General features: G+C 38.0%; 2 protein-coding genes across 3 annotated transcripts in view; one reads left to right on the top strand and one right to left on the bottom strand.

Annotated features, from left to right (window-relative positions):
* The first annotated feature begins 49,752 nt into the window (after window positions 1–49,752).
* ABCD3 (ATP binding cassette subfamily D member 3) lies at window positions 49,753–126,043 on the top strand. 2 transcript variants are annotated; one of them, XM_043460598.1, is made up of 23 exons: window positions 49,753–50,184; window positions 74,953–74,989; window positions 81,329–81,427; window positions 86,880–86,968; window positions 93,239–93,308; window positions 96,214–96,311; window positions 96,667–96,790; window positions 98,965–99,021; window positions 101,280–101,422; window positions 104,063–104,132; window positions 106,339–106,408; window positions 106,500–106,597; window positions 106,710–106,801; window positions 108,411–108,502; window positions 108,589–108,652; window positions 108,769–108,832; window positions 114,024–114,101; window positions 114,203–114,268; window positions 114,364–114,453; window positions 114,933–115,052; window positions 119,882–119,986; window positions 122,341–122,397; window positions 124,459–126,043. In XM_043460598.1, the coding sequence occupies exons 1-23, from the start codon at window positions 50,075–50,077 to the stop codon at window positions 124,534–124,536; spliced, it is 1,971 nt and encodes a 656-aa protein (XP_043316533.1). In that variant the 5' UTR covers window positions 49,753–50,074; the 3' UTR covers window positions 124,537–126,043. The 2 variants fall into 2 exon arrangements, with proteins under 2 accessions (XP_043316533.1, XP_043316532.1); XM_043460597.1 differs by lacking the exon at window positions 93,239–93,308 and adding an exon at window positions 94,790–94,859 and having other exon boundaries at window positions 49,759–50,184.
* A 17,578-nt stretch (window positions 126,044–143,621) lies between these two features.
* The window catches only part of F3 (coagulation factor III, tissue factor), an 11,074-nt gene continuing 10,516 nt past the window's right edge, over window positions 143,622–144,179 (bottom strand). Inside the window, exon 6 of the mRNA XM_043460595.1 lies at window positions 143,622–144,179. This exon is cut by the window's right edge and continues 438 nt beyond it. The gene's annotated coding sequence lies outside the window, so the exon portion shown is untranslated.

Here is a 144,179-nt window from a genome sequence, read left to right as displayed (position 1 = left end):
AATCTCAACATTCAAAAAACTAAGATCATGGCATCTGGTCACATCACTTCATGGCAAACAGATGGGGAAACAATGGAAACAAGGCCAGACTTTATTTTCTTGGGCTCCAAAATCACTGTAGATGGTGACTGAAGCCATGAAATTAAAAGTCACTTGCTCCTTGGAAGAAAAGCTATGACCAACTTAGACAGCATATTAAAAAGCAGAGACGTTACTTTGCCAACAAAGGTCCATCTAGTCAAAGCTATGGTTTTTCCAATAGTCATGTATGGATGTGAGAGTTGGACTATAAAGAAAGCTGAGCACCAAAGAATTGATGGATTTGAACTGTGGTGTTGGAGAAGACTCTTGAGAGTCCCTTGGACTGCAAGGAGATCCAACAAGTCCATCCTAAAGGAGATCAGTCCTGGGTGTTCATTGGAAGGACTGATGCTGAAGCTGAAACTCCAATACTCTGGCAATCCTGATGTGAAGAACTGACTCATTGGAAAAGCACCTGATTCTGGTAAAGATAAAGGCAGGAGGAAAAGGGGATGACAGAGGATGAGATGGTTGGATAGCATCACCAACTTGATGGACATGAGTTTGAGCAAGCTCTGGGAGTTGGTGATGGACAGGGAAGCCTGATGTGCTGCAGTCCTTGGGGTTGCAAAGAGTTGGACATGACTGAGCAACTGAATTGAACTGAAGTGTACGATTTAGTGGCATTAAGTACATTCGAATTGTTGTGCAACCATCTACCCAGTGTCAGTTAGAGAGACATTTCCCCCTTTACCTCTCTTGAGTTCTTATGGTTGGACTAATAATAAAATTGACACAAGGCAGATTAGCAGGAGAAAAAGAATTAAATGTTAATTTCTGCACATGGAAGTCCCATGGAAATAGAACTTAAGTGGCCAAAATAGGCAGCTTATATCAGTCTCCATTCCTTATTTGGAACCAGTCTGTTGTTTCATATCCAGTTTTATCTGTTGCTTCCTGACCTGCATACAGATTTCTCAAGAGGCAAGTCAGGTGGACTGGTATTCCCAATTCTTGAAGAATTTTCCACAGTTTGTTCTGATCCACATGGCTAAAGGCTTTGGCATAGTGAACAAAGCAGAAATAGATGTTTTTCTGGAACTCTCTTGGTTTTTCAATGATCCAACGGAAGTTGGCAATTTGATCTCTGGTTCCTCTGCCTCTTCTAAATCCAGTTTGAACATCTGGAATTTCACGGTTCACGTACTGTTGAAGCCTGGCTTGGAAAATTTTGAGCATTACTTTACTAGAGTGTGAGATGAGTGCAATTGTGCAGTAGTTTGAGCATTCTTTGGCATTGCCAAAGAATATATAAGCAATTCAGGCAGCTTATATACTTTTTAGGAAAATGAGAAATATATCTGTGAGGAATTGACAGGAAAAATGTTTTGGGTGAAGAATCTAAACTGAGCTTGGCTTGAGTTGATAAATGAGAATAAGTAAGAAGTTTTATTAATACAGGCTTCTCTGCTCTGAATCCCTATCTTTGGTGATGAAGGTGTCCTCCCTCCAGATGCAGAGGGTGCACCCTTCATGTAAGATTTATTTCCTGCTTTTTTTAGGGAGACAGAGAAAGTCAGAGTTTCCTTCTTGAATCACCTGCTTTTCAAGCAACTTCAGTCAGTTCAGTTGCTCAGTCATGTCCAACTCTTTGCAACCCCACGGACTGCAGCACACCAGGCTTCCCTGTCTATCACCAACTCCCAGAGCTTGCTCAAACTCATGTCCATCAAGTTGATGATGCCATCCAATCATCTCATCCTCTGTCATCCCCTTCTCCTCCTGCCTTCAATCTTTCCCAGCATCAGGGGCACTTCCAATGAGTCAGTTCTGCACTTCAGGTGGCCAAAGTATTGGAGTTTCAGCTTCAGCATCAGTCCTTCCAATAAACACCCAGGAGTGATAACCTTTAGGATGGACTTGTTGGATCTCCTTGTAGTCCAAGGGACTCTCAAGAATCTTCAAAACCACAGTTCAAAAACATCAATTCTTCAGCACTCAGCTTTCTTTATAGTCCCACTCTCACATCCATACATGACTACTGGAAAAACAGCTTTGACTAGATGGACCTTTGTTGGCAAAGCAATATCTCTGCTTTTTAATATGTTGTCTATGTTGGTCATGAAACACCTGGAGTAACAAGCAAATTTGGCCTTGGAGTACAGAATGAAGCAGGGCAAAGGCTAATAGAGTTTTGCCAAGAGAACACACTGGTCATAGCAAACACCCTCTTCCAACAACACAAGAGGAGACTCTACACATGGACATCACCAGATGGTCAACAGTGAAATCAGATTGATTATATTCTTTGCAGCCAAAGATGGAGAAGCTCTATACAATCAGCAAAAACAAGGCTGGGAGCTGACTGTGGTTCAGATCATGACTCCTTATTGCCAAATTCAGACTTAAATTCAAGAAACTAGGGAAAACCACTAGAGCATTCAGGTATGATCTAAATCAAATCCCTTATGATTATACAGTGGAAGTGAGAAATAGGTTTAAGGGACTAGATCTGATAGACAGAGTGCCTGATGAACTATGGATGGAGGTTCGTGATATTGTACAGGAGACAGGGATCAAGACCATCCCCATAGAAAAGAAATGCAAAAAAGCAAAATGACTGTCTGAAGAGGCCTTAAAAATAGTGGTGAAAAGAAGAGAAGTGAAAAGCAAAGGAGAAAAGGAAAGATAAGTCTGTTGTTCCATGTCCAGTTCTAACTGTTGCTTCTTGACCTGCACATAGATTTCTTAGGAGGTGGGTCAGGTGGTCTGGTATTCCCATTTCTTTCAGAATTTTCCACAGTTTATTGTTGTCCACACAGTCGAAGGCTTTGGCATAGTCAATAAAGCAGAAATAGATGTTTTTCTGGAACTCTCTTGCTTTTTTGATGATCCAGCGGATGTTGGCAATTTGATCCCTGGTTCCTCTGCCTTTTCTAAATCCAGCTTGAACATCTGGAAGTTCATGGTTCATGTACTTTTGATACCTGGCTTGGAGAATTTTGAGTATTACTTTGCTAGTGTATGATATGAGTGCAAGTGTGCAGTAGTTTGAGCATTCTTTGGCATTGCCTTTCTTTGGGATTGGAATGAAAACTGACCTTTTCCAGTTCTGTGGCCACTGCTGAGTTTTCCAAATTTACTGGCATATTGAGTGCAGCACTTTCACAACATCATCTTTTAGGATTTGAAAGAGCTCAACTGGAATTCCATCACCTCCACTAGTTTGTTCGTAGTGATGCTTCCTAAGGTCCATTGACTTCACATTCCAGGATGTCTGGCTCTAGGTGAGTGATCACACCATCGTGACTATCTGGGACTGAAGATCTTTTTTGTATAGTTTTTCTGTGTATTCTTTCACCTTTACTTAATATCTTCTGCTTCTGTTAGGTCCATACCATTTCTGTCCTTTATTGAGCCCATCTTGCCTGAAATCTTCCCTTGATATCACTAATTTTCTTGACGAGATCTCTAGTCTTTCCCATTCTATTGTTTTCCTCTGTTTCTTTGTATTGACCACTGAGGAAGGCGTTGTTATCTTTCCTTGTTATTCTTTGGAACTCTGCATTCAAATGGGAATATCTTTCCTTTTCTCCTTTGCCTTTAGCTTCTCTTCTTTTCTCAGCTATTTGTAAGGCCTCCTCAGACAACCATTTTGTCTTTTTGCATTTCTTTTTCTTGGCGATGGTCTTGATCACTGCCTCCTGTACAATGTCATGAACCTCCATCCACAATTCTTCAGAGACTCTGTCTATCAGATCTAGTCCCTTAAATCTATATCTCACTTCCACTGTATAATTGTAAGGGATTTAATTTAGGCCATACCTGAATGGTCTAGTGATTTTCCCTAGTTTCTTCAATTTAAGTCTGAATTTGGCAATAAGGAGTTCATGATGAGCCACAGTCAGCTCCTGGTCTTGTTTTTGCTGATTGTATAGAGCTTCTCCATCTTTGGCTGCAAAGAATATAATCAATCTGATTTCACTGTTGACCATCTGGTGATGTCCATGTGTAGAGTCTCCTCTTGTGTTGTTGGAAGAGGGTGTTTGCTATGACCAGTGTGTTCTCTTGGCAAAACTCTATTAGCCTTTGGCCTGCTTCATTTTGTACTTCAAGGCCAAATTTCCCTGTTTCTACAGGTATCTCTTGACTTCCTACTTTTGCATTCTGGTCCCCTATAATGAAAAGGACATCTTTTTGGGTGTTAGTTCTAGAAGGTTTTCTGGTCTTCATAGAACTGTTCAACTTCAGCTCCAAGCAACTTCAGTTCAAAATAATCAAGATGCCACTGAAGCATATTTTGGGTTGGCCCACCCTGAGTCCTAACACCACCTTTAGAGCTTTTTCATTAACCCAGACCGAAACTCAGTACCTATTACACAATAACTTTCCATTTTCACTATCCCATAGCATTTGCCTGCCTTAGCTGAGTTTATCATATTCTGACTTGGGTAGCTTTAGTCTGTCATTAACCTTCTTTTTGTCTGTGATTGCCTGAGTGTTTTCACTGTAGGAACCAGAAGCTGTGCATTTAGGTAAACACCACCAGCTGTGCTGGACTGGGGCACTGATTTCTCAGTGAGTGGGTAGACTTCCAAGCTGAGGAGTCATGAGCTGATAAAGAAAAGATAAAGGAACATCTTTATTCTCAATAACAAGCACAGTGTTATTTTTTCAACTAAGAATACTGATGCCTAGGACATTTAAGTAAGTTGCTTGTGGTCACAATGCTAGAGTGGTTGAGTCCAGACTAGGGCCTTGTTTCCTCCTCACTCCAAGCATCCCTGCCTTTTGGTTTCATTTCATCCAGGAGGCCATATTTCCAAAGTTTTAGATGACAACTTGATGCTAGGCTCCAAGGAAGACAAAGCCAGGGATTTTGCTTTCAAGGTATTTGAAGTCCTAAAGCCTCAAAGTGCTACTATTTAAACATTAGTGGCTTCAGGCAAGTCTTAACTGCCCCGGGTATCTTCACCTACCCATACCTCAGCTGAAAGTATCATGCGTATGCCTGCTAAGTCGCTTCTGTCATGTCCAACTCTTTGTGACCCTATGGACTGTACCCTGCCGGGCTCCTCTGTCCATAGGATTCTCCAGGGAAGAATACTGGAGTGGGTTGCCCCTGACCTCCTCCCGAGGATCTTCCCACCTCGGGGATAGAACCCACATCTCGTATGTCTCCTGTATTTGTAGGCAGATTCTCTTCCACTACCACCTGGAAGGCATTGCAGGAGGAGGTAAAACAGTGAAAAGGTGGATTGCCTTTAGATGATATTGAATGATTCCATGAAATACAATGTAAGGAAATGGCCTGTAATTCATCCTACATTAAAAAGGAATGATGTATTTAAGAGACAGTCTTTCCAGAACACTTAAAATGTCAGTTAATTTAAAAAGTGAAGTGTACTACAGGTTTAGGGGGAAATGTATATTCAGTTTTCAAAGCACTTTAATCTTCTGGACTCAGTGGCTGTGTTTAAGGAAGTACAGTCCCGACAAGGCTGTGTCTGCCAAGTAGGCTATGGAGCCGCTTGAGTCATTTCTCGCCTGTTCACCAGATGCTTTCCTTGGCACATCCCTTGTGGCACATTTCCTTGGTATCCCTTGTGGAAATCCCTGCAGGCTGATCCTGCAGGTCCTTAAATAACCCTTCCCCTCAAGGCAAGCCCTGTCTCTACCCCTTCAAGATGCTGGCTTTGTAGCCTATGGTTTATTTCAGTCTTTCATTTCCTTTAAGGTTCAGAACCAGAACCACAGCTGCCATGAAGAGCTCCTCTCCCAATTCAACCTGTGGCGATTTCCTAATCCTTAGATATATTGAATTTTGTTAACTGTATCTTCTACTTAAAAACACAGGGAGAGCAGAGCCTGATGGCTAAGATTTCAGGCTCTTTGCGCAGGCTTCTGGACTCAAATTCACTACTTACTGGCCAAGTTTCTTAATTTATCTCAGTTTCATCATCTGAAAATGGGGATAATAATAATTTCCTCAAAGGTCAAATTAACTCTATTTCTTTATTTATTTTTGACTCTGCTGGGTCTTTGTTGATGCACAGGGGCTTTCTTTGGTTGCAGTGTGCAAGCATTACTCTTCATTTTGGAGCATGGGTTTCTCATTATGGTGACTTCTCTTGTGCAGCACAGGCTGTAGAGCGCCGGATCAGTAGTTGTGACACATGGGCTTACCTGCCCTGTGGCATGTGAAATCTTCCTGGACCAGGGATCAAACCCATGTCCTCTAAATTATCATGTGGATTCTCATCCACTGTACCACCAGGGAAATCCTAAGTGAATTCCTATAAAGGTACTTGGAACAATCCAAATGTTCATTAACAGACAAACGGACTGAAAAATGACATAGAAACATATAATGGGATATTTCTTCCTCAGCCTTAACAAAAGTGCAGTTCTAATGAAAACTTCAGTGTGGATCAACCTTGAACCATTACAATCAGTAAAATAAGCCTAACACAAAAGGACAAATATTGTATGAGATTCCTAGAACAGAAAAATACATAGAGACATAAAGTAGAACAGAAGTTATCAGAGGCTGAAGGAAGGAAAGAAAGAGGAGTTATTATTTACTGGATACAGAGCCTTGATATGGGGTGATGAAAAAGTTCTGGAGATGGAAAGTGGTAATAGCTGCACAACAATATGAATGCATGTAATGCCACTGAACTGTACACTTAAAATGGTGAAAATGGTGAGTTTTGTTATGTATATTATACCACAATAAAAATGGTTTTAAAGGAACAGGGTCTGATACATAGTAAAGTTTCTGGTTTATTTGTGGTATCTTTTGCATTATTGCCTAATGTTGTTCTCTAACTTTTTCCTTTAAATTCTTCACTCAGTGTGATGCCTTCTGTCTAACTTCAGGGCATGGACCATGTCATACTTTGGCTTCTCCTTCAGTGTACCTGCCCATGTACCTTGCATATAGTTGGACTCTGTCAATCATTGACTGACTAGAGCAGATTCCAAATAACCTGTGTTAAAATAGTGTGACCCATGCTCTCACGCGAATGGAGTGGATCTCAGTGTTTTCTCTGTGGGAGGCTATTAGCCTGGTGACTAAGAGCTAGAATCTGGAGTCCATCCGACCTAGATTTGAGTTTCAGTTTTGCCATTTGTTAACTCTGTGCCTTTGGAAAGTAAATCAGTCTTCTCAGCTTCAGCTAATTGTGATGGGGCAAATAATATCTACTTAACCATATGTTCTGTGTTGATAAAAATGAAATAACATATGTCGAGAACATGGCCCGACCTGGGAACTCAATAATTAGCAGTTAATACAAACATTTCTTATCCTAAGCACTACTGCTACCTTAACTTATCACTCCGAGAGTCAATTTCTGAAACTGATCTTTCAATTCAAGCAAATGCCAATCCCTCGACTTTTGTGGGCATTTCTACAATGAAAGACAATGTCTTAAAACCATAACCTCTCAGGAGGATTGTGGGACTTACTCTGCTTCCCAGCGGTCTCAGATGTACAAGGAAGATTCTAAAAGCTCAGCAGAGTGAGAAAAGAGCAGTAGCTCTTCTCAACTCACAAGTAGTTCCCTCTTAACCCAGACAAACACTTTTAGGTGTGAATGGTTGCTCAGAGCCCTTAGAGAAAGCAGTGCTGAACAAAGTTAGGGTCAAAAGCCTGGGTGTCTCTCCAAAGTGCGAAGTAGATTGAGAGACAGGAGCAGTGGAGTTATTGGCTCATTCAGCATTAAAGGGCAGTAAACATGTAAAGACCAGGTACATTCAGAGGCTGAACTTGGTTAAAGAAAATGGTGGCCACTGTGGATGATTCTGAAGGCATCCAAGAAAGGAAGCAGAGTGGGAGCCACAAAGATGAAGTCCTGAAAACTGAGGTTTTTCCTGTGGCAAGAACCAGATCTGGGCAGACTGGATCTTGTCCTCACTGAAATATTTTAGGGTGTTTATTCCAGAGTGAGCACTGAGCCATTGTCTTAGCCCAGGGCAAGGACAAGTGATCATATGTCAAGGTGAATGCTGGCAAACAAAGGAGAAACTCTTGGACTCGGTATTCCAGGAAGTCTAGAAATCTTGACCAACTAAAATGTAATCCTGTACTGGAATGTGAGTTCTAGATTTCACAACACCTGCAGTGATTTCAGAATACAAAGCAGAGAAAGAGAGCAAGCTGAGAAGGAAGGAAGGGAGCAAACACAATCAAGAGACCACACTTGAAGTGGAGCAGTTATGAAGGAGGACGGCCCAAGAGCTAGAAACATGTTCTTACACAAAGCACTTATCACCTCACGGGCAGCCGCTGTCAACATTCCTTTGACTGCCATGCACCTGATGGTAGAAAGGTACTCTGTGTATCAGTCACTGCCTCAAACAGGGACACATTCTGTTTTCCTGCCCATGAATATATTTGTAACTAATCTTCCAAATAACTTCACATTTCAGAGCTTCTATGTCTGAGTTATAAATTTTCTGTCAATCATTACCCATAACTTGAGAAATGTCTCTCTAATCTAACTTCAGGAGATGTTTATCTATGTCACTAAGGACTTGTCTGAAATTTTTATCAACAGTGAGGAAATACACAGACACACACACATACACACAGATACCAATAGACTGTATAGTATATAACTGTAAATATGAAAAAAAGTTCAGGAAAGAAGAATGGAAAGATATTCACCAAATTGTTTACAAAATTATATTCATTTTCACCTTCATTTTTGATACATATTTGTATTCCCCCACCCTCACTGCAGGAATCACTTCTCTACTCTAAGCAAAACATCTCTCTGTGAGCCAGAAGTGGGTAGATGTCTTTGTGGGATAAGCAATGGCCATCTGTTACTGAAATTGTGGCCTTGAAGTCCATCGTGAGCAATGAGCTCTTTAGAGGAAAAGTGTGATAACAATTCAGGTGATTCTGGGACTTCCTGGTGGTCCAGTGGTTAAGATTCTGTGCTTTCACTGCAGGGGGCACAAGTTCAATCCCTGGTAGAAGAACTAAGATCCCACTTGGCAAGAGGCACAGCCAAAAAATAAAAAATAAATAAAACCAAAAAAATTCAGGTGATTCTAAATTATATTTTAATTTCATATTAGAAATAATAAAATTGTAAGAGTTTCATAAACACATTCTTTCCCTTTTCAAGAAAATACTAAATTACTAAGGTAACTAATGTTTCATTCTCTTCTAATACATATGATTAACACTGGGAAAACTGTCAGTTGAATTCAGTATCTATTTATCATTTACTATGTACAAGGCAGTTTGAAGGACTGCAAAATTGAACTGTAATCTAGTGGAAGAGAAAACTCAAGTACATAACAATATCACAGGTCAGAATACAATAGATTTAGCAAAGGCAGTTATAATGCTGTAGAATGCTCATAATAACTTTTTATACTTCCTGAATCTTTCAGGGTCATTATGAGGATTACAAATGTAAATATTTGGATGTTCTAAGCAGTCAAATATTTATCATTACATTAAAGAAATGCACTGAAAAAATTCATTGGAGCAATTAAGGTTTTCTCTGAGCAACATTTCTTTTATTCAATTTAATTTTCAGAGTTCAGTGTCTCAGGGTTTATGGTGATCGTTTTGAGCCGCTATAAGAATTTTAACTAGTTCTTTGATTTGCTAACACTTTCTTTTCAGTAAATATGCTCAGATATACTATTTGCCTTTGGTTCTTTACCTCTGCGCTTTTTTCTATGTGAAACTAAGACATGCTGTAACCTCCATTTCATAATTTAAGGAAAAGCTGATGCCCTCCCCAATGTTTCTGTCAAGTCCTGGGGTAAGACAGCCTGGGCTTGACACTGCCCAGGTCACTCTGTCTTCTTGGGTGGTTACTGCACTTCTCCCAGCCTCTATTTAACAAGAGGCCTTGAGTGGTGTGATATTGTCCACATCACTTACTTGGTATTGGTTGAGTGGAGACTAGCCGTGGGGTGGTGGCTTCACTGCGGGAACTACAACAACGAAAGACACAGAGTCAACAGTTTCTGTCCCTACAAGTTCTTCGAGCCCCCACCTCACCCTACACGGCACCAGGCTGTGACCATTATCTTTTTTCCCTTGACATCGACTTTTTAAAAAATCTCTATTGGGTTTGTTACAGTACTGTGCCAGGTGCTGTGTTGGGCTCTTGAGCACACAGTGGTGACAGACCCAGTCACTGGCCTTGCTGAGCTTCATCTGGGGAATGCTTTCTGGCCCCCACTGAATTCTGAACCCCAAGCCACTCATCACTCTCCAGACAGGCTCTCTGATTTTCTCTCTCTAGGTTTGTCCTTACCTGGAACGTGCTTTCCTTCCCCATAGTCACCTGTTGAGTTATTCAAAAGGCCAGCCATAAGTCTTACTTCCTTCAAAATGGTTCTCAGATACCCCCAACTGGGATTAATTCATTTGTACTCCAAAGGCCATTTGTACTTCTGTTAGAAGTCATCATGGTACAGAGAAAAGACCATAAAATTTGAAGCTAAAAAACACTAGGTTCAAGACCTATTTCTGTCACTTACTAATGACACAAACTAGAGGAAAACATATAGCTCATCAAAGCCCATTTTTCCATCTGTAAAATGGAGATAATAATATCTAGCGCAGAGATTAAATAATACCTAAAAATAGCAATAATATAATGGTACAAAAGTTGGTATATTTTTATGTCATATGTTTATAGAAATGACTGATTATTTTATCCCTTTAGAAGTGTTAAAGGGAAATAGGTTCTAACAGATAAAGTCTTTCACCTGGCAATACTGCTTTACCTGTTATTTTTAGCTGAATTTCCTGACATACTTAATTCCTAATCTGAACCAGCCATTGCACATAATCTCATTTAGCCATCCCCAATCCTGTGAAGTATACAACATCTCCCATATTTGATACCGTTTATTAGCAATCAGCATTTGTTTCCACCTTCTTCTCTGCTTTTGCTTGTGTTCAAGGGACTGGAAGCTCAGGAACTATAATTCTGAATGTAATTTAAATGCCTCAATAAGATACTCTCAAACTATTTGGGGAAGGGAGGGCAGATAGAATGCATTCTTCCAGACGAGGTATAAGCAGACATGGTGGCTTTAGCAAATATGAGTTTTTGCAGGTCTGGGCAGACTCTCTGTTCTGCTAATAGTGCCCAGACTTGAGGCTACTTTCCCCAAAAGCTCCAGATAGAAGAAATTTGGAGAAGCACTCTTCTTGGCCCATTTTGTGTCCCATATCCATCCCTTGACAAGCTACTACTGCCAGGAAAAGAAGTCCTCTAAGAATATAGCAGCTTCCATTCAGATAATGTAGCCACAGAAGATAGAGGTATGATTCCCCAAAATAAGTGGAATAACACAGACAAGACCACTGAGGAATCATCTTATCCCAAGTCTCCCCAAAATCAGTCTTGTATGCAAGTAGTTTATTTAAAAAGTAATCCCAAAGAGCAAGATTGAGGGTCTGAAAGAATAAAACATGGAAGGAAAAAAATAACCTCCAAATTCCGTGGTATATTATTGACTTAGCAACCATGCTGGGTAGTTGGTGTGCAATCCTGCCAGTGTGTATTATTATTTTGGCATGCTAACTTGACTGAGGGAGGAGACAGTTTCAAGTTTCTTACCATAACAGCTCTTCACAGATTGGGGAACCAATGTGAGGGTTCTCCCAGCTATTAATACCAACTGTATACACCCCAACTGCATAGTCAGAAACTAGAGAAGTAACCACAGGGTAGCTCCAATAGATCCACTGAACCCATCTGAGACAGGCAGAACTCCATTTCTAACCTGGCCCTCCCTATAACCCCTTTCAACGAGAGGATAATGAAGGGGCTGCAGGACCCTTGAGTCAGTATGAACACAGAACCATAGTCCCAATATTCAGCAGTTCTTTAAAAGTCTGAGGATTCCCTTTTTGTTAACCCTGACAAACAATCTTAGATCCCCTTTGGCTAGAATCATGAGATTGTTTATCATATATACTTACAGTAGCATTGCATTGTCTTTCCTCAAGGGGATCCACCTCTCCTTCAATGAGTGAACTTTGGGTCTGTGAAATGACATATTTGGAACCTCGGTGAGGGACTCTTTTCCACTGAAGTGAAAGCCAGTGAAGGTTTCCTGTTCACCAGTTTTGGATTTTATTCTTTTTTACAAGTTAGATAATGTTCTGAGTGGTTCTCTACCTGACCTGCCCTCAGAGAATACCATGATTTATGAGTTATTGCTACCAATTCCTGCGGGGGGTGGGATGGTGGTGGTTGTTAAGGCAGATTGAATCCTATAACAGATAGCCTAGCTGCCCATTATGGCTTATGTCATCTTTATTCTAAGTGTTGCCATTGGTCTCTGCCATTCCAGAATCCTATCAGCACCTTGATATTAGTGATCTCAATTCCTTTGTGATACCTTCTTCTGTCAACCCCATCCTAAATGGGATAGCTTCTTAAATTAGTTGATGCCCCTTAGCAAGTATTCCTGATTGCTTTAGCGAAAGAATGTCCTCTCTGTTTTCCCAGGGAAGATTGTCCAGTGCTAGCTTTTCTTGATCACACATAATAAATTTATTCTAATATCTTTACCTCCTTGAATCTTTGGCATTTTTCCTCAATACTATGTCAAGGCAGTTCCAGCATCCCCATCTCATTTATGTTAACAGTAGGCTCTTAGTGCACAAACTTAAAAGCGTCATCTTAGCAGCACCATGTGAGATGGGCTTCTTGTGTCCTTGCCAGAACACTGAGCTCTAAGTCATGGAGGAGTGCTCCCATGTCAATAAACTATACTCCACCTAGCTTTATTTCCCCACCAACCACCACCATCCCTGATCCAGTATCCTCAAGATCCTTGTACACGTGTCCTCCTGAAATATTCATATTCACCAGGTCCTGAAATTTCTTTGGCATGTAGGCTACTTCCTTCCAAAACAGGAACTGTATTTCTGCCCTGGGACTATGCTGAGTTCTTACCACAGTTACCAGTCTGAAGGCAATGAGGGAAACAGGTCAGATCTTGAGGAAAAAAAGTATAACCTTGAGAGGAATCTGCCTGAGTTGTGACTTTTTTCAAGTGTCTCCAGACAAGGGAATGTTGATTTCATCTACCAAGTTCAAGAACTAGTGAAGAGAGGGTTGGCGCCAGTTGCCACTAAGGAAAAAAGCAGTCTGTCTCATTTACTATAGATCTGTGAGAAGTTGGTTCTGCTCCACAGTACACTGGGGCATGGACATCTTATAATCCTGGTAAGATTTGTGCCATGTGGGAAGTTAAAAAAAAGAATATAGGACTTCCTTGGTGGTCCAGTGGTTAAGAATCGTCCTGCCGATACAGGAGACATGGGTTCAGTCCCTGGTCCAGGAAGATTCCACCTGCCATAGGGGCAACTAAGCCCACGTGCCACAACTACTGAGCTCATGTGTCCTAGAGCCAGTGCTCTGCAACAAGAGAAGCCCGCAGACCTCAACTAGAGAGTAGCCCTTGATCGCCGCAACTACAGAAAGCCCACACAGCAACTAAGACTCTGCACAGCCAAAATAAATAATATCATAAAATAAATTTAAGAAAAGACTCCATTAAAAAAAAGAATATAAGATCCTAACATAACAAAGTTAATATATATAATCAAGCTTATTAAATACTGCACAAAAGAGAGGACACTAAACTGGCAGGACTAAAAATATACTTTGCAGTGCGGTTGATGCTGGTCGCACTATATTCAGACATGATATAGCCTTAGGTCAGGACACAGAATCAAGGTAAAGACCCTGAGTAAGCAGAAGAGTTTGACTGCATTTTTTACATTTTGGTTAAAGACAGATTCTTGGAAGTGTACCTTCAGTGCTTTGCACTGAAATTATATTCAAAGTTTCTTTGTCTCCGACACAGCACTTTTAGAAGCCATCCCTCTTAATAAGCCCTCTAATGTATATTAACTCCCAACCATGTGGGGGAGGCAATGTGATTGTGGATGTCTAGGTAAACAGGTGAGCAGCCATGAATAAAATTTAGTGAATTTAGACATCTGTGTATATGGTAATTTGCTTGAAGTCATTTAAAATCTAGCTTAAAGAAGAATTTGTATACACCATTTGTATTTTAACTGAAAGCATTCAGGCCCGAGGAATTTGCTGAATTTGCCTAAAAACATTCTTCTCAATATTTAGTTGTATTGCAAGCAGTTTAAGAAAAGCTTTTTGGACTTACTGTTTGAGGAACATTTATGCCCTCCACAGAAAAAAAATTCAGTATTGTGGTATTATCTTAAGCCTTTCCCTGTTAGGAGGGAATCAACTCCCTACTGTGTGACACTGGGGTAGGGCTTACCCAGGTAATTCCATTTTTTACTTGGAGTAGGAATGGGATGAAATAAGCTTTAAGTTACTGAGTTTGTAACAAAGAGGGGAGCCAAGACAGTGCCTTGGACAAAGATGGGTTATGGTAAAGGTTTAGAACATTTACAGCCTAATAACCAACAAAGACCTATTGGATAGCACGTGAAACTCTGCTCAATGTTGTATGCCAGCCTGGATGGGCGGAGTGTTTGTGGGAGAGTGGATGCACGTGTGTGTATGACTGAATCCCTTCACTGTTCACCTGAAACTGCTATGACATTGTCAATCGGCCATACCCTGGAAGAAAATAAAAAGTTTAAAGTTTGAAAAAAAAAAGAATCAAGGGAACATTTTGTCAGGCACTTCACAACCCATAGCACAGAAATTTAAAACTCTTGTACCTCACATGGTCTAAAGAACTTTGGAGCTCAGAGGGAATAAAAAGATCATCTTGATCAATATCTTCACCTGTCAGACAAGTAAACAAGGCCAGAGAGATTAAATGAACTGGACAAAATCACAAACAGGTTAGCTGTAAGGTTAGAATTATAACCTAGGTCTCCTTACTCCTGGTCCTTTGTTCTGCTATACCTTGTTGACTTTAATGATATAATGTCCAGTTATTTTATCAGCACAAGGAAGTTTATTTGGGAATTGAAAGAGGAATTGCAATTTGGGGTATGAGAACTACGGCCAGATCATAGCAAATCCAGAGAAGAAGGAAGGGAAGCTTGCTTTTACAGGGGAAAGGGAGAATCTGGGAAAGACTGTATAGCCAGGGTCCACTACAGGAAACTGGGAGTAAAAAGTTAGACGCTTCTGATTTGTTGGTCTGCTATAGTCTATGATTGACCGGGCTGTTGTTTGGCAGAGAGAAGTTTTCTTCTTCCTGCTGGGTAGTAAAGTAGGCAAAATTTTCCTGTCAGAGATGTATATCTCTTCCTGATTGGAGTAATTTATGATGGCTGAGCATGAGAGTTAACCTTGCAGGCCTGTCCCAACTCTAATTTTAGCTGAAATTTCTTCAGTTAATTCTACATTCCCTCCTTTTGGTCAAGATCTTTCCTCTAAGGATTGCAGATCAAGTCAGGACCTCCACAGGTACTGATTTGTCCCCTTGGTGCCAGGAGGGACCTTGTCTGCTTGTCATGTCCCATATCAAAGACAAAGTACACAAATCAGAAGCTGTATGAAGCTGGAAAGTAGTAGGGAAAACTCTCATGCATTTTTTGGTTAAAAGTCCATTTTAAGTCAAGGTTGTTAAGTGGGAGAAATGATCTCAAAGCGATGAGCTAGCACCTTCTTATGTTAGGCAAGTCATTTTTATAAAGGCCTGACAAGCAATAAATACAGAACTTAACAATTCTGCTCTTAACAAGAGCAGAATTTAAAACCACATAATAAACCCAGTTTGCAAGATGGTTCTGTACCAGGAACCCAGACCTGAAGATAGCCAGGTGAATAAACTAAAAGACAGAGGGTTGTCTGGTAAAAGTTGCTGTGACCAGTGTGTTTGCTGGTCACAAGAGAGCCTCAGTTTTATGTAACTGAGTCTCTCCTACTTCAGAGACTTTTACCAAGCACAGCAAGTGGTGTTTTCTATTGCACGGATCCCTCCTTGCTCAGCAGATGGGTAATCAAGGACTATGTGATTATCCAAAACCACGTTGGCCAGGGATTTAAGTGACCATTGCTGAGCTAAAACTCTGTCTACAGAATCAACTAACTTTCTAATGTCAGGTGAGGCTCCTGACCATTTGTTTATTTGCACGCCAAAGCTCTCCCTAGGGAGGCAAAACCAGAATTACATATACCTCCCAGAAGTTCTCACTTAAGGCAGTTACAGAAGCTCAACTGGACAGATCAATGAGAGGCTTCTGTTCAGTTATGTAGGGAGAATAGGACAGTGAATACAACAAAGGTACCCTGACCTTTTATTCTCTAGCTACCAAGGCAATGGATTGATGAAGCATAGAGGCCGTTTCTCAAAGTTCCATATATGAAAATAAAACCAGCTGGTGTACTTAAGGTACCCACACAAGAGATAGTACCTATGGATCTATTCGTTGGTATAGAGACATTAGCATTAATTAACAAAGCCTTAGACATTATATTGTTACATGCTGAGAGATTACCTATGTGTATAAAAATTCAACAAATTTATAAATAATCCAACTTACATTTCCAATTCTGGAGAAACTTCCATACAAATATTCAAAAGATCTTGTTTACCCATTCTAGAACTGGGTCCAGTTGAAACAAGGAATAAATTTAGGCAGTCACTGACTCTATAAAATGGACCCACAGAACAATCTGGGCAGACAACAGCCTCTGGAACCTTAGTGAAATTACTTCTAGGATGAACCAAAGGGTCATTGCAATCTTGGACAGACTGAGCCAAAGGGTCATTGCTATCTTGGATGGACTAAAGTTTTCAATGGCAGATCCAGCAATCGGAGAGCTTTCCTTCTTTCGCGAGGAATTGGGAAATATGGACCAAGGCATTGTCATTCCATGGAAGAATGAGAAAATTACCTTATTTCTCTCAGTACTGAAAGAAAAGGATACAGGCCTGGGACAGACATCTTGGGAAAGCTACCAGTCTCAGATGTCTTCTGCATCAGACCCTTTATCAGAAGATAAAGTGAGCTTTATCTTCAGGTTGCCATACAATATGTAGGTCCAGTTTGGGATTTGGTGCCTCCTTAGGTTAAAGCATGTGCAAATGCTGGGAGTCTACCGCCTGGCCTTTGGTGGCACAGGGGTTAGTTAATGGGACCTGATAGCTGCCCTTCAGGCTGGAGGGAGTCCTTTTGGGGGTGCCTTTTCCAGTACACTAAATCTCTGGGTTGTAGCGTGTGATGTCTGGGGTCTTTGTCTTCTGGGCGCATAATGAAAAAGAGTGCTCTACCAGAACAAGGCTGTTTCTAGTAGAAGCAATTTAGGCCTTTACAATGTAGACATCTGTCTCCCTTTATCAGTTGTGTATCAAAAGATGCAGTAACTAGGTGTGTTGGGCATTCCATTACAAGGAGAACAGCCTGCCATTGAACCTACACAAATTCTTACATTGTCATGAGAAAAAGAATATTTAATAAGTGCTTCAGAACACTTTGAGAGATCAAGTAGGGAGAAAAAAGATAATTGCTTCAACCTTTGTTGTGAAGACATCATTTATCCAATTGCTGTAAGTTATAGGTAGCTTAGAGGAGAAGACAAAAAGGGATCCTTTACATCTGAAACATAAAACACTAAGGCAACTAGTTTTCCACTGGAGTTTTAGAAATTCTTATCCAATTCAGTGTTATAATCTTAAACCTATCCAAAAAAAGTCCCTGTATTATGGAGTACCTATCAGAATCCTTTCCATGAAGTTTTTTGAAGATGAAACACATTTTGCAAAAACACCAGAGTGAAGTAGTAACTTTCCATAAATGACAAAAAGACTTGAAGATGACTATTATTAAAGATCTGTTGAGATTTCATTATAATGAGATTGACAAGGGGATCTGCTTATTTCTGTGACATACATTTTAAAATATGGCCAATAAAAGTGTATCAGGACAACTTAGAATTTTAGAGATTTCACACAACTTTGGAATACATATATTGATATGTACCTATACAAATAAAAGTTAACATCCCCTGGAGAAGAAAATGGCAACCCACTCCCGTATTCTTGACTGGAGAATCCCATGGATAGAGGAGCCTGATGGGCTACAGTACTTTACATAAGTACTTTACCAGTACTTTACATCATTTACATTAGCACTAAATGAAATGGACATAAGATATGTATAAGACTTGAGGGAAAACAACAAAACAGATGAAAGATATTAAAGAAGGAATAAATAAATGGAGATGCACTTCCATGTTCAGGGATAGGAAGACTCAATATTTAAGATGTCCGTTGATTATTACATTCAACTTGAGTCACAGATTCATAAATTTAATTAATAAATTCAACACAATCCCAGTCAAAATCCCTGAAACTTATTTTATGGATACTGACAAACTAATTCTCAAGTTTATATGAAGAAGAAAAAGGCTCAAAACAGCCAACACAGTATGTAAGAACAACAAAGTTGGAAGACTGACGTTTCCCCCGCCAGGCTCCTCTGTCCACCGCATTCTCCAGGCAAGAATACTGGGGTGGGTTGCCATGTCCTTTCTCCAGGGGATCTTCCTGATCTGGGGATCGAACCTGCATCTGCCTGTGACTCTTGCATTGCAGATGGCTTCTTTACCCACTGAGTCACCTGGGAAGCCCATATGTGTGTATGTATACCGACAAACATGAGCATACAGACAGATGCAAACAGGAACCTCATAGCTTTGTTTTAAATTTTAGTCATGTCTCAGATACAAACTCAGAAGAATAGTTGGATACAAGTTGTGTTTCTGGCAGATGGACTAAGTTTACTTGCCCAGGTGATCAAAGTTTTTGTTTGTGTTTTTATGCTGTAAGGATCCTTTTAGAGCTGTTTTGGAATCAATTTGTCTGTCGGAAACTTGTGCATAAAAATTACAAAATGGATTCCACTGTCTCTTCTCTTTTAAGTGTGCCTCTTAAGCGGACTTATTTAAAACAGTTTCCCCCTCTGAAACAGAATGGGTATCTTGCCTAAAGGCTTCAACAAACGGACTGCCAGAAACAGAAAGCAAGTTTTCTCCCAGAAGTTCTGGAGTATATTTGTCTACTATGAAGAATCAAGGGCAATTGCGATTTTAATCTTTCCTTCTAGTTGTTTACTTGCTCCAGAAACAGAATTGAGGGTTTTGGATTTGGATTCTTAGAGGGTCTGATTTGAAGGTGTCAAGTTTTCACACAGGAGGAGAGAGGAAGATGCTATCAGGCAGAGTTTGAGCACAAGATGCTTTATGGAGAAGACACACAAGATGTCACCTGAAACAAAGAGGCTGGGGAAGAGGACCATGAGGAACATGACGCTTTGAACGTCATTTTGGTCTTCTCTAGCTTTTTAGTTGTTTTTCACCAGTTTAGAAACTATCTCACCAGCAGGTATGAGAGCCCCAAACCATGTCCAGATAGCACTCTGTTGTGGTGAAAGAGTTCCCAGTCACTATCTAACCAGCCTCCACTCTGCCAAGTTCACGGCCCTTTCAGGATTGAACCAGATGAAAAGCTGGCCCTGGGAAGGGAGACAAGCTGCTTCAGAAGGTGTATGAGGTTGCATGTGGTGATTGCAATTCCATTTCCTCTCTGAGCCTGAGATTTCTGTGTGTGTGTGTGTGCGTGTGTGCGTGTGTGTGTGTGTTTGTATGTAAGGAGGTGGGGGAGAGCAGAAGTAAGCACTTTAATGTCTCTATGTCCATTGCCATCTCCTTATTTGTGTCAACGTCAGGTCCTATACCTGGGAAACCGAGTAGCCGTTAGAAGTGAGTCTCGGGTATTTGCGGCAAATACTAACCTCTCTCACATTATTCCTGCCTAGCCTTTCTTTGTTCTTGGTTCCTGTGTCTACTCAGTTACTACTCGTTTCATGTTGTGGTTAAGAGCTCAAACTCTGAGGTCACATAAACTAAGTTCCAATTTGGCTTCCCAGTTACTGTGTGATATTTGGCAAGTATTCTTTATGTCCCTAAGCTTTAGTTTCCTTAGAAGTAAATGAAATGAGCTGTGTGCCTATAAGTGAAAGCTCCAATAATTATTCAGTCTTTCCCTGATAGCTCAGTTGGTAAAGAATCCACCTACAATGCAAGAGACACGGGTTTGATTCCTGAGTGGGGAAGATCTGCTAGAAAAGGGATAGGCTACCCACTCCAGTATTCTTGGACTTCCTTTGTGGCTCAGTTGGTAAAGAATTCACCTATAATGTGGGAGACCTGGATTCGATCCCTGGCTTGGGAAGATCCCCTGGAGAAGAGAAAGGCTGCCCACTCCAGTATTCTGGCCTAGAGAATTCCATGGACTGAATAGTCCATGGGGTCGCAAAGAGTCAGACACGACTGAGTGACTTTCACTTCACTCCCCTTTTTAACTCTCAAACCTGACAACAGAATCTTGATGGTAGACTTTAACAGTCTTCCTTTACCAGGACACCGACTGCAGTTATTCTCAAGGGTTGCTTCCTCATGCAACCTCATTCTCTGGGGCACCACAAGAAGTTCAGCCGAGAAGTCAGTGCCTGCCTTGGGGTAGCAGGCAGCTCCTCCGCATCTCACTTCCTTTCTCCTTTCCTTCTCACTCTATATACTTCCTAGTGTGGATAGAAGTTTGTCTATCCATTTTATTCCTTTATAGTAGAACAGCTTCATGTAAACTCTTCTTAATTTTATATGTACATGAATATAGCATTATACATTTCTGTCTCTGAAAAAACAACAACTGAAAATGGCATTAAATCACTTTGTACTAATGCTTATGTTTTTCTATGTGTCTATTGGTCTGGATAGGAATGAAATGATTCTCCAGCCTGGGACTTGATGGTCTCCTGAGGTTCTTTTAGCAATACGAAAAGCAAGCAATGACAAAATAATGAATTCCATGATGTGTAAGGTATGTGCACAGGTTTTGTTGATGAGTCCAAGATATAGTTGGCTGGTATTCCAAGAAAAAAAAAAGATATAGTGGCCTTTATTTCTTTACATTTAATTTTTTTTCAGGATTTTTAAAAATACTAGTTTCTTTTTTGATTTCTGGGTTCAACAATAGATACAGTTCCTGATCAGATGTGCATATTTTTATATCAACAGTGAATGCATTTTATCATGGCATTTTTTTAAACTTTTAATTTTGAAACAATTTAGATTTAGAGATGTTACAAAGGTAGTACAAAGACAAGGTACACAGTGCAGAGACAAGTTACAAAGACAGCATGGAGAATTCTTGCATGTTTTATCTGTCTTCCCCTTGTGTTATTACATTTGTGTTGTATTTATCAAAGCCTGAGAAATCAACTTTGGTGCAGCATTATTAACAAAATCATGGATTGTGTTTGAACTTCACCGCTTTCCTCATTTACGCCTTTTCTGCTCCTGTATTCAGCGGGATTCCACATTGCATTCAGTCACCGTATCTCCTTAGTCTCCTCCAACCTGTGATGAGTCTTTCTTTGTGTTTCATGAACTTGACACTTTTGAAAAGAACTGACCAGATATTTTGTAGAAGGTCCCTCAATTTGAGTTTGTCTAATGTTTCCTCATGATTAGACTGAGGTTGTGGTTTTTTTTAAGAATATCACACAATAAAGCACCCTTCTCATTGTATCGTATCAAAGATTCATGATATCATCATGTACTAATCAACTTATTACTGGTGATCACTTGGTTACGTGGTGTCTGCAGGTTTCTGCACTGTCATTTTTCCTGTTTTCCATGTTGTTTTCATCAGAAGTGAGTTTCTAAGTCCAGTTAACACTCAAGATCTGGGGAAATAAATGACATCTTCTGGAGGGAGGCATATTAAAGAATTTGTGGACATATATTAAAACCACTAAAGCATTTAATAAATTCTGGGGGGAAGATACATTGAGGCTATGCAACTATTCTGTTTCTCCTTAAATTTTCACTCAATAGTTTTAGCATACATCCTTGAATCTTGCCCACAGTAATTATTACTGTGGTGTTCAAATAGGGATTTTTCTATTGCCATCACTCCTTCTACATTTATTATTTGGAATTTTGGAATTTTTCTATAAGGGAGAGTTTCCTCTTCTCCATTTTTATCAATTATTTGTATCAATTTGGAACAGATATTTATTTTATTCTTTAAGTTATAGCCCAACACTATTCCTATTAATTTTATTGCTCAGATTCCTCCAAGTATGGTCAATGAAGCTCTTTTTATTTCTGTACCATTTCCATCTACCTATTTATCTATGTTTATAAGTTTATATTGATATCTTTGACTCACCAAATCTCACAGGGTTCATTCTAGCCTTTCCTTTGTTTATTTGTAACTTGCTTTCTCTGGCAATGAAAAACATGATTTTTGTTATCTACAATTTACTTGGTTTTGTTTACCCCTAGTATACTTGAATCAGAATTATATCAGAACCAGTATCAGAATTGCTAAACTGTACTCTTGTGTGCCACACATTTACCAAGTAAAACACGTCAGTGTTTTCATCAGTTCTTTCTGTCTTTAGTCTTACAGTTTCTGATAAAAATACTCTTTTCCCAAATCATTTAAGCCAGCCCTTCTCCTATCCCCATGCAGTTGTATAATGTATTTTTCATACATTCTTTCCCCTGCCATAACACCTTCTGGTAAAATAATAAGCATTTTATACAATAAAGAATTTAGAAATCAACTTGTCCAAAACTTCTCTATTATATATATATATATATTTGTATTTTTATAATTTACAAAATACACACACATTTTTGTTTAATGGAAGAGAAAGGTATAATGTGAAAAACAGTTCTCCCCTAGTTGTTTGCATTTGTGAACATGTAAGATCTTGTTTACATCTGTAGTTCCTTTGTCTCCATTGGTAGGTCCTTATTTGGCCCAGTAGTTTATGGTTCCAAGCCCCATCCTCAGAATTAACCTTTATTTCACATATGAGAAAGCTGAGAATCAAAGATTAAGGCCACACTAGTTTTGTTATGACAAAACTTGAGGCGGAACTCAGACTCAATACTCCCAGGTCATTTTTCTTCTTACTTCCTGGTGTTTTGTTCAAAGGCATGTGCTTAGATCAACCTGCAACCCAAAGATGGGTGAGTATGAAACAGACAACCAGTAAAACAACGATGAGGTGTTGAGCAGAACGTTTTGACCTCAGCTTCTGTAGCTGCAGATAAAGGGGCAGTCATGTGCTGGAAGGGGGTGATTCTTATTTTCTGTGTTATGTCGTGGAGGGTTGTAAAAAATCTTTATATATGATTATAGCTGTGAGTGCTTGAAAAATGGCATAGATATTTAACATTACGTCCATTTTGCAGTTAAGTTTTTGTGAACTAATCCCTTCAGTTATTTGAATAAAATGATCTCCTTCTTGTACAGCTTAAAGACAGATGCCTGGACTGGGTGGAACTCAGCTAACATGTGTAGTTGCAGTCTTGGTTAGTGCCAAGTGTGGGCAAACCAAGAGAACACGCCCTAACAGGCGCCTATGAAGACATGCCACTCTTTACATGTACGAAAAAAAACCCAAGCGGCAAAATCTGGACATCCTCCGAAGTTTAGCAATATACGCATCGTTTGAGGTTAAAAAACTGGTTAGTTATGTTTTGAAATTAACCATTGATCCCACAGGGAATTCTTAAATATTCTTAAATATTCTAAAGGTTGTTTGACGGAAGGTTAAGACAAGTTATTTCCCTTCCATATTTTCAGATACCCTAGGTCTTCTTAAGATGAATTATCTCCCTTTCCTATATTTAGAAAAACCAGGTCTTTTTCAGTACATAATGCTCTTAATACTGGAACAAATTCCAGGGATATTTAACTTCTCTTTCAATGTGAAATTTACCTTAAATTATCTTCTTTTAAAAAACAATAATTAATTTGTTTGCTTATTCACTCATATTCATTCACTTAGTTGGAGTTACAATTTACAGACCACAAAAGGCACAAGTCTTAAGTGTTCAATTTGATGAGTTTTGACATTTGTAAATACCCATGAAACCACCACCTCAATTAATGGAGAATATGTTATCACCCCAGAAAGCTTCTTCATGCTACCTTCTTGTCGATTTTACCCCACTTCCAAATACAACCATTTTCTGACTTCTTTCATACATCTATTTTTGTTATTGCATTTGTTATTTTTCTTATTATTGCACTTCACATTCACTGACTCAAGTAGTGCATGTGTGTGTGTGTGTGTGTGTGCATGTATCTTCTTTCATCCAGCATTTTGGATATTCATATCACTGTTCTTATCAGTAGTTCTTCCTTTTCCCTGCTGAGGTTCATGATTTGGCTATATCGCAGTCTGTTTACTCATTCTCTTGTCAACGGGCACAGGGGAATTCCAGTTTTAGGATGTTATGAATAAGGTTGCTATGGATATTCTCAAATTAATCTTTAAATTTTCCCTTTTTAAAAACTTCTTTTAACAAATAATTTCAAACTTATCAATAGGAGCAAAAATTAAACTTGCAAACAAAACACTCAAATACTCTTTATCCAGATTTGTCTATTATAACTATATAAACGTTGCTTTTACATTTGTGTGTGTGTGTTTCCTGAACCATCTGAAGGTCGTTTGCTCGAAAATTACGGAATTTTACTCCTAAAAAGTTCAAGAATGTGGATATTCTCTAATATGGTCATAGTATAGCTACCAATTTCAGTGAATTTAACATCAATGTAATACTCTAATCTATCAGTTGTATTCCAATTTTGTCAGTTATTAACTCAATAATGTCCTTAATTGAGTTGGACCATAAAGAAAGCTGAGTGCCAAAGAACTGATGCTTTTGAACTGTGGTGTTGGAGAAGACTCTTGAGAGTCCCTTGGACTACAAGGAGATCCAACCAGTCCATCCTAAAGGAAATCAATACTGAATATTCATTGAAAGGACTGATGCTGAAGCTGAAACTCCAATAATTTGGCCATCTGATGCAAAGAACTGACTCATTGGATAAGACCCTGATGCTGGGCAAGACTGAAGGCAAGAGGGGAAGGGGGCAGCAGAGGATGAGATGGTTGGATGGCATCACCAATTCAATGGACATGAGTTGGAGCAAGCTCCGGGAGTTGGTGATGGACAGGGAATCCTGGCGTGCTGCAGTTCACGGGGTTGCAAAGAGTCAGACATAATTGAGTGACTAGACTGAACTGAACTGAAGGTCCGTAACAAAGCCTCCTACTTCCCTGATTAAAAAAAAAACTCCCATTTAGGGTCAGCTATTGCTTTTAATTGTCACCTCTCATGAGGCTTCTTTAATCTGGAATATTTCCAAAGCCTTTTTTTTTCTAAAAGATTTTTCTGAAGTCTTTATGACACTATATATTTGACAAATTGGTATCTCTTCTCTTTTTAAAAAAGTTTTCCTCATTTCAGGTTGTTCTAATATTTCCTCACAATTAGATTCATATTATGCAGACCAGAATACTGTATGGGAGATGCTATATCCTTCTCAGAATAGCACAACTAGAATAATGAACTGTCCATCTGTCCAGCATTGGTGATGCTAATTTGGATTTCCCAGTCAAGATGTTTCTAATTTATTCACTATAAAATTACTGTTTTTCTCTGTTATAACTAATAGGTGTCTATGGGGAGATAACTTAGAATCAAGAAAATATCCTGTTCCTTATGAAAGTCTCCTCCTAGATTTAGCATCATTGGTGATTCTTACCTGATACAATCTTTACTGTGATTATTGCAAAATGATCATTTTCCAGCTTGCTAACTCCTCTACACTTGCCAGTTGGCTCTCAATATTCAACTATAATCAAGAGCTCTTTCCTCTGCACTTTTATTTATTTATTATAGGTATAAGCTCATTAATTTCTATTTCCTCAATGGCTTACAATTCATTACTTACTTTGGCACACAAATTATTCCAGATTTGGCCAAGACAAGTCTCTTCAAAATGGCTGTCGTATTCTTGTTACATTCTTTCCTCCGTGGTTTTTGTCATATCACTTCCTTATTTCTGGCATAACTAGATGTTTCAGGTTCATCTAATACCTACTTTGCTCCATCCCTAGTATTAATCATTTCTTTGAGGAGCCCTGGTTCAACTTAGCGAAGAACGGTACTGAAGACAAAGATTTGGGTATTAGGTATGATCATTGTATCAGTATCTTTGCTTCTTGGTCCTTGCAGTGGACAGAATTAAAAACATAAACCTACATACTTAAATACATACACTTACGTATGCATATTTTGTATGTGTGCTCAGTCACTCAGTCATGTCTGATTGTTTGCAACCCCATGGACTGTAGCCCAACATTCTCCTCTATTCATGGAGGTAACCTCAGAGAAGGGATACTTCTTCACATGCCTTCCACCCTATTTCCTCCCATTCTTGTGTGCTACCACTTTCATTATTATCTGGTTTCTCCTTCAGTGTTTCTTTTTGTAAAGATAAGCAAAAATATGTATGTATCCTTACTTTTCCTCTTTTGCATATAAAAGGTAATATCATATATAAGCTGCTCTACTTTTTAAAACTGTCATATCACCTAAAATTCAGTTCAGTTCAGTTACTCAGTCGTATCTGACTCTTTGCAACCCCATGAATCATAGCACACCAGGCCTCCCTGTCCATCACCAACTCTCGGAGTTTACTCAGACTCATGCCTATCGAGTAGGTGATGCCATCCAGCCATCTAATCCTCTGTCGTCCCCTTCTCCTCCTGCCCCCAATCCCTCCCAGCATCAGGGTCTTTTACAATGAGTCAACTCTTCGCATGAGGTGGCCAAACTACTGGAGTTTCAACTTCAGCATCAATTCTTCCAATGAACACCCAGGACTGATCTCCTTTAGGATGAACTGGTTGGATCTCCTTGCAGTTCAAGGGACTCTCAAGAGTCTTCTCCAACACCACAGTTCAAAAGCATCAATTTTTCAGTGCTCAGCTTTCTTCACAGTCCAACTCTCACATCCATACATGACCACTGGAAAAACCATAGCCTTGACTAGACGGACCTTTGTTGGCAAAGTAATGTCTCTGCTTTTTAATATGCTATCTAGGTTGGTCATAACTTTCCTTCCAAGGAGTAAGCATCTTTGCTGCAATCACCATCTGCAGTGATTTTGGAGCCCCAAAAAATAAAGTCTGACACTGCTTCCACTGTTTCCCCATCTATTTCCCATGAGGTGATGGGACCAGATGCCATGATCTTAGTTTTCTGAATGTTGAGCTTTAAGCCAACTTTTTCACTCTCCTCTTTCACTTTCATCAAGAGGCTTTTTAGTTCCTCTTCACTTTCTGCCATAAGGGTGGTGTCATCTGCATATCTGAGGTAATTGATATTTCTCCCGGCAATCTTGATTCCAGTTTGTGCTTCTTCCAGCCCAGCGTTTTTCATGATGTACTCTGCATATAAGTTAAATAAGCAGGGTGACAATATACAGCCTTGACGTACTCCTTTTCCTATTTGGAACCAGTCTGTTGTTCCATGTCCAGTTCTAACTGTTGCATCCTGACCGGCATATAGGTTTCTTAAGAGGCAGGTCAGGTGGTCTGGTATTCCCATCTCTTTCAGAATTTTCCACAGTTTATTGTGGTCCACACAGTCAAAGGCTTTGGCATAGTCAATAAAGCAGAAATAGATGTTTTCCTGGAACTCTCTTGCTTTTTCGATGATCCAGCGGATGTTCGCAATTTGATCTCTGGTCCCTCTGCCTTTTCTAAAACCAGCTTGAACATCTGAAAGTTCATGGTTCATGTATTGCTGAAGCCTGACTTGCAGAATTTTGAGCATTACTTTACTAGCATGTGAGATGAGGGCAATTGTGCGGTAGTTTGAGCATTCTTTGACGTTGCCTTTCTTTGGGATTGGAATGAAAACTGACCTTTTCCAGTCCTGTGGCCACTGCTGAGTTTTCCAAACTTGCTGGCATATTGAGTGCAGCACTTTCACAGCATCAACTTTCAGGATTTGAAACAGCACAACTGGAACTCCATCACCTCCACTAGCTTTGTTCATAGTAATGTTTTCTAAGGCCCACTTGACTTCACATTCCAGGATGTCTGGCTCTAGGTGAGTGGTCACACCATTGTGATTATCTGGGTCATGAAGATCTTTTTTGTACAGTTCTTCTGTGTATTCTTGCCACCTCTTTTTAATATCTTCTGCTTCTGTTAGGTCCGTACCATTTCTGTCCTTTATCGAACCCATCTTTGCATGAAATGTTCCCTTGGTATCTCTAATTTTCTTGAAGAGATCTCTACTCTTTCCCATTATGTTGTTTTCCTCTATTTCTTTGCATAGATCACTGAGGAAGACTTTCTTACCTCTCCTTGCTATTCTTTGGAACTGTGCATTCAAATGGGAATATCTTTTCTTTTCTCCTTTGTTTTTCACCTCTCTTCTTTTCACAGCTGTTTGTAAGGCCTCCTCAGACAACCATTTTGCCTTTTTGCATTTCTTTTTCTTGGGGATGGTCTTGATCCCTGTCTCCTGTACAATGTCATGAACCTCTGTCCATAGTTCATCAGGCACTCTGTCTATCAGATCTAGTCCCTTAAATCTATTTCTCACTTCCACTGTATAGTCATAAGGGATTTGATTAGGGACCTGAGGGATAACAGGAGATGGCAAGGGATCTGAATGGTCTAGTGGTTTTCCCTACTTGCTTCAATTTAAGTCTGAATTTGACAATAAGGAGTTCATGATCTGAGCCACAGTCAACTCCCAGTCTTGTTTTTGCTGACTGTATAGAGCTTCTCCATCTTTAGCTTCAAAGAATATAATCAATCTGATTTCGGTGTTGACCATCTGGTTATGTCCATGTGTAGAGTCTTCTCTTGTGTTGTTGGAAGAGGGTGTTTGCTATGACCAGTGCGTTCTCTTGGCAGAACTCTATTAGCCTTTGCCCTGCTTCATTCTGTACTCCAAAGCCAAATTTGCCTGTTACTCCAGGTATTTCTTGACTCCCACTTTTGCATTCTGGTCCCCTATAATGAAAAGGACATCTTTTTTGTGTGTTAGTTCTAAAAGGTCTTGTAGATCTTCATGGAACCATCAACTTCAGCTTTTTCAGTGTTACTGGTTGGGGCATAGGCTTGGATTACCGTGATATTAAACGGTTTGCCTTGGAAATGAACAGAGATCATTCTGTCGTTTTTGAGATTGCATCCAAGTACTGCATTTTGGACTCTTTTGTTGACCATGATGACTACTCCATTTCTTCTAAGGGATTCCTGTCCAGAGTAGTAGATATAATGGTCATCTGAGTTAAATTCACCCATTCCAGTCCATTTTAGTTCACTGATTCCCAGAATGTCGACGTTCACTCTTGCCATCTCCTGTTTGACCACTTCCAATTTGCCTTGATTCATGGACCTAACATTCCAGGTTCCTATGCAATATTGCTCTTTACAGCATCAGAACTTGCTTCTATCATCAGTCACATCCACAACTGGGTACTGTTTTTGCTTTGGCTCCATCCCTTCATTCTTTCTGGAGTTATTTCTCTACTGATCTCCAGTAGCATATTGGGGACCTACTGACCTGGGGAGTTCATCTTTCAGTGTCCTATCTTTTCTCCTTTTCATACTGTTCATGGGGTTCTCAAGGCAAGAATATTGAAGTGGTTTGCCATTCCCTCTCCAGTGGACCATATTCTGTCAGACCTCTCCACCATGACCCGACCGTCTTGGGTGGCCCCACACGGCATGGCTTAGTTTCATTGAGTTAGACAAGGCTGTGGTCCTGTGATCAGATTGGCTAGTTTTCTGTGGTTATGGTTTTAGTGTGTCTGCCCTCTGATGCCCTCTCGCAACACCTACCGTCTTACTTGGGTTTCTCTTACCTTGGACGTGGGGTAATCACTCCACATTAATTTTAGGTAATCCCCTGAAATTACACTGTTTCAAGTCACAGAGATCTTTTCTATTATTATTATTTTTTACAGCAGCATAGAATTCATTGTGTGCCCATCCCAAAGATTCTTCAATCAATGTCCTACACTTGAATCTTGGGTTAGTTTCCATTATTTTGCAATTTCAATTAATGCTACAAGAAAGAATTTTCTGCATATACATTTTTGTATTTCTGGAAGTGGGTCTATTTCCTCTGACATCTTATCCCTAGAAGTAGGGCAAGAGGTAAATGCATGTATAATTATATGTGTGTATAATTATGCCAAACTTCTCTTATTTTTTTTCATTCCCACGGTGATGTATGAGGGACAAACACGTGAGAACATTTTCCTCATAGTATTGCCACAGGGTAACCTTATTAAGCTTTTGAATGCTTGTCACAGAGTAACACTGCTGAGCTTTGGGATTCTTGCCAATGTTATGGGTAAGAAATGTACCCCAGCTAATTTCTTTTTAGTTCAGTTCAGTTACTCAGTCGTGTCTGATTCTTTGTGACCCCATGGACTGCAGCACGCCAGGCCTTCCTGTCCATCATCAACTCCCCGAGTTTACTCAGACTCATTCCCATTGAGTCGGTGATGCCATCCAACCATCTTATCCTCTGTCATCCCCTTCTCCTCCTGCCTTCAATCTTTCCCAGCATCAGGGTCTTTTCAAACGAGTTAGCCCTTTGCATCAGGTGGCCAAAGTATTGGAGTTTCAGCTTCAACATCAGTCCTTCCAATGAATATTCAAGACTGATTTCCTCAAGGATGGACTGGTTGGATCTCCTTGCAGTCCAAGGGACTCTCAAGAGTCTTCTCCAGCACCACAGTTAAAGAGCATCAATTCTTTGGTGCTCAGCTTTCTTTATAGTCCAATTTCTCTCATTAAACATTTTTCAACATGTTCAAAGACCATTTTTTATCTCTTTTTGTGAACTGTTTGGTTTTTGTCATTTGTCCATTTTCCCTCAAGTTTTATACATACATTATTTATAAATTAGGAATATTATTAACTGGAATGTAGGTTGCAAATATATATATTTTTTCTATCAATAGTTTACCATTTATCTTTTGATTTTGCTTATGCTGTCTTTTGGACATACTGAAGTTTTAAACTTTTTTTTTTTTTTTAGTTTTAAACTTTTTATTACTTATATTTATCAATTTTTTCCTTTCATTGCATTTGGATTTTTAGTCACAGTTAGAAAAACTTTTCTGATACCTGGGTTAAAGAGAAATTTGTCTATGTTTTCTTGCAGTACTTGTGTAAATTATTTTTTACATTTGGAATTTATCCTGGTGTATGGTGTGGGAAATGGATTTAAGATGATCTTTTTTCAAATCATTATCCAGTTGTCTGAATAAAATTTATTTTTGAAAAGTATATAATATTTGCCCATTGATGAGAGATACTACTTGTATCAAATGCTAGATTGTTGTACACAGCTCCATTTCTGGATTTTCTATTCTATTCCATTGGTGTATCTATTAATGTGTCAATGGCATCACTTTTAATTATAGATGCATTATAGTATGTTTTAATATTTGAAAGGGTTAAATCTTTTCTTCTCAGTTACTCTTGTGTGTTTATTTTCCCATATGAACTTTAGAATTAACTTAACCACTTTCATACAAAGCTCACTGGGAGTTTTCTTGAAATTGTACCATTTGCTAAGGGAGAACTTACATACTGATGATGTTGAAACACCCTAACCAAGAAACAGGATGTCTTTCTATTTGTTCAAAGCTATGTTTGTGTCTTTTGGTGATGTTTTATAATTTTCTTCATATGGGTTTTGAATATTTTATTAATGTTTATTCTGAAATAGTTTTTCTTTTCCATTGCTATTGTAAATGGAGTTTTCTCATCTATTATAGTTTCTAGACTGGTTGTTATTTGTATATATGAATGTTATGATTTTTACATGACAAAGTTATGTCTTTTTTTTTATATCTTGCTACTACAACTTTTTATAACTTTTTTATGGTTTGAGATAATTTTATCATTGCTTCTATAGGGCAGAGGGCAGCAAACATTTTATGCAAAGAACCAGAGAGTTAATATGTTAGACAGGAGGATCTTAAGGTCTCTAATGCAACTACTCAACTCTGTTGATGCAGAGCAAAAGCAGCCACAGAGAAGTCACAAGTGAGTGGACATAGCTGTGTTTCATTCCATTGTTTTTCTCTATTGCTTTGCATTGCTCACTTAAAAAGGCTTTCTTTTTTCTCTGTGCTGTTCTCTGAAACTGTGCATTCAGTTGGGTATATCTTTCCCTTTCTCCTTTGCCTTTCCAATAGAATGGGAAAGACTAGAGACCTCTTCAAGAAAATTGGAGATACCAAGGGGACATTTCATGCAAAGATGGGCACAATGAATGATAGATATGGCAAGGACCTAACAGAAGCAGAAGATATTAAGAAGAGGTGGCAAGAATACAGAAGAACTATTTTAAAAAGATCTCAATGACCCAGATAACCAAGATGGTGTGACCACTCACCTAGAGTCAGACATCCTAGAGTGTGAAGTCAAGTAGGCCTTAGGAAGCACTACTGTGAACAAAGCTAGTAGAGGTGATGGAATTACAGCTGAGCTATTTCAAATCCTAAAAGATGATGCTGTGAAAGTGTTGCACTCAGTATGCAAGCAAATTTGGAAAACAGCAATAGCCACAGGACTAGAAAAGGTCAGTTTTCATTCCAATCCCAAAAACAGAAATGCCAAAGAAGGTTCAAAAACTACCGTACAATTGCACTCACTTCACATGGTAGCTAGGTCATGCTTAAAATCCTCCAACCTAGGCTTCAACAGTATGTGAACTGAAAACTCCCAGATGTACAAGTTGGACTTAGATAAGGCAGAGGAACCAGAGATCAAATTGCCAACATCTGTTAGATCATAGAAAAAGCAAGAGAGTTAAAAAAAAAAATCTACTTCTGCTTCATTCACTACACGAAAGCCTTTGACTGTGTGGATCAAAACAAACTGAAAAATTCTTAAAGCGATGGGAAAACCAGACCACCTTAACTGCCTCCTGCAAAACCTGTATGCAGGTCAAGAAGCAACTGGATATGAAACAACAGACTGATTCCAAATTGGAAAAGGAGTACGTCAAGGCTGTATACTCTCACCTGGTGCAGTCAGATAAATAAATATTTGTTAAAAAGAAAAACTATCCATCCATTATTGTAGCACAAATGAAACTATGAACAAAGCTGCTATCAGGTATATCAGGAAACAAGAGCAAGAGAATGAACAGACCAAAAGATGAACCTAACCTTCCAAGCAGAAAATAAATAACAATTTTAAACAAAACAATCAAAACCTTCTTAATGATCAGTGATCGGTAGTCAAGTCAACTTTTTCCTATGTATAGTATTCTTTAAAATGATTTAATCAGCTATTTGTTGTTGTTTGGTTGCTAAGTTGTGTCCGAGTCTGCCAACCCATGGACTGCAACACACCATGCTCCTCTGTCCTCCACTGTCTCCTGGAGTTTATTCAAATTCTTGTCCGTTGAGTCAGTGATGCCATCCAACCATCTCATCCTCGATTGCCTCCTTCTCCTCTTGCCCTCAATCTTTTCGAATGAGTCTGCTCTTCGTATCACATGGCCAAAGTATTGGAGCTTCAGCTTCAGTATCATTAAATGGTTGCAGTTAATAGTTAATTAGCTATAACTGTTTAAATAACTATAACTATTTAATTAGCAATTTCTTAATTTGTTTAATGAATCTCATTATTTATTTTCTGATAATCCTGCTTTGATTATTAAAATCTCAAGTTAACAACTTTAAATAGAAATATCTGAATTCAAGTGTGTAGTAACATTAATACACTACTTTGAAAGGGTCTGTCTTCTTAATATAACTGTATTAAAGAGGAAAGAAGTGAGAAAGGTGTAGAAACAAAAAAAAAAATGGAACAGGGAAGATTATACTGATTCTATCACTAATTAATCACTGAATATTGGCCAAGGTACTTCACCTCTCCTTAATTTAATTTCTTCATCTGTAAACAGGCCATAGGTCTAGATAAAGGTCCACTCATCTGTTGCTGGACATTTAGGTTGCTTCAATGTCTTGCTATTATAAATAGCAATGCAGTGAACGTTGGGGTACCTTTGAATTATGGTGTTCTCTGGATATATGCCCAGGAGTGGGATTGCAAGATCATATGGTAGCTCTATTTTCAGTTTTTTAAAAACTTAATATTGGGACTTACCTGGCAGTTTAATGGTGAAGACTCCACACTTCCTATGCATGGGAACCCAAGGTCACTCCTTGGTCAGGGAACTAGATCCTGCATGCTGCAGCTAAAGAGCCCACAGGCTGCAACAAAGATTGAAGATGCTGCATGCCATAACCAAGACCCTCACAGCTTAATGAAATATATAAATATTTTTAAAAAGTTAAATGTCCATTGACAGATGAATGGATAAAGAAGATGTACATATATATATATAAGATGTGTGTGTGCATATGTTAAGCTGCTTCACTTGTGTCTGACTCTTTGTGACCCCATGGACTGTAGCCTACCTGCCTCCTCTGTCCATGGGATTCTCCAGGCAAGAATACTGGAGTAGGTTGCCATGCCTTCCTCCAGGGGATCTTCCCCATGCAGGGATCAAACATGAGTTTCCTGCAGCTTCTGCATTGCAGGCAGATTCTTTACTGCTGAGCCACTGGGGAATCATATAGATCCAATAGAATATTACTCAGCCATGCTGCTGCTGCTGCCGAGTCTCATCAGTCGTGTCCGACTCTGTGCGACCCCATAGACGGCAGCCCACCAGGCTGCCCCGTCCCTGGGATTCTCCAGGCAAGAACACTGGAGTGGGTTGCCGTGTCCTTCTCCAATGCATGAAAGTGAAAAGTGAAAGTGAAGTTGATGAGTCGTGTCTGACTCTTCGAGACCCCGTGGACTGCAGCCTTCCAGGCTCCTCCATCCATGGGATTTTCCAGGCAAGAGTACTGGAGTGGGTTGCCACTGACTTCTCCAATTACTCAGCCATAAAAAAAGAATAAAATTTTATCATTTGCAGCAACATAGCTGGACCTAGAGAATATCATACTAGATGAAATAAGCCAGACATCATATGATACCACTTATATGTGGAATATAAAAAAAATGATACAAATGAACTTATATACAAAACAAATTGGTCAATAGACATAGAAAACAAACTTAGGGTTACCAAAGGGGAAAGAGGAGGAAGGATAACTTAGGAGGGCGGGATTAACATATACATACTTCTATGTAGAAAATAATAATCAAAAAAGACCTACCGGGGAACTCTACCCAATATTCTGTAATAGCTTATAAGGGAAAATAATCTAAAAAAGAATAGACATAGATATATATATCTTGCCATGACTTGAAACTAACATAACATTGTATGCCAACTATACTTCAATTAGAAAAAAGCATCAGCATCGGCTTTAGAATCTTCTGTTCATGCTTACCTTTTTACAGCTTTCCCCCTCATAGCTATCATTATGATTTAAATAATCATCTTCTTGTAATTGTTTCACAAAGTAGGACCCAAATAAATATGAAATAAATACCAAGCATTAAAGTAAACAAAGTAAGTCAGTCGGTTTGGACAGAAGCAGGACTCACATTTTAGTTATATTGATTACACGGACTGTGATCCCTTATCAAACACTAACTTTCCCCCATACTTGCTAATTTAAAGACCTATAAAATGAAGATATAGGTACTATGTTTACTTTAAAAATTTGCATGAAAATGGGCCCATTCAGTTCAATCTCGTGTTGTTCAAGGGTCAATTGTATTGGTAAAACTGTACATTTTCAGTTGTTAAAAATGTATATAAATGAAAATAATAAAGAGTTCATTGGCCTTTTTATAGTAACTTCTTAAGTTTCCGTTCTGGTGAGTAGCACACAGTGCTAGGGAATCGGACAGTGGCTGATCGTCAAACAAAGAGGCTGTGGAGCAGGACCCTAGGCTGGTTGAGGAACTGTGCAAAGTTCTGTTTCCACACAGGAGGCTTGAGAAGACTCAGCACAGTGTCTGATCCCAGCTGGGGCCAGGCCCGCACGTTAGTCCTGAAAGAGGGACAGTGGTATCCAGATGAGTAATGAGTCAGACAGCATTACAGAGGCCAGAACTGTGTCTCTTTGACTGGATTCCCTATACAAATGGATGACTGAGAATTTAGCTAGTCAGATAGGGCATCAAGACTTTAACTATGGACTTCCCGGGTGGTAGAGTGGATAAGAAACCACCTGCCAATGCAGGGCACACGAGTTCAATCCCTGGCTCAGGAATATTTCACATGCTGCAGGGCAACTAAGTCTGTGCTCCACAACTACTGAAGCTCCAGTGCCTAGAGCCTGTGCTCCACACCCGAGAAGCCGGGCAATCAGAAGCCCATGTACCACAACAAAGAGGAGCCCCTCCTCCTCGCAACTGGAGAAAGCCCTCATGCAGCTACAAAGACCCAGTGCAACCAAAAATAAATAAACTTTTTAAAAAGACGGTAACTGCTATTTGAATCAAGATTTGCTTAAAAATGATCAGAAGTGAGCATCCAAGTGTGGGGCACAGTGTACTAGACACAGAACTGAAGTGAGTATAAATGCAAAGTTTAAGTGTCTAAATAATTGTTATCAGAAACTTGGCTCCTTATAATTCCCTAGCCTGTATTTGTCCTTACATTGTTCATTTCAAGAGGGTAGGGGCTATCTTACTTACTTTTGAATTTCTTGTAAGTAGGTTCCCAATCCATGTGTAGCAGGATAATTTCTTGAGGCATCAGTTTATGTTTCTCCCTATCATTTCCCCTTTCCCTTCCCCATTCACAGAACAAAGCTTCTGCTTCATTGCTTCATTTGGGCTTGGTAGGATGGCTTCATGACTTTTGATTGTCCAAGCTTACACTGAGATTGGAGTTTGAAGAAGAATAAAAAGATCATGCCCAAGACTGGAAGAGGAAGGGGGTTCTTAGCTGCATACTGTACCAGGTCAGTTAAATACTAGGTCAGAAAAGCCAGCCTCATCCGAGATTTCCTGGCATGGAAGGAACTGTGCAGGCTGAGACGATGCTTCAATCATAGCTAGCACAGAGGACTGATACAGGAAGGTACCTCTAAAACTCCTTAGTCATGTAGGAGACCGCAAAACATTGACACTCCCCAAAGGAGGAAAGCCTGAAAAGACTAAGTTTATCTATTTGTTTCATACTTAAATTTCATTTCAAAAATATAATAGGTTCAAAAATAGTTCTAGGACAAGTGAATGTTCACATGCAAAAGAATAAAGAACAAAAGTAGACAGTTTCATACCAGTGTGAAAAATTAACTAAAGATTAATCAAAGGTCTAAATGTAAAAGCTAAAACTTACTCTATAAGATAAAACAGATAAATCTTCACGACCTTGGATTTGGCAATGGATTCTTAGATATGTCACCAAAATCACAAGCAACAAAAGGAAAAATAGATAAACTGGACTTGATCAAAATTAAAAACTAATGTGCCTTAAGGGACATTATCAAGAAAGTGAAAAGACAGCTTTAAGAATGAGAGAAACTATTTGCAAATCAAATATCTGATAAAGATCTAATATCCATAATATGTAAAGAACTCTTACAACTCAACAAAAAGACAATTTTTAAAAGGACAGGAGACTTGAACAGACATTTCTTCAAAGAAGATACACAAATGGCTAGCAAGCACATAAAAAGATACTCACCATCACTAGTCCCTAGGAACATGCAAATTATTACCACAATGAGTATTTACACTCACTAGGGTGGCTATAATTAAAAAAACAAAAAATAACAGGTGTTGGTGAAAATGTTGAGAAATTGGAACCTTCATTTACTGCTGGTGGAAACACAAAATGGTTCAGTTGCCTTGAAAACCGGTTTGGTGACTCCTCAAAAAATTTCAACATTATTACCATATGTCCAGCAATTCTACTCTGAGGTATACATCCAAGGAATTGAAAACAGGTACTCAAGCCAACACTTGTGCATGCATGTTCATAACAGCACTATTCACAGTAGCACAAAGGTAGAAACAATCCAAATGTCCATTAGTTGATAAATAAAATGCGTCTATCTATACAATGTAACATTATTCAGTCATAAAAAGGAATGCTACAATGTGGATGAACCGGGAAAGCAGTATGCTCTGCAGAAGAAGCCGACACAAAATGTCACATATTGTATGATTTTGCTTATATGAAATATCCAGGATAGATAAATCCATAGAGACAGAAGATTGGTGGTTGCCAGGGGCTGAGAGAGGGGAACCGTGAAGAGGAACTGCTTAATGGGTACGGGGTTTTCTTTTCAGGTAATGAAAATGATGGTGATCTAGACAGAGGTTGTAGTTGTATAACACTGTGAATATACTAAATGCAGCTGAATTGTTGATTTAAAAATAGTTAATATTATGTTATATGAATTTCACCTCATTGAATTTTTTTCTGAAATGTATTAGATGATATAGTCACATGGTTAAAACATAAAAGGTACAAACTTATTCAGTGCAAATATTTCTTCCTACTTCTCAATTCCATTCTACCCTTCCTGCAACTGATCAATATGATCAACTTTATGAGCATCCTTTTAAAGGTATTATATTTATCTATAAACACATAAATATAACTCTCCTCACTACTTTTATGAATGGTAACATATTTTACAAATTATTCTACTCCTAGCTTCCCCCCCCCTCCGTTAACATTAAATTTTAGTATCATACCATCGTAGTACATACAAAATTGCTTCATTCTTTTAGTGAATGTATAATATTCCATTACATTATTAATAAGAATTACATTACAGGAATACATTACATTATAGAATTAAAGAATATTCCCATTCCTTGCTTTTACAGAAAGATGCATTATATCTATGTGAGAGTAAATCTATGGAATCAATTCTCTGAAATGAATTACTAGGTCAGAAAGTGTCAGGGAATGTTTGACGGGAGGATTCCTACGTGCTGTCTCTCATGAGTCCTTTGTCCCTCTTCAAGTGGAACAGCACGCTGCTCCCAGGGACTGAGGTCATTATGTGAGGCAGGCTTGGGTCTCCTTTAGTAAACATTCTCCTTAGGACAAAACAGCTTAATCTCCTTCCCCTTACTTGAGATATGGATGTGTCCTGACCTTGTGACTAACGTTACCCCTTGGTCCCTTGGTAACGGTTGCTGTACGTTTGGTTTTCTGATCTCTATCATTCCCGAAAGAAGTTTCTTGTACTGCAGCCTATATATACTCATAGGAAAATCATTAAAGCACCTTTGCTCCATCAGAGCTTAGGTCCCCGGGTCTTTTTTGTCTCTCTCTCTCTCTCTCTTTCTCTCTCTCTCTTTCTCTCTTTCACTTTCTTATCGTCGACTCCGCACCACAAGGTTCCGCTCCATTAAAGGACCCCAACAAGAAAGTATGTATATTTGGGACTCTTTTAAAGCTTTTTGAGGTAGGAGATAGATGGGCCCTTGGACTGGACAGCTGGTGTTTGTCAAGTGCTGTAAAATTGAAGCTTTGTTCTCAACCAGACCCTCCAAGGACAAAGCTAGTGGCAAAAGCTAAGCTCTGCTAAAGTAAAGAGATAAGGTGCCCACTTCTGATGTCAAGGAAAACTTCCCTGTCTGCACCTGCGCAGGAAGGCTTCTTGGAGGTCAAAAAGGGAAGAGGGTACCACCCCCATAATAAGTGCGGACATGCACCTATAGGCCTCTGCAGTGGGATCCGTCTTAGCAAAGACTTGTGCACACGTATTTGGGGGGAGGGGTGGTCCTAGGACCAGGTGTGAAAAAAGAAACAAGATAATTTGCCAAAGGTAAGCAAAACCTCAGAAGAACTGTCCTATATAAGTGATTTAAGTGTCCTTTTTACCGCGCTCCTCTCTGGCCGTGTATTTCTGCCTTGCTTCTGACTGAAACTGCTTTCCTGTGTGCTCTCCCATGTGTCATACAGTGTCTCTAATAATAAACTTTGAACCTGTTTTTATAGCTTTTGCCTCCTTGAAACACAGGAGAAAGAGCCATGGACACTTTCCTTCTGGCCTATAGCCTCTTGTGGTCTGGTGGCTGGATTTCTGATTTTCATACAGGGTACCCAGGGTCAATCCCCGGACAGGCAGCTAAGATCTCTCTTCAGGACCACTCATTGCTGTCTCTCTGAGATCTTTTTGACCAATAATCTTACAGTTTGCTCAAATTTACCTGGCCCTCAGAAATATTCATTAAAAAAATGACATAGTGTGTTTTAAACATTTGGGATCTTTGCCTATTTGGTGGGTCAAAATTGTATTTTAGTGTAGTTTTATTTTGTGTCACATATCATGTGTGATAAAAAGTATGTTTTCAAACTTGAATTTTTTATTCTGTGAACTATTCATATTATTTACCCAGTTTTCTATTTAGCTGTAAGTTTTCTATAAGCTTTTTTCTTACTGATTTGATGTACTTTTAGGAAAATGAACCTCTAGTGTAAGAAATAAAGTACAGTTTTTTTCCTACAGTTTTCTTTCTGCTTACTGTATGGTGTTTTTTATTTTTTTAATCGAGAAGACATTATTTTTAGTAGCCAGTATCAATTATTTTCATCTACAGTTTCTGGATTTTAATACTTGTGGAGGTCTTCCTCATGCCAACATTATAACTATTTCATGAATAATTCTGTTTTCTTTCAATGGTTTTAATAGTTTCTTTTAATTTCCTTTTTCTTTTTATTCATTCTTTGAGCAATTTAGAAATTATTCTGTTTCTTTTGTTTGCAGTATGAGGTATGGTTCCAATTTTTTTATTGAGGTGACGTGGGATTAAAGAAAAATAAGGGGCTTCCCTGGTGGCCCCATGGTAAAGAATCTGCCTGCAATGTAGGAGACCAGGGTTCAATCCCTGGGTTGGGAAGATCTCCTGGAGAAGGGAATGGCAACCCACCCCAGTATTCTTGCCTGGAGAATCCCATGGACAGAGGAGCCTGGCGGGCTGCAGTCCGTGGGGTCACAAAGCATTAGACACGACTGAGCTACTAACACTTTCACTTTTTCCTGGTGATCCAAGGGCTTCCCTAATGGCTCAGACAGTAAAGAATCCCCCTGCAATTCGGGAGACCTGGGTTTTATTTATTTTTTTATTTTTCCCATTTATTTTTATTAGTTGGAGGCTAATTACTTTACAATAATGTAGCGGTTTTTGCCATACATTGACATGAATCAGCCATGGATTTACATGTGTTCCCCATCCTGAACCACCCCCCCCCCCCACCTCCTTCCCCACCCCATCCCTCTGGGTCTTCCCAGTGCACCAGCCCTGAGCACTTGTCTCATGCATCCAACCTGGACTGGCGATCTGTTTCACACTTGATAATATACATGTTTTGATGCTATTCTCTCAGATCATCCCACCCTGGCCTTCTCCCATGGAGTCCAAAAGTCTGTTCTATATATCTGTGTCTCTTTTTCTGTCTTGTATATAGGGTTATCATTACCATCTTTCTAAATTCCATATATATGCGTTAGTATACTATATTGGTGTATATATCTCTGGCTTACTTCACTCTGTATAATGGGCTCCAGTTTTATCCATCTCATTAGAACTGATTCAAATGCATTCTTTTTAATGGCTGAGTAATATTCCATTGTACCATTAGTTGCTAGTCAGAATGGCTACTATCCAAAAGTCTACAAGTAATAAATGCTGGAGAGGGTGTGGAGAAAAGGGAACCTTCTTACACTGTTGGTGGGAATGCAAACTAGTACAGCCACTATGGAGAACAGTGTGTAAATTCCTTAAAAAACTGGAAATAGAACTGCCATATGACCCAGCAATCCCACTCCTGGGCATACACACCGAGGAAACCAGAACTGAAAGAGACACGTGTACCCCAATGTTCATCGAAGCACTGTTTATAATAGCCAGGACATGGAAGTGACCTAGATGCCCATCAGCAGACAAATGGATAAGAAAGCTATGGTACATAGACATGGGTTTTAAAACTTCACTTTCAAAGCAAGGGGTACAGGTTTGATCTTTGGTGGGGGAGCTAAGATCCCATATGCCTTGGGGCCAAAATACCAAAACATAAAACAGAGCAATATTGTAGCAAATTCAATAAAGACTTTAAAATTGGTTCACATTAAAAAAGAAAAACAGAAAAATAAGACTTAGTTCCTCCCCTTGCTACTTCCATTTACATAAATAAGCATTATAAAGGAGCTGTCACAAAAGTCAGAACAGTGTGCATTAGGGACACTGGAGAGAGGAAAAGAGAGTCCAGGAAAGGCTTCACAAAAGAATATATCTCCAACACTTAACCAATAATCTGAATTAACAATCTTATACCCTTCTGGAACTCTCTTTTATCTTGACTTCCGTGAGCATCACGCCTCATTGTTCCTATACTACCTTATAAATTATTCTCACTGCCCCAGCTCTTTTCCCTTCCTTTATCCCTGAAATGTAGGTGTTTCATAAGATTATACTTCACTTCTCAACTGCCCATTTTTCTTTTTAATTCTTATTCCATTCCAAGGATTCATCTGTTTGTAAACAGAAGACTTCTAAATCCATGTATGCGTGTGTGCTTAGTCGCTCAGTTGTGTCCTATTCTTTGCAACCTTATGGGCCATATCCCACCACGGGCTCTCCAGGCAAGAATACTGGAGTGTGTTGCCATGCCTTCCTCCAGGGGATCTTCCTGACCCAGGAATTGAACCCATGCCTCTTTATGTCTCCTGCATTGGCAGGTAGGTTCTTTACTACTAGTTCCACTGTCTATCCTTTCTAAATGTATACTTGAAACTCTTAATTTAGTTGGATTTTATAATTATTTTATTTTTTGCTTAATATCTGTTCAGGATAAGGACTATTCTGTTTTTCTCACCACTGGCCTCAGTTCCTGGCCCATGGTAAGTCATTAATAAACATTTTCATATGAAAAAATGTGTATTACTGATCTTTTCTCCTATGAACTAGATCTTAATTTTGTAATTACTTGCTAGGCATTTTCCACAGGGCATTCCTGTTAACACTAGAAAATATTTGTTCAATTTAGCAAACATTTGCTATGTGTCTGCTATATGTCAACAGCATACAGGGCTTAGGAATATACCTACTCTATAGAAAACAAAAAATACTACTGTGTGTGTGTGGGCGGCGGGGGGGGGGAGTTGCTTCCAGGTGGCACTAGTGGTAAAGAAACCATCTGCCAATTCAGGAGACATAAGAGACGTAGATTCAATCCCCGGGTCAGGAAGATTCCCTGGAAGCGGACGTGGCAGCCCACTCCAGTGTTCTTGCCTGGACAATCCCATGGACAGAGGAGTTTGGCAGGTTACGGTCCATGGGGTCACGGAATCCGACACATTGCGTCTGCGCACACGTGTGTGTATGCTTTTAATCAGTATGACCTGCTTCATCAGTTTGGGGCAATACTCACATATCACCTCACATCATTTATTTTTTCAGTTAATTGACCCATTTAGGTCCTTATTAGGAAACCCAGTACCTTATATTTGAGACTGCCTTTCTCAGCCACTTCACCTCAGGTGCTAATTCAGCTCACCAGAAGTGAGTTCTCTGTCTCCACACAAGACAGGAAACTGTTGCCAAAAAATATTTGGCTACTAGCTGGTGTTGCCATTGCGAGTTGGCTTTCTTGCCCGTCCTTGCTCCCTGTCATGACATCCTGGGTGCCCAGCTTGTAGAGCAGCTGATGCATGGATCCCCAAGGTGTTTCTATGTTTGGATACTGTTCCCAAAGAATGTGGGTACACCTGAATGACTGGATTTATTTATTTAATTTATTTATATTTTATATATATATATATTTTTAAATTCACATGGCTTTCATGGCTTCCCAGGTGACTCAGTGGTAGAGGATCTGCCTCTAACACAGGAGATGCAGGTTCAATCCCTGAGTCAGGAAGATCCCCTAGAGTAGGAAATGGAAAATTCTTGCTTGGAAAAATTCCATGGACAGAGGAGCCTGGCAGGCTACAGTCCATGGGGTTGCAAAGAGTCAGACATGACTGAGCACATGGGCCATGCATGGCTTAGCCAAGTACTGTGCTGGAAACAGGTGTTGCGGCCATGAGACTCTGTTGTTGAACTGGCTCACCAGCCCAGGCTTCCTATTTCCCCTGGGAGTTTCTCTGTAGGCTCCTGAGCTGTGAGGCAGGGCTATCTCAGTCTATCAAAGTTTATCTCAGTCTATCAAAAGGTTGTAATAATGTTGAACCTGGAAAGCAAAGAGGTTGACATCTCAATCTTTCTTCCCAGGAGGCAATCCCAGGCAAACTTTCCCATTACCAACTTGGGCTAACTAGGATTATTTGGAGGAATGGTCTTGTCCGGATGTCCTGTTACATACTTTCCCCAATGCAATGGGTACAAAATGCTCCTATATATGTGTCACTAAGAAGGGCCTTTCAAGTGTTTCTTTTCTAAGCAAAGACGAAATGTTCCTGGTGACTTGAGGTTTACTTTGTCAGAGAAATGACTAGCAGTTTGTCTTAAAAGAAAGTTTTAAGATCTGCCTCCCTGATAACCTACTATCAGTTCAGTTCAGTTCAGTTGCTCAGTCGTGTCCGACTCTGTGCAACCCCATGGACAGCAGCACGCCACGCCTCCCTGTCCATTGCCAACTCCCGAAGTTTACTCAAACTCATGTCCATTGAGTCGGTGATGCCATCCAACCATCTCATCCTCGGTCATTCCCTTCTCCTGCCTTCAATCTTTCCCAGCATCAGGGTCTTTTCTAATGAGTCAGTTCTTCACATCAGGTGGCCAAAGTATTGGAGTTTCAACTTCAGCATCAGTCCTTCCAATGAATATTCAGGACTGATTCAGGACTGATTTCCTTTAGGATGGACTGGTTTGATCTCCTTGCTGTCCAAGGGACTCTCAAGAGTCTTCTCCAACACCACTGTTCAAAAGCATCAATTCTTAGGCACTCAGCTTTCTTTATGGTCCAACTCTCACACCCATACATGACTATTGGAAAAACCATAGATTTGACTAGATGAACCTTTGTGGACAAAGTAATGTCTCTGCTTTTTAATATGCTGTCTAGGTTGGTCATAACTTTTCTTTCAAGGAGCAAGCATCTTTTGATTTCATGGCTACTATTCATTAACCTGCTATACATTAATAGAATTACATATGAAACAGAAGTAGTACAAAGGAGGGAGTGGTTAACTTTGCTGGGAGTGGGGGTGGATGATGGTGGGAAAGTGGTTTCAGAAAAGACAGTTTGGGGTAGGAGACCATCAAAGCTTCATTTTAAAGGATGTTAGGACGAAATGGGATTGGTATTTCAAGTAGAAGGAATAACATACTCAAGGGAAAACCACAGAGGGGAATAGGAATGTGCATTTGTCCCCCGGGTAAGGGGTAGAATATAGCTGCTGGGAGTGGGGAAGAGTGCAAAGTTAGGAATTCAGAGAGGTGGTGGTTTAGTTGCTAAGTCATGTCTGACTCTTGCAACCTCATGGACTGTAGCCTACCAGGCTCCTCTGTCCATGGGATTTCCCAGGCAAGATTACTGGAGTGGGTTGCCATTTCCTTCTCCAGGGGATCCTCCCAATCCGTGGACTGAACTCTGGTCTCCTGCACTGCAGGCAGATTCTTTACCAACTAAGCTACCAGAGAATTCCCTTCAGAGAGGTAGACAGAGCTTATATAATTGCCTTTGAATAGGATGCTAAGGATCTTGGGGTTTATCTTGGTGATGAGAAACTAGTGAGGAATTCATTTATCTGCATCTCATTATCTTTCCTGACAAGCAGGTGCCATTTCTGTGCCTCTGCCTTCTGGTAAATATTATGGTCCTCTCAGGCAACTCAACCTGGAAATTTCAGAGTTAATTAAAAAATAACTAAATAATGATCCTACTAAACAACAATCTCACCTATCTCCATCCAATCTGAATCCACAAAGTGCTTTCCTTCCTGTTTGTTCTGTGCTGCTCTCACTCAGATGCCTATGACCTTTTATCTAGATTATTTCAAAAGTGTTCAAACTGGTCTCTCTACTTGATGTTTTCTCCTTCAATCCATCCTACACACTACTCTTTCTTAAATGATAGCTGAGGCCCCCAAACCTGCAATACTCCCTTTTATACACAGAATAAAGTCCCAACTGGTTACCTTGGTGTTTTAGACCTTCCATTAAACATTGCATCCTCTTCTGTCATTTCACACTCCTTCTTGAATCTCCATCCACACCAGACTTAATCATCTTCCTGCTTCGTATCCTTCTTGTCTTTGTGTCTTTTTCCTCCTATTATATCTCTCCTAGAGTCCTTTTCCTCCATTCATTTTACAAGGGTTAGCCCTAATCACATCAGCTGCATAATACATTACTCCAAAATTCAGTAGTTTAAAACAGCGATCAGTATATATTCTCTCTCACAGTTTGTGTCAGTTAAGAATTCAGGGGTATCTGGGTTTAGTGTTCTAGCTCGTGATGGCTCATGAGGCTGCAGTCATCTGAGACTTGACTGGAGATGAAAGATCTGCTTCCAGGGCTAAGTGACCTGGTGCTGGCCCTTGGCAGGAGTCCTCAATTCTTTCCCAGGGCTGTTTGTTCCCTGTAGCAGTTGGCTTCTCCAGCAGCAGCAACTTGAGAGATCACAGCAGGAACCACAATACCTTTCATGATCTGATCTCAGAAGTCACGTATCATCACCTTTGCCATAATTTTTTTTCACACAGATCAGCCCTTGTATGAGGGAGATTACACAAAGGTATGAATACCAGGAAGCAAGAATCATCTGTGACAGTGCTAGAGGCTGTCTATCACACTATCTGTTCAAGAGGTTTTCTAGATTCCTTAGCTCCATATTCCCCATTCTTCCCTATTCTCATTAGTTCAAATTCTTTAAAAATCAGAGCTCCTGGAGATTGCCCAATAAAGTCACATTAAAAAAATTATAAAGTTTGAATCTGAAAATGTGCTTTGGCTAATTATTGAAGGATACAGTACTAAGGAAACTTTTTTAAAATCCTAGGTTGACAGAAACTTCATTGTTTGGAAATACTATTAGTGAGGGGCTTCCCAGGTGGCACTAGTGGTAAAGAACCTTCCTGCCAATGCAGGAGACAAAAGAGACTCGGGTTTGATCCCCGGGTCAGGAAGATTCCCTGGAGGAGAAAAAGGCAACCCACTCTAGTATTCTTGGAAAATCCCATGGACAGAGGAGCCTGGTGGGCTACAATCCATAGAGTGCAAAGAGTTGGACATGACTGAAGTGAACTTTGCACACACACGCATATTCTACATTAATCTTACCTTTCAAGAAACAGATCCCCTAGTCTGCTTCTCGATGCAGGTCTGATATTAATTCCTTCACATATAGATCTGATTTGCTTTATTAAGTACTGTTTCATTTAGTCTACCTAAGTTCTTTCTTTCCCCTAATATAATAACCATCTGCTTTTCTTCCCTTTTTTGGAGACATACCCACAATTCCTCTGTTTCCTTTGCTCTGTGGTTTCCTTTGCTGCAGCAAATTAGTAAACGTAACTTTGTCGGGTTACAGACTTGTCCCTGGTGGTATTTATATGATGGGATAAAATTATTTGAGCTCATATTTAACTCATTTCATTTTTAAGAATCAGTAACGCTTCTGTTTAAAATTATTTATTTATTGTATTTTTGGCTGCATTGGATCATCTTTGCTTTTTCTAGTTGCAGTGTGGGTGCTACTCTTTTTTTTTTGCTTTTTTAAAAAATTATTATTATTATTATTAACACCAAAAACATTTTCTGCTGGGGTATAACAGATTAACAATGTTGCAGTAGTTTCAAGTATATAGGGAAGGGACTCAGCCATACATATACATGTATCTATTCTCTCCCAAGCCCCTCTCCCATCCAGGCTGGCACATAACTTTGAGCATAACTTTGTGCTTTCAGTTCAGTTCAGTTCAGTCGCTCAGTCATTCCCGACTCTTTGCGACCCCATGAACTGCAGCACGCCAGGCCTACCTGTCTACCACTAACTCCCGGAGTTCACCCAAACCCATGTACAATGAGTTGGTGATGCCATCCAACCATCTCATCCTCTGTCATCCCCTTTTCCTCCTGCCCTCAATCTTTCCCAGCATCAGGGTCTTTTCAAATGAGTCAGTTCTTCATATCAGGTGGCCAAAGTATTGGAGTTTCAGCCTCAACACCAGTCCTTCCAATGAACATCCAGGACTGATCTCCTTTAGGATGGACTGGTTGGATCTCCTGGCAGTCCAAAGGACTCTCAAGAGTCTTCTCCAACACCACAGTTCAAAAGCATCAATTCTTCAGTGCTCAGCTTTCTTTATAGTCCAACTCTCACATCCATACATGACTACTGGAAAAAGCATAGCCTTGACTAGATGAGCCTTTGTTGGCAAAGTAATGTCTCTGTTTTTTAATATGCTGTCTAGGTTGGTCATAACTTTCCTTCCAAGGAGTAAGCGTCTTTTAGTTTCATGGCTATACAGTAGGTCTTTGTTGGTTTTCCATTTTAAATATAGCAGTGTGTACATGACCTTCCCAAAGTCCCTAATAATCCCTTCGGCCAGCGGGGGCTATTCTTGATTGCAGTGCATGGGTTTCTCATTGCCCTGGCTTCTCCTGTTGAGGAGACTGGGTTCTAGGCATGTGGGCTTCAGTAGTTGCAGCATCTGGGCTCGGAAGTTGTGGCTCATGGATTTAGTTGCTCTGAGGTATGTGGAATCTTCCCAGACCAGAGATCTAACCTGTTTCCCCTGCATAGGCAGGCAGACTCTCATCCACTGGGCCACCAAGGAAGTCCACTGATGCATCTTGAACAAGGGTATTTTTAGAATATCTTGCCCAGTGAATCATTCTTGTCTTTTCTCTGAGCTATAGTCTACTTCCTAAATGTATCTTTTTAAAAAAAAAATACAATCTATTTACTAAATAGACATATTTTGGACTAACCTTGCATAGAAAATCCAAGATGATAATCACTTTCTCCCAAGTCCCTAACACTTTCACAGTGCTATGCAATTTTTTAATGAACTAGTAATTTTCCCTTTTGCCTTCTTGACTGACTCTTGTAATCTGTATCAAGCAATTGCCAATTTATATTGAGAAAACACCTAGGAAACCACTGTTTTGTGGGCTACTTCAAACTGGGCTACTTTAATATATGAACTTGTTTTCTGATTGACACACTTGCTTTTTTCTCCTTTCCTCAACTAAAGACAGGGACTCACTAGTCACTGTACATACCCGTCTAAATACTAGGGATTTCTGTATCACAGGCCCTGGCTGAAGAATGCTGTAATCTGTAATGCCCTTCTGATTCCGGGAGTAAGGCCACCATGATTACAATGCACTCTTGTTAAGGCTGAATGTCCCTCTGCAGAGGATAGTGTTTCTCAAATGTGTTTGATCAGAGCCACATTAAGAAATACATTTTGTTTCACTTCTCGGGGCACATAGATCCACATGATATAAAATTTTCTCAGAACAACTCCATTACACGTAGGGCACCCTGAGACTGCTCTATTCTTCTAGATTTCATTAAAAAAAAAAAAAAAAGTAGTGGTCTCCATCTACCAAACCGATATATAATCCCCTAGAGATGAAAATTTATGGTTTAGAAAACACTGGCTTGGAAAAAGACTTTTGATTTGTAGTCAGTTTTTCCACATTTCCGTACACCTCTGAGAGCTTCCTACAGTTGTTTTCCTCTAAAGGATTACTGCGCCCTCAGTTTTGTGTAAAGGATCTGTGATGGGGCCGGTCCCCTTCTTCCTGGCTCCTTTAAGAGGGTGGTAACTGCCCAACAGTGGAGGCGGAGGGGCAAGTCTCACCAAGCCCCTGGGGCAGTCCAGGGCGGCTTTTCCAGTTCTTGTGAAAGCCTTGTGCGTGTGCGCGCGCGGAGGTGGGGGTAAGGGCGAGACCGCGGGATACACAGAGGGCTTGTTAAGAGCGACCAGCGGCAAACTGAGCCTCAGGGGCGTCTCTGCGCTCGCGTGCTCGGCGAACCCAGGAGGGTAGGCGCGTGCGCAGAGCGCGTCCCGAGTCTGTTCTGGCCCCGGTGGCGCCTGCGCGCGCTCCCGCCGAGCCAAAGTCCGAGGTGGGCTCCGGCGCGCGGCCGGCGCGGCGGCGCGCGCCAGGGGGCGGTCCTGCGCGGTCGGCACCGCCCTCCCTCCGCGCGCTCCTCTCCTCCCAGTCTCCCTCGCGCTTCCTGCACTACGGTAGTCGCCGCCGCGTCCGCGTCCCCGATCCCTTCCCTGTCTCGCTCGTGCTGGCTGTGCCATGGCGGCCTTCAGCAAGTACCTGACCGTGCGAAACTCGTCGCTGGCGGGGGCCACGTTCCTGCTGCTTTGCCTGCTCCACAAGCGGCGCCGCGCCCTCGGCCTGCACGGGTAAGAAGGCCCGTGGCCGCGCCGCCTTCCCGGGCCCGAGCTGGTGCTCCCCGGGCGCTCTTCTCTTTCGCCCGGCGGACGATCCCCTTTGCCCCGCGGGGTCAAGTGGAGCCGGGACTGGCCGCGGGCGCTGCCAGGCTCCAATGTCAGGGTGTCCGGGTGTCCCGCGACGCGGGAGTTCTCCGTGCTCCCTACGCTCCGCCTGCCTGTCCAGCTGCCCACTCTGCCCCCGGGGGTGTGAATCTTTTTCTTGCACCCGCTAGCAAACCTGTGCCTCTGATCCGAGGAGTGCCCCCCGCCCCCATATCCTCCCCTTTTTACATCAACTCCATCACCTCCTTTTTTGGATCAACTTTCTGGGTGTGTTGTAGTTTTGCCATCTCATCTGTCAGTGGGTTTGCTTTGTGGACGATTCTGTGTGATTTGAGGATGGGGATTGGACGCACAGGCTGGAGGCTGTTGTTTAAGTCAGTGGGTGAGGTTTGGCATGAATCCTTAGTAGTTGCCGTTGAGAAGTCGCTAGGATGGTTCATGTGAACTATCCCGGATCCACTTGCAAAGTTGCTTTCTAAAGTGGTGTCCCTTTGGAGTTGGTCAGTGGACGCCCTGGCATTTCAGCCGAAAAGGCTGAATCTGTTCCGAGGTATTTGGAGGGCAAGGTTCCCTTTCTTGGCCCGCAGGTGGAAGGTGCAAGTGTGCTTTAGATAAGGGTTAGGAGCTCTATTGATTATACTCCGTTGCTTCTCCCTCGAGAATTTTGATGTTTAAATTTAACTTTGGGAGATTATAAGATTAGAGAAGGAAGAGAGAATTGAGTTACTTGTTGTGGGGTTATAGATATAATTTATTTGCTTCAGCAGATGAATGAGGAAAGACTATGTCAAGCATGCCTGCCGGGAAAGTATTGAATCTTGGCACAGTGTTTTCATGCATTTTATCTCATTCATTTCTTTGGGCAGGTATTGTTGCCTTCTCTTTTGATTTGCCTATTATATCTGATTAGTAATAGACGTTGGTTTAAAACATTGACAAGTGGGCTTCCTTCCCTTGAAGTTCTTCCTAAACCTTCCCCTTTGCCTGATTTCTTTATCTTACTAAAGTCTGAAGCAGTGGCCCTTCTTTTCCTTCGTAAATCTGCTTAACAAAGTTGAAAATGATTGGCATCTTCATCAGAACAGAACAGAGCTTTTTCTTCTATCCAGTTTGCTTTTAAAATGACTTATTATGGAAAATGTATATAAACAAAATTTTAGATGAGACTATGCTTTCTGAGCTCCCAGTTGCAAATGGAAGTTATGCATTATCTGGGAATATGCCAGTAGAAAATATTGAATGTCGTAAAATAACTTTGAATTACATTTTTGTGGAGAAGTATTTCAGGGCATGGAACAGGTGTTTTATTATGGGAGAGGGGGATTTAAGGACTGCCCTAACAGCTCTGGCTTGCTTTTATGATTTTTTTTTTTAAATAAAAACTTTGTTTTATTGTAGAATTACATAGTTGAAGAAAAGTACACATAAGTGTAGAGCTTGAAGAATTTTCACAAATGAAACTCACTCATGTAATCATCACCCAGATCTGCACCCAGTTAAGAACATTGTCAGCATCCCAGAAACACTCTCCAAGTCCTTCAAGTCCCTTCCAGTCACAGCTAAAGTAGTTCCTGATTAATAAGGCCATAGATAATTGAGTGAGGAAAAGTTTCAGCATAATCTGATGGGAAATAGTAGCAATAATAGCATAACAGTATAATATAATCTGGCTTATTAAATAATTTTGGGTGTTTATTCATTATTAATGTAAAATGCTCTATAGATCTCTTTCTGAGAAATTTTGTAAACTTTGGAGGGAATTAAACTATGCAGCAGTTAATTTACTAAACAAAAGATTCTTGTTAATCTTTTGCACTGGCAGTACAGTACTAAGGAAAATCTTTATTTTACACATTAAATAGTGTGGGAGGGGAATGCAAATTATGAGCAGATAAGCTTGAATTTTAAATTACAGAGATAAAATTGTTGGATTATTTTAAAGCCATGAAGAATGGTGTCAAATCTATCTTTGTAGATAATATACCTCCAGAATCATTTGGATATCTTTCAGTTGCCGTCTTTGGCATCATAGTGTTGTAGCCACTCGTTCCGGCAAACAGACTCACTCAGAAGGACAGTGCAGATAGTGGAGTGCAGTTTTTACACTGGCGGGCCCAAGGCAGAGTCTTCTCTTAGCCAAGGACCCTGACCAGTTTTTGTGAAAACCTTATATACCCTTAAGTATACGTGTCCAAACCCACCTCCCCAAATTCCCTGAAACTAGTCTGAAAAAAGGAAAGGAAAGATACAGTCAAAGTTAATCCGTGATTCATATGCCTTAAGCCTAGGTAGTTAACAGTGGACAATTATCAATAGGCCTGTGGCCATAGCCCAATAAGCATAATAAAATTTATGATTCTATTTGGTTACACACATAATTAGGGTATTCTTTTAGGCCACGGAGAGTCTAGGTACGAGCCCTGGGGCTCTTCTGTCCCGGGGACCTGGTTTTCCAGTTGGTTTGTGGTTTCCACAGATACTGGGCATGTAGCTCAAAGTCCACAGTCCGGCCCAAGATGGAGTCCTGCTTTCAAGATGGAGCCTGTTCTGTCTGTTTCCTCCTTCAATAGTTTGAAGATTAGAACATTCTAACTTTATATTTTACTGGCTTTTTGGGTATCTTTGGTAACAGGGCTAATTAACTTTACTATGGTGGTCTGCAGTCCATGGGGTCGCACAGAGTCGGACATGACTGAAGCGACTTAGCAGCAGCATAGTGCCTAATTAAGGAAATTGTGACTGCTTGACCTTTAATAGCTTGTCTGTGCTATTAACAAATTTGTCGTAGAAGATAGTCCTTAGAACCAGATAGGTAATAAAGATAGTAAAATCACTTTAAAAGATAGAACATTACATTATTCCAGACATTGGGAGAATGAGTAATTTTAATCTTCTGGGTAGTTTTTTAGTTATATATGATTTGACTGGGAGAAATATACTTTTATTACAGAAAACCTCACACGCTTTTGAAGTAAGCAGAATAATTTTGTGGACCCCCATACACTCTACACAAAAAGTACCATCAACATTCTACCATTCTTGTTTCATCTATAGCTCCTTGCTCCCTACCCCTTATTTTTTAAAGATTTTTAGGTAAAATTTGTATATGTTGAGCTATACACATCCTGTGTATTTTTAAAATAAATAGATGCAACAGTTTAACACATTCCTTTCATAAAATTAGAACATTTTCATCTCCCCAGAAAGCTCCCTTGTTCTATATGACCACTGTACTAACTTTTTCACCCTAGTTTTGATTAGTCATACATCTTATTTGTTTATTATTTATATGGGGAATAGTGGAATCATTTTATTCATGGATATAGGAGACCCATGTATTCAATTCAAAGGAATTATCTGTTTCATAATGTATTACCATGCTAGGTACTGTGAGATGGAGGTGTTTGTATGTATGTGTCACACATACATTAAAAAATATATGTCATCTTTAAGTGTGAATTAATTAAAAATGTAAGATGATGACAATGCAGTGTACAGACAGTCAGGCCTTAGAAACTTCTGAAAGAAGAGAGTAATATGGTTGGGAAGAATTAGGGAAGGTTTTATGAAGGATATGAGCTAAGCCTAGAATGAGGATAGGAATGAATGACTGGAAATAAATTGAATGTTAACAGAAGCCTTTATCAGATTTTTGTTGCATTTTATGAGGCATGGTCATGCTCTTTCAGTCCGTTGTCCACTGCCATGAGAGCTCTTTTTAAGAAACACAGATATGGTCATGTTATTTCTTCATTCAACTCTTTCAGCTATTCTAAAATACAGAATTCTTAGCATGAGAGAATGGTGTTCATGATCTGGTCCTTTACTACTTACTCTGCCAGCCATATAGAATTAACAGTCTCTGAGCGGGATGGGCTCTGCCCAGCCGTTGCAGTCTAATTGTAATCATTCTCATCCCCACCACTTCTTCCCACCCTTTGATGTTTATTTTCCTTCATGACTCAGTTCAGTTAGCACTTTCTTTTAAATATCGTCTGTCTTTTCCTGATCTCCAAACTGATGTCCTCTGCGCGCATGCTGCACTAAGCATTCCTCTGCTCTATATTGTACCAGTTTATTTTCTTGGCTTCTGCCTGCATCAGACTGTGAGTTTCTGGAGGCTATGGACTGAGTCATCTTTACATTCCTATTTTGCATATGTCACAGGATAGACATTCAGAAGCATTTATAGGATGGACAAGTGATACAGGATGGTTGAAGACTTTTTAAGGATAATTGACAGGCAGTTGGAGATGGGGTACTAGCACAAACATGAGTTAAAGGCATTATCTTCAGAGAAGTGATAGTTGTGTGCCTGAGATTATGTAACAGGAACTGGGGGTAGGGGAGGGTAGGAAATCAGTGGGCCAGTTTTAGAAGGCAAGGAAGGGACCAGTCAACATTGCTAAACTGTTTTATGATCTTAAAAAAAAAACAACAACAAAGAACAGAAGCAGAACAAAGCAGTTTTCTTTCTCTTCCCATGAATGCTTGTCAAAGTTCAGATTTCTCATCCTGGATTTCAGAATCTGCCTTTATCTGGTCTCACCTTACCTGGCTAATCTTTTATTCCATTACCTGCCAGCAACTACTGTGTTCCAAATAGACCAGTTTCTGCACTGTTTTCTGAACAGGCCACACTGCTTCTTGGCTTTGGAGCCTTATTCATGATTTAGCCGTACCTGGAATATCTCTTCCTATATTCTCTGTTCTTCAACTCTTATCCTTTGAAGGTTAGGTCAGGGTCACCTTTTCCATGAAGTGTTTTTAAACAAATAAGCATCCCCCTTTAGTCTTAGGAACTGTGTGTTTAGGTACTTTTTTTGTTTCATCTATTAATTGTTTGACTGAGTGTGATCTAGTTGTTGGCCATCAAAGTGTAGGCATGTCCACCAGCTTATGGGGTGGTCCTTTGTCTTTTTCAAAGCCCCAGTCTGTAGATGGTAGGAATAGCCAAATGTTTCTGAAGAGTTTCAGAAAGTTGTGTTTTTCTTAATCATGACTTGCTTCACTTCCATGTTTCTGCTCTATTTTAGATTCTACTTATATCTTGTCTCTTGAGCCTGTCATTTTGGTATCTGCCTTGATTCCTCCAAATTCACAAATCAGGTTTTGTTGTAGAGGTTTTTGAAAATTTGGAAGAAGTGGCAGGGATTATATCACAACATGTTGTTGTTGTTTAGTCACTCAGTTATGTCTGACTCTTTTGCAGCCCCATGCATTGTAGCCTGCTTGGCTTCTCTGTCCATGGAATTTCCCAGGCAAGAATACTGGAGCGCTCTTCTCCAGGGGATCTTCCCAGCCGAGGGATCGAGCTCAGGTCACCTGCATTGCAGGCGGATTCTTTACTTCTGAGCCATCGGGGAAGCACCATATCACTACACAGAGAACAGCTTAAAATGGAGAAGTTCTTTTATTTACAAGTTTCTTGGACATTCCCATATGGGGGCAACCCCTATAACATCCACTCTCGTGGTTCACCCTAAGGGTCTCATTCCCCCTGTTGGAAATTTATTAGCTTTGTTGGGTGCTCTAGGGGTTGGCCGAGTATGGATCCTCAGAATAAAAAGGAGATGCTTAAGTAGCTATAGGTGAAGAAGACCTCAAAGGATTTGCCAGGAAAGCAGCTATATACAGAAACCAACTGATGCAGTTTGTCTTCTCAGAACTGTGTAGCTGTCTGTGGTATGCTTCAGGTAACTGGGTACAGACTGCTTAATGAATTACGTGTCTCAGTTTTTGGTACATTAGCACCATTGGCCAAGCAGTCTATTTTAGGGCTTTTGCTATTGCCGTTCCCCTGCCTGGAATTCTCTTTCCCCATTTATCACTACTGTTTTCTCTCCCATTTTTCAGTCAGTTAGCAGATGTCTTCTCAGTGAGACCCTCCACTGGCCCTTAGTGTAAAATTGCATCTTTCACATACATACTCACTGCCCACTTTCTTGGCTCTTATTTTTCTCCGTAGCACTTAGCACTGTCAATTGCTTATTTAATTTACATATTAACTTACTTATTGTGTCTCTGCTGCTGGGATGTAAGTTCCATGAGGGCAGGAAATTTTTGTCTGTTTTGTTCATTATTATAACTCCAGTAGCTAGAGCTATGGCTGGCATATAATAGGCACTCAAAAAAGTTTGTTAGATGACTACCTCTGAAATGCTCATTTCTTAGAGCTGTAGTTACTATTGTTTTAAATAACAGTTTTTTTCTTGCTACAAATGTAAATGTTGTCTCCTTAAGTATATTATGAACTCTTTAGGAGCTGGGCCCCTTCTATATGCATGAAGGGATATAAGACAGCATATCTTAGAAATTTATAAAAATAGTATCATTATTATTATATCTTATAACCTGCTTTTGAAAGTTAGCAATAGAGTGAAAAAATTAAAAACAGTTCAAGAAAATTGAAAATCATGTATAATGTCATCACCATAATATATACATTGTTTTATTTGTATTACCTTTATTTATATGCATAAATTTTTACATAGCTGAATGCATGCTTTGCTATTTTCATTTTAAAGCATAGACATCATTCTTGTGTTTTTACATGAACCTCATTACTATATTTTAAAAGAAATATATAAATACTCCTTTGTGTGACTATATCATAATTTATTTTACACTTAAATATTGGATATCTAGATTGCTTCTGTAATTTTTATGGACAATACTATATATATTTGTGAGTGAACATTTCTCTCTCTGCTGAATTATTTCCTTGGAATAATTGCCAGAAATAGGATTAATGAAGGAAAGTTATAAGTTTTCCTTAGTATAGTTTATACCTTTCCTTTTCCAGAAAAGGTGTAAACATTCTGGAGCTACACAAATTCTACATATTACTTTTTAAGCATTGTGCCATAGAATACTATGAATGAGTGCTAATTTAATTCTCTAATCATTAAGGGATATTAGAATTTTTTTGGTAGGGGGATTATTTTAGAGGGGTAAAATAATGTTGCAGACTTATTTTAATTTGCATGAATGCATATTTTTACATGTGAAACATCTTTATTATGGAGACACTTGGCGTAGTATAAAACAGTCACTGGGGTTAGATACAGGTTCAGGTTTTTATTCAACTGTCTGCTAGACCTGTGATCTTGGTCAACTACTCAACTTCTTTGAGCCTCACTTTTTTTATCTGTAGAACATGAATAATAATATTTACTTAACTCAGTAGTTGTGAGGATTAAATGAGAAAATGTCCTAACTCAGTAGCTGGAACAAAGTTCAGTGGATAAAAAATAACTTTAATTTTCCCTTTGCCGCTAACAGACAGCAAAACATCCCATTGTTAGGTTCTCAATAATTATTGAGCCTTCCTAAAAGTTTTCCTCACAAAAAAAATATGCCCACAAAAATCTCCCTAAAGAAACCTTTTGAATCAGAGTTGGAAAGTATTTAAGTTACTTTTATGTGACATGGTTTCAGGCCTTTGTGTTTTTTCAGTTGTTGCTTCCTGAATATGATACTATTTTTCTCAGTCCCTTAAAGAGGAGGTCTGAAACTGAATTCATTATTCTAAGTGTGGTCTGATAGAGTGGAATAGGTTGTTACCTGCTTTGTAGATCCAAAACATTTGTTAAAATAGATGAAGTTGCATTCATTATTGTGGCAGTAAGTATTCTTTACTCATATTTTAGCTTTCACAATTGTTTCCCTCCTTTCCCCTTCTCAACTTGCTGGTTTGATTTTTTTTTAAACCTGGGTATGGGTATTTACAAGTTATCTTTTGGCATGTTACTTCCTCCTAAATTTTTTTCATCCTGAACATTTAATTAGTATTCCTTCTGTATATTTTGTCAGTAAATTAAGTTATTGGATAGGACTAAGTATAGAACAATATATTTATAGCACTATAACCTTTCTTTTAAATGATACCCTTTGGGTGTTGGTTCTCATCTTTAACCTGGTACCTTTTCACACGTTTTCTTCTAGTGATGATTTGGCCCTCTGACAATAGGGCTAGGCATCGGGGTCAGTCAGAGTCCTTCCTACTCTGTGATGTTTCTGCTGGAGTCACTGGTGAAGGGTCTTTCTTTTTTGGTCATAGATGATGAATATCACCACATTCTACTCTGCTGCAATAAAATATAAACTGAAATTATTATTATTATTATTTTTGGCCACACTACATGGCCTGCAGGATCTTAGTCCCCTGACTAGAGATCAGACCTGTGCCCCTGAAGTGGAAATGCAGAATCCTAACCACTGGACCACCAGGGAATTCACTAAACTGGAATTGTGAAGAAGAGATAGGCACTCTTTGTAATTTTCTTTATAGAGTTATATATGCCAAATTAAGTTTTATTCAAAATGGGTAGTGTATTTCTCTATTGTTATTTTTTTGGGAATGATTCTTTACAGAATGTTAGAGATGTTTAAAAATGACATTTGTAGTCGTTTCTACAAAAAATTAGGCATAAGGCCCTTGGTTAAGAGTATGGCTTTTATCATAACATTCTTTTTATGAGGAAATAACTTTTGTTTTAGGCATTTCTGTCAGGAATATAACCTTCCATAGCATTAGGATAAAATGCTATGGTTGGATAAAATGCTATTGGTTGTTCCCAATAGTTGTGGGAACTATTAATGCATATGTAAAATAGTTTGAAGTCCTGCTAGGTGAAACTAGTAAGTGTGCTAAAGGTGTTTTTTTTTTTTTTTTTTAAAACATTCATTCGTTGTCCTTTGGATAATTAGCAGTCCTAAATGAATGCAGTTAATAAAGTATAAAATTGAAAAGCTCATCAAAGCATTCAGCTATATTGATTGATATCTGTGAATCACCGCTATAATGATACTATAATAATAGAAATAAATGTGAGTTATATGATTTATTCTCTGCTTAAGAAGTTATCTATTGGCATTAAAAATAAATCAGTTATGTGGAAGGCATTATTATGCATATCTTCAACTTGCTTGTAAAAAATGCTTCATAATAATTTGTGTCAAGCTCAATCTTCTGACTCTAAATTCAGTGTCACTGTCATTCTCTCCTCATTGTATCTTAGAAGTGAACTCAGGGTATAGCAGAAGAAGGAACTGAGGTACGTCAGATCTTTTCCTCATTTCAGAACACGGACTGGAGGAGTAGGTTGGCGTGGGAATCAGGGAACCACTCGAAGAAAGGAGCCCAAAGATCATGCACCAAGTCCTGAAACGTTGCGTGCCTGCTACTTGTTAGATGCTGGGTGTATCAGTCCAGTCGCTCAGTTGTGTTCGACTCTCTGTGACCGCGTGGGCTGCAGCACGCCAGGCCTCCCTGTCCGTCACCAACTCCTGGAGCTCACTCAAACTCATGTCCATCGAGTCGGAGATGTCACCCAGCCATCTCATCCTCTGTCGTCCTGGGTTTATAGAGATGAATAAAAGCTCCTGTTCTCAAGAGTTGGGGGATATGATACAAGTCTGTACCTTCATTCAACACTTAGTGCCAGGTACTGAGGACACACAGTAGTAAATGAGAGAGGTTTGTTTCCTAGATGGATCCTCAGTGGGAGACCTATTTCATTTTAGTTTTGTATTGGGCACTTGGGAAGATTAAAAATTGAACTAGAATTTTTGCTGTTAAGAAACTCACAAACTATTGAAAGAATCCTGTGTCTTAACATTTCACACTGAATTTCTAGTTTAAAACATCTGGTATATTTTATTTAAAATATTATTTTTCCATTTACCTGTAAATACAGTTTTGTTGTATCAGGAAATTATGTTTAAAGTGTTTTCAACTTTTCAACGTTTTAAACATTTACTTTCCCCTGAAGTAATGCCCAAGATGTGCTTTTTAGGAAGCAAGTGTCAGAGAATCAATGAAATGATCCCCATTTTTAATATATCAGATTACTTCCAGTTTAACTATTGATGGGTGAATACATTTCTCTGTGTATTTTATCACTGGCTCAACAAAACAGCACTTCCCCATTACTGAAGAAAGTTTCAGTGTTGGAGAAAATAAAACATTGATCCAGCACATTCTACTGAATTCTTGTTATACGTCACTAGTCTAGGTAAGTACTGAGATACCAAATTGATGAACATTATTTCTGACGTCAGTCTTATGGAAATGCAAATACATAGAAAACTTTTATTGTACAAATCAATATCACTAGACATTTGGTCTAATAATAATTCTGTGGGAGGTAGCTCTGAGCTGAGAATGTTTGATTGTTTTGGTTGTTACCTGGGGAGGTTTCACTCTTGTACCTGATCTTAAGAGATAAGGAGTAAAAGGCATTCCAGGTAGGGAAAGTAGCATGAGCAAAGGCATGGTGTTGGTGGAATTATGATTCGAGAAGAAGGAATTTCAAGACACAAAGCTGGTAACATTACTATTAACTGTTTATTGAGCACTTGTCATTATTACAGGTTTAAATATTTTGCATTTATTCCTTACAACAGTCTTTTGAGATAGTTGCTTTATTATCTTTATTTTATTGGGGAGTAATCAGAAAGGTAAAAATGACCCCTGATGATAAGAGTTCTTATGATTGAATTAGCCATGTAGAGGGTAAAAGACAGAGTAAAACATTTATATCAGTCCTTCAGATTGACTTAGATTTGTAACCAAGCAAGGCCTCATATGCCCATTGACACAGAAAGTCAGACTCTTGACAGCAGATGTTTTCAGCCAAGTAAGGGTTTATTGCAAGGGGCCAGGCCGGGGAGTGAGAGACTGTCCTCAGATCCATCTTGTTTTTTGAGTTGGAGATTGTTTTAAAGGGGAAGAACAAAGAGGATGGGCCGAATCATCATCTGTGACATTTCTTAATCATAGTTTTGGGAGTTAGGATGTTTTAGTTTAGGAGTCCCAGACCAGGTGGTCCATGGCTTGGGGGTCTGTTAGCTCATCTTGCCCTGGAGAAACAACCTGGGTTAGTATATTAATGATGATAACAGACTAGCGATTTTAGTACATTAACGATGTTATCGACACCAGCAGATTTAGTCATCTGACTGGTTGATTAGTGTTCAGTTAGCACAGGATTGAAGTCAAAGGGAACAAGAAAAGGAGTAAAGAATTGGATAGAGAGATTAATCATAAACTCAGTAAGGGACCTTAGATTCAAAAGAACAGCCAAGAATCATTGGGGGTGGGGTGGGGAGGGGAAAGAATTATTCAGGTGTTAAAAAGAAGTCTTACGTTGAATTCAAACTGAAGTTAATTGTTACATTAACAATTTTATCATAGTACATTAATATCGAAGTATTATAATCATTGGAGGAGGTAGTGGTAACCCACTCCAGTATTTTGCCAGGAAAATCCCATGGACAGAGGAGCCTTGTGAGCTACAGTCCATGAGGTCGCAAAAGAGTGGGACACAACTGGGCACTGAGCACATTATAGTTATGGTGAAATACTGTTTAAGGTCTTTAAAGCTTTTTTATTGTACATTATACAACAAAATGTAGAAAAAGTATGTGAAATACATATATGAATTAATGTCTTTTTTTTTGTAACTAGCACCCAGGTCAAGAAATATCTTGGCCATCCACCCAGAAGCCTTCCACTTGGCCCTTCCTAATCACAGCCCCTTCCCTCTATAGTCCTGACTTCTCTGGTAATGGCATCTTTGTATTTCTTTATAATTTTTATCATCCAAATCTACACTCCTGAGCACTGTAATTTAATTGTGTTTGTGGGGTTTTTTTGTTCAAATGTCTCTTAACCTCTGTGTCCCCATGCTCTTTCTCTTTCCCTTTTCTTTAGACGTCTCTGGTGGCTCAGACGGTAAAGCGTCTGTCTACAATGCAGACCTAGGTTTGATCCCTGGGTCGGGAAGATCCCCTGGAGAAGGAAACGGCAACCCACTCCAGTACTCTTGCCTAGAAAATCCCATGGACCAAGGAGCTTGGTGCAGGCTACTGTCCATGGGGTCGCAAAGAGTCGGGCACAACTGAGCGACTTCACTTCCTTTCTTTTCTTTTCTTTATTATAGTTTATTTGTTGAAGCAACCAGATATTTTCATCTATACAGATTTGGTAATCTGGATTATGCCAGTTGTGTCATTTTTCCTCATTCTCTGTATTTCCTCTAAATTGGTAGTTGAATCGAAGAGCTTGACCAAGTTTAGATTTTGTTCTTTGGACAAGAATGCTTCCTAGGTGTTGATGTGGTATAGTCTCTGTTGCAAGGTATATAATGTCTGGTTGTTTCTCTTTTTGTAATTTGAGCAGCCATTGATATTTGATGCCTGGAACAATGAGCTTATTATTAGGGTTTACAAAATGGTGATATTTGAATTGTTATTACTTCATTTGTAAGGTGGAATGCTTCCATAAAAAGAAACTTTTCCTCATCTGTTTGGTTATCCAGTGACACAGTTCAGTTAGGAAAGGCAGGATAGATGTTTTCTTCTTTATTAGTTTTTAAAATAATACAGTTTTGTATGACAAAAAAAAAATAAAAAAATAAAATAATGCAGTTTGTATGGCAGAAACCAACACACCATGGTAAAGCAATTTTCCTCCAATTAAAAAAAAATATTAGTTTCTTATTATTCTCCAAAGGTGATCAGTGCGTGTTTCATAAGTGTCCTTATGAATTTATTGATTTCCTCCTTGAAAAGTAGAATTTAATACTCTGTTTTAGATGCTTTGGAGGAACCTTTATGAATGCAGTGAATGTTCTATGAAATGTGCCTCAGTTATCAACTATTGCATTGGCATCATTTCTGTTTAAATTTTAGAATCAGCATGTTGGGATATTGATGATAATTTCGTCTCATTTATAGATTAATTTCTAATACTGGTTATATTGCCCTTGCCTTTTTTTGATCAATCTTGCTATGATTGTAAAATGTGTCCGTTTTTTTTTAAAATTGACTCTTAGTTTTGCTTTACCTCTATTGTCTTTTGTTTCATTATTTGCTTTCATCTGAATCCTTTTATTTATATTTTCTTCAGTTAATTTTGTTCTTTTTCAAATGTTCAGATAAATAATGAATTTTCAGTCTTTTCTAATGTATGCATTTAAGGTTATAAAGTTCTCTAAGAACTTTTTCATTGCATCCCACAGGTTTTTTGATATGTAAACTCTTACTTTGTAAACATATCATTTGATGTATATGTCAATCATTTCAAATATTTAAAAAAATTTCTTAGACCCATGGCTTTCCACAAGAGAAAGTGAGTCTCTTTATGTCAGTTGTAACACAGCATCCCAGCAGTTATTTCTGAGTGGCTGCGTAGTTCTTTTGCTAGGTTTGCCTAGCTTCCCTTATGAGCTGTATCTAGTAGAGGACTGGCAGTGCTTTGTGGTTCGTATCTGGTAGCTGGTGCTGGCTGGTGGCTGGGATGCCCCAGTTTTCATCTTAGTGACTTTGTATCTTTCAGTAGGCTCTTCAGTTGCTCAGATGGTAGTCTCAGGTCAGCATTCTGAGAAGTCAAGGTGAAAGCAGAAAGGCTTCCACACATTCTGTTTACTAGAGCAAGTCACAAGCCTGGCCTAGATTCAAGGATGGGAGAAGATTCCTCCATTTTAGGAATTTGTCTCAGATTTAGATTTAGGAATTTAATCTACCACAATTTACAAACCCCTAAATGGTTTTTCTTGTATTTTTCTTTTTGCTGTTAATTACCAGAAAAATTGCTTTGTGGTTAGAGTACTGATTTGTTTTTTCATCATTTTGTTTTTACCTTTTTTAGTTGTTTGGAAGTTATTCTCTATTTAAATTTTTTAAAAAATTTTTACTGATTACCCTAGAGATTTTGACATCTGCTTACCTTTTCAAGTCTAAACATTAATCAATAAGAAATACTTCGTCATCCTTCCAGGCAGTAAAAGGACTTCAGAGCAGCGACACCATTAACTTTACCCCTGATTTAGATGCCATTTGTTGTCTTTGTTGTTGTTTTTTAGTACTATAAGACATTATGTTGTTGTTTTATATAATATTCACTTAGAGGTAATTATATATTTGCCATATTTGCTTTCCATTCCATCTTGCAGTCTGTGCCTTCCAGCCGGAATCAGCCCTCCTCTTCCTGTAATATGTCCTTTAGAAATTCCTTTAGTACAAGTCTGCTCCTGATGAAGCCTCTCCATGTTGTCGGGTAGTGTCTTCATTTGCCTTCATTCATGTCAGTGTCTTTTTTCCATGAATGTTTAAGTGTAGATTGGTGGCAATTTTCTTTCTGTACATTGAAGATTTGATTCCGTCATCTTCTGGTTTCCTGTATTAATGTTGAGAGGTCACCTGTCAGTTTGTAACTGTTGCTCCTTTGAAGGTAATTATTTTTTTCTCCTGTAGCAGTTTTAAAGAATTTATATTTGTCTTTGGTTTTCTGAAGCTCACTATAATTTGGTTAAGTGTGGATTTATTTTTTATCTATCTTGCTTAGGATTCACAGGCCTCTTAACTTTTGTGGATTGATGTCTTTCTTCCATTTTGGAACATTCTCAGCCTTTATCTGAGATCTATTGAACCAATTGATTAGATATTTAATTTTAATTGTTGTATTTTTTATTTTTAAGAATTCCATTTGGTTTTAAGTCTGTGTAGTTTTTTATTATTTCCTTGTTTTGGTAGATATCTTTGTTTTATTTTATTTCATTAAACACAGTCTGCGTTGTCTTATAGGATATGTTTGGAAATTCAAGTATCAGAAATCTTTTTAGGTCTGCTTCTGTCTTCTCTAATTTCTGCTAGTGCTTGGTTATGGAGTTTAGTTTCCTGTGTGCTTGGTTATTTTTGATTATAATCTGGACATGTTATTTAAAATTATTTGTAGGAATAATTTTGAGGCTTATAGTAAACATACTTTCATTTTAAGAGGAACGTTTGCTTCTTAAAGTGCCTAGGAGCAGTGTTAGTTTAGTTAGGGAACAACTTAAACCAAATTTCTTAAGAGAACGTACTAAAATTTTTAATACAGTATCTTAAGCAGATGCTAGACTCACATTTCAGTTTTCATAGTTTTGTTTCCCAAAGGAGTTATATCATTAAATATTCACATTATTGTCATGTTATTGTTGTTTAGTGGCTAAGTCGAGTCCATTGTCATGTTAATTCCCTTAAAATTAACATCTCTACTTTTGAACTTCAAGTCTCAACTTAAAAAAAATTATATTCTGGACAATTCCATATAGTTATCTTATTGGAACCTGAAAATTAGCACATTCACATTATTATTTCCCTGAATGCTTCTGTGATGATTCTTTATTGTGGTAAATAGAAACACTGTCCTCAGGTCACTCAAGGTGTAAACTATTTGTGAGGCAAGAGTTAAAATGATCTTTGCCTTTCAGGGCATAAGTTTGGAGCTAATACCTCTAGTATCTTTACATGATTCTTTCAATCTTTGTTCTTCTAAGATTCTTTCTAATCTTTGTTTCCATATTTAGTTAGGCCTTAGCTCTTGTCTGTTCCCTCACCCTATTATTTCTAGCATTTTTTTTTTTGCATCTTTCTTTCCATTTCCTTAGCCACCACCTTTGTTCAGCTCTTCATTATTTCTGATCCCTGATTGACCATGGTTGTGTGTGTGCACGTGTACTTCCCCCAAAACCACCCCCCGTCCCCTGCCTTACAGACATGCTGTGTTTGATATGGCTCTGGAAGTGAATTGGGAGAGAATAGAAATGACAAGGAAGATCCTTTTTAGAAAGCAGGTGGGAAAATTGTTGGTATATGAGAAATTTCCATAGCCTGAATTGAAGTCGGGGCAATAGAGGAAGAGGAGAACGTGGAGAGAGATTGAATAAAAAGAGTGTGCGGAAGGGAGATTACCTAAGAATCATCCTCAAGTTTGTGGCTGGGGTTGGGTAGAAAAAAGTACATTCACTGAGTTAGGGTCCATTTCAGTATGAGAAAATGGAAGGTAGATTTGGGGTGGAACGGTAAGTTCAGACATAAAAATACATGGAAAGTTTGAAGTAGTTTCAGTAGATACAAGTACAAATACCCTGAAAAATGGATATTCAAGTCAGGAGCTCAGGAAAGATGAGGGAACTAGAGGTTTGGGGAATCTTTATAGAGTACAGGTGATAGCTGATATCATGGTTTTGACTGAGGTGTTCTAGAGTGGTATCTCTTGGCCCTAATGAATCTAATGATTCTGATAATTTTTTAATTTTGTGTTTTCATTTTAGTGATGTTATAAATAAAAGAATATATCCACCTTCTGGGTCATCTGAATGACTACTATTGCAGATTTTTGTGTCTCTGTTTGTGTTTGAATGGTTGTTTAATTGTCTCCGAAGAGACCACATGTAAACAGTAAACAGACCTGCTGCATTAGAACCTGTATTAGGTTGACATGTAGTAATGTAAAACTAAGAAAATCATTTTCAGCTTTTGCATTCATGTTGTTCAGTCACTAAGTTGTGTCCGACTCTGCCAACCCATGGCCTGTAGCACATTAGACTCCCTTGTCCTCCACTCTCTCCTGGACTTTGCTCAAATTCATGTCCATTGAGTCAGTGATGCTATCTAACCATCTCATCCTCCGTTGCCTCCTTCTCCTCCTGCCCTCAGTCTTTCTCAGCATCAGTGAGTTGGCTCTTTGCCTCAGGTGGCCCAAGTGTTGGAGCTTCAGTGTCAGCCCTTCCATTGAGTATTCAGGGTTGATTTCCTTTAGGATTGACTGGTTTGATCTCCTTGCAATACAAGGGACTCTCACAGATCTTCTCTAGCACCACATTTCGAAACCATCAAGTCTTTATATTTGTACTGAATTTTTTTGCTGTTAAAAGTTTCTTTTGTAGAGATAATTAGATGTGAAACTTGTCTTCATAGAATTTTTAAGTAACTGAACTCTTACTATAATGAAGCTTTGGATTTAAATAATGAAAAAGACATAGAGCAACTGAGCAGTGTATTACTGTAACTGTCATAAACTGATAAAAGCACATAGGGCTTTCATGTAGATGATGTGTTGAGGGCAAGGGAAGGCTTCATAAGATGTCATGGTACACACTGAATAAGATATTTTATGAAAGCTTGGAGGGAGAAAAGTGATGGCAGAGTGGACTGATCATGTGACCTGTTGTGGGTGTGTATATGTATATGCTTGTGTGGGTGGATATATGTGTGTATATATATGTGTATGTATGTTTTACTTATGCAGAATTCTCTTTTTGTGAGCAGTTATATTACATGAATCCCTGTTTATCTCTATAAATACCGATTTGTAATATTTATTTGCAATAAGACTTATGATATTTTCTCTATTTTTTGATATTTAGAATTTTGGGGGGGATATAGTAATAAGTTGATTGTCTCATTAGCATTAATAAAGCAGTGATTTAAAACCCGTTCATTGTTTACAGAGGAAAAATAATATTATTAAAAACTCTCGGCTGCTAACTAGCATATGTAACACATGAATCATTGCTTCTACTCTTATCCCAGCACTGGTGATGAGTTGTAGCGGTGCTGTCTCACCTATCACTTTAAATGAACAGTGATTCCATTTTTATTGGCTTTAGTTTTTGCTTGTTTTTAAGTGATACATTTTATTTTGTGAACGTAGAGGAGCTGTAAAGGAAAGGAATATATTCAGCTGACTCTTGAACAACATGGGTTTGAACTGCGACAGTTTGCATACGTGTGGATTTTTTTCATTAAATACTCACTTCAGTACTACACAATCCTTGGTTGACTCCAAGGATCTGGAACCTCAGATATGGAGGGCCTACTGTACAGTTATAAGTGAATTTTCAGCTTCACGGAGGATCAGTGCTCCTAAACGTCATGTCAAGGGTCAGTTGTACTTAACTTTATGCTTACACATATTTAAGGAGGAACCAACTTAAGGCAATGCTGGAGTCTGTAAGAAGTTTTTTTTCCTTCAGGACAGGTTAAAGTCTAGAAAACACTGGTCTAGGAGAATGAATTAAGTGAGAAATTCTAGGATCAGAATTATTGTTCTGGATAACTAAACTCTGATTAAAGTTTTCAGAATTGTGTTCTTTTTTCTGCTTAGTCTGGAAATTATCTGAAAGCTTCTCTTCAGTTTTTGTCAGTTTCTTTTTCGTAGTCTCATAGTTTGTTGCGGGAGGTTTCTGCTTATTAATTTTACATATTTTGTTGACTTTATTAAAGAACAGTTAACTCCTTCTCCTTCTCCCTCACCTCTCCAACAATAAAATAACAAACAAAATTTACTTTTATATTGTATTCTTAGGAAAATGTCTCTCCTAGATTTTGGTCATCTTTTTCCTTTAGAGTTTTATTAAAGCTTTATTGGTGTATAATAAACTGCTTATATTTAAAACACAACTTAGTAAGTTTTCACATGTAAGCATCAGTGAAACCATCACTCCAAACAAGATAACAAAATCTCCATCACTCCGGCGTTCCCTCTTGCCCCTCTGTGGTCAGTCTTCTCCCCTCCACCAGCCTAAAGGCACCGCTGACCTACTGTATAAAACTGCACATGAGATTTGGCTGCTCTGGAATTTCATATAAGTGGAATCTAACTATGTACATTTTTGTCTAGCTACTTTTCAGTCAGCATCGTGATTTCGAGATATATTCATATTGCATGCATCAATTTTTTAAAGTTGTTGAATACATTTTATGGAAATACTTTGATTTTTAAAATCCACTTGCTTGTTGTTGAACATTTGGATGTTTCAAGGTTTTGGCTATTAAAAATAAAGCTACTGTGAACATTTGTGTAAGATCTATGTTTGGAAATATGCTTTTATTTTCCTTGAGCAAATACTTAGTAGTGGAATGGCTGGGTTATATGGTAGGTATATGTTTAATTTTTTAAGAAACTTTTCCAAAGTGAGTGTTCCATTTCATACTCCCATCAGCAGTATAAAAAAATTCCAGTTGCTCCACGTATTGATAACATTTGCTATGATCGGTCTTTTTAATCTTTGCCATTCTAGTGGATATACATAGTGGTTTCTCATTGTGGTTTTAATTTGAATTTCCCTTAGAACCAATGACATGGAGCATGTTTCCTGTTTATTTTTCATCCATACATTTTCTTTGGCAGCATATCTGTTTAAATCTTTAAATGAATTGCCTTCTTACTTGATTGTGAGAGCCTGTCATTTATTCTGAATACAGTTTCTTTCTTGGGTGTGTGTTTTGCATATATTTTCTCCCACTTGGTGGCTTGTCTTTTAATTTTCTTAGCAGCATCTTTTGAGAAACAAACATTTAGGATTTTGATGAACTCTAATTTATTGATTTTTTGTGTGTGTGCGCAGTTTATCCTATTTAACGAATCTTTATCTTTATTTAAGTCTTTGGAGAAAGAAATGGCAAACCACTCCAGTACTCTTGCCTGGAAAATCCCATGGATGGAGGAGTCTGGCAGACTACAGTCCATGGGGTCACGAAGAGTCGGACACGACTGAGTGACTTCTCTTCACTTATTTAACTCAAGATTACTGAGATCTTCTGTTCTCTTCTAGAAACTTTGTAGTTTTAGCTCTTCATTTAGGTCCCTGTTTCACTTCAGGTTAATTTTTGTATATGGTATGCAATAATGTTTGAGATTCCTTTTTTTTCCCCCTGCATATGTCTGCCCAGTTGATCCAGTGTGTGCGTGCGTGCTAAGTTGCTTCAGTCGGGTCCGACTCTTTGCAACCCCATGAACTGTAGCTCCCCAGGCTCCTCTGTCCATGGGATTTTCTAGGCAAGAATGCTGGATTGGGTTGCCATTCTCTTCTCCAGGGGATCTTCCCAACCCAGGGATCAAACCTGAGTCTTCTATGTCTCCTGCATTGGCAGTAGTGTTCTTTACCACTAGCACCACCTGGGAAGCCCAGTTGATCCAGTACCATTGATTAAAAGATTACCCTTTCCTTAATGAGTTGCCTTTGCACCATATATGTATAGGTCTACTTTGGACTTTTTTATTTCTTTGACCTTTATTTATACTCTGATGTCAAACTGTGTTAATTAGTATAGCTTTATGATAAGTCTTGAAATCAGGTGCAATTCCTCCAACTTTGTTCTTTATCAGAATTTATTGGTTGTTCTAAGTCCTCCACGTTTACATATGGAGTTTAGATTCAATTTGTTACTCTTTACAGAAAAGTCTGGTAGGATTTTGATTGGGATTTCATTGAATTTCTAAATCAATTAGGGAAGAATTGACATTTTAATAGTATTGACTCTTCTTATCCTTGAGCATGATAGATCTCTCTAGTCTTCTTTGCACATTTCTTTGCAGGGTGTTGTGTTTTTCAGCATGCAAGTCTTGTGCATCTTTTTTGTTTTTCATTTTAATACTAAATATTTAATATTTTGATGCTTTTGAAAATGGTATGCTTAGAATTTCAATTTCCAGTTGTTCTTCACTCATATGTAGGATGCAATTGATGTTTATGTATAGATGTTATATCCTAGAAACTAGTTGAACTCCCTTAGCTTTTTTGCAGATTCTTCAGAGTTTTCTATATAGATGTTAATAGAGTCTGCAATAAAGATAGTTTTACTTATCCATTTTCATTCTGTGTGCCTTTTGTTTCTTCTCCTTACCTTATTGTAATGTGTTCTTCAGTAATGATATTGAATAAAAGTGCTGAGAGTTGGCATCTTTGGCATGTTCCAGATGTTACAGAGATTAAGTCTTTTGTTATTTGGTATGGTGATAGTTGTAGGTGTTTGTTGATGTCCTTTGTTATATTGAAGAAGTTTCTTTTGTTTCTAGGTGAGAGTTTTTTTAGGATGAGCAGGTGTTGGGTTTTGTCATAAGGCCTTTTCTGTATCTATTGATATGATCATATGTTTATTCTTTTTAAAACTGTTAATAGGATGAATTGCATTGATTTTTCAAAAGTTAACCTGATCTTGCAGTTCTTGGATAAAACCCTCATAGACTTTTTAAAATAAATAGTTGATTACTATTGTCTTTCTTTTTTGTAATGTCTTTGGCAGAGAAAAATGAGAAATCTGCAAAAGTACTTCTTGCAGTGTACCAAGTACAGAGGTTGTCTTCAGAGAAAGCACTGTTCAATTATTTGAGTTGTGAACTGAACTAGCTACTTTGTGTGTGTGTGTGTGTGTGTGTGTAACATCATTTTTACTTGGAAGAAAGACTGAATAGCTGTGTTTATTCAGCCTTGAATATTGCAGACATTTTCTTGTATTGCCTTCAAGGAAAAACAACTGGCAGTGTTTGTTGTTATGTTATAATTTAAGCTTTCAAGTGAAAAATCAGAATTTGGAAAAGTTTTCTGCTACCATGAGCTTGCTAGCTTCCCAGTGCTGAAGGCCTTTCTGGTAAGATTGGCGGCAATATTAACAAGTGTAATTTTGAAAAAATTGTATAATACAATGTGTTGCATTTGGAAGGCCTGCAGTTGAACTCAGTGGAGCATTATTGTCCAAATGACTAATACATGATCTTAGAAAATCTGGAATGGGTAAAAAGCCATTGAAAGTGTAATATAATATAGATTAGTGAATTTTATTGTATCAGAGTATAAGTTTATTGATACAGTTTTCAGACTGCATTCCACATTATAGTATCACAGAAGAATATCCACACTTACTAGAATACTCCTGTTTTAAGCTACCTAGTATTCTTGCCTGGGAAATCCCATGGACAGAGGAGCTTGGTGGGCTACAGTCCATGGAGTCGCGAGGAGTCAGACGCGACTTTATCAACTAAACAGCAACAACAGATCTGTATTGCGGTAGATAGAGTAAATACAGACTCAGATATGAGAATCTACTTGTCCTCTGTTAAGCCAGACATTAAGGAGATTTGTCAAAATATGAAACAATGCCACTTTTCTTAGTAAATTTTTTTTTAGGAAAATACAGCTTTTTTTAAAATAAAAATTTTACTTAATGTGTAAGGTGTTTATTATCTTTAAATGAGTAAATAAGTATTTTTTTTAATTTTCTGAGGTTGAAATTTTGTGTGATAAGTATTTATGTAACACAAATAAAAGTTCTTGAGAATCCTGAGACCACAAGGTTTGAGAAGTGCTGATCTAGAACAGTGCTTAGCATGCAGTAAGCAATTAGTAGATGTCTGAATGATTCTTGACCATGTTATTTTATAGTTTACCTGTCTTTTGGTAACACGTGCATTTGATAATGTATCTTTTCTGTGTGCCTCTGTTTCTTACTCTAGGAACCAAATTGTTTTTATATATCTTATCCTGGTACTGGGATTCTCTTTTCCTTCCCTCTGCCCAGGCTGAGCTATTGGGAAGGCGATGAAAAGGATTGATGCAGGACTGCCATCCAGTGTGCTGATTTATTGAGCAAGAAGAAAATAGATGAGCAGCTCCTGTCTGAACATAGCATCGATTTTGATATAATAACCTGGTTTAAGGTCATCATTCACATAGTCACAAAATTAGACTTAAAATAGTTTCAGTCGGTTATACCCTGAGATGTAACAAAATAGCTGATATTTAGTGACTGCTCCAAGTCAGATTACAGATACTTCACCTGGTGGCTCAGCTGGTAAAGAATCCGCCTGCAATGCAGAGACCTAAGTTTGATCCCTGGGTTGGGAAGATCCGCTGAAGAAGGGAATGGCTATCCACTCCAGTATTCTGGCCTGGAGAATTCTGTGAACTGTATAATCCATGGGATCTCGAAGAGTCAGACATGACTGAGTGGCTTTCACTTTCACCATTTTGTGTTCATACTGGTAATATATTTTGAACACGTTGACTGCTTTTATTTTAATGAATTTAATTTAGCTGCTAAGTTGATTTTTTTTTTGGTAGTCAAACATAGAAGAGTAGAAGACCTGTCTGTTGTAGAGCCTTTCTAGTTTCATAGGATAAAAATCAAAAATAGGAAAATACTGAATTTTTGTTAGACTTGAATCTGCCTACTAGTAGATCTTGTTTTTGGAAGTACATTAACTTCTCTCCACCCTTTAGACATATGAAGTAAAAAAAATAAATAATCTTTTTGACATACGAAGTAAAAAAAGTAATCCATTAAACAGGGTTCTAATACACGGCTCTCATATATCCTAAGCAATTTTTGTGTTTATATAGCTGGTAAGGGCTTGCCTGGTAGCTCAGTCTGTAAAGAATCTGCCTGCAATGCAGGAGACCCAGGTTTGATTCCTGGGTCAGGAAGATCCCCTGGAGAAGGAAATGGCAACCCACTCCAGTATTCTTGCCTGGAGAATCCCATGGACAGAGGAGCCTGGCAAGCTATAGTCCATGGGGTCGCAAGAGTTGGACATGACTTAGTGACTAAATCATATATAGCTCGTATCTTCAAAACGGAGGAAACTTTAAAGAATTCTTTAAAAGAGGAATTTAGAAAGTCTTATGAAAGGGGCTCATAATTAACTGTGCCTGCTTGAACATGTATATATATATATAAAAGGCATCTTTTGAAACAGTTTTGTAGTCTCATGAAAATTTAAAAACAAATGAGCAATCCTGCAGTATAGTTGAAATTAGAAACAGTAATATGCCTAAGCACTTTAAAAATGATAGCATTCACTGCATTGTAGTTGTGTCTTTCTAGCCTTACTCAGTGACATGGTGACCTGTAATGAAAATGTTCAATCTGCAAATCGCTGGGGCTCAACTAGGTATTGAGCATAGAGGATTGGGTAATATATGACCCTTGTAGTAGAAAAGGAGATGTGCTATCCAGATTCCCCTTCAAAGAAGGGCTTATTGTCCAGCTGTGAGGAGTGTGAATCGACAGGTAACCCCTTCGGCACATGTCTTAGGGTCTGCCTCAGCTGCAGAGCTACCTTCTCCAAGGTCGTGATCTTGCTGGAGTGGGAAAGATTTGCTGCTTATTGAGTTAGGAAGAGGTTTAAAAAATCCTACCATTTCATCCCAGCTCAGAGCACTAGGATGAACATTTCTTGCTTCAGGGCTTCCCACCTGGTTGGCTGAAATTTTGTTGGTGTGTATCACAGTTTTGAGTTCTGCCTAGCTTTCCTTCTTTGCCTTTCTTTCACAGATGCTGACCTCTAATAGACATTTTGCACTCTACTTTGGAGAGACCAACCTGCAGTAGCTCCTGATTTCATGGAACTAATTTACTGGGGGGAAACGTACATTAAACAAGAGATTTTAACTGTAATCAATATTATATAGAAGCATAGGGTGAGGTGGTAGTGTATATAAACAGAAGCCAAGTTTGGTTATTGTATTGTTTAGGGGAGGAAGCCTGGGTTAGTAGTCAGATCTGGGTTCAAGTGGTAGATTAACTACTTTGAGTTGCGTGAACCTTGGTCATGCTACTGACTCTTCCAAGCCAGTTTTTTCACTTGTAACGTGGAAATGACACAGTCTCCCATCCTTTAGGCTACTAACCTGGGATCGCTCACATGGCTGGGAAAGGATTACCAGCAGCAAGAGAGTGAGCCTAGTACACAAATGTTTTCAGGCCCTTGTTTGTATCGGTTTGCTAATGTCATAGCCAAGCCTTGATTCAGGGATGGAAAGATAAATTCCATATCTTCTTGGGAGAAATTGTAGAATAAATGTATTTGTGTGTGTATGAAAAAATTACAATGTAATGCCTGACACATGATAGTGGTAGTTAACATTTATTGAGCATTTTCTGTGAATTAGTAAGAGGCAGTTGGACTATTGTATTTAATATATTCTGTCTCAGTGTGACATGTAAAAGAAGAAACTCATTCGGAGAATTTGATATATTCTTTTTATTTCTTAAAATAATTTTTTTATGATGGAAACAATTTGCAAATAAAGCTCTCTTGCTCTTTTTTCTTTTTCTCTGCAGTAAGAAAAATGGAAAACCACCATTACAGAACAATGAGGTAAAATTTATATCATCTACTCTTTGGGATTTCATGCATTTACTTCATTTGTTTCATTATATATTTTTGAACTAGGATAAAGTCATGGAATTTTAGGATTAGAGGGGAACTTAAGTATCATCCCAAACCCACTACATATTATAGAAATTATTCCTAAAATAGAAAGCCTTGATAGGTGACTTCTAATATTTACTTGAATCTGTTCATTTGGTGGAAAGTGCTACCTAGGAGATAGCTATAACTCTGTTAGTTCAAACCCGAGGTACAATTAATCTTCTCTCTCTAAGATTCTATTTTGTCTTTTGTAGAGACACAGACCGAGTTTACTCTGTTTTCTCTAACAGACTCTGATGTTGTTTGAAGATAGTTGTATTTTCTGAATCTTTTTTTCCACCCATGCTAAGCAATTCTCATTCAAGTTTTTCTCGGGTAACATGGTTTCTGATTGTTCTTCAATTATGTATACATTCCTCTGGATCTGTACTAGTTAGTTGCTCCAGACATTATGTTTAGGATAAAATTAGTTGTCCAGAAATGGTCTGACTAGCATGGAATACATCTGCACTGTTACATCTCTTGATATGAATACCATATTGCTAAAATTCAGCCTAAAGTTGCTTTTACTTTTTTGGCCATTACTTCTGTTTACATTAAGTGGAGTTTATGGTAAATTGTAAGCCTGAGGTATCTTTCTGATGAACAACTCTTTTAACAGACACCTGTATTCATCAGCTATTTCTTTTTTTGTGTGACAGTTTTATTGAGATGCAATTCGTATACCGTAAAATCCATCCATTTAAGTGTGCAATTTAGTGGTCTTAGTATGTTTACAGAGGTATACAGTCATCACCACTATCTAATTTTAAAAAAATTTCAATTCCTCATGAAGAAATTCCGTACCCATTAGAAATCATTCCTCATTACCCTCTCCTCCTGGCCTGTGGTAACCACTGAGCCACTGGTCTCTGTTGATTTGCCTGTTTTGGACATTTCATAGAAATAGAATCATGTGGTAATATTTGGCAATTTGTGACTGGCTTCTTCTATTTAACATGGTGTTTTTAGGGTTCATATGTGTTGTTGAATGCATCAGTACTTTATTACTATTTTTTTTTTTATTGCTGAATTGTAATCCCCTGGAGAAGGAAATGGCAACCTACTCCATGGAAAATCCCATGGACCGAGGAGCATGGCAGGCTATATATAGTCCATGGGGTCACGAAGAGTTGGACACAGCTGAATTTCACTTCACTTCACTTCATTTCATTGTTTAGATGTACCACATTTGCTTAACTGTTAGTTGTGGTAAATTTAAGTGGTTTCCTCCTTTTTGATCGTTATGAATTATGCTACTGTGAACTTTCATGCATTCATGTACAGGTTTTCACATGGACATGTGAACATAAGTTTTCATTTCTCTTGGGTATATACCTAGGAGTAAAATTTCTAGGTCATGTAGGAACTCAGGTGGTTGCTTTTAGATAAACATTAGGTCAACCTGTAGGGTCTATACTACTAGTCTATTCTGTAATATATGTATTCTATTACTGTAATTTTTTTTTTCTTTTTGGCCACACTGTACGGCCTTCAGGATCTCAGTTCTCTGACCAGGATATAAACCAGGGCCGTGGCAGTGAAAGCCTGGAATCCTAAAGAGACCACCAGGGAACTCTGGTGTAATTTGAATATAATTCTAACACCTACTGGGTTAGGTGCAAGGTATCATGTACAAATTTAATTTGTCTTCTCTTTCTCGCAATTGCTGATAGTATTGACTAGGTTAGGACAAGAAAATTCCTCTGTGGCATCTCTTAATATTTGTTTTTTTGGTTACGGTTTATTTAGCTGTGACTATATCCAAATGTCACAAAATCTGGGTCTTTGTTTTTCCATTAAGGCCACGATAGTTTTATAAGGAATATCAAATTCCTTGATAAATTTATTAATTCATTTATTAAGTCAGTCTGTCACCAAGTATTGATTCAGTACCTCATGTATGCCTGGCATTGTTCTGGTTTTGTGTGTGTAGCAGTTACAAAAGTTCCTGCCATCACGGAGCTTATGTCAGCTAATATGCTAATTCGATATTCTTGACAAAGAACAAAATTAGAAGGGTTTAATATGACTCATTCCTAGTAAACTTCTGGCTTCTTGTGATTAGAGTCTCTTGGGTCTTCCTGAGCCCTCATGTTAATGTCTGTTCTCTGAATATCCTGGATATTGACATCAAATTGCTACTCTTTAGTTTCCATAGTCTAAAAAATGGGACATTTTATGCTTATCTTGTTATTTCCATCTTCATAATCTCTCATATATAAGTTATACCTGAGTCTTCAAAGCTTAGTTATCTTAGTGATATCACTATCTGTATACCACCATACCTGCAAGTTTTAGGATATGACTGAAACTAGTACATCAGTATTTATTCACACATTTAAAATTCTTCCTATTTTTTGTATATTCTAAAAAACATCTACTTGTTTGCTACTCATATAGTATAAGCAAGATAAATTTAGTTTTAGAGCAAATGGTTGGCAAAAAAAAGGTTTAAGACAGTGTACATATTGGTACCACATTTGTAGGTAAATTTATAGGAAGTGCACACACAGACATGTTGGTAAGATCTGTGCCAAATGTTAATAGTTGACATCTCTAAATGGTAGATTTAGGCTCTGTTTTTGCTTGTCAGAATTTTCTAATTTGTCTACAGTGAATGTGTCTCTTATGAGGGGAAGCAATTAGAATTTCTTTCATTGAAATTTTTAGTCTTTGGTAGGATGGGTTGAGGTGAGATAATTTTCATAAGACATGAGATTTAAGGAGAAAAAATTTTAGAGAAGAGTATAAAGAGTGTTGACTTGATTTTAAAATATTCTTTTAATTTTGATATAATACACAGGATATAAAATTCAAAATATGTAAAGATAACTCTATGCTGGGTTTGGCATTTAGCATTCCCATGCATATTTTTATCCTTTTGAGGTATGTGTATAGCTCCATAAACACTATAGGTAGAATTATTTTGCTTATGGAAAAATTTTATGAATCAAATCACTGTATTTATTCTGCTTTTTTTCAGCATATTTTTTTTTTAAGATCCATCTATGTCGATAGCTATAGACCTAGGTAATTTAACCACTCTGTAGTATTCTCTTGTATAAATATGAGCTGCTTCCTTTTCTGCAATTGTGTAGTCTTCACTGCATAAATTTGCCATGATTTATGTAGTATCTCATAATTGATGCACATTTAGGTTTTTAATTTTACAGTATTATAAAACAGTATATGAATTTTTTCATTTATGTATTTAAGCACATGTGCAGGAATACCTCTAGGATAAGTTTCTGAAAGTAAATTTGCTGGATTGTTTTGCCTATAACAGTGAGTATATATTGTACATTTTGATGGATACAGCATAATAGTTGTGTTGATGTACAGTTTCTCTAACAATATACAGAGGTGCTTACACTTTTGTCAGTACCCTATGACCTTTTATTTGCTATTTCAAGCATCTGTCTTTTTTGGTCAACTCTAGTTCATGTCATCTTTCTGAGTTGATTGACACATCAATAGAATCTCATTGCCCTTTGGCATTGTTGCCTCCTGAATGTTAGGGACATTTTTTTTTTTTCTGATTCCATTATTACTTTAGCTTCCTAAATGGTCTTTAATGGTTTTTTCCCCTGTGATTTGCATGTCAGATTTATATCATCAGTGTTTTTTTAATATTTTTAAAAATTACTGGGAAGTTTATAGGTGGAGGAAGTCAATTGTGAATTTAAAATGAATTCTTAGAAGAGACGTAGTGTTTATGAGATGTACTGTCTCTGTAGTTATTTGCATTTAGATTGGTTTCAGGTGTGAATTTTATTATGTGTCAGGAATGGTGGAGCACCTTGATATTTCTTCAGCCTTTCTGAGTCAGCCCTCCAGTCCAGGTGTCTGGTGTTTCCTGACTTTAGGAACTATATAGTTCCCTTCATGGATTCAAATTAACAAAAATAATAGTCAGCTTTCAGACAGCATAAGAAATAGGAGCAGTGACAATAGGAACAGGAGAAAAAGAGGAGGGGAAGTTATATACCAGGTAAAGTGCTAATTATATACCAGGTACTTCATTGTTACTTTCTTATAACTTTTTTTTTTTTTAAACCTTCCACATCGTTTGCCCTAGATCCTTTCTTTAGAGCAGCTAGAAATAGTAGTCCTTTGTTTAAATCGGAAGTGGTCATTTTATCTTGAAATTATTCTAAGGCTCAAGTTAGAAATGGAGAAGGTATTGACTACAGGTGGGATGAAGTGAGGTCGGGAGGCAGTTTAACTTTTTGTTTTAAGGTAGTTGATGTTATATTGCTTTCTCTTTATTCTTCCTGTACTTTCAGTTTGGGTGGGGGAGTGAAAGGAGAGATTTAGGTTGAAGTTGTAAAGTTTGGCTTGAGGAGAATAAACTAGCTAGAGTAAATCGACTGTGAATAGGGCGTTTTAAGTTTTGTTCACTAGCGTATCCCTATAATTTAGAATAACGCCTGGGACCAAGTAAATATTTAATGAATGAATGCATATACATGTGAATGGAGTAGACTTTGGCCTGTGACTCAGTAGGATGAGGTTTATAACCTTTCTAAGTTTTGAAAGACCTGAACTTTGTTCTAGCAGGAATCAAAGGTACATAAGTTGATTCTTAAACAGTTATTTCTGTCTTAGTCTTTCTGACCTAAGTGCACATTCAGTGCCTTCATTTCTTAGTCTACAATTCTGTACTCTATGCAGTGACTGTTCATTAGGATTACATATATAAAGCTCTTAGTACAGTGTCTGACATGTGGATTGGTAGCTTATTATTCTAATTCAGTTTACAGACTACTCACTTAAGGTTTGTTAATAAGTTAGATATTAATTTAATTAAAGCACATTTACAACAAAGTTTGTCTAATAGAATTTACTATATCATGGCTATTTGTTTATCACGGGCATAGTATCAAGAGCATAGTAGTTAGTAAATAAGTGAGCAGAGATTATGGGAGCTGGGGAAAGGAGCTAAATTGAGGATGAGGTCCTTCTGGAAAGTCTTGCCTATTCTGACAAGTTTCTTCTGCTGGTTCTCCCAGACAGCCCAAAGATAATAAGGTAAATAATGTCCACTATACCCAGTTCACATCACTTTTTTCTTATCCTTACAAGTGGTTTGTATCTCGATTTTCATGGACCAGTGGAAATGAAGAAATGTCTGAGCGTCGTCTCTGTAGCTCAGATGGTTAAGAATCTGCTTTCGGTGCAGGAGACCTGGGTTCGATCCCTAGTTTGGGAGGATCCTCTGGAGAAGGGAATGGCAATCCACTCCAGTATTCGAGGATCCCATGGACAGAGGAGCCTGGCAGACTGCAGTCCGTGGGGCCCCAAAGAGTTGGGCACGACTGAGTGACCGATGCTACTAGTAGGATGGCTTGCTGCTCTTCATTGTCTTCGGTGGTCTCCCTCCTCACTGACAGTGAACTCTGAATCCTGTCCGTGGCTTCAGGGCTCTGCTCCGCAGGGGCCCTGCCCAGCCCTCCTCTCCTCCGTCCCCTCTGCCCTGTCATCTTGCTCTTCAGCGTGTGCACCAGTTTTAGTCCTGAATGGATCTGGGCCTGGTGTTCCTGCGCTCTACTGCCCTCACCCCAGGAGATCTTTCTTCTCATGCTTTTCTTTTTCTCTTGACCCTGCCTGGTCTGTCTGTAGTAACTTGTTTATTGGTTTATTTTTACCTGTGTTTCCCCTGCTAGAATGTGAACTGAATGAGTGAGGGAACCTTGTCTGTCTTTGAATTCTTAAGGAAGAGAGTGCACATTAGAAATGCTAAGAGATCAATCTAGGAATCCGAATGTTTCCTGTAGTTGATAGAAGGAAAATTCCTGTTCAAGATTTTTTTTTAAATTCTGTTGTTAATCAGGAAGTGGATAATGAACAAACAGGAAGTACTTGACCATTTCTTAGTTGTCCTCTGACCCCATCTTCTACTGCTATCTCTTGCTCACAGCTCCAGCCAGATTGGGCGTTTTGTTGTTAAATGGGCTTTCACCCTGGTATTTGGCACTTACTGTTTTTTCCATTTGCAGTGTTCTTTTTCCATATATTTTCTGCAGTTTCAGAACTTATCATCTCCTTTTTCAGTTTTTGGTAACATCTTATTTTTTTGAAAGCATGTTTGAATATGAAGAACAGTATAGGACTGTGTTCTTCAAATACAGTGTCCATCTTGATAATTGTTTATATTGACTTAGATGAAACGGTTTTTAAATCTTCTTTGTTATAGCTATTTAAAAGCTTTCTTTCTTTCTTTTTTTTTTTTTTTTAATGTAGAAAGAGGGGAAAAAAGAGCGAGCTATGGTGGACAGGGTGTTTTTTTCAAGACTCATTCGAATTCTGAAAATCATGGTACCTAAAACATTTTGTAAAGAGGTAAGTCTTATGAAATTATTGCTTTATGAAACTGTTCAGTGTTCACCTTAAATGGTTACATGAGGTCAGAACAACAGAATTATAAAGCCTTCGTTCTGCTACAGGTCAAATATCTCCTCTGTCTCTTCCAGTGAAGACTAAATTTTTGTCTAAGTCATTGCCTGTCTTGCAAATACCCTTGTTGTTCACTGCCAGTTTTTAAATGATTTTCTATTGCTTGTAAAATATTATTTTATTATATTTTATATGAAATACTGGAGTACTTCAGTACAGCTATCCTAAATGGTGTTACTTTATTATATTGAAGACAAGATTAAACTTAGAAAGATCTTTTTATTACTTTAAGATGTTAACAACTAACATTGATACAAAATATGTTTGAAGGTTGCTTTTTCATATTTGATTTAATGTTTTTAAGATACCTGAATTCTTTATTTTTAGGAAATGAACTGGTTGTCGGAGTAAAGTTTTATTATTTTCTTTGCCATTCTATCAAGATATCTTATCTTTGTCACTATTTATTATTTTTAATGATTAAAAAATAAAATAATATTGCGTTCTCCATCTTTAATTACCTTAATATTTTCCTTTTGTACAACTGGAAATATTATCACCTTTGACTCTTTCTCCTCTCCATACATACCTGTCATCCTTTTAGTCATTGGTATCTGCTAATTTTTCTTTCTAAATATTCTTCCCTAGATACTACAGTGTTTTTCAATTAGCCTCATTTCAAAGAATCTCTCCTTTTAAAATCTTTTCTGCCAAATTTGTCTTCTTCAAACATAATTGTTTCCTACTCTTCACATTTTAAAAATCATTAGCTTTATAATCTAGTGACAGCAAGAAAAGGGTAGGACGTTAAAGCACAGTAATCCTCAGAGAAAGGACACATTCCTCCGTCTACTGTGCTTGCTCTCCTTCCCCTCACTTTAGCATCATGTCTTGTTGACTCTACCCTTAAGAAACTCTGAAAAGTAATTTAATAACACTTGTTTTTTTCCTAATTAGATAATGTGTGTTTAGATAGTATCACCCACTCAGTGGATGTGCATTTGAGCAAATTCCAGAAGACAGTGAAGGACAGGGAAGTTGGTGTGCAGCAATCCATGGTCGCAGAGACACAACTTAGCGACTGAACAACAGCGTGTTTCAAGGAGGAAAATTGGATATGCACTTTTTAAATCTGCTTCATCCCTTATATTTTAAATGTTTTTTTCCAAGTACCCTTGAGTTTCTCTTTGATTAGTCCCTTACTTCCCTTTTATACTGTTCTCCATTACTTGGATTATTATCATCTCTTAATTGGTCTTTTTTAACGAGTATTTCTCTCTAAAACACTTACAAGAACATTTGGCTTCTTTTATCTTGTAAATCACACCCGGACTTTGCTTTTCTTTTCAATATCATATACTTATAAGAGTCTTTGCTGTTGTAGAGCCAGGCCCTGTGTTCCCATTTTTTAATGACACCGTGTTTATGACAACACCCACAGCAAAAAATGTGTTTTGAAAACAGCTTAATGCTCACTGTCTTCTTTGGGAAGGCGCGCCATGTGTCTTCCGGGGATAGTTAATTGTTTCCTCATTCCAAAACCTACCTAACTTTGAAGAATCTTTATTTAAAATATAAGCTTCGATGGAAAGATTTGTGTTACACGTCCCCCTCCCCCTCCATCACTTTACAGCTTAATGTTCATTTAACCTTTTAGCAGGGGTTTGCTGAATATAAAGTGAATGTGAGACATTGGATAGATCTCTGGGAGTTAGTAAGTAGCTTGACAAGCCTAACTTGGCCAACCTTCCAGTTCTGTCAAGGTGTATCCATGCCACAGAGTCAGTTTATGAATCATCTTTGAGGGACAGAAAAATGCAGGCTTAATCCCAGTTCAAGAAAGTGAAATAAACTCTAGTAGAAATCACAGATAATTAGAGGTAGAGATAGAGATTATGGAATAAATAAAAATACTGCATATGAGTATATGGAAGTTCATCTATATCATGAGGTGAGGGACTGCCTAAATCAGGCTCTTCTTTAGTTTCTGACGTATTCTGCAAAGCCAGGAATGGAATTATGGTGATTCTAAGGACATCTTTTGCACAAAAAATGCATTTCCGGATGGTCAGTAGTCAAAAGTTTAGTAGATTTTGCTAAAGTGAGCCAAATAAACTTGGTAGTTATTTTAAGAATAAGTTAAGCAAAGTCTGAGCGACTGAACTGAACTGAACTGCACTGAAGCAAAGTACATAAAATAAAGGAATATATAAGCTGTCTTGGTCTAATGTTACCTTTATTCCTCAAATGATTAATTTAGGATTGAGATTGTATTTAAGGTCTCAAAGTTAGCATTATAGTTAGTGTCATCTGCAGAGACCATTTATTAAAAATCAGTGGGTTCTTCTGTTGTCAGTTTAATACCTAACTTTGAGATGGTGGGACAAGGTAGGAAGATGGAACCCTTCTTGCCAGCCAACTCTGGGAAACATTGGGGGAGCAGCTGTCACAACTCAGTCCCATAGACTCTTTTTTGACGTTGTTTTCTTTCTTATGGATTCATTTATTACTTCTGTTTTTGACTCCCTGTCTTGTCTTTCACATTTTTAGTACCTTCACCTTTTCTGAAAACAAGATTTGTTTGCAAAAATTGCAGAAGTTGTAGATGCATTTGCCCCTCAATTCTGTAAATTCAAAATCAAACACTTTATCCAGCAAACATTTCCCCTGCCATACCCCTCCTCTCTGATGTTAGCTTCTGTGTTGCTGTATATATTCTTCCAATTTAGAAAGATTAAGGTCAGTTTTGAGTGGTTGTGTGTGGGAGTTGGAGGCTGGAGTGTAGATTCTGGTCCCACACCCAAGACAGTTGACTCCTCATCAGTGACTCAGCCTCTCATCTCTCCCAGCATTGCTTAAGTAATGTTCTTTAAACAAGAGTTTTTAATATTTTATTCTACCTGAAAGCTTGCAGTAGTTTTTTAAGCTCTGCTGGATATGATAATTCATGTGGTTTTAATCTATTTTTTATTTTCCATTAAATCTTTTTTTTTAAACTCATAATCCTCATTCTCTTTTTGGTTTACTTGGTTTATTTGATGTATTTCTAATGTCATAACCCTCTTTTATTACTTCACACCTTCCAGTTTGCCACTTATTGCATGATGTGATGCAAATATACTTACTTACATTGGTCTGTTTTCTTACTTGTTATGTGTAAATCTTGCATTAATAACTAAATTGAAAGCCCTGCTAGAGCAGGGGCACTGCCTATTAAAGATTTTTCTAACAAATTGAACCAAATTTATTCTACTTAAGCAAAATTTAGGCTTCAGTATTTGTTGATAATTGTATATTGGTAGTTGTCATTTTTCATTAGAGTTGTATATTAAAAATATAAGACAATCACAATACATTGTAATTTAGGTAACCTTAAGTTATACTGCTGGTTTCTGTCACTGACTAATTATGTGAAGGCAAATCATTGACCTGCCTAGGATTCACTTTTTAATTAAATTCTGGTTAATGGTGATCTCCAAGAGGGTTTACACCAAAGGGGACCTTCCCATCCTAGTGCCCCCATCCCTGTGGTCACCCCTCTGACCCATGCCTCCACAGGAGACCCTCCCAACACTAACAGGTAGTTTTGTTTCAATCTCCTGTGGGATTGCTGCTCCTTTCCTCTGAGTCTTCAGTTCAGTTCAGTTCAGTCACTCAGTCGTGTCCAACTCTTTGTGACCCCATGGACTGCAGCACACCAGGCCTCCCTGTCCATCACCAACTCCCAGAGTTTACTCAGACTCATGTCCATCAAGTCAATGATGCCATCCAACCATCTCATCCTCTGTCGTCCCCGTCTCCTCCTGCCCTCAATCTGTCTCAGCATCAGGGTCTTTTCAAATGATTCAGTTCTTCACATCAGGTGGCCAAAGTATTGGAGTTTCAGCTTCAGCATCAGTCCTTCCAGTGAATATTCAGGACTGATTTCCTCTAGGATGGACTGATTGGATCTCCTTGCAGTCCAAGGGACTCTAAAGAGTCTTCTCCAACACCACAGTTCAAAAGCATCAATTCTTTGGCGCTCAGCTTTCTTCACAGTCCAACTCTCACATCCATACATGACCACTGGAAGAACCATAGCCTTGACTAGGCGGACCTTTGTTGACAAAGTAATGTCTCTGCTTTTTAATATGCTGTCTAGGTTGGTCATAACTTTTCTTTCAAGGAGTAAGCGTCTTTTAATTTCATGACTGCAGTCACCATCCACAGTGATTTTGGAGCCCAAGAAAATAAAGTCTTCTACTGTTTGCCCATCTATTTGCCATGAAATGATGGGACCGGATGCCGTGATCTTAGTTTTCTGAATGTTGAGCTTTAAGCCAGTTTTTTCCACTCTCCTCTTTCACTTTCATCAAGAGGCTCTTTAGTTCTTCTTTGCTTTCAGCCATAAGGGTGGTGTCATCTGCATATCTGAGGTTATTGATATTTCTCCCGGCAATCTTGATTCCAGCTTGTGCTTCATCCAGCCCAGTGTTTCTCATGATGTGCTCAGCATATAAGTCCTGGTACATGCAAAGTTTTGTTTGTGCCCTCCCAAGACTGGAATCTCTGTTTCCCCCAGTCCTGTGGAAGTCTTGTAATCAAATCCCACTGGCCTTCAAAGTCTGATACCCTGGGGATTCCCAGTCCCTTTATCAGATCTCCAGGCTGGGAAGCCTGACGTGGGGTTCAGAACCTTCACAACAGTGGGAGAACTTCTTTTGGTATTATTTTCCCTGGTGGCTCAGATGGTAAAGTATCTGCTCTCGATGTGGGAGACCTGAGTTCAATCCCCGGGTTGGGAAGATCCCCTGGAGAAGGAAATGGCAATCCACTCCAGTACTCTTGCCTAGAAAATTCCATGGATGGAGTAGCCCTGTGGGCTACAATCCATGGGGTCACAAAGAGTCGGACATGACTGAGCGACTTCACTTTCACTTTCTCCAGTTTATGGGTCACCCACCTGGCTGGTACGGGCTTTGATTTCATCATGATTGCGGTGCCCCTGGTACCATCTTGCTACAGTTCCTTCCTTGTCTTTGGATGTGGAGTATCTCTTTTTGGTAGTTTTCAGCATCCTCCTGTCAATGGTTGTTCAACAGCTACTTGTGACTTTGGTGCTCTTGCAGGAGGAGATGAGGGCACGTCTTTCTACTCCACCATCTTGAGCTGGAAGCACATTTTAATTCTGGATGAAAAAGTTAGATTAACTGATCTACAAAGCCATTAAGTATATAATATATACTTAAACTTCTTTCAAAATTATATTTTAAAATTACCTATCAGTAAAATGTCAGCCAACTACAGTAAAGCTAGAGTAAAGCTTTGAATTTAGAAACCAAAAATCTTTACCAAAGTAATGCTTCTTTTAACTTTCTAAAATGCATTTAATTAATTTACTATACCTGGTTTATTTTAGACAGGTTACTTGATACTTATTGCTGTTATGCTGGTGTCTCGAACATACTGTGATGTTTGGATGATCCAAAATGGGACACTCATTGAAAGGTACTTTTCATCTTCCTCCCTTTTTGTATGAAATACTAACTTGTGTCATAATTAAGCATTATCTTGAGCAAGAAATAGATTCTAATTAGGTATAAATAATGTAAGTCAAATTATGTCTTTGTTCATTTATTTAGTAGATACTGATTGACTGTCTCCCTTGTGCCATAGGCAGAGATAAGGATGTACCTGTTAGTGAACAGGAGAGACCCTAGCAGAGCTGGCAGTGTATAGAGGGGTCAGAGACAAGTACACAGAAAATTGTGGGACACCCTGGTGGTCCAGTGGTTAAGAGTCTGTGCTTCCACTGCAGGGCCACTGATCTGAGTCGTTGGGAACTAAGATCCTCCGTGCTGTGTGACATGGCCAAAAAGAAAAAAAAAAAAGGAATGTGCTGTATATTAAATTCTGTAGTGGGAACTTAAGTTGCCAAATTGGATGTCTGATATTAATGAGATAATTTGAGGAAAATATCAAAGCATTTCAGGGAATCATGTTGAGAATGTTTATTAAACAAAAATTATAAGGCATTTCCTTCAATTTCTGAAGTTAGTGCTTTGTGTATTTTTTTTTACAGTCTTTGTACATATTATTAATCACTGTAATAGATTACTTTGAATTTGAAAACAAAAATAACAGTTATGATATTAACTTTTATCTGTAAATAAAGGATTTATTCCTTGTGATAATACCAATTTGAATGTCAGTAAAAAAATTTTTCTTGGTATTTTGTTTCTTGGTATGTAGTATTTTATCAGAAAATTTCTTAAAACATTTAAGATAACTTTTTAAATGACAGTACTTAAAATTTTTAAATGCTCCCAAATTTTGAAAGTATTTTTTTTCTTTGACATCCTTGATTCATGACTTGAGAGGATTTGTAGGAGAGGAAGAATGTTTTATGCAGATGTTTTCTGACTCCTGTATCTAGAAAAACGAAGAAGGTTGTCTGCATGGGAGTAAAGCCCCAACCACAAATCTCTGAATATGTAAATTCCACATGCCTTAGAATATGTGTATGGGTGTCCTGGGGCTTTCCTGGTGGCTCAGATGGTAAAGAATCCACCTGCAGTGAAGGAGACTTGGGTTCAATCCCTGGGTTGGGAGGATCTCCTGGAAAAGGGAATGGGTTACCCACTCCAGTGTTTTTGCCTGGAGAATTCCATGAACAGCGGAGCCTGGCAGGCTATCAGTGGGGTATAGATGCTGATATTCAACTCAGGACTCCCTGAATCCTTTGGTTAGCCCCATGCCTTTTTATTTTAATCAAGGTAATGTATGGATAGCTTAAGAAGTAAAACATGAATATAGTTTAATATCAAATAACCTTACAGAACTTAATCACAAAACCGTCAATCCTCTGTGATTCCTGGAGCCAACTTTCTGTTCTTGCTGTTTCATCTCTTTCTTTGTCTCTCCACTTCATTGTAACATGCTTATGTTACTGTCTCTAGATGTTTTAGTTTTAGACACTATGTATATTTGTTTATCTCTCAGAAGATGAGAGTTAGCTCTTTTACACTCCTACACTGCGTCCCTGCTTCTTCTTGCAATGTTGTATCACAGTTTTTTGTTAAACCAGAATGTATTGTTTACATAATTTTGATTATTATTTACAGCTGAGCCACATGCTCTTCTTTGGTAGTTTCTTTTACATACAACTTTTTGTTTTTCCTGGCATTTATAAACTGCAGGTTTTTGTGTACATTAATTTTTTACCTACTTACTAATTCAACTCAAGCTTATTTCAACACTTTAAAATCTCAATTTTGTAATATGTCAAACACACCAGATAACTTATTGATTTTTACTTCTATTACCATCCCTCCCCATACCTCTTTTAGTTTTTTGTCTTCCTGCTCTCATCAGGATTGATTGTGCTTTAGCGCCACTAAATAGCAGTCATGTTTGAATTTACTTTTATCATGATCTTAGGAATTTTTTTCATCTTCCTCTCCTGCATTAAATAACTCCTGTCTTCTGGATCTTTGGTTTTCCTCTTCCTCAGTTTACTTTGTCTTTTTGGCAGATACAGTCTTTTTCTGAGAAAAGGTTACAAGGGAAGTAAAATTTTGAGACCTTCTAGGTCTGATAAAGTCTTCTGTTCTCACACTTGATTGATAATTTAGCTTTATTTATGCATTCTAAATTGGAAGTCACTTTTTGTCATGCAGAAAGCATCACCCTGTTGTCTTCTATAGTGTTCTGTGGTTCTCAACCCTGGCTGCGGAATAATTAAACTCATCTGGGGAATTTTGAGAACTACTAATGCCTGGGCCTACCCCTTGGGATTCTGATTCAATTAGTTATTCCCTTTTTGAAGCATCCCAGGTGATCCTACTGTGTAGCCAAGGTTAGAAACTACTGATCCAGTTTCCACATTGGGTGTTAGGCCCAATCCTATGCTGGTTGCCCACCCTTAGTAGCAGATCTGCTTTGACCCACTTTGGTAGCTTTATTATTTCTTTATTATTGATTCTGTATTGCTAGTGTTTAGGCATTTCAGTGAATGTTAGGGTGAATTTCTTTTTGCATTCCTTGTCATTGTGCTAGGCTTTTTTAGTCTCATTCTTCATTCCAAAGTAATTTCTTGTGTTTTTAAAAAAGTTCTTCCTCTCCATTTTTTTTCTTTACTTTTTTCTGAAATTCTTACTAGCTGAGTGTTGGACTTCCTGGACTGGTCATCTGACTGTAATTTCTCTTCTGTTTACATCTCTGACATTTTATTGTATATTCTAGGAGATTTCTTTTATCATCCAGTGAATTTTTGTTTTAATTTATTTCCAAGTACTATCTTTTTGTATGAATGTTCATTTTTGGTAGTAGTCATTCTTTCAAGTCTTTAACTTTCACTGTCCTTTGTTATTCTGATCTTTGTCATTCATGTTAGGGCTTTCCTCAAGCCCTTACTCTTGGCTGTGTATTCATATTTAACTTGTTAGAAGCCAAGTTGTCGGATTGTTGATTGTCTGGTTTCCCTGAAGGGGATTTGTAGGGAGAGTCTAGTCAGTTGTGTGTGTGTGTGCGTGCACGTGTCCCAGTGAGAAATCTTCTAAAGAATCCTAAGAAGTATTTATTTGTTTGTTGCTGCTAGCACATCGGCTTTAGCAGGATCAGTTTCATTGCTAAGTTATCTTTCTGTGAGCTTTGTGCACAAGTAATTTGAGTCCTTTGTATAATTAATATAGAGAAGACTTTTATGTCCTTTTACAAACTATAGAATTTTATTTATTTTTCCTCTGGCTTTACTTATTATTTGACTGCCATGTCTGTTAATAAAAATAGTCTTCCTAACTATAGCGTTATTAATTACCTGTGGCAAAAATAACAGGTTACATCCACTATGAACATTATATTAGATATATATGTATGTCACATGATACATATAAATGTATCACATGACACGTGATAAATATGTCACATAATACGTATAAAGAACCCTGCACAATCATGGTATAGTATAGAAGATTATTTTTAAAAGTTTTTTCCCTTTTATTCAGATTTTGTGATTTCATGTTTTTGTAACCTAAAAGAATAATTTTTATCTAGGGATTTCCAACTTTAATTAAATAGATGCTTATTTTAATTTTCTCAAAGATTGAATGCTCTGGAGAAAAATGCATTACTAAGAGTAGTTCAGTTCAGTCACTCAGTCGTGTCTGACTCTTTGCAACCCCATGGACTGCAGCACACCAGACCTCCCTGTCCATCACCGACTCCCGGAGTTTACTCAGACTCATGTCCATTGAATCAGTGATGCCATCCAACCATCTTATCCTCTGTTGTCCCCTTCTCCTCCTGCCCTCAATCTTTCCTAGCATCAGGGTCTTTTCAAATGAGTCAGCTCTTCACATCAGGTGGCCAAAGTATTGGAGTTTCAGCTTCAATATCAGTCCTTCCAATGAACACCCAGGACTGATCTCCTTTAGGATGGACTGGTTGGATCTCCTTGCAGTCCAAGGGACTCTCAAGAGTCTTCTCCAACACCACAGTTCAGAAGCATCAATTCTTCGGTGCTCAGCTTTCTTTATAGTCCAACTCTCACATCCATACATGACCACTGGAAAAACCATAGCTTGACTAGACTAAGAGTAGGTGGTGCATTAATTGGTGATGGTGGATAAGAAGAAATTATTGTGTAGCATGAGCCAGCTTATAATTCTGCCAGAGTAATCAACTTGTTGGATACTCAGTTTTAAAATTTAGTTATGAGATGTAGAAAAAGTAAGAAAACAAAAAATTTTAAGAGTTTTAAAAAGCATATTATTTTGCTGCAATTTAAACTTGCAGAGATGTTGCAAGAATAATACAAGGATCTTCTTATTGTGGACTTAAAAAATTACTCACAACCTAAAAGTTAAGAGTTTTAGTTTTTAGTCTGTGGGAATTTTTAGTCTGTGTTTTAGTCTGTGGGAATTTTTAGGGGAATTTTAGGGAATTTTAGTGGGATTTTAAATTTTTAAATTAATTTTAAAATTTTAGGGAATTTTAGTGGGAATTTTAGTCTGTGTTTTAGTCTGTGGGAATTTTTAGGACTTCAAGCCCAGGAGACAGCATCGCCAGTGACCCTGAGAGAACTGCTCCAAGGAGGCGAGGGGAGGAGCCAGGTTATATAGAAGTTTTGCAACGAAGGGCAGGTAGTCTGAACATCAAGAGGTTATTGTTACTTAAAGAAAACCAACTATCCCAAGTTAAGGAATTTAGCGCTTTTCTATGTATGGGGAAATGCAAGAGTCTGGGCTCACAGAAATTCGTTCCTTTAACACGCACCTCACCTGTCCGGGGCCAGTGTCCTGTTCTCAGTCCTGGGCCTCCTTTCCTCAGAGCTCATTGTAAGGAGCAGCCGCAGTCTGATGGCTGCTCGGTGGCACGTATTCCTTCCTCCTGAGTACCCTCAGGGCTCACAGCTTAACCAGCTGTGGTGGCTTCAGTTGCTGATGACTGTGACATCCTTTATTTACTGATATGACAGGAAATATTGCATTTCTCATTATATTCTTAACATACACTCATGGATTCTAAAGCAGCTGTTTTAAAGTTAATTGTTGAGGTCAGGAGGTTTTGAGCACGAGCCATCCATTCTCCTTGCTTGACCGTGCGATAAGCCTTTCTCTGCTCTAAAAATTAAAAAAGTTAATTGTTAACTTTCTCCTGAATGTTTTTGAGCTTCTGCTGTGCATGATATATTTGATATTTGGTCAAACGTAAAGTTCTAAGATCCTGTGAATTCGTAATATAAAACAGTTTGATTTGAAAAATTAACACATTTCTTTAACCTGCTGCTAAAGCCACATTGTAAACTTGTCTTTTCCGTTTTGACTCTTCCAAGGTGTGTTTAGATTCATATACACTTCTGCTAAAATAGAGTCTCAAAGAGACTTGTTAAGATCCTTGATGTGCTTAATTTTAGTATCCTTTACATCTTTTAGGCTTACCTGTTAGCAGTGACTAATGTCTTTGGAATGGGGCAAATTTTAATAGCATACCCTTCTTTAAGGTAGAGGTTGACATTTCTATGATATGGAAGGTAATCCTTCATATCTTGTTGCTGTTGCTAGAGAGGAAGAAATTTTCCTCTACTCTCCTGGGTTCTTCTGGCTGATCTAAGAATTAAATTGACATGAGACAGATTAACAGGAGAAAATGAAACAAAATTTTAATAACATATATACATGGGAGAGACCCTGGAGAACTTAGTAACTCTCCAAAATGGCCAAAGCCCTCATCTTAAAGACCATCTTCAGCTAAAAACAGAAGAGGGTGTTAGGGGCAGTGGTTTGGGACTTTATAGGGTAGACAGACAATTTACATGAAGATGGAAAAGTAAATGCTTGGTAAACAAATGTTTGCTGGGCCTTGTGGCCCAGACTTAGAGTGGACTCAGAGTAGACTGATATCTGATTCCTTCAGCACATTTGGCCCATGTGCTTTGCAGATAAATATGGTCATAGCTCTGTCCTGGGAGCAAGGCCTTTTTTTCTAAATTCTTTAGGCAGCTAAGGGGAAGGCAAAAAAGAAAGGCTTCCTAACACTTCTGTTTCTTTAAAATAATCAGACTAAAACTAGCCTGAGGCCAAAGAGACGCATTTTGGCAAATTTTGTTCCCCTATACTGCCATATGTTATCATAAATGTATATTTTATTTTCACCCACTTGGCTGTAAGTAACATTTTAAAATTACAAAACTATCTTAATTCCTATATGTTTTAGAAGTAATTATGATTGGGACTACTGTAAAATTACTCTTTATTGATTATTATTTTTCTTTTGCAGCGGAATAATAAGCAGAAATAAAGCTTTATTCAAGAAACCATTTTTTAAATTTATAGCTGCTACTCCAATGGTAAACCATTGCTGAATGATGGCATGTGCTTTACCAGTGTTTGATAATCTTGTGTGTTTCACAGCTTGGGCAGCGCTAAAGCACTTTGATTTTATGTGAAGTTTGGTTCAGTTTTAATTTATACCTCTAAACTTTTGTGCTGTCTTAATTGCTTCTCATCTCTAATATTCTTACTGCTGTAGACAACATTTTTGTGTGGTTCTATTTTAACTTTTTTCTAGTTCAGCTTAAATTTTTTTTCTGTTTAAATTTTCAGCAGCTATGTCAAGATTAGATTATTAATTTTTCTATCAGTCTAGAGTAACATTTCCCAAAATATGTTCTTTGGAATCTTAGCTATGGTGAAGGAAATGCTACAGTGCTACAAAACTGTCTCAGAGAGTTTTACAATGTATAATATACTTGAGAGCTTTGAGAGGCTCTTTGGTGAAGAAATTTGTTAGCTTTAACTCAGGTTTTCCCAAATTTCTTTGACCGTGGAACTTTTTTGCCCTAAAAGATCAGTTCATGTTACTTGGCATTATTCACCTACTCCCTCATAAAAAGCAAAATATTTCTCTGTCAGTGTGTATCCCAGTCATTTGTGTGTGTGTGTGTGGAGCTAGGTTTGAATCATTTAGCACAATTGTTTTTCAAAATACATTTAATTTGCTTTTGGGAATATTAGTATTATTTGGAAAAAGAGTACATGATCAAATAAATTATATTTTTTTCACTAGCGCATTTGGTAGTCAAAGATCCTTTACTTATAATGATATCGTGGCTTTCTAGGTTAAAAGTAGTGGAATCCTTAAATTCTTAGTGGATATTTTAAAAACAGTAAATATTTAAAATAGATTAAAAAAGAATAAAAGATCTTGTTTCATTGAAATCCCACTACCATCTGTTTTGATAAAATTTTCTTAGGACCACAGTTAATTGCTTTCTTAGTTGCTTTTGCTCTCCAATAGCAGAATTGAGTAGTTGCAGCAGAGACCTTATGGCCTGCAAAGCTTAAGACGGTTGCTCTCGACCTTTATAATAAGAAGGGTTTGCTGATTTCTCATTAGTCTGTCTCCCTGCCATTAGTTCATACAAATGACAATCAGGATGTTAAAATATTTAAAACAAACAAATACTAGTTTGTTTTATCCACAGTAATCCACTCCTGGGTCTGTAAAGTTAATTGTTTCACCATATAAAACCCCTTTTGTGACTGCTTAATTAAGCCTGCTGTTTAATTATCATTTTTATGAAGGAAAGAACTAGCTATTATTCTTATCTAATTTTGCCATTTATAGAGTGATTTCCAGGCAAGCTGTTTAAAATGATAAAATTTCAAAAGTTCATGCTTTTGTTAGAAAATGATTTTGGCATCTTTTTTATTGATTCATTCGATTCAACAAAATTTTCTGAAAATAATTCTAGAGATTTACAGAGGGGTTTTTTGTGACAAATATTGCTTCTTTTGCAACTAATGCATTGCATGTGGTGGTTTGCAGTGGTATCATTGGTCGTAGCAGAAAAGATTTCAAGAAATACTTATTCAACTTCATCGCTGCTATGCCTCTCGTAAGTGTTATTTCTTTAAAAATTTTTACATAGAAAAAAATTGCATCTTACTAAAATCTTTTAAGAATTTTTACTTGTTAAGTTCTTTAAAGATTTATATGCTAAATTTTTTCAAGTTTAGTTTTGTAACTTATAGGAAATGTATCAATGCAAACCTTTATACTAGATGGAAAACTTAAAGGAATTATGCTTGGATCAGTTTCTTTGCATCATATGTAGGTATGTACAACTGGAGATGATGTTTTTTGACAATTAGGCCAGGGTTTCTCATACTAACATCTCACTAGATGGAAGTAGTATCCCTCCTGAAGCTGTGACAACAAAAAATGTCTTCAGTGTCTCCAAACATTGCCAGATTTCCTGTGAGGGCTAAGGTGAAGTTGTGGAGGCAGTGAGCTGAGGGCAGAAATCCTGGTTGAGAGTCATTGATGTAGGCTATAAACTCTTACTTGAACCACTAACGTGATTTAAGTTGAATTGAAATTTATTGCCTGGATTTACTAAAAATAAAGATAAGTGGTCCAAATCATAAATAATTTTCTTAGCTTGAGTGTTTATTTTATTGGCACAATAAGAATTTTAGTATTGTTTGTGTAAGAGTAATAGGGAGGAGCTTGATTGTAAAATTTACTTGATTGTAAAATCTAATTATTAGAAAATATGCCGGATTTAATAAAGCTTGAGGATAGTCATACATGGAAAACCTTCTAAAAGAGAAAATTAAGCAGAGTTGGTATCAATCAAAGACTGAGATTCAGCAGACCAGTGTTTTCTTGACAAAATTTTTATGTAAATGTGACTTTAGAACTGTGGAAGAATTAATTTTAATACAGTGGTGGAAGAGTAAAGGTGACTCCAGAAATAATCTAGAAAATGACATTAATTGGTGTAAAACTTGCAGTATTTTTTTTAACAGATGCAAATGCAGTGTGTATAGAATTCCATTAGCTAGGATTGTAGTGCTGGTAGTAGCAAGGAAAAGATATATTAAGCATGTATGTCAGTACTCCTGAAGCGAGTTCTTTACATCAAATAAAAAGGTGACAAATTTGGCCTTTTGTTTGTTTATACACACCTTCCCCACTGCAAAAAGTTGCAAGATTCTTTTCATAATTAATACTAATATATTTTAAAATTAATTTTCAAGTAAAGGGTAATAGCTGATTGCATTTGATGTAGCATATTCTCTGTGTGTTTGGGAATGTTAAGTAAAGCAGAACTGAATTATATCAATTCAAACTATCAGTTATTAAAAAATTATAGAATTTGGGACAAAGCCAATGATAGGGAAATAAATTATGATTTCATAAGTAGAAATGAAGCAAAACTAATAATGTGTGTTTGTTTGTTTTAGATTTCTCTGGTTAATAACTTCTTGAAGTTTGGGTTAAATGAGCTCAAACTGTGCTTCCGAGTAAGATTAACCAAGTACCTCTATGAGGAGTATCTCCAGTAAGTGATAACCTAATTTTATATTAAAAATACTTAAAAAATAATACTTATGATAATGAGATATAGAAGTGTTTCTTTTTTATTAGATATGTTTTTCAAGTGAATTGCTCTTGAACCAGAAGCATATAGGGAAAGATCTCAACTATTTGGAATCTAATCCTGACTGTTCCCTTAACTGGCAAATCATCCTTCTCTAGACTGGCATCTTCATCTCTAAAATAAGTTAGGACAATCTTTAGGTCCTCTTCTAGCTCCAAATTTTTCTGTTCCTACAGATTTGCACTACATAATATAATGTGATTTTTGTTGTTTTTTAGAATCATTTGTTTTAGTCATCTTCTTCTTGTTGTTTTAGAGCTTTCACATATTATAAAATGGGAAATCTGGACAACAGAATAGCCAATCCAGACCAGCTACTTACACAAGACGTAGAAAAGTTTTGTAACAGTGTAGTTGATCTGTATTCCAATCTTAGTAAGGTAAGTTTGTCTGTTTTTGTTGTTAATTTGCTAAATTTTGACTCTAAGCAAATGTATATGATGAACATGACAGCAGCCTATTTAAATACTTTTAAAAGTTTTTAATGCTTTTATAAAAAAAAATTATAAAGTTCTTATAATGGTCTTAACTACAACTGCTTAATTTTTTAAGTTATTGTTGTGAGGTGCCATGGCCAAGAACTGAGGATCTAGTGTCTCGTAAAGATTTTATGAGAATTTTGCATGCTGATTTCAGTAAAATAGCAGAAACTTGGATTTTTTATCTTTTGACCTGTGTACTTCTGGCAGTTGTTCAAGTTTAATGGTCAATTTATTTTTAATGGACAACCATAACCCTGGGCGTAGACGTCTTCCTACCCATTTCTCTGCTTCAGTAGTTCTAATTCTAATAGCTCATTTAAGTAAAACAATTTTCACAAGATATTAGTATATTTCAGTTTTTCTAATTACTGTTTTTCCCCCTTTCCAGAATATTGCCAGAGCTTTGACTCTGACCTTAGCCAGTTTTTTTCATGCTGGTTATATCAGCTCTTACTCTTCTTGTCTCACCAGCCTTACAGTTTTTGCTATGATTTTCTCATTAAGCCATTTTGTCTGCCTTTACTTCCTGCATTAGCTGGGAGATGCAGTGGGCATCTAGAAGATTGTCTGCCTAGCATTCCCTCCCCTCTTCCTCTCAGATGCCGCATTTCTCATCTGATCCACGACTGCTCTTGGTCTGTGGTCGGAGCTTGTCTCAAAGTGGACCACTTTTAGTGAATCTTGCTTTGGGCCACAGTTGGTCCAAGTATCCAGTTTTGAGACAGAAGACTGTATACAAGGGGCTGGGTCACAATGGAAGACTAGGAATGCTTCTTCTTCAACCATGTGAATGGTAGGATAGGCAGGTCTTAGAAAAATAATGTGTATTCACAAGAACTTTACCCCTCTTGACAGGCCTACTAAGATACCTTTTCACTTCATGCCAAACTTTGTCCTTTATTTAGCTCTCTTTAAGTCTTTACTGATCCAAAGTCTAGAAACTGAGGTAGCAACAAATTGCTCAGTAATCCAGCTGCCTTTTTCCTCTTCCCATTACGACATTTTAAAGTTTGCTCTCCTTGTGTGTGTGGTGGTTGGGGTTGGGAAGGAGAGGTGCTGTGTACATTATTCTTGTAATTCTGTAGACCTTGTTGTGTATTCTTTATTATGTCTTGGCACTTGAGTTAGTCCATAGCTCAGGACACATCTGCAATAAAGAAAAATGTTAGCAAATTAACTAATTGTAGTGGTGTTATATACTACAGTATATTTACTTTATAAGATATGTAATTGTTTGAACTCTGACTTAAATTGAATCATTATTTTTGTCAGTAATTTAAGTACACTTGAACTTTACATGTATAGGTAAGTACGCCTAACTTCTTGATAGTTCATAAGATAGGAAAGAAAAGGTTCATCTTAGTACAGGCCAGTTATGAACCAACCCACCTATCCTAGTAATGATGTAGATATTGGAAAAGGTGGCTATGGACTTAAATGAACCTGATTTTGGGTTTCTTGAAAAACACTTCAAAATATGTACAACTTTTGGTATGTCAATTGAATTGTCTCTATGTGAAGAGCAGTAAATTAATGATATTTTAGTTTTAGGAGCTTGAGTTTTAGATCATAAAATTAGATTTATAAGCTTACTCAACATATTTAACATACAGATGTTGTGATAAAGTCCAACATCAAGAGCAGAAAGAGTCTCTCATTTTTCAGATGAAGATATATAGAAACCAGAAAAAGGGTAGTAGATTTGGGGTTATAATTCAGATCATTTTCTTGCATCTTTATACTACATTGAGAAATTGCTAAGTAAGTAATGGTTAGTTGTCACAGTAGAGCTATCTTAGTTGATGGAAAGTGGTAAATATTTTCCCTAATTGATAGTCAGTAGACATTGATCAGGCTGTCTCCATTTTGAGCTTCTTGACAATAAGAACTGTGTCTTTTATATATTCATCGAGCTACGTACTGTACAGTACCTTATACATAGTGAGAACTCTACATGTTGACAATTATGTGTTAAATGTTGACTAGCGTTTTGTATTTAACATGTTTATTAGCTCTCAGTGTAGGCGGTTTTGTTCTTTTTAATTTTGTGCTTTCTGATGTTTATTTTACAGCCATTTTTAGACATAGTTTTGTATATCTTCAGGTTAACCAGTGCAATAGGAGCTCAGGTGAGTTTACATTTTCTGTCTTTTAAATTGCTATAATACTGTGCTCTGAATAGCTGGATGGTTTGTTGGAATTTTTATGTATCTCAAAGAGTATAATTTTACAAGTTTAGCTAATAAAGTCTGGTTATAAAATAATACTCTACTAGAGATTTTTAAAGTTTTCTGATTCAGCTTTTCAGTTTTTCTTAAGCCAGACACTTGGAAAATTTTTGTGGTTTTAATAACCAGAAATGCTTAAACATTGAACACACCTGTATTTATTGTTGCAAGGTAATGTCTAAAAGGGGCTTCACTGGTAGCTCAGCTGGTAAAGAATCCACCTGTAATTTAGTAGACCCCGGTTTGATTCCTGGGTCGGGAAGATCTCCTGGAGAAGGGATAGGCTACCCACTCCAGTATTCCTGGGCTTACTTGGTAGCTCAGCTGGTAAAGAATCTGCCTGAAATGTGGGATACCTGCGTTTGACTGCTGGGTTGGGAAGATCCCCTGGAGAAGGGAAAGGCTACCCACTCCAATATTCTGGCCTGGAGAATTTTGTATAGTCATTGGGGTCGCAAAGAGTCAGACAACTGAGCGACTTTCACTTTCTTTTTTATTTCAGTGCTGAAAAAGAGATTTGGAGACAGCTATTTTAATATGAAATATGAATGTTTAATTACATTTAGAATGACTAGAACAGTTTCAGTAAGATTTTATAATAATATAAATTGTTGACTGTCCCATGAGGTCATCTTATTAGGTCTCTCTGACATATGTGTTGGTAAGACCTTTAAATGTTCTGAGTATTCTTACTGAAGTCTAACTTTAGTCATTTAATATGTAAGATTATTGTTATATATTTATAACACAATCATATAATAATGTGGTTGTTTTATGTATACATATGTATGTATATATTTTTATATATTTTGTGGTTATTAATAAATAATTTATATAGTGATTTTTGTTCCATTTCAAAACATTGGAGAAAGTAGTTTTTTATTTTAATTTTCTTGTCTATCTTCTTAACCTTTTGATACCTCATAAGCTGGGTTAAATCATTTTTATAACTTGTTTTTACTATAAATAAGTAAATAGTCTTAATGCCTCTTATTGGTATAATTTTTTATGGTACTTATTACATGTTTGTAACACTTAAGTATTGTATTTAAAAATGTCTCCATATATTCTTATTTTCTGATTTTGTGTTTCTTAGAGGTAGAAACTATGCTTTAGTTATTTCTTTTGTCTGTACTTCTAGTAATTATTGAAATACATTGAATCAGTCACATTGAGTTTAAAAATAATACACACCATATTCCATTATAATACACACTATATTCCATATACACTGTCTGAATAAAAAGATGAGTAAGACCCAGTTCCTACTGAAGTGGAGTTATAATCTGGTGAAAGGATAGATAGTCAAACAGTTGTAATGGAGAGTGATAAGCCCAGTAGTGGAAGTGTGAATAATGTCTTTAGTGTCCAGAAGAATTGGAGGTGATATTGGTGCTGCTTTGAGGATGAGTCAGCCTTTTCTAGATATGTCAGGCTTGCTAGACAGAAGAACAACTTCATTGAGTAGCGTGTTCAGGAAGCAATTTTTTCATTATGGCAGAACATAAGGATATGTATGGGAATGAAGAGTTTGAAAAGGCAAGCTTGAAGCTTCTCTCCTGGAAGAGTCGATGCGTATGGAGGTTCTTTACCACATTAGGAAGTATGGCAGCTAGAAGCAAGACGCCGGAGGAGGGAAAGACAAATTGAGCTCATTTGAGGGAATTGAGCTTGAGGTTCTACAGAGAAGATGTACAGTAAATATTTGGAAACAGTATCTTGGGTGCTTAGGAGTGATGGGATTTGAGATATAAATTTGGGAGGCAAAGAGAGCAAGAAAAGGAAACCTCAGGCAATACTAACGGTCAGTGAGAAGGTGAAAAAGAGTTCTGCAAGTTATTGTGGAATCGAGAATATCAAGAAGAGTTCCGTCAGAAGAGTTTTTAGATGCTGTAGAAAGAGTAAGGACTGCAATTAGAAGTTTTTAAATGAGCAAATTTGGGAGAGCTGGGGGAGAGACGCATGGTGGGAGGAGAAGTAAATGAGTAGTAAAAACAAAGAGGCCCAGTGGGTATCTTCTTAGAAAAGAAACAAGGGAAAAAGTCAAAGGAGTGATTTCTTTGAAAGTAACTGGAGTTTATTATATATTGGGCATGTTGCATTCAGTGAATTTATTGTATCCTCAATCTTTGTATATCTTTCTCTTCTAATAATATCAGGGCCCAGCAAGCATGATGGCCTACTTGCTTGTTTCTGGGCTATTCCTAACTCGAATTAGAAGACCCATTGGTAAGATGACAATAACTGAGCAAAAACTTGAAGGAGAGTATAGATACGTTAATTCTCGGCTCATCACAAACAGGTAAGGGCAAATGTATTAAATTTATTTAACTGTACTAAAAATTCCTTTGTGTAGATATTGAAGTCATGTAAAGCAACTTCAAAAATCTAGTAACACTGTTACTGAAATTATGTCTCTGTGTATTTACTTCTTTTGAAAATATACATTATGAACGATATTGGTTTTATTAAGTAGTTATCTTAATAACCACATTTCTAACCCTTTTTCTTATTAACTATTTAGTATCCCTGATTGACCTCTTCATGTCTTCTGTTGGCTGATTTTCTGTTAAGTTCACATAAAGCAAAGTCAGAAATTTAAATTCAAATTTACTTACTTCTTCAAAGAAAATTTTATCTCAGTTTATTCACAAGTATTTTTTGTTTGACTGTATGTTTGGAGCACTCAAAATTAATGCAGCCTCATTGCATGTGTCTCTGTTTTCCAGATAGTTTAAAAATCCAAAGTAGGGAGAAGTATTGGGCTTTAGAGCCAGCCTGCCTAGTTGCCAAATCTACCTTCTCCACCTATCAATTATATAATATATGACTTTTGGAAAGTTGTTCATAGTTTCACTTTTCTTATTTATACTATCTAATACAGAGTTGTCATGAGGATTAAATATGATATATACATAAAACTTCCAGCACTGTTTTTAATTTGTAGCAGGTACTCAATAAATTTTCTCATGTATTGATGACGTGTCAACCTTAAGTCATTTTGAGGGTCCTAATATTTATTTACTACCCTGTTGGCATTAAAAAATTATTTAGGAAATGGTCTTTTAAAAGTTCCCTCTTCCTTTATTTCCTTCAATTGATAAAACAGTACATACTGGTTTTAAATAGGCTTTTTGTGTTGTAGGGAGGCAGAAGAATAGAAGGTTGTGTACAGAGGTGATTTGCCAAATGAATGAAAGAAGTATTAGCTAGGATGTTTTCCAATGCAAGAAACCCTGACTGGGGTGGCTCCAACAATAAGAAAATTTACTACTTCACATGGAAATTCTTAAGATGGACCAGCTCCAGGCACAGCATGATCAGGGTGTCTGGCTCTTCTTCTGACTCTGTCCTCCTCTATATGTTCCCCTTTTCCTCTGGCTAATTCTTTTTCTGATCACAAGATGGCAAAAGCAGTTCTAGATCTAGATCCACCAGCCCTCGTCCCCTGCTAAAAGTCCAGAAACAAAAGCAGGCTACTTTTGCTGTCTCTTTAAGGGTGGGAATCCCCCACAACAGACTTTCTTTTCACATCTCATTGGCCAGAATTATCACTAAAGCAGTTACAGCAAAGTCACTGGCTTAGATCAGTTGGAACTCTTTCCCCTTTGGATGGGGGCTTGAGGCTATTCCTCAACCATTTGGGTGCCTGGAAAAGGATACAGAACTTTAAGAAAATTGGGTTTCTCTTAGGAGGAAGGATCCGGAAGAGAAAAGATGCTGAATAGGCAGTTGTTGGTATTTTGAAACTTCTGAACTTTCAGGTTTTAAGTTTAGAGTAAAATGTTCAGGAGAAGTAGAGTTCTCACCTTAGCTTTCTCCAGGAACTTAAATGTGCGGAGGAGGCAGAAGGCATTAAGAAATTTTTGGTACAGAATTGTGTTAAACTAGGGTTCTGATACGCTGGGGCTCTCTATTATTGCGTAAAGGAAACTGCAAAAGGCTGGTCAAACATGATGCAACTATATGGAAAGTTAATTTACTTAAAGGTGTTGAGGTAAGGGCTACCTTGTTTTTATGATGGAAAAAAAATACAGGTACATTTTAGACAAGAATATAAAGTTCACATAAATTTTTGAGGTAGAGGAAGAGACTTTTAAGAAGTATTGTGTGTTTTAACTCTGCCTTCTAGACTCGTATGTAAATCTTTCGTTTCCTCTGCTGTAAGAGGTACTTTGCTAGCTAGGACAGTTTGCATCATTCTGGGTAGAGTAGAAAACTAGATGTTAGGGTCAGATACAAGTTATAATCTCAGCTGTTTAACTTGCCAGCTGCGTGACTTCTGCAAATTAACTACACTGACCCTTTCTTCACTCATAAAATGCCCTTTTTTTCTTAGTTACGATTCTTGTGGCCCCTGTGTACCCATTCAGATCAGCTCAAGGAAAGAGGAATTGTTGTGAGGATATGGTGGTGTTCCAAGAATAAGAACAACTGTGCAGCTAGGCCTCCTGGGAGCTGGCAACTGTCAGGCGGGCAGGAATTAATTTGTTTTTCTGTCCTTTAAAGGCTATATGTCATGCATCACTACCTGTTTTTTTCCTAACTCTTGTTGTCTCCTTTCCTTTCTGGCTGGATCTTGACTCAATTTGTAGTCTCAGATGGCTGTCCCAGTCCTGCCTTCCTATATGTCATGGCATCTTCCTTCTTGTTTCTTTATTCACTTTTCTCAGAACTAGCTCAGCACATCTTTTCCAGCCAGGCTGCATGTGGGATATGCAGCTCATGTCAGTAGTGCAGCCTGTGATGCGGTCGGGTGTATATTCCAGTGCTCTGATCAGTTGAGCTATGTACAGATCATGGCTTGAGAAGTACCCAATAAACTGTTAGTCACAGAGTGTCCGTTTATATACAAATAGTTAGTCAATAAATATGGTATTTTAAATTATTTTCTAGGCTTAAGTGACATTAAAATTAATTGCTAAATTATTTTCCTTAATAGTGAAGAAGTTGCCTTTTACAATGGAAATAAAAGAGAAAAGCAGACAATCCACTCAGTCTTCCAAAAACTGGTAAGATAACATGTTGGAGGCTCATGTATGTATGGAAAAAAATTTTTGACCTATGCCAGGATACATATATACCTTTAATCTTTAAAACATTTATTTTTAAATAGCTATAAAGAATTTTTATGCTGTGTTTTCCTAAAAACTATCAAACCAATATGTTAAGCTGCCCAGTTATAAAAATGGGTAGATTTATTATGGGTAGATTGTCAGTGTATTTTTGAAGTGGTTACTTAGGAGTCTTATTTAATGATAAATTTAGTGATAATTACAGAAAGAATTTGTTCCTGTAGTATTTCTGGGAATACTGTGAGCACAGTTCAGCAAATATTTTCTGTAGTGGGCAAGATAAGTACCATGTATGGTTTAGGCTTTTCAGGCCCTATGATCTCTCTTGCAACTATTCAACTCTGTCCTTCAGAGTAGCCATATGTAAATGAATGGATGTGCTATGTTCTAATAAAACTTTATTTACTAAAGTAAGTGGCAGGCTGGATATGAACTGTGGCTCATGGTTTGCTGACCCTTTACTTAGAATATAAACATTGTTTCTTATGCAAACTGTATGCAAACTATGCTTCAGTTTTTATCTACTTGCCACGTGGAAGATTTTAATTTAGTTAATTTTGTTGATTATTCATTCAGAAGATACGGAGCACTATCTAAGGTGTCTTGCTTGTCCAGGTGACAGTGGTGTGTGATGGACCAAATCCTGCCTTTAAGAAGCTTACATTTTAGTGGAAAGTTTTGAAATCAAATACCTATTTGAGGTGATTTTTAAAGGTTAAAGAAGTTGTTATTTTAAATTATTTAAATTAAGGTTAAATAAATTGAATTTTTGTCTTTTTTATATTTAACGTGACTGAAATTTAATAGCATTCACTGATAAAATGCATTTAAGGTAATTGTCTAAGGGACTGCTGTTAATTAGCTCACTCTTCACATGGCTTGCCCATGCTTATGCATTAGAGTTCAGCCCCAAAGTTAACACCTTTTGAGGCCATGTCTTCTTTGATTAATCCATCTAAAATGACCTTCACCAGTTACTTCCCATTTTAATGATCTGTTTTTCTTAAAAGCGTACATTACTATTTGTAATTATCTTGTTTGCTTACTGGTTGTCTTCTTCATTAGAATGTAAATTCCATGAGCTCAGGAACCTTGTCTGTTTATTCATTGTTGCATCTTCATCATTGAACTCAGTATGTAACATCTGGCATTCACTGAATAAATGTTCCAGCCATTGTTCTTTTGTGGAAGATATTAAGAGCAAGCTACCTTGTACTCAGGAAACCGACATTTTAGTGGGGGAGACAATAAACAAGTAAACAAATATTTTATATGCTTTCAAGGTCATAGTGAATTCTGTGACCAAAAATAAAATGGGATAAAGTGGTAGTAATGGGGGCTATTGCCAAGCAATTTAGGATAGCAAGAAAGTCTCTCTTGAAGGTGGCATTTATATCTAGAAAATCAGTAAATCTAGGAAACAAGGCAAGGAAAGGCTTGAGGCAGAAGCTTGTTTGAGGAACCAGTATTTCTGGAACTCAGTGAGAAAGAGCAAAGAAGTAGATGAGGTTGGAGACAGAGCCCGGTGGCAGATCATGCAGGGCCTGAGTAATCTGATAGATGAAAAAGTCAAGAATATTAAAAATGCAGAATAAAATACATTTTTAGACTTGCAGTTTTGGGATAATGCATGCTGCGATTAAAATTACAGACTCAAGCTGTGTGGCGTTACATTAGCACTTGGCTCAAATTGAGTGTAGTACAAGTCTTAGAGAAAGACCAGGTGTTTCCGGCTAAAGCAAAGCATTGAATGCTATTTCCAGACAGCTAGTATTTCACCTAAATTATCTTTCTGTTTCTGTTTTTTGTTTGTTTTGATTATTGATCAATTTTTGCATATATGTATCTGACAGTATTATGAATACAGTATCACTGTACTATTTCATGCAAGGGACACCACACATATTCTTTATGTTTTCCACTGTTTGCAAAAAAATGGATTCATGAAGGCTTTGTTTCACACCTATTCTATGATCAGCGTTGTGCTCAATGAAATGTGATGTATAATGTAATTGGAAATTATAGGTACTCAGTAAATATTTGTTGAATACATAAATTACACAGTTTCTTTTGTCCTCATGGTAGATTGATTTTTCTTAATACACTGGAAGTATATATATTTTTTGTTTTTGCTTTCTGTCAGGTGGAGCACCTACATAATTTCATTTTGTTTCGGTTTTCTATGGGCTTCATTGACAGCATAATTGCCAAATGTAAGTATGCTTTAAAAGAGATAGTAGAATGGAATTTGTGGGGAAAGTGAGGTGTCGTTGATGTTTTTCAATCTTAACTGTTTGGTTTCAGATCTTGCCACTGTGGTTGGTTACCTAGTCGTCAGTCGTCCTTTCTTAGATTTGTCTCATCCTCGACATCTTAAGAGCTCACATTCGGAACTTCTGGAGGTAAAGTGGTAATGGTAGTCAGACTCAATTGAAATCTTAAATATAAAAATTTAAAAAAGCTAGTTTTAATCTTTGAAATACAAGTGAAAACTAATATTTCTTTCTATTTCAGGATTACTACCAAAGTGGAAGAATGCTTTTGCGAATGTCTCAAGCTCTGGGTCGGATAGTTTTGGCTGGCCGTGAAATGACTCGATTGGCTGGGTAAGTTAAGACTTGTTAATACAGAGCAACTGCAGAGAATCTTTTTTTTTTAATGTTATCCTTAATGACTGTGACCAATTGAGGTTGAGATAAGGAGCAACTGAATCCCCAGATTTCCTACTCTTGGAAGCGAGTTTTGATAGAAAATTAGGAAGATTTTTTTTCTGATAGTGTACTTTTCATGTTTCCTTAAGATAGCTGTTTTGAGCCTTAAACTAGGTTAGTTGTTCTCAAGCTGTCTGCTCTGTGAATAGTGGTATTCAATAAGATGGGAAATGTTAGATCATGACAGTCTTTCCTTAATTTACAGAAAATTAAGTTAGTGAATAAAATTTTTTCATTTGGACTTTTTTGTCCCCTACCATACTTTTCTTCCCCTTAGGTCTTTGATACTGGTAATGCATAAGCAAGGATAAAGTTTATTTTAATGGGGAAAAAAAAAAAAGAAAAGTTACCTTGTGGTAGCTCTAAGTTCAGTTGTAAACCGGTCAGGGTATCTGGTAAAATTATTCTTAGACCATCAAATGGAATTAAATATTTCAAAATTTCAAAGTCTAGTATAAAAGACTTGATATGGTATTTAACACAACACATAATATAAAAAAGCACCTTAAGTTTCAGGTTATCTAAAGAAGTTGAATGACTTTGGATCTTTTCCAGGCCTGTGATTAATTTGCATATTTCCTCTATTCCTTCTTCTTTACTCCTTTAGCAGTTAAGGTCTTCATGACAAGATAGAAGAAGCTGTAACTACTGTGAGGAGTCTTTCTTGAGAATGCTGACTTTCTTCCAACTTGTTAATAACTTCCTCATGCCTTTACGTTTCCTGGCATAGAGGATGCTTCCATTCCTTTAGGAAGTTTCTGCTTGTTATTCACAGAACAATACTGTTTGCTTCTCTGGTTAGAGTGATTTCTCCTCGACCATCATGCCATTCATACTTTTCAACTTCTTGTCAGTAGTTTTGATTTCTCTCTTATCACCACAATGATTTCTCTCTAATATTAAGAACACTTCATCTTTTCCCCTCTTCAGAGGAAGAAGGAGCAGGATCTCCCCAATTCTTCCCTGTTTGCAAGAAAGTAGTGTGCATGTGGCATACTTAAATGATGTCCTCATAGAGAGAAAGGCCAGCTTTATTCAAGGCTGTGTAGCTCACCCCAGCAGGAACCCAGGGTTCGTGCTTCATCAGCCTAAGAAATGCACTAGTGTGTGTCCTTTTTTAGTATTTATTGGAAAATTCCTTGAAGTTCTAGTGGCAGACAACCTTCTTGGCTTGCCTATTAATAAAGTCAGTATCTGTTGAGGTGGGACCCTGAGACCTCTTTTCTTAGTCCCATCTTCCTGCTCTCCTACTAAAGCATAATAGTAAAATGTATATGGCTTCACTGATACTTGTATAATATCACTAATGTTGGTGAGACCTCTTTTAAGTGATCTCATTGAAACTACATAATAAGTTTAGAAACTTAAGTCAGGTTTGTATAAAATAAAAGAACTTAATGTTACATGTCAATTATATTCAAATAAATAATAAAAATAAAAGATAAGATAGCCTGTGGAGTTTTGATTATGGCTTTCTTTGTTTCTTTTTCTTTTTTAATTCCAGCTTTACTGCTCGGATTACAGAATTAATGCAAGTACTAAAGGATTTAAATCAGGGCAAATATGAACGCACTATGGTCTCACAACAGGAAAAGGGTAAATATGAATGCACTCAGTCACATAAGTTTTTGCTGACATGGCTTGATGCTTTAATACTTATTTTTCCATTTAATGTGTTGAAGGAGCACAAGACATTCCCTTGATACCTGGAATTGGAGAAATCATCAATACAGATAACATTATAAAGTACGTTCTTTAGCACCATAAACATTTGTTAAACTACACATTAGCCTTTCTCTTTCAGCTACATCTACTTAGTGTTTAATGTCAAACTATTCTCTTTTTATTAATTTCTTCTATAGATTTGATCATGTTCCTTTAGCAACGCCAAATGGAGATATCTTGATTCGAGACCTTAATTTTGAAGTAAGTTTTTACATGGTTATATAAAAGCTTAAATCATCTTCAAAATGTGAACTGAGAAACTGTTGTCTGAATGTTTAAAAGAATTTTAAGGCTTCACTTAGTCTCTGAATCCACAAAATTGCTTTAAAAACTAAGCCTTTGTAAAGTAGGACTGCCTTGGAGTAAGGTAGTTACAAGGTATTATAAATTTCCAGTTACCGGATAAATCAGTACTAGGGGTGTAATACACAACATAATAAATATACAAACAAAATATAAAAACAATACTGGATGTTATATTTGAAAGTTGTTAAGAGAGGAAACCCTAAGAGTTCTCATCACACACACACTTTTTTTTTTTTCTGTTTTCTTTAATCTGGCATCCGTATGAGATGTTCACTGAACTTACTATGATAATCATTTCATGGTGAATGGGAGTCAAATCACTGTGCTGTATACCTTGAACAGTACTGCATGTCAGTGAGATCTTAGTATAATTGGAAGAAAAAGTAAAGAATAAGTCTTTGAAACAGAAATCTATTTTTATTTGACAGGACTTTAAAGTTTCAAATACTGCTATCAAAAAATCTTTTTGCAAATAAAGTCCCTTTCAAGAAAGCCACAGAAGATATAGATAATTGGAATCTTCACTGTAAGATGAATATTTAAACTTGCATATATAACATTAGTCTCTTTAAATCAAAATAATTTATGAGTTGGTATTGTTTTGATGGCACAGGAGGATCCGTACCTATAAAAACAAAATACGGTTTTTTATATTACTGACGAAAACCATACGAGGCCAGCACAATAGCACTGCAGATTGCCCCTCACCCAAGGCACAAAACAGCTTGAGCCAAGTGAACTGTGATGCTGATTCAGAGGAGTCTGTTAACCAAAAGAGCAGACCAAATTAAAAAGCCAAAGCAAAACATGAGAATTATTGTATGATTTTATAAGATTCTCACAGACCTAGGGGTTATTATTTTGTTTGTATCTATTGTGACTTTATGAATAGTTCACATCTGAAAATCTTGAAGATAGTAATCAATGTCTGTTACATGGGCTGTCTCTCTAGTTCCAGATACCATTACTCTAGAATTAACAGTGTCCAATAGAACTTTCTGTGATATGGAAATGGTCTGTATCTGCATTGTCCAGTATAGTAGCCACATGTGGCTATTGTACTCTTTTGAAATGTGGCTAGTACAGTTGAGGAACTGAATTTTAAATTTTACTTAAGTTTAATAAATTTGCGCTTAAATAGCCACATGTGACTAGTGGCTGTTGTATTGGAAAGCACAACTCTAGAATTCTTCTCCACATGCCCTATGTTCATGGCCCTCTGTAATTTGTGTTGTATATGGAGATTATTTCCAGCTGCTTGCATTGAAGAATGTTGTCTGATAGTTTACAAAATAGAAGTAGAGTTATTGGATTTGTTTTCAAAGTGTCATAAGTAAGTTTTTCTCCTTTTAGCATGTATATTTATTATGTATGTCTCCACTTTCTTTTTAAAAAACTATAAAACTGTGAAGTGTTAGTTTTGTAAAGTACGTGGGACTTACTCAGTATTGAATATTATATATTGTCATGTTTGTTTTAAAGTCAGGAAACACAAAGGGAAGTACCGAAAATGTGAATATGGTTGATAAATGTTTAATGGCACAAGTATTACAGAAGTGTGTTTTTCATTTAGCTCTGGGTGCTACAGTCAAATAGGTTCCGTTGGCAGAGTACGTGGCCACCTACAGGGCTTGGTATCAGGAATAAAAAGCTCAAAACCCCATCTTTGATAGATTTCCAGTAGCCCCTTTATTGTTACCACCCACGCATAGAAAGAGCCATGAGATTTTCTCCACTGAAGAATCCTCTGGGCCCTTTCTCCTGCTTTCCCTTACTTCTCTCTTTATGCAGACAGAGAATACACCAGCAGTTCCGATGCACACCTGTCTTGTGCCTAGTGAGGAGAGATTTGGGATCTGTGTGTACACATATGTGGAGAAAATAGATCATGATTTTGGTCTGCTCACTTTTTCATAAGGTGACCACACTACTGCTGTCCTTTTCATTCTAGTCCAAAGCCCTTCCCTTTAAAACCTTTATATTTGAATTTTAGTATACTCCTGGCCAGTCCTGGTAACTTCACTTTTTTTAGCCACAGAGAGGCCTTTACTTTTTTGCTTTTATTTTGGTTTCATTTTGGAAAGTCTTATTTTACAATCTGCTTGTTTAAGTTTTTTTACTCTGTGATCATATTCTATACCGCTCTTACCTGTTCTATGATTCTTGTATGGTGTTCTTCTCCACTGGGAGCTTTCTTTGACATCTGTCCTCTTGGTCCACTGTTAAAAGCTTTTCTTCTGTCTGTTTCTGACTTAAGATATTTTAAGTTAGATTTGCCTTTTTCTCATTTATTTTGTCTTTTCCAACATTTGTTTAACGTAGCTTTTTTTAAAATTCAACAAACACCCTTCTTTTTTTTTTTTTGTAGCATCTGATTGTTTTCTCCCTATCCGGCTTGCTTGAAAATAAAGAAAAATATGTGGTTCAAAGCATTCATTGCCCTAGTAAAGCAATCCAGGATCCTCAGTAATAGAGTGTTCTTAAGAACTTGGTTTTCAGTGAAAGTTATCCTTGGCTTTTAGTCATAATTCAGTCCGGGGGGCGGGGGGTGGGGGGAATGAAATACGGTCTTATAACTCTTTAATTTGGAAAAATTATTACTGGCTTACCATGGCTGATGGCATAATTAGAAGTTTTGTCCAACATTATTACCGTGGAGTAAAGAAAAGTTAATGCTGAGTCTCAAGACTTTTGTCCATAAGAGTATTTAAGGATTTCAGTAACTCTAGTGATTATTTATACACATCATTACAAACTTGGTTTCTAGGTTTCCTGGCATGTTGCACCAAATAATGTGGAGAGCTATAGGATGGCAGTAAAAACCACAATAAGTAGTTAGGTGCAGGAAAAATATACTTATGGCTAACATTATCTAGATAAATCAGGGTGATAGGGATCCATTTAATTAACAGTTCTCTGAACTTCAGGCACTCCTCAAGGCATCACTATTATAATAGAGTACAGTTATTATATATAATGTATTATTAGGAATATTCACTATTTTCAGTTGTATAGAAGCAAGAAGTATGTATTTAGAAGTCCCATCAAAATGACTCTCTAGTTTCTCGGAAAAAGAGACCGCTCATCATTTGGAAAAGTCATTCACAATAGCTCCTTCTGTAATATTGATGTGCATAAGTTGTGGCATTTTGTTAGAGATCAACTGTGGTAAAATACACAGATCATAAAATTTGCTGTTTTAACTATTTTTAAATGTATAATTTAGTGGCATTAAGTACATTTAGTGTGTGGTGCAACCGCCACCACTGTCTTCACAGCAAACAGAAACCACCCATTATACAATAGCTCCTTTTCCTCCCCACCCCTCAGTCCTTCGTAACCTCTGTTCTACTTTCTGTCTCAATGAATTTGCCTGTTCTGAGTACCTCATGTAAATGGAGTCATCATATTTGTCCTTTTGTGTCTGGCAGTTTTTGCGTAACATCATGTCTTCAGGTTGATTTATGTTGTGACACATACAGAACTTCATTCCTTTTAAGGCTGAATGGTAATATTCCATTGTATGTGTAGGCCACATTTTGTTGCTTCCACCTTTTGACTGGTGTGAATAATGCAAGTGGCTCGGTATATTACATCAGGAGAAGCTCCTTCAGTGGCTTACAGTGCCCTGTAGGATTTGCCCGTTACTACCCTGCCACCACATCTACCTCTCTGAGCTCAGTTCTCCCGTTCTTCTCTCCTGCTCTTTCTTCTTTAGTAGACTCCTCTCTGATTTTTGAACAGGGCAGGTGCGTTCCTGCTCAGCTTTTGTAGCTCCTTTTTGTGGATAGAAACTATAATGATCTTCCTCCAAATAAGCTTCTAGTTTACTTCTTTCAAAAGTTTTGCCCAGTTGTCATTTTCAGTGAGGCCTGGCCTGACGAGCTTAAAAATGCAGCACCCCGCCCAAACCCCTAGGTTTTTTTGTTGTTGTTTTTCACCTTGATCTGTTTTCCCCCCATTCTACTTACTTTCTGACATACTGTTTAATTTACTTATTTATTGTTCATGTTCCTCATTGTATGTGTCTCCCACTAGAATGTATACTGGTAAGGGTAAGGATTTTTGTGTGTTGTTGTTGTTGTTTGGGGGTTTTTTGGTCTCTTTTACTCACTAATATGAGTACTCATAAAGTACTCATTAAGTACTCTTTTACTCACTAATATGTCTGTATTGCCTTAGAACAGAGCCTGACACTTAGTATTCAATACATATTCATTGAGTTAAGTAATAGGAACCTAAGACTCAACAGTTTTTAAAAAGGCAGGTCCCGCTGCTAGGGTACCTCATCTCTGATGTCTTTCCTGCTGTGCTCCATTGCTGTGAAGGCTAGAATTATGACCCAGGGTTTTTGATTCATCACAGGTTTGATTAACTCACATTATATAAACTTAGAACTCAGTCCCTCTTGACATTTTTGCATTTAACTTCCATCTTTACATTCTTGCAGAACAATTTGGTGAACATATAAATATTTATAATACACATATACTTCGATGCAAGTTATAATTTCTAAGAATCTGATCTATAGAAATATTTCTCACTAGTGTATCGGTTTGCTTGCTGACTTGGAGTTTCATTGCAGTATTATTAAAAAGCAAACAAAATGCAGATGACCTAAATACTTAACAAAAGGAGAGTATTTAGATAAATTTTGATACATCCTTACTATGGAATACAGTGCAGGCATTAAGAAAAGAATGGGGAGAATATGAATATATCTGTGATAGATTGTTAAATAATAAGTTATAGAATAGTATATATAGTACAACTGCATTTAAAAAAAAGATTGTGTATATACACAATTGCTGTTTTCAAGAATTCAAGCTTTAGCTCTTTGTATTCTGATTGAGATTTAAGTTGATGTCAATCAATAGTGGTTTTTAAGTGAGGGAAAGAAGTGACTGAGTAAAAATGGAAAGTAAACAAAAATAAAAGGCCTCTTCATCCATACCGTACACTGCCTCTATCTAATATCACATCTGTAGACAAAATGGAAAGCTTATCATTAGCTTCTTTGACTCTAAGGAAATGTTCATTGTGTATATGTTCTATTTAATTAATTCATAGACTGATTTTTTTTCAGGTTCGATCTGGGGCCAATGTTCTAATCTGTGGTCCAAATGGCTGTGGAAAGAGTTCACTTTTCCGTGTTCTTGGTGAAGTAAGTAAAAACTGGCCTTAGGATTTTGCAGTCTTACTTTGCCTTATCATCTATACCGCATTGTGAAATTTACCACTGTTCCTCTTCCTCTGCTTTTATAGTTATGGCCTCTTTTTGGAGGACGTCTAACTAAACCTGAGAGAGGAAAGTTATTTTATGTTCCTCAGGTAAGACCTTGCTTGAGCTATTTTATAATCTTTGGTTTAAAGATCTTTTGTTTTTAATAAGTTTACTCTAATGATTTTTGCTCTTTTACTATCAGAGACCTTATATGACCCTTGGAACACTTCGAGACCAAGTGATATATCCAGATGGAAAGGAAGATCAGAAAAAGAAGGGGATTTCTGACCTCGTAAGGAAATGTTTATATACTAGATTTACTGAAAACACTCCATTTCAGAGTCTTTATCTTAATCAATTAAGTATTTTAGATGCCAAGTGGTTAATCCTAACCTTTTGTAAAGACTTCTAAAACTTTATCAATAATTATAACTTTACAGGTTGTGGTAAGATGTTAACCATTTTGCTTAAATATGACTGTTGAATGTTTAATGTCATCTTTACACTATTATTTGTTTCCCCGTTGTCCTCATCCCTTAATTGTACATAATAATGTTATTCTTTTTAAGCGGCTAGATTTATTTTGTCAAAATTACTATAAATAGGAAGTAAAAGAGTTTTTGGTTTACCTTTCACATTCTTTGGTGAAATGTACCTTTTTTAGTGATATTGGCAATAGAATTATAGCAATTCTAGTTTCAAAAATAAAGCAAGACAGAGAATGTCGGTTTATATTAAACACGATTTCATCTTTAATCATTTTGCTGAAAGGTACTGAAGGAATACTTAGATAATGTCCAGCTGAGTCATATCCTTGAACGTGAAGGTGGCTGGGACAGTGTTCAGGACTGGATGGACGTGCTGAGTGGTGGAGAGAAGCAGAGAATGGCGGTGAGTGTGCTCTGAAGACCCTGCGCGGCAGTGCAGCTGCCTGCCTGAAGTCCGCTCTTAGAATCCAGCATTGTGACAATCAGGGCACACCGCTTTATTAATCTTTTTATTTATCAGTGATCATGGGATAGTTGTTTATATGATAATAAAAGAATAATCTGCATGTAGATTTAGAATTCTGAAAAATTCATAAATATTCCCTTGAAAGGAAAAGATGCAGATCCAATTATATACCATTAATCTGTTTTTCTAAAAGTTAGGGGAACTTTGTAGCACATTGGTCCTGGTTGGGTTGTGAGATCCCTTTTAGTACTTTTTTCCCTGTAGACATCTCTCTGTCTTACTCAGGCTGTTCTCTCTAAAGTAGCTGAAGGTGTTAGAGGTGTTAAATTTTCTTTTTATTCTTTGTTCTGTTCTTGCCCTTTCCCTCTATCACTATATGTATTCTTGTTTCAGAGCTCAATATTTACTAAAAGTTACTTAGAATTTCAAAAATTTCCTAATATAAAAATATAAAGAAACATTTGAAAGGAATTGTTTTAATTTTTCTATAATTGACTAAACTTATCCCAATCCAACATGGCTATAAAACACAGCATATTAAGAGTGATTCGTGGAGTCCTCTGTAAAGAGGGATAACTTTTAAAGAGTCATTTTCTAACTAGTACCATAATTTGAGCAGATCCAGAGGAATTTTGGAGGGAGGGAGTGTAAATTTTGTGTAAATGAGGGAAAACCGTAGCCAAGGAAACCTAGCAAAAGAGTTGACGTATTGCTAAATTGCTTACTCTTTATCTTCAGGTTATATTCAGCCTTATGGTTACCTCCCACTCTGTGAGGAACGTTTTGCATGTTGTTTTCCCCCAATTTATACCCATTCTTTATGAACTTAATATCAACCTAATATTGTGATTCGTTTGGCTAGTGCTATAAGGTGAAATTAATCTAGACTGATGAATAAATCATGAACAGAAGAGAGAGATCAGCCATTCTCAAGGTAGATATTGGGTTGGAGGAGTGAGAATTTGAAGTGATTGGGCATTGAGTGATTGGGTGACATGTCTCTTTCCTTTATTACACTCATTTGGGTCCAGCACCATCATCAGCCAGGGTTGCTCCAAATAATATTATAGATTGGTCTGCTTTATTTCTTTGACTCATAGTCATCTTTTCTGCTCCACTATTCTTTCTTTAATATTTATTTGGCTGCATGAGGTCTGAGTTGCAGCAAACAGGATCTTTAGTCACAGCATGAAGGATCTTTTTTTAAGTTGCAGCATGCCAGCTCTTAGTTGTGGTGTGTGAGGTCTAGTTCCCTGCTCAGGGATAGAACCTGAGCCCCCTGCATTGGGAACGTGAAGTTTTAGCCACTGGACCAGCAGGGGAGTCCCTCTGCTCCACTATTCCTTCCTCTTCCTCTTTAGTGATTTTTTTTTTAAATGAAAAAGTATATATGATAGAAAAGTTGAAATATTTATAAAAGTATGAAGAAAGGTCCAAAGCCTCTTACCAGAGATTCCACTGTCATAAGATTTTTAGTGTTTTTTAAAGTCCATTATGTAATTACTTCTTTTACATTATTGGCAGTTGTTCCCGTTCCTCAAACTCACTGAGATCTCTCTGATATTGACCCATTCCTTTTCTACAATTGATCAGTTCCCTTTTGACTCTGCCTTCTTTCCCATCCAGCAGACTTAATAATCCAGGCCCTGGCACATGGGAGGTACACAGGAGATATTTCTTAAATGAACAAATGATCTCTTCCCCTTAACTTCCTTTTTCACTTTTTGTTTTCTCATATTATTTAAATACTGACCTAAGAGCAGTTTGCCTTGGCATTTTTGTGCATGGACTTCTGAGCACTGCTGGAAAAAAAGTCAGAGAAAGAGATGGATTGCTGCCACTGCCCTTCCATGGTTTCCAGTCTTTCAGGCACTCACAGCATGTCTTGGCAGTCATTTTACTGATTTTTGTCCCTCTGTCTCATTTTTCATGATAATCATATGAGAACTACCAGTTTCAGGCTTTCTACCCCGTTATTACCCCACCACTCTCAGCAGAATAACTCACCTCCTGTTCCTTAGAGAAGAAAGAGAAGCTGTTATTTCAGTTAAGAAACAGCTAATTTTTATTGAGTGCTTAATAGGTGATAGGCAATATGCCAAGCACTTTACACAGGTTATCTCACTTCGTTCTCTCAGCAGTTCTGTGAGATGAGAGCTATGAGAGTCCCATTCCACAGAGGGGATAGAACTGTAGAACAGTTAAGTGGCTTGCCAGGCAAAGATATCTAGTAAATGTTACAGCTGGTAGAAGGTGGTGGGTGGCTTGCAGTATGACTGCAGTGTTCATATTCTTCAAAATCTCCTTGTATTGCAATACCAAGTGGCTAACCACATAGTAGGAGAGAGAAAGACACATGATGAGAAAATTTCCATATAGTGTGATAAGTGTGGAGACAAAGGAATGCAAAGCAATCCTTGGGAACGCAGAGGAGGGGCATTTGAATGCTTTCAAATAACCACTTCTCTTAATAACTTTGCACTGGGCTGTCCTGAACTCCTGTTTCCTCTATTTGTGGAGGATATGTCATCCTTCCTCTTGAGAAAGCCTAAATAGGCTAACTGTTTCCATCTGTGTTTTTGGATCCTCCCTCCTCCAACTTTTATCACATCCCTTTCCTTCGGTTCTGTACCACCCTGACACACACACCCACCTATATTTAATTTCTTCTAGTTCTCTTTCAGAAAGATATTTTCAGGTCTCTTTGACCTAAAAACCAAACTCCCTTAACCAAAGGTCCCCTTTCATTCTCTGCACAGCTGAACTTCTTGATAGTCTGTCATTGCTGTTTCCCCTTCCTCACCCTTTATAAATAAAGTGTAAACTCCCAAGAAAGCTGTTTTGGTTATTCATTGATCAAATATTTGAATATCTGCTATACTATACAGGTGTTAGGTATGCAGTAGTCATTAAAATGGAATCTTGGCTTTTGTGAGTATTACAGCCTAAGGGATAGATGAAGAAACAGACAATGTAGTTTATGCTGTGTGAAGAACTACAGAGATGTTACGAAAGGGACCCACTTGGGTTGGGAGGGATCAGGTAGGTTTGTCTGAGGTGACGTTAAGCAGAAGTTTGAATGATAACAAGGAGCAGAGTGAGGCGTTTGAGACACGAGGAAAGTGACATGTCCTAAGCCTCTGAGGCCTGTGACACCTTGTCTCCTGGTCGTTGAGAGGAGATGATGGTGCTGGAATGTTGAGGTTAGCGAGTGAGTAGGAATACGGTTGTGCAGCATCTTGTAGGTCATGGTAAGGGGTTTGGATTTTATTCTAAGCAAAATGGGAAATCATTGAAGGGTTTTAAGTAGAAGAATGAAATTCTCACATTTCTGGAAGATCATCTCTGATTACATGGAGAATTAAAGAGGCACAAAGGAGGAAGCAGGAGGCTCTTTGTGGTTATCCAGGCAGAAGATTGCGCTCTGGGCTAAGCACATGATTGTAAGCTGGAGTAAAGTGAGTAGATGTCACAGGGCTGACTTGGACTAAAAATGGGGCCGGGGGAGGAGGAGGAGAACAAGGAGGACTGACAGCTTTCTAGCTCGAGCAGCTGCTCTGAAGTGTTCACTATGGGGTGGAGGAAATGGATGAATGGATTTAAGGGGGAAATCTAGAAAATCCGTTGAGTTTTAGATGTTTAAAGTCTGTGAGTCCTGTAAGATATCCAAATAGAAAGATTAAATAGGAATTTGTATGTATCAACCTAGAAATTAGAATAGCGGTATTGGTGGGAGAGATATTTGGGGGAGTTTACAAATGTAAATAATATTTGAAATCATGAGACTTGAAAAGATCACTCAGAGAAACAAAATAGGAAAAAGAGAAGAGGGCCTAGAAATTAACCCTCAGGGACCCCAACATTTAATGGTCCAGCAGAAGAGAAAATGCTGGAAAAGGAACTTGAGAAAACAGCTTAAGACACTTGAAACTCCATGGTCTCACTCTCACTTTCTCAAGGAGGGAATGGTTACCTGAGTTCAGTGTTGCAGAGAAGATAAATTGGGCAAGGATAGAAAGTGCCCACTTTATATCATCGAGATTGGTGTTAGGAGGCAGGTGACAATTTGGAATATCTGTTAGACAATGGGTCGGGATAAATAATCCTGGAAAATAAAATACATATGGAAAATAAACAGCAACATGTTCAGCATTCCTGCTAATCAAAGAAATGTTAAGCTATAACAGTCTTGATGTTAATTTTCACTTATAAAATTTGCATAGACTTTTAAAAATGAGCATGCCCAATATTGACCACAGGGGTATATACAACATGTGCACTCAAACATTATTGGTAGGAGTATAAATTGGCAACTTAATATTAGTTGGCATTACTTAAGCAACAGACTGCTTAAAAATAGTTTTTGCATCTGAGTTATCTATAGTCTGAATTCTAAGATTTCATTAAAATGTGTATCCTCTAATCTTGTTTAGAGATTTTTTTACTATTAATTTAAAACTCAACTTCATCTCCTTTCAGTCAAGAGCTTTTGCTTTACTCTTAACAGTATTTCCCATGTGTTACATTTTTCCCTTTGCTTGGGAAGACAATGAAAGCAATCAAGTTTCTTTATGTTGTTTTTGTCTCTGAGAAGTAGATTTTTTTGAATTAGAATATATTTCCTTTTTTGTTTACATATAATATATGTAAACATATAGGATTACATAGAATATAAATGCATATTTAAAGTAAATCTGTTTTAGCTTACTTATCTTATTCAGTAGTGTGATATTTGATTATACAGAGCATTTCCTTTCATGCTTCAGATGGCAAGATTATTTTATCATAAGCCCCAGTTTGCTATTTTGGATGAATGTACAAGTGCAGTTAGTGTGGATGTGGAAGACTACATTTACAGTCATTGTCGAAAGGTAAGTGTGATAAATTCTCAGTCCCTGCTCCCAGTTTACTGTGTCCAACCAAATATCTATCCAAAGAGAAGATTCCAAGTTATGAAGTGACAAAATTACTATCAAAGGAAGGTACCTTGCTTTAATAAAGATTTTAAACTGATAAATAGATACAAGTAGAAGAGATAATTGTCAGTGAGTTCTGTATATAATTCTTTTTAGCCATGTGTTAGATATAAAATAAATATTTAAATTTTTTCCCCTTTTATCTCATTCCCTATCCTCAGTGTTAATAAACTGATCTTTTCTTAATTTGTTCCATTAGCTTTACCTAAATATTGTTTGTTTTTTTATAAAGAAAATTTAAAAAAATTGGCTAATTATTTGGCAACTTTTAATGTATCTTTTTTTTTTTGTCTGGCCTGGTCAATATTTTACCAAGGCTTCTTTTAGTATAGTAGCCTTTTTTTTTTTTTAATCCATTTGTCTATACAGATTTTCAGATTTGAAGGTATTAAGAGGTGTTTGTGGAATTCTCTTATACATAAAACAATGTAGTCTCTATTTGATTAGTGACTTAGAAGCTCCATGCAGTTTCCTCTTGTATCTAGCTGTAGGCTGCAAGTCCCCATAAAATATGCAATTCTCCTGTGTATAGATTCCATTTAAAAGAAAAAATTTCCTGTGGGGCCCCCAGTTGATAAATTGTGTTACTTTAATGGCACTTGAAAATGGATAAACATGAAATGAGGTATGAACTTAAAACTCACTTACAGCTACAAAACCAATACAATATTACAAATTAAGTACAGAAGAAATTTTAAAACACAGTTTCAAAATTGCAGCATTAGAAAGACATTTGATACTATTTTGCTGAAACTAAACTACTAGTTTGGATTTAATGTGAGATGCAAATATAATATGAGGTCCAGATCTTATGTTTTGAATTTTGCTTGTGTATTTTGACTTAAGTAATTCTCTAATAAAGAATGCCTTCATTCAGTTGAGATCTGATCTCATTATTTTACAATTATGAGAAATAATATCTGAAATAAGCTTTCAAAAATCACATCTGTGTTGCACCATTGAAATATGTGTTTTATTAATTACTGACAGTATACTTGTCATGCAGTTTCTGACCTGTCTGATAACCTTTCATTTGGCACCGGAACTTATTACACATTAAAAGTTTTAAATGATACCAGCTTAAGTCATCACATGGTACCAGCAGAAGTGTATACATGAACTTGGACACTTAAATCTCATGATAGAAGTGATAAGAAGAATATACTTACCCAAATTCTTTTTAATTATCAAAATGAAAATAAGATTTGGAACTCATGGTGGAGATTTCCTGGTTACCCTAGCATGTTTCTCAGCCTCGAGAGACCTATGTTGAGAAACAGTGATCCTAGAGCAGGGTTGCTCAGTCTCAGCACTATTGACATTTTGGGGTGGATTATTCTTAGTTGTGGAAGGCTGTCCTCTGCTTTGTGGGATGTTTGGAAACATTTCTGATCTCAACTCATTAGATGTCTCTAGCACTGTTAGTTTTGACAATCAGAAGACCTTGAAATGTGTCCCCTGCCTCTTCTCCCCGGTTGAGAATCACCGATCCAGAGCAACTAGCTACGTCTCTTCATGTTTTGAAAATCTGAAGAATGGTCCATAAACCCTAATTCACAGTCTAAAATCCAGTAAGCTTTTAAAACTGAAAAAGATTTTTCATTATTTTGTGGCAAGCTTACTGGGTAGCTAGAGCTGGCCTGAACTAATAGAAGATTTTTAAGCCCTTTTATTGATATTCATCTTACTGAATGTCCGTGTCCATATGTGTTGCTGCAGAAACATTGATGTGTTTAATTTCAGAATTCTACCTCAGAACCCTCTCGGAGTGGTAAATGCTGCTTTTCCAAAATCCAAATTCTAAGACATGTTCCAAAATAAGGGGTTCCAGTAAAGATTATACTGTATTTGAAAAACAGATTTACTGTAGGCAATATTATATGGATTTTATTTTCCTGATTTTGACCTTTTGCCATTTTTACCATCCTTATGCTCTTTTCATATATTTTTCGCAATAAAATAGAAAATATGCTAGGATATATATTTTGTGCCCCAAACAAAATAATACACTTAATTAAGCTAGTAACTGTTAGTTTAGTTTTTTTTCTTTCTTAGACTCTATTGATACTTGTTAGTTTTTATTATGTAGTTGATGGCCTATACTTTGTGTTACTTTAAACATTTGGTATCAGTTGATTTTTAACTATAGTTACTGAAGCCAGTCATCTTAACAGCTTAAATTATATAGACTAATTTAATTTGTAATTCTGTGTTATTGATGTAAACCTAAATCATTTTCCTTGTATTAGGTTGGCATTACCCTCTTCACTGTGTCACATAGAAAATCTCTTTGGAAACACCATGAGGTTTGTATTTCTTACATTGAATGGTATAGTGAGGGTTTGTTTTATTTTCATATATGAATTTAGGTGATTATGACTTTAGATTTCTTGGTGTGTGTTCCATTATAGATATATAATTTAAGGGGAAAAGGTGATTCTAATTCATTGCTATAAAATAGCATTTTTATAAATATTATTGTAGTTGTCAATTTTGAGGGCTATAATATATATTAATATGGATAGTCTTTAGTTATATAGGAAAGGTATTAGAGAACCAGTTAATGATTCTCCAGTTTTATAAATCACTGTTACATAATACACTGTTACTGACTAAAATGTACATAATCTAATCACAACCTTTTCTTAACCATTCTCTATTGACCAAAAAGAAAGAGAGTCTTAAGAAGGATCAGATGGCAAAAAGTTTAGGGACAGCTTTAGAACAGCATCAGAACTACAAGGAGGAAACTATAATGTCAGCTGGTTTATCATCACACACTATAATAAAATAATAAAACAGACTTCATTAAGTGGTCACTCTGATCTACACAGGTACTACAGTGAGATTTACAGCATTTCAGGCTGGCCGGCAGGGTCATAGTGCCATTCTCACCATAGCAGTTCTTTCCCTCTCCTAATGTAAAGTGATCAACCCTGAAGAATAAACCCAGCTTAGTTCATTTTTTCTTCCTTTCCTTTCTTTTTTTCTTTCTTTCTCCCTGCTTTCTTTCTCTCACTCTCTTTCTTCCTCCTTCCCTCTCTTTTTTTCTCTCTTTCTTTCCTTCCTTCCTTCCCCCTTTCCTTCCTAAATGATACAGAAATTTCAGGTGAAAGAAAGGGTTTGAGAAAAATTGGAACATGATAAGGCTATCTTGTCCCATAAAATACACCTGATTGAGCTCCTTTTTTAAAAAAAGCCAAATACTGGGCTAAGTGTTATGAGGGATACAGAGTACTGTCTCTGCTCTAAGGAATATTATGGTCCAAACAGTAGTGTACAGATGGTTAAAGGAAGATCATGGAATTTGAAGTCAGAATACCTGGGTTCAGGCAACACTGTTTCTGACAGTGTTTCCTTTGTATAATAGAGTTACTGATCCTTGCCCAGCTGTCTCATAGGTTACCATGTGGATCAGACATAGCCTGTATGAAAGTTCTTAATAAACTTTAATGAAATTGTGTATAGCTGTTGACTTTTAAAGATAGTTTTATAATGGCGCATTATAATTTTCCCATTTTTGTTAATTGAATAGAAAACTAACTGGATATCAAAGTAGTTAAAAATATATCCAAGCCTTTGTGTTTTCACAGAAGTCCATAAACGTTACAACCTTGGGACAGTGCAAGGACTTGGCTTTCCCCTTGCCTCTTCTCCTGGAGGTGGAGACAAGTAGCAAAGTAACCACCGGATCAGTGCCCATGTGATGGAGGGTTGATACAAAGAACTGCAGTGTTGAGTCCAAAATAGCTTAAAATAACAATATAGAAAACTGAGAAAAAGAAGATCTTTTTAGTAAACAGAAAACCACTAAATAAAACAGAAGGCTTTGTAGCTGCTATCCTAAGCATCTTTGTAGGATGGAATTATATGGGCTCTTTTCCTCCTTTGCCAAGTCAACAGAGGAACAAAAAGCCTTAAGTCAGAGGTTCCGAACTGATCTGGGAAACCGGCTAAAGTAAATGTTTTAGAGGCTGTCCTGTCTGATAGGCTTGCACATATTGCAGCTGCACCTCTGTTGAGCAGATCCTTGGTTGTGGAGTGACAGAAGCATTCTAATTAGTGGGATGCTTACAGATTTGGTCCCTTTAAAATAAATAAGGAAGTCTGGTGTTTTAGTTCTCATAATGGAAAGTGCTATATCCGCTATGAGCAGAGGTATTTTGTGACTTTTTTTAAAAAGAGCAGACTTCGTCATTTAGTCTGTCCTTGGAAAATGGTTTGCATTTCTGAGTATAAACTTTTGAAAATTTTAGTGGCTTAAAATGATTGTTTCCAGTCATTTTCTTGTATGATAACCTCTACATAAATTCCTGATTGAAAGAAGATTCTCAGTTATTGATTTCTTTCTCCCTTCTTTCCCATAGTACTACCTGCATATGGATGGCAGAGGCAATTATGAATTCAAACAGATAACAGAAGATACAGTTGAATTTGGCTCCTAGAATCTGGAGAACTGTATTGTACCAGCTTCAATGAAATAATTACAGAATACAATTAGAAATACAAAGTACATTGTAAAATAAAGTTGAGCTTGTTTTTTAAGACAAAGCAACAAATTAGGTACAAAATAATCGAGAACAAGTTATTGAAACATTTAATATTATATAGGATATTGCTAATTGTGTATATGTTGGTTTAATTATTAATATGTACTAAGAATGTCCTTATTCTTGTGGTTAAAAACCTGCCTAAATTAAATTGGGCTTAAATCAGTATAACCTGATTCATCCTGGGATGTAAACCATTTGAAGTCAGCTACTTTGACTTTTATGGCTCTCTTTTCCTTCAATGAAGAACCCTATTTAAAACTGGGGTCATCACTTGTCCTGTTCTAACCAGAGTCTTGAGTTTCATTTTCTTGTGTCCCATGATAGCGGGAAACAAATCACAGTGTTCTATCAAAATGTGCATCTTGGCATGATTGCGTTTATGACGCTGTGGCAGATTCCATTGGCTGCCGCAGTTATCCTCATTTCTGGCATATGTCATGGGGTACACTGGACTCCAGGAAAGCCATTTGAATTTTCTTTGCCTAAGTAATAAATATGCCCCTCACAATCTTCAGTATTGAGTTGTTTTGGGGGTTCTTTGTGATGATGCAATGAAAGTACATGTGCAGTCTTGCTTTACAGGGGAGGGTTACTGTGTTTCCACCTAGTCTGCTCAGTGATTGGGATATTAAGACACAAAGTCCTTACATGTCAAGTTCAAAGTCTTCTAAGATTTTTAGAATTTTTAATGAATTGAGTGGATTTGTGTATGTTAGAAGCCCATTCATTAGATGCATGGTGGTTACATGGTGTTAAACTCCAGGTGAGCCATAAGAATGCACTACATGAAGTGAAGCACTGAGTATGCAATGTTATCACTGTCTTTGACCGTGATTGTATGTTTAAGAAATATGTTATACAATTATGCACGTGGGTGAATTATGTTTCCTGAGGCACTGGTTTATCTCTGTGAATCTTTAATAACTTTTTTATATTTGGGTTATTATATTGAACTCTATCCTAAGAGAAATCAATTTTATCTCACCAAACCACCATTAATGACTGTGTGTATTACTTGCACAGGGAGAACTGCAGTTGAGTCTTATCAATAAGCTAGATATGAAATCAGTTTTATCAAACTGGGATTCAGAAAGGGGCTTTTTATATTCTTGTTTTTGCATAACTGGTTTTGGTTTTTTTGCAGAATTAACTCTTAAGAATCACCAACTACCGAAGTAAAACTTGTACTGATTCCATAATACATAACATTCAGTTTTTACAACTTCTGTTTAGCAAACTTGTATACTTACTTATTTTCTGTTCAGATTAAAAAAGAATCAGATATCCTATACAATCTTTGCTCATTCTTTTTATTCTGGTACATAAATCCTAGATAGTTCATACAGAGTTCATACAGTCTTGACTTGAAAAATACAAAAATAAAAATTCAGAAGCCCTTTTTGGCACCCAGTGTCTCATTTTCAAAAAGTTTTATCAAATGTGGTTTTATTGAAATGAATTCCTTTTTTTAGAAAAGTCATGAAAAAACTTTAGGGGTACTTCACAAATGCTGCCAAATAGTCAGGGGACCTTGAAAGATCATATCAGTCCTAGGGAAGATTTTATGACATGGGGAAGTTTCAGATTATCAGATTTCTAAGTTACCCTAAACCTACTAATAGAAGTATTTTCCTAACTGCCCGGTTATTCCTATCGCAATAAAAAAAAAAAATGTTTCTCCTTGATTTTTTTCTTCCCTATAAATTAAAAATTGCCTCACCTCACATTTGAGGTGTGAAGAAGATCCCTTCCCTGGAGAATCACCATGTACATTAATTTGATAGTTCTAGGAAGGCTTACACTAAAGGAATCCAGTGTTTCCAGGATGTGATTGACCATGGGACATCTTTTTCCACATAATTCCTGTTAGCATCATCCATAGACTGCAGTGGGAAATAAATGGCAGTTTAATCTGCAAATAGATGGGGAAACAGTGGAAACAGTGAAAGACTATTTTTTGAGGCTCCAAAATCACTACAGATGGTGACTGCAGCCATGAAATTAAAAGACGCTTACTTCGTGGAAGAAAAGTTATGACCAACCTAGACAGCATATTAAAAAGCAGAGACATTACTTTGTCAACAAAGGTCCGTCTAGTCAAAGCTATGGTTTTTCCAGTAGTCATGTATGGATGTGAGAGTTGGACTATAAAGAAAGCTGAGCGCCGAAGAATTGATGCTTTTGAACTGTGGTGTTGGAGAAGACTCTAGAGAGTCCCTTGGACTGCAAGGAGATCCAACCAGTCCATCCTAAAGGAAGTCAGTCCTGAATATTCATTGGAAGGACTGGTGCTGAAACTCCCAATACTTTGACCACCTGATGCGAAGAGCTGAATCATTTGAAAAGACCCTGATGCTGGGAAAGATTGAAGGCAGAAGGGGACGACAGAGGATGAGATGGTTGGATGGCATCACTGAGTCAATGGACGTGAGTTTGGTAAACTCCGGGAGTTGGTGATAGACAGGGAGGCCTGGCGTGCTGCAGTCCATGGGGTTGCAAAGAGTCAGACATGACTGAGCAACTGAACTAAACTAACTGAAGCTAAAGAAAAGGGCTTTCATCCATGAGCAACACTGCATATCAAGTTTATCACTTGGTTCTCGTAGCAGGCTTCTACTTTTATGTGAGAAAACGGGGATGTAAACAACTAGCATTGTATGCTGTACACTAACAAAATAGCATGTACCTGGGGTTTACCTCTATAGAGGAGGTAAAATTTTATCTCTACCCTCTTAGAGGTAAAATTCTTAGGCTGGGCCTAAGAATTAAGTTGGCATAAGACAGATTAACAGATTAAAAAACAGACACATTTATTTTAAGTTTTACGGGAGCCCTTATAAGGAAAGGAAGCCCCAAAGAAATGGCAAAACTAAAGCCGATGATGCTGCAAAGAGAGGTGACTGTGGAAAAGTAACTGTGGAGAGGCTAGAGGAAGGTAAGCATTATTTTAGTAAGGTTTGTATAGAATTCTCAGCCTCAACATCCTGTCATTGATAAAAGTGTTATTTTCCTTCTGGTGTAGGAAGGATATCTTGTCTATGGGGGTTTGACCTCCTGTTTTTAGGAAGAAAAGGGAGAGTCAGAGTGACCTCCCTGCACCAGCTGTTTTAAGTGCCTTTAACTCAAACTAGTCTTTATTGCAAAGTGGGTATTTTGGGATGACAATCCTGCCACCCTTCACCTCCACCCTACTTAATGAATAGCATTTGACTTAAAACTGTGGTGATGTTATAACATGTCATTTCCTTATATAATTTTTTAACTTTGAAATTTGATGTTTAAAACCATAATTTGCCTAAAAGCAGAATGAATTTTCTTCTCCTAATGGATGGACTTTAGCATTGTTAACTGTAGGAAACTGTTTACATTTTTCCCTACGTCAGTGATTTTTCCTTTGTGAAGAATTGAAATGCTCTAACCTATAAACATTGGAAGGACTGATGCTGAAGCTGAAACTCCAGTACTTTGGCCACCTCATGCGAAGAGTTGACTCATTGGAAAAGCCCCTGATGCTGGGACGGATTGGGGGCAGGAGGAGAAGGGGACGACAGAGGGTGAGATGGTTGGATAGCATCACTGACTCGATGGACATGGGTTTGAGTAAACTCCGGGAGTTGGTGATGGACAGGGAGGCCTGGCGTGCTGCGATTCATGGAGTCGCAAAGAGTCAGACACGACTGAGCGACTGAACTGAACCTATAAACATGCATGTCACTTAATAAATTCTAGTACCAGAAATTAATGAATAACAGTCCCTTCCCATGCCCTGAGGGCAACCATTTTTAACTTCTAATTGTTTTGTGGTGGTTTTATTTTTAAGATAGTGTGTTACATAACTGTTTCTTAATTTATCAGTTTTAGGCATTCCCTACTGCCTATATTCCTGTCACACCCACACATATAGTTAAATCATTTAAAAAAATTTGTAAACACTTTATTGCAATATATTATGTAAACAGAAAAGCCCATAAATCTTAGGTTCATTGAATTTTTAGAAAGTGTTCATGCTCATTACCATCCCCGCCCAGATCAAGAAATAGGACATTGTCACACTTCAAGGCCACCTCCATGTCTTCGTTTGATCATGACTGTAAAAACCATTTTATTCAGACATAAATTTGGTTACCTGTTTTTGAGCTTCATATGTAATTAAATACCCTTTGTGTGTGTTTTCCTTCCCTCAACCTTGTGAAAATGACTGATACATTTTAGAAGTGGCAATAGTGCCTTCATTTTTATTTGCTGTATAATATTTAATTACATGAATAGATGACACTTCATTAATCTTACCATCAGTGGGCATTGTGCTTTCTCTTTGGAGCTATTACAAATAGTTCCTATAAACCTTATGCATGTCTTTTGTACACACATGTATTCATTTTTGGAATGTAATGTATTCAACTTTGGTACGTACACCACCACCAAACTGTTCACTGAAGTGCCATTTTGACACTCCCACTGTAAGTGTATGAGAATCTCAGTTTTCCCAGTCCTTGGTATTATGAATGTTTTCTTTTTCTCTTTTATTTACGTATTTTTAGCCATCAACAGTAAATCATCGTGGTTTCATTTTGCATTTCCCTGACCAGTAACAAGATTGAACTCATTTCATGTTTCCATTTGGATATCCTCCTTTTTGAAGGGGCCATTTAAATCTTTGGGCCTCCTTTTATGAATTGTGCTATTGATGTTAGAGATTTATATATATTCTGAACATGAGTCCTTTATTAGATGAATGTTTAAATATCAAAGTAGACTCTTAAAATTTGCCAGATCTACATGTTTATTGTTTATTTGACAACTATACTATAAGATGGTTATAATGATCCCTAAAAAGGTAAGTTAAGACTCATAGCACAAAGTAAATTACTGGGCTTATATAAAAAGTAAATGGCAGACCAACAATTTGAGTCCTAAATTGTCTGATTACAAAACCTAGACCAGCTGGTCCTTCTTAATTATCTATTTTATATATAGTAGTGTGTATATGTTAATCCCAAATTCCTAATCCAAATTCTCCCCCCAGCCTGCCCTTTTTGGTAACCATAAGTTTGTCTTCTATGTGTGTGAGTCTGTCTAAGTTTTGTAAATAATTTCACTTGTATCATTTTTTTTAGATTTCACATATTAATGATATATATTTGTCTTTCTCTGACTTACTTCACTTAGTATGATAATCTCTGTGTTGTAACAAATGGTGTTATTTCATTCTTTATGTCTGAGTAATATTCCACTGTGTATATGTACTACATTTTATTTATCTTTTCATCTGTCCATGCACATGTAGGTTGCTCCCCTGTCTTGGCTGTTGTAAATAATGCTGCAGTGAATATTGAGGTGCATGCATATTTTCAAATTATGGTATGTCTTCTTTGGAAAAATGTCTGTTTGGATCTTCTGCCCATTTTTTGGATTGAGTTGTTTGTTTTGATACTGAGGTGCATGAACTGTTGGTATATTTGGAGATTAATCCCTTGTTGGTCACATTGCTTGCACATATTTTCTCCTATTCTATACTTTATCTTTTCATTTTGTTTGTGGTTTCCTTTGCTTTGTTAAAACTTTTAAGTTGAATTAGGATCCATTTGTTTATGTTTGTTTTTATTTTCATTACTCTTAGAAGTGGATTCAAAAAGATATTTCTGTGATTTATGTCTGAGTGTCCTGCCTGTGTTTCCTCTTTATACTATCCAGTCTTACATTTTGGTCTTTAATCCATTCTGAGTTTATTTTTGTATATGGGGTTAGAGAATGTTCTAATTTCATTCTTTTACATACAGTTGTCCAGTTTTTCCAGTACCACTTATTGAAGAGACTACCTTTTCTCCACTGTACATTCCTGTCTCCTTTGTTTTAGATTAATTGACCATAGGTGCTTAGATTTATGATTGTTTTAAGTTGCTAGTGTCTTAATTTCAAAGTCATTTCCAGTATCCTGCATTTGTAATCTCCTCACAGTTATTAGTTTTGATATCATACTTGTGTGTGGACCATTCCAGCTTTTACTGTATGTTTGCCTTTACTAATGAGCTTTCCCATTCATAATTTTCTTGTTTGTAGCTGTGGTCTTTTCTTTTCTACTTGGAAAAGTTCTTTTAGCATTTGTTGGGAACCTGGTTTGGTGGTGCTGAATTCTCTTAGATTTTTCCTGTTTGTAAAGCTTTCAATTTCTCTGTTGAATCTAAATGAGAACCTTGCTGGGTATAGTATTCTTGGTTGTAGGTTTTCTCCTTTTGTCACTATAAAAAATATTGCACCACTTACTGGTAGCCTGCAGAGTTTCTGCTGCAAAATCAGCTGATAACCTTATGGGGATTCCCTTATATATTATTTGTTGCTTTTGCCTTGTTGCTTTTAATGTTTTTTCTTTAATTTTTGTTGTTTAATTTCTTTAATGTTGTCTTTAATTTTTGTCAAGTTGATTATCATGTGTCTCGGCATGTTCTTTTTTGGATTTATCCTGTATGGGGCTCTCTATGCTTCTTGGACTTGGGTGGCTGTTTCCTTTCCCATGCTAGGGAAGTTTTCAGCTACTATTTCTTCGGGTATTTTTTTCAGGCTCTTTCTCTCTTCTCCTTTGGGACCTCTATAATGTGAATGTTGGTGCATTTAATTGTGTCCCAGAGGTCACTTAAACTGTCCTCATTTATTTTCATTCTGTTTTCTTTATTCTGTTCCACAGCAGTAATTTCCGTCATTCTTCCAGCTCACTTATCCATTCTTCTGCCTCGTTTATTCTGCTATTGATTCCTTTTTGTGTATTTTCATTTCAATTATTGTATTGTTCAACATTCTTTATATCTTATAGCACTTTGTTAAGCATTTCTTCTGTCTTCTCAGTCTGTGCCCCCATTCTTTCTCCAAAATCTTGGATCATCTTTACACTCATTACTCAGTTCTTTTTCAGGTAACTACTTAATCTCTGCTTCACTTAGTTATTCTTCTGGGGTTTTCTCTTGTTCCTTCATCTGGAACATATTTCTCTGCTGTCTCATTTTGTCTTACTTTCTGTGTGTGTGACCTCCGATCCTTGGAATGCAGAGTGGTAGGTCCTGTTGCTTCTGGTGTCTGCCTCTTGGTGGGTGAGGCTGATCTAGAAACTTGTGTAGGCTTCTTAGTAGGAAGGACTAGTGCCTGCCCACTGGTGGGTGGAGCAGAGTCTTGTCTGTCTCTCTAGTGGGCAGTGCTGTGTCAACAGGTGTGTTTGCAGGTGGCTGTGGCCTCAGGAAGACTTTAGGCAGCTTATCCCCTGTTGGGTGGGGCTGTATTCTCACCGTATTTGTTGTTTGCCTGAGGCATCCCAGCACAAGAGCCTACAGGCTGTTGGGGGTACTTCCGCCACTAGTGTCCTTGTCCCCACAATGAGCCATAGCGGCACCCTGCCCCTACATCTCCCAGAGTCCCTCCAAGACCACTAGGTGGTTCTGACCCAGGTTCCTAGGAAGTCACTGCTTTCCCCTTGGGTCCCATGCACATGAGTTTGTGTGTACCCTCCAAGAGTGGATTTTCTGTTTCCCCTCATCCTGTAAAGTTCCCTTGATCAAGCCCCACTGACCTTCAAAACCAGATGCTCTGAGGGCTTCTCTACGTGATGCCAGAACCCCTAGCCTGGGGAGCCTGATGGGGGCTCAGAATTCTAACTCCTGTGAGAGAACCTCTGTGATACAATTATTTTCCAGTTTGTGGGTCACTCACTTGGAAGATATGGGATTTGATTATATCACAGATCTCTCCTACTATCTCATTGTGGCTGCTTCTTTGTCTTTGGATGTAAAATATCTTTTTTTGGTAGATTCCAGTCTCTTTTGTCAGTGGTTCTTCAGCAGATAGTTGTGATTTTGGTGTTCTTGTGAGAGGAGGTGAGCTCAAATCCTTCTATTCCATCATCTTGTCTCAGAACCCAAAGTATACTTTTAAGACAATGAGCATTTCTAAACATTAAAAAGGACATTTCATAATGATAAAGGCTTCATCAACCAGTAACAAAACAAAACCCCACATAAATACTGAACACAGCTAACCACCTTGACCTAATTAACATGTGCACCCAGCAACTGCAAAATTCCTGAACATGATAGAGTCCTCTGTTTATTTAAGACTTTTTCAATTCCTGTGAACTTATTGCCAAATTCAGACTTAAATTGAAGAAAGTAGGGAAAACCACTAGACCATTCAGATATGACCTAAATCAAGTCCCTTATGATTACACAGTAGAAGTGACAAATAGATTAAAAGGAGCGAAGAACTATGGACCGAGATTTATAACATTGTACAGGAGGCTGTGATCAAAACCATCCTGAAGAGAAAGAAGTACAAAAAGGCAAAAATTTGGTTGTCTGAGGAGAAATAGCTGAGAAAAGAAGAGAAGCAAACGCAAAGGAGAAAAGGAAAGATATATCCATCTGAATGCAGAATTCCAAAGAACAGCAAGGAGAGATAAGAAAGCCTTCCTCAGTGATCAATACAAAGAAATAGAGGAAAACAATAGAATGGGAAAGACTAGTGATCTCTTAAAGAAAATTAGCGATACCAAGGGAACATCTGATGCAAAGATGGGTACAATTGGGTACAATAAAAGACAGGAACAGGTGGACCTAACAGAAACAGAAGATATTAAGAAGAGGTGGCAAGAATACACAGAAGAACTATACAAAAAAGATCTTAGTGACCCAGATAACCATGATGGTGTGATCACTCACCTAAAGCCAGACATCCTGGAGTGTGAGGTCAAGTGGGCCTTAGGAAGCATCACTACAAAGCTGGTGGAGGTGATGGAATTCCAGTTGAGCTATTTCAACTCCTAAAAGATATTGCTGTGAAAGTGCTGAACTTAATATGCCAGCAAATTTGGAAAACTCAGCAGCAGCTGCAGGACTGGAAAAGGTCAGTTTTCATTCCCATCCCAAAGAAAAGCAATGCCAAACAATGTTCAAACTACTACATAACTGCACTCATCTCACATGCTATCAAAGGAATGTTCAAAATTCTCCAAGCTAGGCTTCAATCGTATGTGAATTGAGAACTTACAGATGTTCAAGCTGGATTTAGAAAAGACAGAGAAACCAGAGATCAAATTGCCAACATCCGTTGGATCATAGAAAATGCAAGAGAATTCCAGAAAAATATCTACTTCTGCTTTATTGAGTACTCCAAAACTTTTGACTGTGTGGATCACAACAAACTGTGGAAAATTCTTAAAGAGATGGGGATACCAGACCACCTGACCTGCCTCCTGAGAAATCTGTATGCAGGTCAAGAAGCAACAGTTAGAACTGGGCATATAACAACAAACTGGCTCCAAATTGGGAAAGGAGTACGTCAAGGCTGTATATTGTTACCCTGCTTCTTTTACTTATATGCAGAGTACATCATGCAAAATGCCAAGCTGGATGAAGCACAAGCTGGAATCAATATTGCCAGGAGAAATATCAATAATCTCAGATATGGAGATGACACCACCCTTATGGCAGAAAGTGAAGAGGAACTAAAGAGCCTCTTGATGAAAGTGAAAGAAGAGAGTGAAAAAGCTGGCTTAAAACTGAACATTCAAAAAATGAAGATCATGGCATCCTCCCATCACTTCATGGCAAATAGAAGGGGAAATAATGAAAACAATGACAGACTTATTTTCTTGGGTTCCAAAATCACTGCAGATGGTGACTGCAACCATGAAATTAAAAGACGCTCCTTGGAAGGAAAGCTAGACAGCATATTATAAAAGCTAGACAACCTAGACAGCATATTAAAGAGCAGAGCTATTACTTTGCCAACAAAGTTTCGTTTAGTCAAAGATAGATTTTTCTAATAGTTGTGTATGGATGTGAGAGTTGGACTATATGAAAGCTGAGAGCCAAAGAATTGATGCTTTTGAACTGTGGTGTTGGAGAAGACTCTTGAGAGTCCCTTGGACTGCAAGGAGATCCAACCAGTCCATCCTAGAGGAAATCAGTCCTGAATATTCATTGGAAGGACTGATGCTGAAGCTGGAGCTCCAGTACTTTGGCCACGTGATGCAAAGAGCTGATTCATTTGAAAAGACCCTGATGCTGGGAAAGATTGATGGCAGGAGGAGAAGGGGATGACAGAGGTTGAGATGGTTGGATGGCATCACTGACTCGATGGATGTGAGTTTGGGCAAGCTCCGGGAGTTGGTGATGGACAGAGAAGCCTGGCATGCTGCAGTCCATGGGGTCTCAGAGTTGGACACAACTGAACTGAACTGAATGTTTTGTTTTTTTCTGTGTAGAGGTATTACATATCTTCATTAGCTTTATTGCTAGGCATTTGATGTTTGTTGATCCTGTTTTATTTTCTGATTCTTGTATCTGTCTTATTTCCTAATTGTTAATTTTTATAAATGTACCTTTGTGACAGATAGTGTCTTCCAAGGATGGTCCCACCCCACATGTTCTTTGCAGTTTGGGATCAACATACTGCATCGGGAAGTGAGGTCTCTGTTCCCTCCCCTTGTGCCTGTAAACCTTTGTAACTTCTGGTGGTAAGTTCGGGGGCTTGGGAGTTGATCAAGGAGACAAGATCATGGGAGGCAGTAACACATAAACTATTTGGGCAGCACTTGGACAGAATTGCATGCGAGAGGAAGTCCTTCAGCATATGAAAACTGACAGAACTAAGAAAAAATTAGTTCCAGAGATGGTAAGGCAGTAGGACAAGGGGATTCCCAGGGGGGTCGTGGAAATCAGAGAAGGGTTCACATGTCTGGGTGACGTCCCTCAGCAGCAATTGCTCTGGGACAGCAGTGGTTTGGGGTCTTACAGGATTATCTTCTCTATGGTCAGCAGATGTTCGATACAATTTCATGGAATATGTAAAGTATGTAGGCTCTGATCGGCTAAAACTATGGCTTGGGACTATATTTAAAGCAGTCGATGTGTGAGGGGTTGACTTTGTCACACGTGGGCTTTTAGCTAATCATCCTAACTTCCTGTGAAGAAACAAGCAACACAGGAGCCATTATAGGTGATTACTGAAGAGCTGTCTCTGGCTCATTTATAGAATACTTCTGCAATTGGTAGAATACAGCAGAAGTTCCAGTTAAATCGTTTAAAATTAATGATCAGTGTTTTTTCTTTTTTCCAGTGTTTTTCTCTAATGAATCTGTAATACTGTTTACTGCAGAACCAAGCAGAAAACTGTGTCCCTTTCTTACTGTCTTTTCCCTCTAGTTTCTGATTGCCTTCCTTTAAAAAAAAAAACAATTTGCCCCATCTGCCGTAATTGTCAGATAACAACCTTCAATTATTCCCAGCTGTGCCACTGTGTAGTATTCTATTACTTGCCAGAGATAGTCCTCCTGGGTCCTCTGTCCCTCTTCACTGTGGTTCTGCAGGCCCACCGAGCTATCAGCCTGACACTGAGCTCTCTTGCGTTGCATCCGGCGTCTTCCTCTGTTTGGGATTTACTCACTTGTTTAGTGGAACATGTCCTACAGCAGCATCCTGGGAAAGAAAGTATGGAAGGAAAATTCTGTGGAGTCCCTTATGTCTTTAAATATCCTTGTTCTGTTACATTTGGTGGGAAGTTCAGCTATAATACTGAACTTAAGCTTAAGATCATTTTCCCCTAAATATTTTTTATAGCCACTGTCCTTCTATTCATAGTCACTGAATATAGTCTCAAGAATATCCTCTACCATATCTAGCAAGTCGGAGTGTCTGAGCCTCTTGAGAGCTCTATGAAGGCAAATTAATTTTCCTTTCCTCCTTCCCTTCTCTGCACACAGGAGGGTATGACTCCCCTTTCTGTGTAGAAGCTTTTTCTATGCCTCAGTGCATTATTAACTGAGTCCATTAATTTCCTCTCTTTTTCTTTGTCCCTATAGATTATAACCTTTTAAGATTACTTAGTATCATGGTAGTGGGGTCTTGGGAAGGAGAAGAGAAGCATGTTTAATCTTTGTAAGTCCATAAAGACTTTTAAAAATCATTATATTCATTTTTTTCCACAAAAGTTTGCTTATTTTAGCAATGAAGAGGATAATACATTTAAGAAAACTCAAAATGAAAAATTGGGCCATGATTCTGAGGTTTTCTTTAGAGTATCATGTTTCCAGTGATTATGTAGAGCAGACCCATGATGTATAATTTTTTTAGAATGTTCTGCTGACTCAGGTAAAGCTCTTTTTGCTAGTTCTTAGAATGGAAGAGCAAGCTCTGTGATCTGGTCATTCTGGTTCTCTGAAAATGCTTCTTAAAGTATTAATAATCATCCTAAATTAAAAAAAATAGAGCTAGTACTTTCTAAAACTTTTTTAAAAGATATATTTTTATTTTTGGATTGATAAAGGTCTCTGTTGTTTTCAACCTAGATAATAGTCTTCTAATTAGAGACTGTGTGGGGAAATGAGGAAGCTCTGTTGCAGCTAAGTAACTAAGAATTGACCACACCCTGTAATGATGCTCTTCTAAAGGGGAGGAAACTCCTAACCAGTGCTACTTCTGCACCTGCTCGGTTGAAGAAAATCTCTTCTGTGTACTGCATGACAATTATTTACCATCATATGTCTCCCATGTCAGACTATGAAGTCCTAGAGGACAGAGGCTGTGTATTCTTCTTTCATTTTTATTGGAGTATATTTCCTTTATGATATTGTGTTAGTTTTTGCTATACAGCAAAGTAATCTGTTATACATATACATATATCCCCTAGAAAGATAAATTTTAAACATAAATTAATTGGACCAACTCTTAATTTAGCCAAAAATATTTGGCCAAATGGCTTTGACTTTGGGATGCTGAAGGCAATATAAAACTACAGATTTTGTCAAACACGCATTTATTTTTGGCATTTTCCTATGTTCAAGATACTGTTTGTGATCAAGCCTTCCCTCTTCTTGGAACCCTTCTCAGGCTTCCTCCTCTCCTTTTCCTCCATCCACTTGGTTAACTCTGTCCTTCAACTGATATTTTTAGATAGCCCTTCCAAGTCCAAGTTAGAGGGCTCCACCTGAGTTCCCCAAAGCACCCTAGACTTCTCTTATAATGTTTATGTTTGGTTGTCATTACTTGTTTGTCATTTTACCCCACAAATACATGAGCTCCACAAGAGCTGAGATTGTACCGTTTATATTTTATCAAAGAGTAGGTGCTTAATATTAGAACGCAGGAGATGCAAGAGATGTGCGTTTGATCCTGGGTCAGGAAGATCCCCTGGAAAAGTAAATGGCAACGCACTCCAGTATTCTTGCCTGGAAAATCCCATGGACAGAGGATCCTGGTGGGCTACAGTCCATGGGGTTGCAAAAGAGTCAGACATGACTGAGTACACACAATATTAGAATAAATGAATGAATTCAAATCCATAAGCATGGTTCTTGCCAGAAAAAATTACCATCTAGAAAGGGGCCATGACAAGTAAATATCTATTCTGTACAACATTAAGGGTGGGAAGAAAGAATTGTGAGAGTGTGGGAAGGAGGTAGGAAGAGTATACCGGGCATCTGGGAGAGGAAGGCACCTGAGTGAGACCAGGAGTTATTATTTACAGTCTTGGAGGTTGGGTAGGCAGAAACAGGGCACATGAGTCCGAGAAATCAAGGCAGGAAAGCTTTTGGTGTTAAGAAACTTGTGAATTGAAGCAGAGGTCCTCAAAATACTATCCTAGTGAAATGTGTAGTATTTGAATATGATCATGTCTCTGCTTTTAGTTTTGGCATGGATTAATAACTTGCTGATATGTAAGGTTACTAAACGGCATCTTCCTGTCAGGGCCGTGCACTTCTATCCATTGCTGAAGTGTCTCTCTCCCTTCTCCACCTTCCTTCCCCTACCCTGCCTTTGTGAAATCAGAAGAGTGGGCTAAATGATTGGGGAAAGCACGGAGCGCAGAGCTTCCCAGACTTTCGTGTGCTTACAAAGTGCCTGGAAAACGCAGATTCTGGTAGGATGGGGGTAGGATCTGAAAATTTCTATCTCTACCTCTCAAACGATGTCCCAAAAGCACACTTTTAAGTATTGAAAGCAGATTCTGAACTGGAGCTCTCTAGCTTTGGACTAAAGAGACCATCACAGGTAGACTTGTAGCACCTTGGAGTAGGTTCTCTGGTCCAGTGATTCTGATCACTCCAACCCCCATGTTCCTTCATTCTTAATCATTTATAGGTGTTCTGGGTTTTATTTACTATGTATGTGTGAAAGTTGCTCAGTCGTATCTGATTCTTTGCGACCCCATGGTCTATACAGTCCATGGAATTCTCCAGGCCAGAATACTGGAGTGAGTAGCTGTCCCCTTCTCCAGGGGATCTTCCCATCGTAGGGATTGAACCCACGTCTCCCACATTGCAGGCAGACACACTTGACCAGCTTAGTCACCAGGGAAGCCCAGTTCATGAATTCTGGTCAAGTTGCAGTCCTTCTCAGGAACCGAAGATGGCGCCACAATCTTGGTCTTAAAGGGTACTTCCCACCCAGACGCTGTTGCGCAAACGAAAAGCATCTTCCTGCCCCTCTGAAAGTTTCTTGTTCTCTGACCTTATGAACTTAGAGAAGACATGTTGCTTCGTAGATGGAGCATATTTTTCCAGTGATTTTTGAAATTCAGGCTACATTATGTCAAAAACCTTTCTTAAGACTTTTTTAGAACCCTGTTTTAAATGTTTGCTGGGTTTTGTGTGTTCAAGGTGAATTGCAATTTCTGTTACAAAACTCCTGGATTGTTATAAAGTATTTTCATTTCTGCCAGAGGTAATTATCTTTCAGTTGGTAATTATATGTGCTGTATCTAATAACACATAATCATGGAATTTAAGCTAAAAAGTATTGAACTTTCAAACAATTAGCTCACTTGACAAAAGAGAGAATAGGCTTCCCAATTTTGCTTAAGTTCTCCTGAGTTTCAGCACCTTGCTACAGGAAAAGTCCTAACAGACCATGTGTGATAGACCTTCCAGTGCAGCAGCTGCAGACTGAGGATTTATCTAGGCTCTATGTATTCTTCCTTTGACTTAGGCTTCACAGCAGGCTGAGTTCTGACCTCTCTCGGGGCTCAGAAATGTCCCGTTTGAGAATAGAACTATCCCTAGTCTCTCATGGCAGTAAATTAGAGATTAAGTCAATGGTTCTGAAACTTTACTGGGCATTAGATCACTTGAAAGACTTCTTGTTAAAATATAGATTTCTAAATCAGTAAGTCTGAGGTCAGGGTTATGAATTTACTTCTCTAACAAGTTCTCAAGTGATGCTCATTCTTATTCCATCACCTGCGATATGGGACCACACTTCGAGGACCATTGGATTAAGCTAACATTGTGGCTAACACGTTTCTTCATTGTGTTCAGCAAGAGAGAGAGCATCCCAACATTCCCAGAAAGCACCCCGAGAGTCACCGTTCCTAGACCAGGTTAGCACATGTGCCAATTTCTGCAGCCACGAGGAAGGAATGTGCTGAATGGCAAAGCCAGAATCACCTCTGTCCGCAGCTGAAAAGCAGGGGTGTGGGAAAGGACTAGAGTCCACTGAACGCGTGTGGTATGAATGAAAGTCACACTGTAACTGTCAATGCTTCTCAGGTAACTACTGGAGAAAAATCACACATGCTAAATACACACATCTTAGAACAGGTGAAAACTGCATTTGGAAATGAGTTTATTTACTAGGTGGTTGAATTTTTTCCTTTGTTTATTTGAGAAAAGTCCTTAGGTTATTGGCTGTCAGCTGTAACTAAGGTAAAATATCTGTGAATTTCACAAATATTAGTCCCTTATATGTAAGTCAAACTTGGTTAATGATTTAAGATCGTAAAAACCTGTCTTCAAAGCACAAATGTTTAGTTTACTAGCAGTTAGCTTTTTGGGACAAATTAAAAGACGCTTACTCCTTGGAAGGAAAGTTATGACCAACCTAGACAGCATATTAAAAAGCAGAGACATTACTTTGCCAACAAAGGTCCGTCTAGTCAAGGCTATGGTTTTTCCAGTGGTCGTGTATAGATGTGAGAGTTGGACTGTGAAGAAAACTGAGCACTGAAAAATTGATGCTTTTGAAATGTGGTGTTGGAGAAGACTCTAGAGAGTCCCTTGGACTGCAAGGAGATCCAACCAGTTCATCCTAAAGGAGATCGGTCCCGGGTGTTCTTTGGAAGGACTGATGCTGAAGCTGAAACTCCAGTACTTTGGCCACCTGATGCGAACAACTGACTCATTGGAAAAGACCCTGATGCTGGGAGGGATTGGGGGCAGGAGGAGAAGGGGACAACAGAGGATGAGATGACTGGATGGCATCACCGACTCGATGGACATGAGTTTGAGTGAACTCCCGGAGTTGGTGATGGACAGGGAGGACTGGCGTGCTGCGATTCATGGGGTTGCAAAGAGTCGGACACAACTGAGCGACTGAACTGAACTGAACTGAAGGGGCCAGAATAAATAACGAAGTATGATTTGGCTCACTGGAGGGCAGCAGATCCTGGAGAACAGTCAACAGTTTATTTTTCTGCCCCAGCACTAACTATGATGTTGGTGTTCAGAGTAGCTCTTTAGTCTCAGCAATAAGGACCAGTGTGGAAACCTGAGTCGTGGTTAGAATTTGCATTGTTGAAGCTTCCCAGTCATTGCACTGTAGCCTTGTTTGGATCTATAATGAATTCCTTCCCTGTGAACAGCCAGACACCTCATTCCTACCGAGACCAGTTTTCAGTCTACCAGTACTTTCTTTAGTGGGACCATTCACATTCCTTAGATTATGAGGCCACGAGATTGCAAAACGCAGTGCTAATTCCTGGCAGGGAGAGAGCAGCCAGATGCCGTCTCTGGGAGCTTGTTCTACCTCGTGCGCTAAGCTCTTTGTCCCAGTTAGCCCCATGGGAGCAGGAATTCAAGATAACAGCCAGCCCACACTTCTTTCGGGACGTGCCCCCATGCCAACCTCTCTGCTGCAAATGCACACCCTCCTTCTCTGGTGTGAATGCCCTTCCAGCACTGACCCAGACTGACTACGGCAAACAACCCAACCAAACCAGCCCAGTGAACCAACCACTGGCCTGCTTCCCTTCATTTCTCCAAAATATCTACCTTGTTTTCCCCTTTCTTTCAGGCTGCCATCTTTAAGAAGACGTGAAAGGTTTGTTTGGCCTGTGCTTCCTTAGAATATGGTGTCATATCTAGCATTTCATGTTTAGAATTTTACTGACAATGCCTAAGAGTTCTTTATAGCAAAGGGACAAAATGCACTTAAAATTTGTGAATAGGTGGGCAGTGAGCTGTTTGCTGAGGGTCTCCTCTGTGGGGCCATGTGCAGGCCAGGGTGCCCTCCGAGACCTTCCCTAGGCAGCACTACACCCACCCCCCAGCAGGAAGCAAAGAGGCTGTGGCTCAACGGGGTGCCAGGAGTCTCATTTTCATCTCTACTTAGAATCCTCTGTCAATACAGTTGTGAGATCAGGACCAGTGTGTTAGATTTATTTGCATTTGAATGGAGGACTCACTTTCTACATTCCAGACAGAGGTAGTGAAGTCAGTTCCACACAGCTGTGTCTAACAGCCCTTTGGCAAGGCCACCGTCAAGGAGCAGCCCTATCCTGCTCACAAAGGACTCTCAACCGTGTGTGTGTGTGTGTGTGTGTGTGTGTGTGCAGCCCTATCCTGCTCACAAAGGACTCTCAACCGTGTGTGTGTGTGTGTGTGTGTGTGTGTGTGTGCGCGCGTGCGCACTCAGTCATGTCTGACTCTTTGTGACCCCATGGACTGTAGCCCACCAGGCTCCTCTGTCCATGGAATCTTCCCCTATCCTGCTCACAAAGGACTCTCAACCGTGTGTGTGTGTGTGTGTGTGTGTGTGTGTGTGTGTGTGCGCACTCAGTCATGTCTGACTCTTTGTGACCCCATGGACTGTAGCCCACCAGGCTCCTCTGTCCATGGAATCTTCCCCTATCCTGCTCACAAAGGACTCTCAACCGTGTGTGTGTGTGTGTGTGTGTGTGTGTGTGTGTGTGTGTGTGTGTGCGCACTCAGTCATGTCTGACTCTTTGTGACCCCATGGACTGTAGCCCACCAGGCTCCTCTGTCCATGGAATCTTCCAGGCAAGAATAATGGAGTGGGTTGCCATTTTCTACTTCAGGGGATCTTCCCAACTCAGGATCAAAACCATGTCTCCTGTGTCTCCTTCATTGGCAGGGGAATTCTTTACCAACTGCGCCACCTGGGATGCCCCTCAATCTAGTTTGCTTTTAATTAATTCTAGAAACTCCACTCCACTTCTCTCTCTTCCTTACATTGTCTTTTATTCAATTTTCTTTGAACAATCCAAAAAGTTTTTCTTCTGTTCTCCTCTCCAACCTTCATGTGCAACTTAAACTAATGCCCAAGGGAAGAACTCTCTCCTGCTAAGTTGGTGGAGGATGGCAGGCAATTTCCTCCCTTCCCTGGAAACTATACATCCCTGCCCATTGCCGTGTGACCTGTGGTGCCTCCCACAGGGTAGTGTCAGGCTTTGCCATGTGTCCTGCCTGGGCCAATGGTACGTAAGCAGAAGTGACATAGTGCCACTCTGGAGCAGAAGTTTTAGGAGGCAGCTTAAGTCTCCTGCATTGGCAGGTGGGTTCTTTACCACTAGCACCACCTGGGACGCCCTAGGAGGCAGCATAAAGCCTGAAGACATCGCTGCCTGTTCTGTTTTTTGCTTTGCCCTCTGTGAGAAGGAAATAGCCGCCCACTCCAGTATTCTGGCCTGGAGAATCCCATGGACTGCATAGTCCATGGGGTCGCAAAGAGTCGGACATGACTGAGCCACATTCATTTCACTGTCCTGATCCTAAAAGGGGTTTCACCTTTGATTTGGGTCCTAGAATGAATGAGAAGACATTAAGAAGAGCTGCAGTCAATCCACAGCCACCAATCTGTAAGTGTAACATAAAGATACCATTGTCATAAGCCACTAAAAATTTCAGTGTCACTTGGTACTACAGTAGAATCAACCAATAATACAAAGGCCAAACCATAAATAATAACTGGAACATGTAACAGTCACATTTCCCAGTCACCTTTATTTATATAAAAGTATATTAAATAAATTATCTCAAAATATACAAACAGAACAATATTACCTCTATAAATAGAAAATCCCCATATATAAAACCTTTCTTCAAATTATATAAATACATACAATGTGGACCATAAAGTTTGAAGTACCTTAAATCTTAAACTCAGTACGATTTGTTGGTAGAGTAGTCTTCTAAAAATATAGTTAGCTGTCAAGTGTTTCATCAACAGCGTTTGTCAGTTAAAGTGCTAAACTGTAATGCATATTAGGAATGTGCCCCAAATACAAGTCTTCTGCTTTTAACACATTCATATAAACGTTTGCTAATTGTTCAAACCTCCAAAAGTACTAAAAAACAAAAAGGCCTTATACACCATATTACAAAAAGACAGACATATGTTAGAAAGTCCACCCAATTTCCACCTTACTTTCCCACATGGTTTGATGTCAGCCTCTCAAAAGTTCTCCAAAAGTCCACGCAGGAATTTTGAAGGCATTTGTTCACTTGTTTTTCCTTAGATAATCTGGCTTCAACTTGAATG

Source organism: Cervus canadensis, chromosome 2, assembly GCF_019320065.1.
Source record: "Cervus canadensis isolate Bull #8, Minnesota chromosome 2, ASM1932006v1, whole genome shotgun sequence".
NCBI classification, from domain to species: Eukaryota; Metazoa; Chordata; class Mammalia; order Artiodactyla; family Cervidae; genus Cervus; species Cervus canadensis.
The sequence above is the reverse complement of the archived record's forward strand: the minus strand, read 5'-3'. Positions and strand labels throughout refer to the sequence as shown.

What these genes read in the sequence shown, in the direction of transcription:
- ABCD3 (XM_043460598.1), top strand. Translation starts at nt 50,075, where the DNA reads ATGGCGGCCTTCAGCAAGTACCTGACCGTGCGAAACTCGTCGCTGGCG. An exon ending in ACTCAGTCTTCCAAAAACTG is followed by an intron (nt 104,133 to 106,338) that starts GTAAGATAACAT and finishes GCTTTCTGTCAG; the next exon opens with GTGGAGCACCTACATAATTT. An exon ending in CACATTCGGAACTTCTGGAG is followed by an intron (nt 106,598 to 106,709) that starts GTAAAGTGGTAA and finishes TTTCTATTTCAG; the next exon opens with GATTACTACCAAAGTGGAAG.